Source organism: Limanda limanda, chromosome 15 (genome assembly GCF_963576545.1).
Source record: "Limanda limanda chromosome 15, fLimLim1.1, whole genome shotgun sequence".
Lineage (NCBI taxonomy): Eukaryota > Metazoa > Chordata > Actinopteri > Pleuronectiformes > Pleuronectidae > Limanda > Limanda limanda.
Window position 1 is genome coordinate 1 of NC_083650.1, and position 142811 is coordinate 142811.

Genomic DNA, 142811 nt, shown 5'->3' on the forward strand with positions numbered 1-142811 from the left:
ATGTGATGAAAAAGTCAAAATGTTAACCATTGCTTCCAAAAAAGGCTTATCTCCCCGTTTCCAGCTGTTTAGTGACATTTGGGATGATGTGTGATGAAAAATTCAAGAATTTAACCATTTCTTCCAAAAAAGGCTTATCTCCCTGTTTCCAGCGCTTTTCTGACACTTGGGCTGACATGTGATGAAAAAGTCAGAAATCTTAATCAATGCTTCCAAAAAAGGCTTATCTCCCCGTTTCCAGCTGTTTAGTGACATTTGGGATGATGTGTGATGAAAAATTCAAGAATTTAAACAATTTCTTCCAAAAAAGGCTTATCTCCCTGTTTCCAGCGCTTTTCTGACACTTGGGCTGACATGTGATGAAAAAGTCAGAAATCTTAATAAATGCTTCCAAAAAAGGCTTATCTCCCCGTTTCCCGCTGTTTAGTGACATTTGGGATGATGTGTGATGAAAAATTCAAGAATTTAACCTTTTCTTCCAAAAAAAGGCAGATCTCCCTGTTTCCAGCGCTTTTCTGACACTTGGGCTGACATGTGATGAAAAAGTCAGAAATCTTAATCAATGCTTCCAAAAAAGGCTTATCTCCCCGTTTCCAGCTGTTTAGTGACATTTGGGATGATGTGTGATGAAAAATTCAAAAATTTAACAATTTCTTCCAAAAAAGGCTTATCTCCCTGTTTCCAGCGCTTTTCTGACACTTAGGCTGACATGTGATGAAAAAGTCAGAAATCTTAATCAATGCTTCCAAAAAAGGCTTATCTCCCCGTTTCCAGCTGTTTAGTGACATTTGGGATGATGTGTGATGAAAAATTCAAGAATTTAACCTTTTCTTCCAAAAAAAGGCAGATCTCCCTGTTTCCAGCGCTTTTCTGACACTGGAGCTGATATGTGATGAAAAAGTCAAAATGTTAACCATTGCATCCAAAAAAGGCTTATCTCCCCGTTTCCAGCTGTTTAGTGACATTTGGGATGATGTGTGATGAAAAATTCAAGAATTTAACCTTTTCTTCCAAAAAAAGGCAGATCTCCCTGTTTCCAGCGCTTTTCTGACACTGGAGCTGATATGTGATGAAAAAGTCAAAATGTTAACCATTGCTTCCAAAAAAGGCTTATCTCCCCGTTTCCAGCTGTTTAGTGACATTTGGGATGATGTGTGATGAAAAATTCAAGAATTTAACCATTTCTTCCAAAAAAGGCTTATCTCCCTGTTTCCAGCGCTTTTCTGACACTTGGGCTGACATGTGATGAAAAAGTCAGAAATCTTAATCAATGCTTCCAAAAAAGGCTTATCTCCCCGTTTCCAGCTGTTTAGTGACATTTGGGATTATGTGTGATGAAAAATTCAAGAATTTAACCTTTTCTTCCAAAAAAAGGCAGATCTCCCTGTTTCCAGCGCTTTTCTGACACTGGAGCTGATATGTGATGAAAAAGTCAAAATGTTAACCATTGCTTCCAAAAAAGGCTTATCTCCCAGTTTCCAGCTGTTTAGTGACATTTGGGATGATGTGTGAGGAAAAATTCAAGAATATAACCTTTTCTTCCAAAAAAGGCAGATCTCCCTGTTTCCAGCGCTTTTCTGACACTTGGGCTGACATGTGATGAAAAAGTCAGAAATCTTAATCAATGCTTCCAAAAAAGGCTTATCTCCCCGTTTCCAGCTGTTTAGTGACATTTGGGATGATGTGTGATGAAAAATTCAAGAATTTAACCTTTTCTTCCAAAAAACGGCAGATCTCCCTGTTTCCAGCGCTTTTCTGACACGAGCTGATATGTGATGAAAAAGTCAAAATGTTAACCATTGCTTCCAAAAAAGGCTTATCTCCCCGTTTCCAGCTGTTTAGTGACATTTGGGATGATGTGTGATGAAAAATTCAAGAATTTAACCATTTCTTCCAAAAAAGGCTTATCTCCCTGTTTCCAGCGCTTTTCTGACACTTGGGCTGACATGTGATGAAAAAGTCAGAAATCTTAATAAATGCTTCCAAAAAAGGCTTATCTCCCCGTTTCCCGCTGTTTAGTGACATTTGGGATGATGTGTGATTAAAAATTCAAGAATATAACCTTTTCTTCCAAAAAAAGGCAGATCTCCCTGTTTCCAGCGCTTTCTGACACTTGGGCTGACATGTGATGAAAAAGTCAGAAATCTTAATCAATGCTTCCAAAAAAGGCTTATCTCCCCGTTTCCAGCTGTTTAGTGACATTTGGGATGATGTGTGATGAAAAATTCAAGAATTTAGCCTTTTTTTCAAAAAAGGCTTATCTCCCTGTTTCCAGCGCTTTTCTGACACTTGGGCTGACATGTGATGAAAAAGTCAGAAATCTTAATCAATGCTTCCAAAAAAGGCTTATCTCCCCGTTTCCAGCTGTTTAGTGACATTTGGGATGATGTGTGATGAAAAATTCAAGAATTTAACCTTTTCTTCCAAAAAAAGGCAGATCTCCCTGTTTCCAGCGCTTTTCTGACACTTGGGCTGACATGTGATGAAAAAGTCAGAAATCTTAATCAATGCTTCCAAAAAAGGCTGAACTCCCCGTTTCCAGCTGTTTAGTGACATTTGGGATGATGTGTGATGAAAAATTCAAGAATTTAACCTTTTCTTCCAAAAAAAGGCAGATCTCCCTGTTTCCAGCGCTTTTCTGACACTGGAGCTGATATGTGATGAAAAAGTCAAAATGTTAACCATTGCTTCCAAAAAAGGCTTATCTCCCCGTTTCCAGCTGTTTAGTGACATTTGGGATGATGTGTGATGAAAAATTCAAGAATTTAACCATTTCTTCCAAAAAAGGCTTATCTCCCTGTTTCCAACGCTTTTCTGACACTTGGGCTGACATGTGATGAAAAAGTCAGAAATCTTAATCAATGCTTCCAAAAAAGGCTGAACTCCCCGTTTTCAGCTGTTTAGTGACATTTAGGATGATGTGTGATGAAAAATTCAAGAATTTAACCTTTTCTTCCAAAAAAAGGCAGATCTCCCTGTTTCCAGCGCTTTTCTGACACTGGAGCTGATATGTGATGAAAAAGTCAAAATGTTAACCATTGCTTCCAAAAAAGGCTTATCTCCCCGTTTCCAGCTGTTTAGTGACATTTGGGATGATGTGTGATGAAAAATTCAAGAATTTAACCATTTCTTCCAAAAAAGGCTTATCTCCCTGTTTCCAACGCTTTTCTGACACTTGGGCTGACATGTGATGAAAAAGTCAGAAATCTTAATCAATGCTTCCAAAAAAGGCTTATCTCCCCGTTTCCAGCTGTTTAGTGACATTTGGGATGATATGTGATGAAAAATTCAAGAATTTAACCATTTCTTCCAAAAAAGGCTTATCTCCCTGTTTCCAGCGCTTTTCTGACACTTGGGCTGACATGTGATGAAAAAGTCAGAAATCTTAATCAATGCTTCCAAAAAAGGCTTATCTCCCCGTTTCCAGCTGTTTAGTGACATTTGGGATGATGTGTGATGAAAAATTCAAGAATTTAACCTTTTCTTCCAAAAAACGGCAGATCTCCCTGTTTCCAGCGCTTTCTGACACGAGCTGATATGTGATGAAAAAGTCAAAATGTTAACCATTGCTTCCAAAAAAGGCTTATCTCCCCGTTTCCAGCTGTTTAGTGACATTTGGGATGATGTGTGATGAAAAATTCAAGAATTTAACCATTTCTTCCAAAAAAGGCTTATCTCCCTGTTTCCAGCGCTTTTCTGACACTTGGGCTGACATGTGATGAAAAAGTCAGAAATCTTAATAAATGCTTCCAAAAAAGGCTTATCTCCCCGTTTCCCGCTGTTTAGTGACATTTGGGATGATGTGTGATTAAAAATTCAAGAATATAACCTTTTCTTCCAAAAAAAGGCAGATCTCCCTGTTTCCAGCGCTTTCTGACACTTGGGCTGACATGTGATGAAAAAGTCAGAAATCTTAATCAATGCTTCCAAAAAAGGCTTATCTCCCCGTTTCCAGCTGTTTAGTGACATTTGGGATGATGTGTGATGAAAAATTCAAGAATTTAGCCTTTTTTTTTTCAAAAAAGGCTTATCTCCCTGTTTCCAGCGCTTTTCTGACACTTGGGCTGACATGTGATGAAAAGTCAGAAATCTTAATCAATGCTTCCAAAAAAGGCTTATCTCCCCGTTTCCAGCTGTTTAGTGACATTTGGGATGATGTGTGATGAAAAATTCAAGAATTTAACCTTTTCTTCCAAAAAAAGGCAGATCTCCCTGTTTCCAGCGCTTTTCTGACACTTGGGCTGACATGTGATGAAAAAGTCAGAAATCTTAATCAATGCTTCCAAAAAAGGCTGAACTCCCCGTTTCCAGCTGTTTAGTGACATTTGGGATGATGTGTGATGAAAAATTCAAGAATTTAACCTTTTCTTCCAAAAAAAGGCAGATCTCCCTGTTTCCAGCGCTTTTCTGACACTGGAGCTGATATGTGATGAAAAAGTCAAAATGTTAACCATTGCTTCCAAAAAGGCTTATCTCCCCGTTTCCAGCTGTTTAGTGACATTTGGGATGATGTGTGATGAAAAATTCAAGAATTTAACCATTTCTTCCAAAAAAGGCTTATCTCCCTGTTTCCAACGCTTTTCTGACACTTGGGCTGACATGTGATGAAAAAGTCAGAAATCTTAATCAATGCTTCCAAAAAAGGCTGAACTCCCCGTTTTCAGCTTGTTTAGTGACATTTAGGATGATGTGTGATGAAAAATTCAAGAATTTAACCTTTTCTTCCAAAAAAAGGCAGATCTCCCTGTTTCCAGCGCTTTTCTGACACTGGAGCTGATATGTGATGAAAAAGTCAAAATGTTAACCATTGCTTCCAAAAAAGGCTTATCTCCCCGTTTCCAGCTGTTTAGTGACATTTGGGATGATGTGTGATGAAAAATTCAAGAATTTAACCATTTCTTCCAAAAAAGGCTTATCTCCCTGTTTCCAACGCTTTTCTGACACTTGGGCTGACATGTGATGAAAAAGTCAGAAATCTTAATCAATGCTTCCAAAAAAGGCTTATCTCCCCGTTTCCAGCTGTTTAGTGACATTTGGGATGATATGTGATGAAAAATTCAAGAATTTAACCATTTCTTCCAAAAAAGGCTTATCTCCCTGTTTCCAGCGCTTTTCTGACACTTGGGCTGACATGTGATGAAAAAGTCAGAAATCTTAATCAATGCTTCCAAAAAAGGCTTATCTCCCCGTTTCCAGCTGTTTAGTGACATTTGGGATGATGTGTGATGAAAAATTCAAGAATTTAACCTTTTCTTCCAAAAAACGGCAGATCTCCCTGTTTTCCAGCGCTTTTCTGACACGAGCTGATATGTGATGAAAAGTCAAAATGTTAACCATTGCTTCCAAAAAAGGCTTATCTCCCCGTTTCCAGCTGTTTAGTGACATTTGGGATGATGTGTGATGAAAAATTCAAGAATTTAGCCTTTTTTTCCAAAAAAGGCTTATCTCCCTGTTTCCAGCGCTTTTCTGACACTTGGGCTGACATGTGATGAAAAAGTCAGAAATCTTAATCAATGCTTCCAAAAAAGGCTTATCTCCCCGTTTCCAGCTGTTTAGTGACATTTGGGATGATGTGTGATGAAAAATTCAAGAATTTAACCTTTTCTTCCAAAAAAAGGCAGATCTCCCTGTTTCCAGCGCTTTTCTGACACTTGGGTTGACATGTGATGAAAAAGTCAGAAATCTTAATCAATGCTTCCAAAAAAGGCTGAACTCCCCGTTTCCAGCTGTTTAGTGACATTTGGGATGATGTGTGATGAAAAATTCAAGAATTTAACCTTTTCTTCCAAAAAAAGGCAGATCTCCCTGTTTCCAGCGCTTTTCTGACACGAGCTGATATGTGATGAAAAAGTCAAAATGTTAACCATTGCTTCCAAAAAAGGCTTATCTCCCCGTTTCCAGCTGTTTAGTGACATTTGGGATGATGTGTGATGAAAAATTCAAGAATTTAGCCTTTTTTTCCAAAAAAGGCTTATCTCCCTGTTTCCAGCGCTTTTCTGACACTTGGGCTGACATGTGATGAAAAAGTCAGAAATCTTAATCAATGCTTCCAAAAAAGGCTTATCTCCCCGTTTCCAGCTGTTTAGTGACATTTGGGATGATGTGTGATGAAAAATTCAAGAATTTAACCTTTTCTTCCAAAAAAAGGCAGATCTCCCTGTTTCCAGCGCTTTTCTGACACTTGGGTTGACATGTGATGAAAAAGTCAGAAATCTTAATCAATGCTTCCAAAAAAGGCTGAACTCCCCGTTTCCAGCTGTTTAGTGACATTTGGGATGATGTGTGATGAAAAATTCAAGAATTTAACCTTTTCTTCCAAAAAAAGGCAGATCTCCCTGTTTCCAGCGCTTTTCTGACACTGGAGCTGATATGTGATGAAAAAGTCAAAATGTTAACCATTGCTTCCAAAAAAGGCTTATCTCCCCGTTTCCAGCTGTTTAGTGACATTTGGGATGATGTGTGATGAAAAATTCAAGAATTTAACCATTTCTTCCAAAAAAGGCTTATCTCCCTGTTTCCAACGCTTTTCTGACACTTGGGCTGACATGTGATGAAAAAGTCAGAAATCTTAATCAATGCTTCCAAAAAAGGCTTATTTCCCCATTTCCAGCTGTTTAGTGACATTTGGGATGATGTGTGATGAAAAATTCAAGAATTTAACCATTTCTTCCAAAAAAGGCTTATCTCCCTGTTTCCAGCGCTTTTCTGACACTTGGGCTGACATGTGATGAAAAAGTCAGAAATCTTAATCAATGCTTCCAAAAAAGGCTTATCTCCCCTTTTCCAGCTGTTTAGTGACATTTGGGATGATGTGTGATGAAAAATTCAAGAATTTAACCTTTTCTTCCAAAAAACGGCAGATCTCCCTGTTTCCAGCGCTTTTCTGACACGAGCTGATATGTGATGAAAAAGTCAAAATGTTAACCATTGCTTCCAAAAAAGGCTTATCTCCCCGTTTCCAGCTGTTTAGTGACATTTGGGATGATGTGTGATGAAAAATTCAAGAATTTAACCATTTCTTCCAAAAAAGGCTTATCTCCCTGTTTCCAGCGCTTTTCTGACACTTGGGCTGACATGTGATGAAAAAGTCAGAAATCTTAATAAATGCTTCCAAAAAAGGCTTATCTCCCCGTTTCCCGCTGTTTAGTGACATTTGGGATGATGTGTGATGAAAAATTCAAGAATTTAACCTTTTCTTCCAAAAAAAGGCAGATCTCCCTGTTTCCAGCGCTTTTCTGACACTTGGGCTGACATGTGATGAAAAAGTCAGAAATCTTAATCAATGCTTCCAAAAAAGGCTGAACTCCCCGTTTCCAGCTGTTTAGTGACATTTGGGATGATGTGTGATGAAAAATTCAAGAATTTAACCTTTTCTTCCAAAAAAAGGCAGATCTCCCTGTTTCCAGCGCTTTTCTGACACTGGAGCTGATATGTGATGAAAAAGTCAAAATGTTAATCATTGCTTCCAAAAAAGGCTTATCTCCCCGTTTCCAGCTGTTTAGTGACATTTGGGATGATGTGTGATGAAAAATTCAAGAATTTAACCATTTCTTCCAAAAAAGGCTTATCTCCCTGTTTCCAACGCTTTTCTGACACTTGGGCTGACATGTGATGAAAAAGTCAGAAATCTTAATCAATGCTTCCAAAAAAGGCTTATCTCCCCGTTTCCAGCTGTTTAGTGACATTTGGGATGATGTGTGATGAAAAATTCAAGAATTTAACCATTTCTTCCAAAAAAGGCTTATCTCCCTGTTTCCAGCGCTTTTCTGACACTTGGGCTGACATGTGATGAAAAAGTCAGAAATCTTAATCAATGCTTCCAAAAAAGGCTTATCTCCCCGTTTCCAGCTGTTTAGTGACATTTGGGATGATGTGTGATGAAAAATTCAAGAATTTAACCTTTTCTTCCAAAAAACGGCAGATCTCCCTGTTTCCAGCGCTTTTCTGACACGAGCTGATATGTGATGAAAAAGTCAAAATGTTAACCATTGCTTCCAAAAAAGGCTTATCTCCCCGTTTCCAGCTGTTTAGTGACATTTGGGATGATGTGTGATGAAAAATTCAAGAATTTAACCATTTCTTCCAAAAAAGGCTTATCTCCCTGTTTCCAGCGCTTTTCTGACACTTGGGCTGACATGTGATGAAAAAGTCAGAAATCTTAATAAATGCTTCCAAAAAAGGCTTATCTCCCCGTTTCCCGCTGTTTAGTGACATTTGGGATGATGTGTGATTAAAAATTCAAGAATATAACCTTTTCTTCCAAAAAAAGGCAGATCTCCCTGTTTCCAGCGCTTTTCTGACACTTGGGCTGACATGTGATGAAAAAGTCAGAAATCTTAATCAATGCTTCCAAAAAAGGCTGATCTCCCCGTTTCCAGCTGTTTAGTGACATTTGGGATGATGTGTGATGAAAAATTCAAGAATTTAACCTTTTCTTCCAAAAAAAGGCAGATCTCCCTGTTTCCAGCGCTTTTCTGACACTTGGGCTGACATGTGATGAAAAAGTCAGAAATCTTAATCAATGCTTCCAAAAAACGCTGATCTCCCCGTTTCCAGCTGTTTAGTGACATTTGGGATGATGTGTGATGAAAAATTCAAGAATTTAACCTTTTCTTCCAAAAAAAGGCAGATCTCCCTGTTTCCAGCGCTTTTCTGACACTGGAGCTGATATGTGATGAAAAAGTCAAAATGTTAACCATTGCTTCCAAAAAAGGCTTATCTCCCCGTTTCCAGCTGTTCAGTGACATTTGGGATGATGTGTGATGAAAAATTCAAGAATTTAACCATTTCTTCCAAAAAAGGCTTATCTCCCTGTTTCCAACGCTTTTCTGACACTTGGGCTGACATGTGATGAAAAAGTCAGAAATCTTAATCAATGCTTCCAAAAAAGGCTTATCTCCCCGTTTCCAGCTGTTTAGTGACATTTGGGATGATGTGTGATGAAAAATTCAAGAATTTAACCATTTCTTCCAAAAAAGGCTTATCTCCCTGTTTCCAGCGCTTTTCTGACACTTGGGCTGACATGTGATGAAAAAGTCAGAAATCTTAATCAATGCTTCCAAAAAAGGCTTATCTCCCCGTTTCCAGCTGTTTAGTGACATTTGGGATGATGTGTGATGAAAAATTCAAGAATTTAACCATTTCTTCCAAAAAAGGCTTATCTCCCTGTTTCCAGCGCTTTTCTGACACTTGGGCTGACATGTGATGAAAAAGTCAGAAATCTTAATAAATGCTTCCAAAAAAGGCTTATCTCCCCGTTTCCCGCTGTTTAGTGACATTTGGGATGATGTGTGATTAAAAATTCAAGAATATAACCTTTTCTTCCAAAAAAAGGCAGATCTCCCTGTTTCCAGCGCTTTCTGACACTTGGGCTGACATGTGATGAAAAAGTCAGAAATCTTAATCAATGCTTCCAAAAAAGGCTGATCTCCCCGTTTCCAGCTGTTTAGTGACATTTGGGATGATGTGTGATGAAAAATTCAAGAATTTAACCATTTCTTCCAAAAAAGGCTTATCTCCCTGTTTCCAGCGCTTTTCTGACACTTGGGCTGACATGTGATGAAAAAGTCAGAAATCTTAATCAATGCTTCCAAAAAAGGCTTATCTCCCCGTTTCCAGCTGTTTAGTGACATTTGGGATGATGTGTGATGAAAAATTCAAGAATTTAACCATTTCTTCCAAAAAAGGCAGATCTCCCTGTTTCCAGCGCTTTTCTGACACTTGGGCTGACATGTGATGAAAAAGTCAGAAATCTTAATCAATGCTTCCAAAAAAGGCTTATCTCCCCGTTTCCAGCTGTTTAGTGACATTTGGGATGATGTGTGATGAAAAATTCAAGAATATAACCTTTTCTTCCAAAAATAGGCAGATCTCCCTGTTTCCAGCGCTTTTCTGACACTTGGGCTGACATGTGATGAAAAAGTCAGAAATCTTAATCAATGCTTCCAAAAAAGGCTGATCTCCCCGTTTCCAGCTGTTTAGTGACATTTGGGATGATGTGTGATGAAAAATTCAAGAATATAACCTTTTCTTCCAAAAAAAGGCAGATCTCCCTGTTTCCAGCGCTTTTCTGACACTTGGGCTGACATGTGATGAAAAAGTCAGAAATCTTAATCAATGCTTCCAAAAAAGGCTTATCTCCCCGTTTCCAGCTGTTTAGTGACATTTGGGATGATGTGTGATGAAAAATTCAAGAATTTAACCTTTTCTTCCAAAAAAAGGCAGATCTCCCTGTTTCCAGCGCTTTTCTGACACTGGAGCTGATATGTGATGAAAAAGTCAAAATGTTAACCATTGCTTCCAAAAAAGGCTTATCTCCCCGTTTCCAGCTGTTTAGTGACATTTGGGATGATGTGTGATGAAAAATTCAAGAATTTAACCTTTTCTTCCAAAAAAGGCTTATCTCCCTGTTTCCAGCGCTTTTCTGACACTTGGGCTGACATGTGATGAAAAAGTCAGAAATCTTAATCAATGCTTCCAAAAAAGGCTGATCTCCCCGTTTCCAGCTGTTTAGTGACATTTGGGATGATGTGTGATGAAAAATTCAAGAATTTAACCATTTCTTCCAAAAAAGGCTTATCTCCCTGTTTCCAGCGCTTTTCTGACACTTGGGCTGACATGTGATGAAAAAGTCAGAAATCTTAATCAATGCTTCCAAAAAAGGCTTATCTCCCCGTTTCCAGCTGTTTAGTGACATTTGGGATGAGGTGTGATGAAATATTCAAGAATTTAACCATTTCTTCCAAAAAAGGCAGATCTCCCTGTTTCCAGCGCTTTTCTGACACTTGGGCTGACATGTGATGAAAAAGTCAGAAATCTTAATCAATGCTTCCAAAAAAGGCTGATCTCCCCGTTTCCAGCTGTTTAGTGACATTTGGGATGATGTGTGATGAAAAATTCAAGAATATAACCTTTTCTTCCAAAAATAGGCAGATCTCCCTGTTTCCAGCGCTTTTCTGACACTTGGGCTGACATGTGATGAAAAAGTCAGAAATCTTAATCAATGCTTCCAAAAAAGGCTGATCTCCCCGTTTCCAGCTGTTTAGTGACATTTGGGATGATGTGTGATGAAAAATTCAAGAATATAACCTTTTCTTCCAAAAAAAGGCAGATCTCCCTGTTTCCAGCGCTTTTCTGACACTTGGGCTGACATGTGATGAAAAAGTCAGAAATCTTAATCAATGCTTCCAAAAAAGGCTTATCTCCCCGTTTCCAGCTGTTTAGTGACATTTGGAATGATGTGTGATGAAAAATTCAAGAATTTAACCATTTCTTCCAAAAAAGGCAGATCTCCCTGTTTCCAGCGCTTTTCTGACACTTGGGCTGACATGTGATGAAAAAGTCAGAAATCTTAATCAATGCTTCCAAAAAAGGCTTATCTCCCCGTTTCCAGCTGTTTAGTGACATTTGGGATGATGTGTGATGAAAAATTCAAGAATATAACCTTTTCTTCCAAAAATAGGCAGATCTCCCTGTTTCCAGCGCTTTTCTGACACTTGGGCTGACATGTGATGAAAAAGTCAGAAATCTTAATCAATGCTTCCAAAAAAGGCTGATCTCCCCGTTTCCAGCTGTTTAGTGACATTTGGGATGATGTGTGATGAAAAATTCAAGAATATAACCTTTTCTTCCAAAAAAAGGCAGATCTCCCTGTTTCCAGCGCTTTTCTGACACTTGGGCTGACATGTGATGAAAAAGTCAGAAATCTTAATCAATGCTTCCAAAAAAGGCTTATCTCCCCGTTTCCAGCTGTTTAGTGACATTTGGGATGATGTTTGATGAAAAATTCAAGAATTTAACCATTTCTTCCAAAAAAGGCTTATCTCCCTGTTTCCAGCGCTTTTCTGACACTTAGGCTGACATGTGATGAAAAAGTCAGAAATCTTAATCAATGCTTCCAAAAAAGGCTTATCTCCCCGTTTCCAGCTGTTTAGTGACATTTGGGATGATGTGTGATGAAAAATTCAAGAATTTAACCTTTTCTTCCAAAAAAAGGCAGATCTCCCTGTTTCCAGCGCTTTTCTGACACTGGAGCTGATATGTGATGAAAAAGTCAAAATGTTAACCATTGCTTCCAAAAAAGGCTTATCTCCCCGTTTCCAGCTGTTTAGTGACATTTGGGATGATGTGTGATGAAAAATTCAAGAATTTAACCTTTTCTTCCAAAAAAAGGCAGATCTCCCTGTTTCCAGCGCTTTTCTGACACTGGAGCTGATATGTGATGAAAAAGTCAAAATGTTAACCATTGCTTCCAAAAAAGGCTTATCTCCCCGTTTCCAGCTGTTTAGTGACATTTGGGATGATGTGTGATGAAAAATTCAAGAATTTAACCTTTTCTTCCAAAAAAGGCTTATCTCCCTGTTTCCAGCGCTTTTCTGACACTTGGGCTGACATGTGATGAAAAAGTCAGAAATCTTAATCAATGCTTCCAAAAAAGGCTTATCTCCCCGTTTCCAGCTGTTTAGTGACATTTGGGATAATGTGTGATGAAAAATTCAAGAATTTAACCTTTTCTTCCAAAAAAAGGCAGATCTCCCTGTTGCCAGCGCTTTTCTGACACTTGGGCTGACATGTGATGAAAAAGTCAGAAATCTTAATCAATGCTTCCAAAAAAGGCTGATCTTCCCGTTTCCAGCTGTTTAGTGACATTTGGGATGATGTGTGATGAAAAATTCAAGAATTTAACCTTTTCTTCCAAAAAAAGTCAGATCTCCCTGTTTCCAGCGCTTTTCTGACACTGGAGCTGATATGTGATGAAAAAGTCAAAATGTTAACCATTGCTTCCGAAAAAGGCTTATCTCCCCGTTTCCAGCTGTTTAGTGACATTTGGGATGATGTGTGATGAAAAATTCAAGAATTTAACCATTTCTTCCAAAAAAAGGCAGATCTCCCTGTTTCCAGCGCTTTTCTGACACTGGAGCTGATATGTGATGAAAAAGTCAAAATGTTCACCATTGCTTCCAAAAAAGGCTTATCTCCCCGTTTCCAGCTGTTTAGTGACATTTGGGATGATGTGTGATGAAAAATTCAAGAATTTAACCATTTCTTCCAAAAAAGGCTTATCTCCCTGTTTCCAGCGCTTTTCTGACACTTGGGCTGACATGTGATGAAAAAGTCAGAAATCTTAATCAATGCTTCCAAAAAAGGCTTATCTCCCCGTTTCCAGCTGTTTAGTGACATTTGGGATAATGTGTGATGAAAAATTCAAGAATTTAACCTTTTCTTCCAAAAAAAGGCAGATCTCCCTGTTGCCAGCGCTTTTCTGACACTTGGGCTGACATGTGATGAAAAAGTCAGAAATCTTAATCAATGCTTCCAAAAAAGGCTGATCTTCCCGTTTCCAGCTGTTTAGTGACATTTGGGATGATGTGTGATGAAAAATTCAAGAATTTAACCTTTTCTTCCAAAAAAAGTCAGATCTCCCTGTTTCCAGCGCTTTTCTGACACTGGAGCTGATATGTGATGAAAAAGTCAAAATGTTAACCATTGCTTCCGAAAAAGGCTTATCTCCCCGTTTCCAGCTGTTTAGTGACATTTGGGATGATGTGTGATGAAAAATTCAAGAATTTAACCATTTCTTCCAAAAAAGGCTTATCTCCCTGTTTCCAGCGCTTTTCTGACACTTGGGCTGACATGTGGTGAAAAAGTCAGAAATCTTAATCAATGCTTCCAAAAAAGGCTTATCTCCCCGTTTCCAGCTGTTTAGTGACATTTGGGATGATGTGTGATAAAAAATTCAAGAATTTAACCATTTCTTCCAAAAAAGGCTTATCTCCCTGTTTCCAGCGCTTTTCTGACACTTGGGCTGACATGTGATGAAAAAGTCAGAAATCTTAATCAATGCTTCCAAAAAAGGCTTATCTCCCCGTTTCCAGCTGTTTAGTGATATTTGGGATGATGTGTGATGAAAAATTCAAGAATTTAACCTTTTCTTCCAAAAAAAGGCAGATCTCCCTGTTTCCAGCGCTTTTCTGACACTGGAGCTGATATGTGATGAAAAAGCTAAAATGTTAACCATTGCTTCCAAAAAAGGCTTATCTCCCCGTTTCCAGCTGTTTAGGGACATTTGGGATGATGTGTGATGAAAAATTCAAGAATTTAACCATTTCTTCCAAAAAAGGCTTATCTCCCTGTTTCCAGCGCTTTTCTGACACTTGGGCTGACATGTGAAGAAAAAGTCAGAAATCTTAATCAATGCTTCCAAAAAAGGCTTATCTCCCCGTTTCTAGCTGTTTAGTGACATTTGGGATGATGTGTGATGAAAAATTCAAGAATTTAACCATTTCTTCCAAAAAGGGCTTATCTCCCTGTTTCCAGCGCTTTTCTGACACTTGGGCTGACATGTGATGAAAAAGTCAGAAATCTTAATCAATGCTTCCAAAAAAGGCTTATCTCCCCGTTTCCAGCTGTTTAGTGACATTTGGGATGATGTGTGATGAAAAATTCAAGAATTTAACCATTTCTTCCAAAAAAGGCTTATCTCCCCGTTTCCAGCTGTTTAGTGACATTTGGGATGATGTGTGATGAAAAAGTCAAAATGTTAACCATTTCTTCCAAAAAAGGCTTATCTCCCCGTTTCCAGCTGTTTAGTGACATTTGGGATGATGTGTGATGAAAAATTCAAGAATTTAACCATTTCTTCCAAAAAAGGCTTATCTCCCTGTTTCCAGCGCTTTTCTGACACTTGGGCTGACATGTGATGAAAAAGTCAGAAATCTTAATCAATGCTTCCAAAAAAGGCTTATCTCCCCGTTTCCAGCTGTTTAGTGACATTTAGGATGATGTGTTATGAAAAATTCAAGAATATAACATTTTCTTCCAAAAAAAGGCAGATCTCCCTGTTTCCAGCGCTTTTCTGACACTTAGGCTGACATGTGATGAAAAAGTCAGAAATCTTAATCAATGCTTCCAAAAAAGGCTTATCTCCCCGTTTCCAGCTGTTTAGTGACATTTGGGATGATGTGTGATGAAAAATTCAAGAATTTAACCATTTCTTCCAAAAAAGGCTTATCTCCCTGTTTCCAGCGCTTTTCTGACACTTGGGCTGACATGTAATGAAAAAGTCAGAAATCTTAATCAATGCTTCCAAAAAAGGCTTATCTCCCCGTTTCCAGCTGTTAAGTGACATTTGGGATGATGTGTGATGAAAAATTCAAGAATTTAACCTTTTCTTCCAAAAAAAGGCAGATCTCCCTGTTTCCAGCGCTTTTCTGACACTGGAGCTGATATGTGATGAAAAAGTCAAAATGTTAACCATTGCTTCCAAAAAAGGCTTATCTCCCCGTTTCCAGCTGTTTAGTGACATTTGGGATGATGTGTGATGAAAAATTCAAGAATTTAACCATTTCTTCCAAAAAAGGCTTATCTCCCTGTTTCCAGCGCTTTTCTGACACTTGGGCTGACATGTGATGAAAAAGTCAGAAATCTTAATCAATGCTTCCAAAAAAGGCTTAGCTCCCCGTTTCCAGCTGTTTAGTGACATTTGGGATGATGTGTGATGAAAAATTAAAGAATATAACCTTTTCTTCCAAAAAAGGCTTATCTCCCCGTTTCCAGCTGTTTAGTGACATTTGGGATGATGTGTGATGAAAAAGTCAAAATGTTAACCATTTCTTCCAAAAAAGGCTTATCTCCCCGTTTCCAGCTGTTTAGTGACATTTGGGATGATGTGTGATGAAAAATTCAAGAATTTAACCATTTCTTCCAAAAAAGGCTTATCTCCCTGTTTCCAGCGCTTTTCTGACACTTGGGCTGACATGTGATGAAAAAGTCAGAAATCTTAATCAATGCTTCCAAAAAAGGCTTATCTCCCCGTTTCCAGCTGTTTAGTGACATTTAGGATGATGTGTTATGAAAAATTCAAGAATATAACATTTTCTTCCAAAAAAAGGCAGATCTCCCTGTTTCCAGCGCTTTTCTGACACTTAGGCTGACATGTGATGAAAAAGTCAGAAATCTTAATCAATGCTTCCAAAAAAGGCTTATCTCCCCGTTTCCAGCTGTTTAGTGACATTTGGGATGATGTGTGATGAAAAATTCAAGAATTTAACCATTTCTTCCAAAAAAGGCTTATCTCCCTGTTTCCAGCGCTTTTCTGACACTTGGGCTGACATGTAATGAAAAAGTCAGAAATCTTAATCAATGCTTCCAAAAAAGGCTTATCTCCCCGTTTCCAGCTGTTAAGTGACATTTGGGATGATGTGTGATGAAAAATTCAAGAATTTAACCTTTTCTTCCAAAAAAAGGCAGATCTCCCTGTTTCCAGCGCTTTTCTGACACTGGAGCTGATATGTGATGAAAAAGTCAAAATGTTAACCATTGCTTCCAAAAAAGGCTTATCTCCCCGTTTCCAGCTGTTTAGTGACATTTGGGATGATGTGTGATGAAAAATTCAAGAATTTAACCATTTCTTCCAAAAAAGGCTTATCTCCCTGTTTCCAGCGCTTTTCTGACACTTGGGCTGACATGTGATGAAAAAGTCAGAAATCTTAATCAATGCTTCCAAAAAAGGCTTAGCTCCCCGTTTCCAGCTGTTTAGTGACATTTGGGATGATGTGTGATGAAAAATTAAAGAATATAACCTTTTCTTCCAAAAAAAGGCAGATCTCCCTGTTTCCAGCGCTTTTCTGACACTTGGGCTGACATGTGATGAAAAAGTCAGAAATCTTAATCAATGCTTCCAAAAAAGGCTTATCTCCCCGTTTCCAGCTGTTTAGTGACATTTGGGATGATGCGTGATGAAAAATTCAAGAATTTAACCTTTTCTTCCAAAAAAAGGCAGATCTCCCTGTTTCCAGCGCTTTTCTGACACTTGGGCTGACATGTGATGAAAAAGTCAGAAATCTTAATCAATGCTTCCAAAAAAGGCTTATCTCCCGTTTCCAGCTGTTTAGTGACATTTGGGATGATGTGTGATGAAAAATTCAAGAATATAACCTTTTCTTCCAAAAAAAGGCAGATCTCCCTGTTTCCAGCGCCTTTCTGACACTGGAGCTGATATGTGATGAAAAAGTCAAAATGTTAACCATTGCTTCCAAAAAAGGCTTATCTCCCCGTTTCCAGCTGTTTAGTGACATTTGGGATGATGTGTGATGAAAAATTCAAGAATTTAACCATTTCTTCCAAAAAAGGCTTATCTCCCTGTTTCCAGCGCTTTTCTGACACTTGGGCTGACATGTGATGAAAAAGTCAGAAATCTTAATCAATGCTTCCAAAAAAGGCTTATCTCCCCGTTTCCAGCTGTTTAGTGACATTTGGGATAATGTGTGATGAAAAATTCAAGAATTTAACCTTTTCTTCCAAAAAAAGGCAGATCTCCCTGTTTCCAGCGCTTTTCTGACAATTGGGCTGACATGTGATGAAAAAGTCAGAAATCTTAATCAATGCTTCCAAAAAAGGCTTATCTTCCCGTTTCCAGCTGTTTAGTGACATTTGGGATGATGTGTGATGAAAAATTCAAGAATTTAACCTTTTCTTCCAAAAAAAGTCAGATCTCCCTGTTTCCAGCGCTTTTCTGACACTGGAGCTGATATGTGATGAAAAAGTCAAAATGTTAACCATTTCTTCCAAAAAAAGGCTTATCTCCCCGTTTCCAGCTGTTTAGTGACATTTGGGATGATGTGTGATGAAAAATTCAAGAATTTAACCATTTCTTCCAAAAAAGGCTTATCTCCCTGTTTCCAGCGCTTTTCTGACACTTGGGCTGACATGTGATGAAAAAGTCAGAAATCTTAATCAATGCTTCCAAAAAAGGCTTATCTCCCCGTTTCCAGCTGTTTAGTGACATTTGGGATGATGTGTGATGAAAAATTCAAGAATTTAACCATTTCTTCCAAAAAAGGCTTATCTCCCTGTTTCCAGCGCTTTTCTGACACTTGGGCTGACATGTGATGAAAAAGTCAGAAATCTTAATCAATGCTTCCAAAAAAGGCTTATCTCCCCGTTTCCAGCTGTTTAGTGACATTTGGGATGATGTGTGATGAAATATTCAAGAATTTAACCTTTTCTTCCAAAAAAAGGCAGATCTCCCTGTTTCCAGCGCTTTTCTGACACTGGAGCTGATATGTGATGAAAAAGTCAGAAATCTTAATCAATGCTTCCAAAAAAGGCTTATCTCCCCGTTTCCAGCTGTTTAGTGACATTTGGGATGATGTGTGATGAAAAATTGAAGAATTTAACCTTTTCTTCCAAAAAAAGGCAGATCTCCCTGTTTCCAGCGCCTTTCTGACACTGGAACTGATATGTGATGAAAAAGTCAAAATGTTAACCATTGCTTCCAAAAAAGGCTTATCTCCCCGTTTCCAGCTGTTTAGTGACATTTGGGATGATGTGTGATGAAAAATTCAAGAATTTAACCTTTTCTTCCAAAAAAGGCTTATCTCCCTGTTTCCAGCGCTTTTCTGACACTTGGGCTGACATGTAATGAAAGAGTCAGAAATCTTAATCAATGCTTCCAAAAAAGGCTTATCTCCCCGTTTCCAGCTGTTTAGTGACATTTGGGATGATGTGTGATGAAAAATTCAAGAATTTAACCATTTCTTCCAAAAAAGGCTTATCTCCCTGTTTCCAGCGCTTTTCTGACACTTGGGCTGACATGTGATGAAAAAGTCAGAAATCTTAATCAATGCTTCCAAAAAAGGCTTATCTCCCCGTTTCCAGCTGTTTAGTGACATTTGGGATAATGTGTGATGAAAAATTCAAGAATTTAACCTTTTCTTCCAAAAAAAGGCAGATCTCCCTGTTTCCAGCGCTTTTCTGACAATTGGGCTGACATGTGATGAAAAAGTCAGAAATCTTAATCAATGCTTCCAAAAAAGGCTTATCTTCCCGTTTCCAGCTGTTTAGTGACATTTGGGATGATGTGTGATGAAAAATTCAAGAATTTAACCTTTTCTTCCAAAAAAAGTCAGATCTCCCTGTTTCCAGCGCTTTTCTGACACTGGAGCTGATATGTGATGAAAAAGTCAAAATGTTAACCATTTCTTCCAAAAAAAGGCTTATCTCCCCGTTTCCAGCTGTTTAGTGACATTTGGGATGATGTGTGATGAAAAATTCAAGAATTTAACCATTTCTTCCAAAAAAGGCTTATCTCCCTGTTTCCAGCGCTTTTCTGACACTTGGGCTGACATGTGATGAAAAAGTCAGAAATCTTAATCAATGCTTCCAAAAAAGGCTTATCTCCCCGTTTCCAGCTGTTTAGTGACATTTGGGATGATGTGTGATGAAAAATTCAAGAATTTAACCATTTCTTCCAAAAAAGGCTTATCTCCCTGTTTCCAGCGCTTTTCTGACACTTGGGCTGACATGTGATGAAAAAGTCAGAAATCTTAATCAATGCTTCCAAAAAAGGCTTATATCCCCGTTTCCAGCTGTTTAGTGACATTTGGGATGATGTGTGATGAAATATTCAAGAATTTAACCTTTTCTTCCAAAAAAAGGCAGATCTCCCTGTTTCCAGCGCTTTTCTGACACTGGAGCTGATATGTGATGAAAAAGTCAGAAATCTTAATCAATGCTTCCAAAAAAGGCTTATCTCCCCGTTTCCAGCTGTTTAGTGACATTTGGGATGATGTGTGATGAAAAATTGAAGAATTTAACCTTTTCTTCCAAAAAAAGGCAGATCTCCCTGTTTCCAGCGCCTTTCTGACACTGGAACTGATATGTGATGAAAAAGTCAAAATGTTAACCATTGCTTCCAAAAAAGGCTTATCTCCCCGTTTCCAGCTGTTTAGTGACATTTGGGATGATGTGTGATGAAAAATTCAAGAATTTAACCATTTCTTCCAAAAAAGGCTTATCTCCCTGTTTCCAGCGCTTTTCTGACACTTGGGCTGACATGTAATGAAAGAGTCAGAAATCTTAATCAATGCTTCCAAAAAAGGCTTATCTCCCCGTTTCCAGCTGTTTAGTGACATTTGGGATGATGTGTGATGAAAAATTCAAGAATTTAACCATTTCTTCCAAAAAAGGCTTATCTCCCTGTTTCCAGCGCTTTTCTGACACTTGGGCTGACATGTGATGAAAAAGTCAGAAATCTTAATCAATGCTTCCAAAAAAGGCTTATCTCCCCGTTTCCAGCTGTTTAGTGACATTTGGGATAATGTGTGATGAAAAATTCAAGAATTTAACCTTTTCTTCCAAAAAAAGGCAGATCTCCCTGTTTCCAGCGCTTTTCTGACACTTGGGCTGACATGTGATGAAAAAGTCAGAAATCTTAATCAATGCTTCCAAAAAAGGCTTATCTCCCGTTTCCAGCTGTTTAGTGACATTTGGGATGATGTGTGATGAAAAATTCAAGAATATAACCTTTTCTTCCAAAAAAAGGCAGATCTCCCTGTTTCCAGCGCTTTTCTGACACTGGAGCTGATATGTGATGAAAAAGTCAAAATGTTAACCATTTTTTCCAAAAAAGGCTTATCTTCCCGTTTCCAGCTGTTTAGTGACATTTGGGATGATGTGTGATGAAAAATTCAAGAATTTAACCATTTCTTCCAAAAAAGGCTTATCTCCCCGTTTCCAGCTGTTTAGTGACATTTGGGATGATGTGTGATGAAAAATTCAAGAATATAACCTTTTCTTCCAAAAAAAGGCAGATCTCCCTGTTTCCAGCGCTTTTCTGACACTTGGGCTGACATGTGATGAAAAAGTCAGAAATCTTAATCAATGCTTCCAAAAAAGGCTTATCTCCCCGTTTCCAGCTGTTTAGTGACATTTGGGATGATGTGTGATGAAAAATTCAAGAATTTAACCTTTTCTTCCAAAAAAAGGCAGATCTCCCTGTTTCCAGCGCTTTTCTGACACTTGGGCTGACATGTGATGAAAAAGTCAGAAATCTTAATCAATGCTTCCAAAAAAGGCTTATCTCCCGTTTCCAGCTGTTTAGTGACATTTGGGATGATGTGTGATGAAAAATTCAAGAATTTAACCATTTCTTCCAAAAAAGGCTTATCTCCCTGTTTCCAGCGCTTTTCTGACACTTGGGCTGACATGTGATGAAAAAGTCAGAAATCTTAATCAATGCTTCCAAAAAAGGCTTATCTCCCCGTTTCCAGCTGTTTAGTGACATTTGGGATGATGTGTGATGAAAAATTCAAGAATTTAACCTTTTCTTCCAAAAAAAGGCAGATCTCCCTGTTTCCAGCGCTTTTCTGACACTGGAGCTGATATGTGATGAAAAAGTCAAAATGTTAACCATTGCTTCCAAAAAAGGCTTATCTCCCCGTTTCCAGCTGTTTAGTGACATTTGGGATGATGTGTGATGAAAAATTCAAGAATTTAATCATTTCTTCCAAAAAAGGCTTATCTCCCTGTTTCCAGCGCTTTTATGACACTTGGGCTGACATGTGATGAAAAAGTCAAAATGTTAACCATTGCTTCCAAAAAAGGCTTATCTCCCCGTTTCCAGCTGTTTAGTGACATTTGGGATGATGTGTGATGATAAACTCAAGAATTTAACCATTTCTTCCAAAAAAATGGCCTATCTACCTGTTTCCAGCGCTTTTCTGAGACTTGAGCTGATATGTGATGAAAAAGTCAAAATGTTAACCATTGCTTCCAAAAAAGGCTTATATCCCCGTTACCAGCTGTTCAGTCACATTTGGGATGATGTGTGATGAAAAATTCAAGAATTTAAACATTTCTTCCAAAAAAGGCTTATCTCCCCGTTTCCCGCTGTTTAGTGACATTTGGGATGATGTGTGATGAAAAATTCAAGAATTTAACCATTTCTTCCAAAAAAAGGCATATCTCCCTGTTTCCAGCACTTTTCTGACACTTGAGCTGATATGTGATGAAAAAGTCAAAATGTTAACCATTGCTTCCAAAAAAGGCTTATCTCCCCGTTTCCAGCTGTTTAGTGACATTTGGGATGATGTGTGATGAAAAATTCAAGAATTTAACCATTTCTTCCAAAAAAAGGCTTATCTCCCTGTTTCCAGCGCTTTTCTGACACTGGAGCTGATATGTGATGAAAAAGTCAAAATGTTAACCATTGCTTCCAAAAAAGGCTTATCTCCCCGTTTCCAGCTGTTTAGTGACATTTGGGATGATGTGTGATGAGAAATTCAAGAATTTAACCATTTCTTCCAAAAAAAGGCTTATCTCCCTGTTTCCAGCGCTTTTCTGACACTTGAGCTGATATGTGATGAAAAAGTCAAGATGTCGCTTCCAAAATAGGCTTATCTCCCGTTTCCAGCTGTTTAGTGACATTTGGGATGATGTCTGATGAAAAAGTCAAGATTTTAACCATTGTTGCCAAAAAAGGCTTATCTCCCCGTTTCCAGCGCTTGTGACATTTGGGCTTATCTGTGATGAAAAAGTCAAGATTTTTACCATTGTTGCCAAAAAAGGCTCATCTCCCCGTTTCCAGCGCTTTTGTGAAAAAGTTGCAATTTTTTATGCCTCTTTTTTACAGCAGAAAAAATTTATTTTTTTCTGCCGCTTTTTTTTAACGCCAGATAAAATGTCTTTTTTTCTGCTGCTTTTTAACGCCAGAAAAAAAATATTTTTATGCCGCTTTTTAACGGCAGAAAAGTTGTATTTCTTTATGCCGCTTTTTAACAGCAGAAAAAATTTATTTTTTTATGCAGCTTTTTAAAGCAGAAAAGTTGTTGTTTTCTCAGCCGCTTTTTAACGCCAGGAAAAATGTCTTTTTATGCCGCTTTTAAAGGCAGAAAAGTTGTGTTTTTATGCCGCTTTTTAACAGCAGAAAAGTTGTCTTTTTTCTGTCGCTTTTTAAAGGCAGAAAAGTTGTCCGTTTTTATGCCGCTTTTTAATGGCAGAAAAGTTGTCTTTTTGTATGCCGCTTTTTAACGGCAGAAAAGTTGCCAGTTTTTATGCTGCTTTTTAACGGCAAAAAAGTTGTCTTTTTGTATGCCGCTTTTTAACGGCAGAAAAGTTGTCAGTTTTTAATGACGCTTTTTAACGGCAGAAGAGTTGTCTTTTTTTATGCCGCTTTTTAACGACAGAACAGTTGGGTTTTTTTCTGCCGCTTTTTAACGACAGAAAAGTTGTTGTTTTTTCTGCCGCTTTTTAACAACAGAAAAGTTGGGGTTTTTTATGCTGCTTTTTAACGACAGAACAGTTGGGGTTTTTTATGCCGCTTTTTCAGGAAAGAAAAGTTGCCTTTTTTTCTGCCGCTTTTTAACGACAGAAAAGTTGTTGTTTTTTATGCCGCTTTTTAACAACATAAAAGTTGGGGTTTTTTATGCCGCTTTTTAACGACAGAAAAGTAGTTTTTTTTATGCCACTTTTTAACGGCAGAAAAGTTGTCTTTTTGTATGCCGCTTTTAAACGACAGAAAAGTTGTCAGTTTTTATGCCGCTTTTAAATGACAGAAAAGTTGTCAGTTTTTATGCCGCTTTTTTACGACGGAAAAGTTTTCTTTTTCTGCTGCTTTAACGGCAGAAAAGTTGTCTATTTTTTCTGCCGCTTTTTAACGGCAAAAAAGTTGTCTTTTTTTCTGATGCGCTTTAACGACAGAAAAAAAAACACTTTTCTGCCGCTTTTTAACAACAGAAAAGTTGTCCGTTTTTATGCTGCTTTTTTACGACAGAAAAGTTGTCTTTTTGTATGCTGCTTTTTAGCGACAGAAAAGTTGTCTTTTTGTATGCCGCTTTTAACTTTCACCAGCCCTGTGTGCAAGGAACACAAACATGTGATAGTCATTTGTGAGCCATGTATGCACTGAGATGGCAATTTGCATTGTACCCATATGAGTTTATTAAGTCAGTTTTCTTTTCTTTTATTCATTCATTTTATACATTCACCACAGTTCACTACAGTTCAACATCAGTTTTATCGGTTGTATGGTGTATGTTATGTGTAAGTTAGACAAAGTGACAAATAAAAATTCATAATATTAAATGTGTAATTCTTTGGTCCAAATCATTGCTAAAATAATTTTTTTTAACAAAATCATTATTACAGTATGTCTTTTTTTTATCACACTTGCATATCTTAATTCTGAATTCTAAAATACAAAAAATATTTTAGTTCATAAATTGAGAAAGATTAAATGAACATAATGATTTGTGGTAATCAAAAACAAGATATTTAATGAAAACTTTGAATATTAAATGATGAAATAATGAATTTCCAAAAATATATCAAAGAAACACTCAGCCGTGCATAAAATAACATTCTAGGTCAATACGGGTCATTTTTGACCCATGTTGTGCCTTAAAAAGGGTTTGCATAGCTTGTGTATCAATGGGTTAATGAAATTATACACAGTTTGACCCGCTCAGATGACCCAGGGCATCGTATTAGACACAGTTGCACAGCCATTTTATAAATTTTCGTGATTTTTCCTGTTTTGACCTGATTCATGTATTTCAATGAAATTAGACACAGTGTATCCAGCTCAGATGAGCCAGGACATGGCATCACACACTCCGGGACACAGGGACACAGGCATTTGATTCATTTTCATGGCTTTTGAATATATTTTTTTCTCGGCATGATCAAGGCACTCCGCCTGAGATTTTACCCAGGAATGAGGCTCTATTTCCGGGTAGAAATCAGCCAGTCTCCGGTTGGAGGCTCCAGTGACATTTTTTCACAGTGTATCCCGCTCAGATGAGCCAGGACATGATATGACACACTCAGGGACACAGGCATTTGATTCATTTTCATGACTTTTGGACTTTTGGATCCAATTCATGTATTTTAATTTAATTAGACACAGTTTGGCCCCCCAGATGACCCATGTCATCGTATTACACACTCAGGGACACAGGCATTTAATTCATTTTCAGTACTTTTTTGGATCCAATTAATATATTTCAATGAAATTAGACACAGTGTGAGACAGGACAGGTCACAATCACAAAGTCAGGGACAAAGGGACACAGGCATTTAATTCATTGTCAGTACTTTTTTGGATCCAATTCATGTATTTCAATGAAATTAGACACAGTTTGGCCCCCCAGATGACCCAGGACATGGCATTACACACACTCAGGGACACAGGGACAAAGGCATTTAATTCATTTGCAGTACTTTTTTGGATCCAATTCATGTATTTTAATGAAATTAGACACAGTGTGGGCCAGGATACATGTCACAATCACACAGTCAGGGACACAGGGACACAGGCATTTAATTCATTTTCAGTACTTTTTTGGATCCAATTCATGTTTTTTAATGAAATTAGACACAGTTTGTCCCCCCAGATCACCCAGGACATGGCATTACACACACTCAGTGACACAGGCATTTAATTCATTTTCAGTACTTTTTTGGATCCAATTCATGTATTTCGATGAAATTAGACACAGTGTGAGCCAGGATACATGTCACAATCACACAGTCAGGGACACAGGCATTTAATTCATTTTCAGTACTTTTTTGGATCCTATTCATGTATTTCAATGAAATTAGATACAGTGTGAGCCAGGATACTCAGGGACACAGGCATTTAATTCATTTTCAGTACTTTTTTGGATCCAATTCATGTATTTTAATGAAATTAGTAGGGCTGTCAAATTTAACGTGTAAATCTTTGAGATTATTGTGACATAGATTAATGCGATAAAATATTGTAACGCAGTTAACGCAGCTTTGTTTACATCCGGTGTGCGGAAGAAAATTCAGCTCCTCCAGCAAGCTGCCAGCATCGCCCTCACCGGTGACCACTGGAAGTCACTCAGCAATGACAATTACCTAGGTGTCACAGCTCATTTTATTGACAATGTATGGAAATTTAGATCTTTTGCATTGGAAGTAAAAAAAAACAGAGGCGCGATATACAGCGGAGAACTGCGGAGGAATCCCTCGATGCACTTCAAACACAGCCCGTCAAAAGATAAGTCCAGTCTGAATGAATGCACAGCAAACTGCACAAGGACAGCAGGAAGAGTTGCTAGTTCAAGATGTTGCCACCCGGTGGAATTCTGCCTTGGTGATGATCAAACGGATCCAGCGTAACAAGGGTCCGCTCGCTGCCACCCTCGCTCAGCGCTGGCTGAACTGTATTTCTTTTATTTTGCCGTGTTTGTCTTATTTTGAAGGCCCACAGCCGGAACTTCTGGGGATTAGTGTAGCAGCGCACCCTTTTTTATCTCAGAAGCAGATTCCCCCGTTCTGAGTAAGTTGTGTCGCTCTGTCTGTTAGTGTTTTAGTTAGTTTCTAATAGTTATTTTAGTGTATGAAACTTGTTTAGTAATATGCAACTTTTCTTTTGTAGATAATTGTGACTGTGTCCCGTTATATGTTACAGAAAATAAAGTTAAACTGTTTCACTAAGCCTGAGTCAAGTGAAGTGAATGAAGAAAGCAGCAGTGCAAACAGAGACCGTCACACAGGCAACTCTTTCCGTCCTCTCATGTGCATTTTTTTAACTTCCTCGAACTGTGTGTGTGTTTGTGCGCATGTTGATGTGTGTAGTCCTACTGTGGGCTGCTGAAGCGCCGCGCAGCGCCAATAATATCACATACTTTTGCTGTTATCAGCCTGCAGTAAAAACCGCATTTAATCATTTTTTTCAAGCATATACTTACTTGTTGCTCCAACATTAACTGCAACAGCGTCCCAACGTTTGTATTTTTGTCTCATATGTGCTGAGGATCATACAGCTGACTGTACTTCGCCACTTGAATTATTAATTTAATGTCATCCATCTTCAAGAACTTCTCCGCAGTTTGCTCCGTTCAATGTCGGGTGTGGAGGGTAAATTACGTATTCCTGGCTGCCACTTTATAGGTAGGTGTTATAGGCAGTGTTGGGAAGGATACTTTCAAAACGTATTCCATTACAGAATACAGAATACATGCCCAAAAATGTAATCTGTAACGTATTCCATTACATTAACTAATCTGAGTAACGTATTCTGAATACTTGGAATACTTCCGGTTTGCATTGCATTTTTTAAGTGTATGATTGCGGCGTTGTTATAGTCAGTGGAGCAGCAGCAGTTTAAACTCTCTCTCCGCCGATGCGGCGGGCCAGCTGGATGTCCGGCTCCTATCCACTGCCACCTCTGTGCGGGTCCCACGGGAGGCTGAACCCCCCCCTGCGCCAAGGCTGCCTCGCGCCGTGCAGCGATCGTTTCGGCGTCGAGTCTATTTTTGTTTGCGCTTGACGCGAGCATATCGCTCCAGGAAACACACTGAAAAATGATTTTAAACGATATTGATGACATATTTTATATGATATAAATGATAAAGTATGCATCCCATAGTTTGCATTCCCCTTCTGTTGTCCTGGAGTTTTAATTTTACCAATTTTACCAATCACATTATTAAATGCCCCCCTCTGCACATCCATACAGACACACAAGCAGTCATAAAGATAAAAAGAGGAGGGGGGGGGGGGGCTTGAGTGGAGAATACGTAATTTACCCTCGACACCCGACATTGAACGGAGCAAACAGCGGAGAAGTTCTTGAAGATGCATGACATTAAATTGGGACGCTGTTGCAGTTAATGTTGGAGCAACGAGTGACTTTATGCTTTTATACTACTGGGTCAACGGGTGATATTATTAGCGCTTCACGGCGCTTCAGCGTCCGGTGTGAACCCGGCGTGCCTCGCTGGTCTCCTGCAGAGCCATGACAGCGGAGCTCTGGAAGCGCAGGTCGGTCTTCTCTCACCAGGTGCTGGAAGGGCAGCTTGCGGATCAGCAGCTCCGTAGATTTCTGGTAGCGACGGAACTCTCTCAGAGCCACGGTCCCGGGCCTGTGTCCCGAGCCGGTAGCGGTGAGGCTTCTTCACGCCGCCGGGGGCCCGGTGCGCTCTTACGGCAGCCCTGGTCTCCAGCTGCTTCCTGGGGGCTTTGCCGGTGGATTTACGAGAGAGTGAATAAACTCGTGAAACAGAGAAGTACCGTCATGTAATCCACGGAATTCAACAATGTAACTGTATTCTGAATACCATCTATTTAATTTGTAACTGTAACGGAATACAGTTACTTATAATTTGTATTCTAAATACGTAACGCCGTTACATGTATTCCGTTACTCCCCAACACTGGTTATAGGCCTGAGTCTCTGTGAAAACACAGCATTTTGTAAAATACAGGCTGTCTGAAGTTATTACTCGTTCATTTATAAGATTTAGTCTTTAGAAGAAAAACAAACTTTTAATCGCAATTAATCTAGATTAATGAATTTCAAAATGTGAGATTAATTAGTTAATTTTTTTTAATCTGTTGACAGCCCCAGAAATTAGACACAGTTTTCCCCCCCAGATGACCCAGGACATGGCATTACACACACTCAGGGACACAGGGACACAGGCATTTAATTCATTTTCTGTACTTTTTTGGATCCAATTCATGTATTTCAATGAAATTAGACACAGTGTGAGCCAGGACATGTCACAATCACACAGTCAGGGACACAGGGACACAGGCATTTAATTCATTTTCAGTACTTTTTTGGATCCAATTCATGTATTTTAATGAAATTAGACAGTTTGGCCCCCAGATGACCCAGGACATGGCATTACACACACTCAGGGACACAGGCATTTAATTCATTTTCAGTTCTTTTTTGGATCCAATTCATGTATTTCAATGAAATGAGACACAGTGTGAGCCAGGATACATGGCATTAAACACTCAGGGACACAGACATTTAATTCATTTTCAGTACTTTGTTGGATCAAGTTCATGTATTACAATGAAATTAGACACAGTGTGAGCCAGGATACATTGCATTAAATACTCAGGGACACAGGCATTTAATTCATTTTCAGTACTTTTTTGGATCCAATTCATGTATTTTAATGAAATTAGACACATTTTGGCCCCCCAGATCACACAGGACATGGCATTACACACACTCAGTGAGTGACACAGGCATTTAATTCATTTTCAGTACTTTTTTGGATCCAATTCATGTATTTCGATGAAATTAGACACAGTGTGAGCCAGGATACATGTCACAATCACACAGTCAGGGACACAGGCATTTAATTCATTTTCAGTACTTTTTTGGCTCCAATTCATGTATTTTAATGAAATTAGACACAGCTTGCCCCCCCCAGATGACACAGGACATGGCATTACACACAGTAAGGGACACAGGCATTTAATTCATTTTCAGTACTTTTTTGGATCCAATTCATGTATTTCAATGAAATTAGACACAGTGTGAGCCAGGACATGTCACAATCACACAGTCAGGGACACAGGCATTTAATTCATTTTCAGTACTTTTTTGGATCCAATTCATGTATTTTAATGAAATTAGACAGTTTGGCCCCCAGATGACCCAGGACATGGCATTACACACACTCAGGGACACAGGCATTTAATTCATTTTCAGTTCTTTTTTGGATCCAATTCATGTATTTCAATGAAATTAGACACAGTGTGAGCCAGGACATGTCACAATCACACAGTCAGGGACACAGGGACACAGGCATTTAATTAATTTTCAGTACTTTTTTGGATCCAATTCATGTATTTTAATGAAATTAGACAGTTTGGCCCCCAGATGACCCAGGACATGGCATTACACACACTCAGGGACACAGGCATTTAATTCATTTTCAGTTCTTTTTTGGATCCAATTCATGTATTTCAATGAAATGAGACACAGTGTGAGCCAGGATACATGGCATTAAACACTCAGGGACACAGACATTTAATTCATTTTCAGTACTTTGTTGGATCAAGTTCATGTATTACAATGAAATTAGACACAGTGTGAGCCAGGACATGTCACAATCACACAGTCAGGGACACAGGCATTTAATTCATTTTCAGTACTTTTTTGGATCCAATTCATGTATTTTAATGAAATTAGACAGTTTGGCCCCCAGATGACCCAGGACATGGCATTACACACACTCAGGGACACAGGCATTTAATTCATTTTCAGTTCTTTTTTGGATCCAATTCATGTATTTCAATGAAATTAGACACAGTGTGAGCCAGGCTACATGGCATTAAACACTCAGGGACACAGACATTTAATTCATTTTCAGTATTTTTTTGGATCAAGTTCATGTATTACAATGAAATTAGACACAGTGTGAGCCAGGATACATGGCATTAAATACTCAGGGACACAGGCATTTAATTAATTTTCAGTACTTTTTTGGATCCAATTCATGTATTTCAATGACACAGGGACACAGTGACACAGTCAATCAATCAATCAAATTTTATTTGTATAGCCCATGTTCACAAATCACAGTTCGTCTCATAGGGCTTTAACATGGTGTGACATCCTCTGTCCTAAACCCTCAGCAAGAGTAAGGAAAAACTACAAAAAAAACCTGTTAACAGGGTAAAAATATGTAGAAACCTCAGAGAGAGCCACATGTGAGGGATCCCTCTCCCAGGACGGACAGAAGTGCAATAGATTTCACTTGTAGGAAAACATCATCAAGATTAAAGTTTTTTAGCAGCATTGATAGGGTAAACATTTTGAAGGATCACTTCAATACGGTATGTCAAGCAGTCCTGCTGCAATCATAGTCTATAGTCAGCAACCAGCAGGATCATGATCCACCATTCTGATCAGAGGCCACTTTAGTCCACAGTCATTGTCCACTGCCGCTTATTAGGATCCATCATGGGCTGCCGCCTCGCCTTGGTCCACCGCCATTCGATGCCATTGCGACAAAGGATCTGCCATTCCCACTACGATCAGCCCGCACGATATAGAATCCGCCATACTGGATCCAGCATTGCGACCTCTGATGCGCGATCCACAAATCGTAATCCATGGTATGGCCACAGAGGCCCTGGATCTGGGGGAGATAAAGCAAAGGGATTCCGGGGAGGGGGATAGGGATGGAGAAGAGGAAGGAGAAGCTGGAGAGAGAAGCTCCGTATGTCATAAATTCCCTCTGCGTCTTAGCGTCATCAGGGGTTTTTGCCTTGTAATCATACAATGATACAGGCCGAACTTGAGGGTACACTGAAGCTCAAGGTAAATCTGACTGGCTACTGGTTTGTATGGTAGTACGATGAAAACCATGTGGCCCATTCAGTAGATCAGACATCAATACCTCTATGCCTTTTTTTGAACTAAATGCTTCCTATTTTAGCAAATAGAACAAGTTACGTTCTGCCACACTTATTAGCTCTAACTATACGCTTTATCAAAAAGAAAGGTTTTCAGTCTACTCTAAAACGAACAGATGGTGTCCGACTCCCGATGGCTGAAAGCTCTGGCTCCTACTCTACTTTTAGAGACTTTAGGGACGACAAGTAAACCTGAAATCTGGGATCGGAGTGCTCTAGCTGGTTGATATGGTACTAACAGCTCTTTAAGGTAAAAAGGTGCCATATCATTAAGGGCCTTGAAGGTGAGGAGAATTTTAAATTCTAATACTGGAGAAATGTGCTCTCTTTTCTTGGTTCTTGTAAGGACGCGTGCTGCGGCATTTTGGACAAGCTGCAGAGTCTTTAAAGACTTACTGCTGGAGCCTGATAATAATGAATTACAATAGTCCAGTCTCGATGTAACAAAGGCGTGGACTAGTTTTTCTGCATCTTTTTGCTTAAGGACATGTCTGATTTTTGAGATATTACGCAAGTGGAAAAAGGCGGTCCTAGACATTTGCTTTAAGTGACTATTGAAGGATAAATCAGGATCGAAGATCACTCCCAAGTTCCTGATTGTGTCATTGGAAGCAAGGGCAATGTTGTCTAGCGCAGCTATATCATTAGATAATGTTTCTCTAAGGTGTTTGGGACCAAGTATTATAACCTCTGTTTTATCTGAGTTTAATAAGAGAAAATTGCGGGTCATCCAGGTTTTTATGTCGTTGAGACATGCTCGAAGTTTAGTTTATTGATTACTTTGTTCAGGTTTTATTGACAAATATAACTGGGTGTCATCCGCATAGCAGTGAAAATTTACAGAGTGTGTCCTGGTAATGTTTCCTAGTGGAAACATTACCAGGATATAATGAGAATAAAATCGGGCCGAGCCCTGTGGAACACCATGGTTAACTTTGGTGCGCACAGATGACTCATTCATTTGTATGAATTGGAAGCGATCAGAAACATAAGATTTAAACCAGTTTAGGGCGGTTCCTTTAATGTTAATTAACTGTTCTAGTCTCTGTAATAAATGTTATGGTCAATTGTGTCGAATGCTGCACTGAGATCTAACAGAACGAGGACAGACACAAGTCCCTGATCTGAAGCTATTAGAAGGTCATTAGTGACTTTTGCCAAGGCTGTCTCTGTACTGTGATTGGCTCTGAACCCCGACTGAAAGTCTTCATATATATTATTTTCCTGGAGAAACTCACAAAGCTGATTGGCTACAACTTTTTCTAAGATTTTAGACAGGAAGGGGAGATTAGATATTGTATTGGATATCTATTAGGGGCAGAATTTCTTTAAGTAATTTAGTTGGAATCGGATCTAAGATACAGGTTGTTGGTTTAGAAACTGAGATTATTTTTGGTAAACTGATCACGGGTGATCAGAAAGAAGCTGTCTTAATAATGGGAAGGATTCTCAGCCGTTTCTGAGATCTCTGTTGTTAGGAGGGTATTAGTGCCAATTGAGGGCAGGAGATGGCTGATTTTATTTCTAATAGTAAGAGTTTTATCAATAAAAAAGGTCATAAAGATATTGCTATTTAGGGATCGAGGAATACTGAGTTCGGTGGAGGTGTGACTCTCTGTCAGCCTGGCTACAGTGCTGAAGAGAAACCTGGGGTTGTTTTTATTCTCTTCTATTATTTTGAATAGTAGGCAGCTCTTGCTTTGTGGAGAGCCTTTTTATATTCTTTAACACTACTCTTCCAGTCTAGGAGATTTTAAACACTGTTGCTGGAGCGCCACTTCTTTTCTAGTTTTCTTGATATTTGTTTAAAGTCATGTGTCTTGGAGCTATACCACGAAGCTAATTTACTATGTTTGACACTTTTCTTTTTTAGAGGCGCTATTTAGTCTAATGTTAACCGTAATGAGTCTGCAGAGCTATTGACGAGGTGGTCAATCTCAATGGAGCTCGGGTTTTTAAAGAATTTGTTGTTTGTATCGACGGATAATACGGGTTCGAATGTAATCGGAATTATTTCCTTAAATTTAGCCACAGCACTATCAGGTAGACATCTAGAAAATTAGTTTTTTATTAGTGGCATATATTCAGATAATAAAAAATTGAAGGTTATTAATTTATGGTCTGATAGTATTGGATTGCGCGGAAGTACTGTTAAATGTTCAATTCCGACACCGCATGATAATAACAATGAGTAGGTTGATGTACACACTGACTGAAACCAATTGAGTCTAGTATCGAAATAAATGCTATGCTAAGGCTATCTTTATTATTGTCAACATGAATATTAAAGTCATCAACAATAATAATTGTATCGGTCTTTAGGACTAGGTTTGATAAAAACTCAGGGAATTCCATTAAAAATTCAGTATAAGCCCCAGAAGCACGATAAACTACATCAAATAGGATTGGCTTCTACGCAGAAGCCAATCCCGGGCCCGGAGACGCAGGAGCCCTTCCGGGCCCCTCACGCCCCTTCGTACGTCCTTACGTGCGTCGGCCAATTTTTCTAACTAGACAGCAAAGCCCTGCAAGCGTCACCCGGCCGCAAGGGCTGTGATTGGTCTGCTGACTACATCATTTCCGGAGTCGCATTTCCGGTTCATGCCCGGAAACCACGGAAGATTTAGAAGAACGAATATGGACCAAATAGAAGAGCACTTGGCAGAAGAGATCCGAAACTATGACCACTAGTATAACCCGTCACTAATCGGCGGATTTTTCCGCCAGAAAAAGGCTCTGAGGAGCCGCCGTGGCGATGTAAATAAATCGCTCTTCTTCGTGCAACACAGGAAGAAGAGCCGACTTCGACAAAAAACATTACTGCGCCTAGTGTTCTGGCGGGGAATTGCATGGCAACACACGCAACGGTTGGAAAACCATGAATGAGAACGAGTCCTGCGTTACAGCTGCGTGCCTGCGGGCCCCTGACAACGCAGAAGCATGCTCCGGCCTTTAGAACAAGACATTCAAATGTGTTGTAGCTAAGTTTAGGTTAAGGATAGACTGGAGTTAAAAATAGCAGCAACTCCACCTCCTCGTCCGAGTTCTCTGGGAACGTGTGAATTTATATGACTGGGGGGAGTAGATTCATTTAGACTGACATATTCATTAGGATGCAGCCACGTCTCAGTAAGGGACAATAAATCTATGTAGTCTGAGACTACTTCATTAACTAGAATAGCCTTTGATGACAGTGATATTATGTTTAAAAGACCACATTTAAAAGTCTTAGTTTCCTGAGTTGTTCCAGAGGTTGTGTTAATTTGTATTAGATTATTGTGTGGAGTTCTCGCTGTGTTATTGTTTAATTTAAATAATTTAAATCGGGCAGTGGGCAGACACGATCTCTATGGGGTTGGGTGACTGATCCAGAGGGAGCGCAGAGAAGTGTTTAGCACTGCAGCTATACTTCCTGGTCCCAACTCTGGGTTGTAATGTAATAGACTTAGTAATATTCCTAGATAAGGGAGCTGCCCCATCCCAAGTGGGATGAACGCCGTCTCTCCTAACAAGACCAGGTTTACTCCAAAAAGTTTGCCAATTATCTACAAAGCCCACACCATTTACAGGACACCACCTCGACAGCCAGTGGTTAAAAGACAACATGCGGCTAAACATGTCATCACCTGATGTATTAGGGAGAGGGCCAGAGAAAACTACTGTGTCGACATCGTTTTAGCAAAAGCAAACACAGACTCCACATTAATTTTAGTGATCTCCGACATAAGAAGCCGGGAGTCGTTGCTGCCGACGTGAATTATTATTTTACTGTATTTATGTTTAGTTTTAGCAAGCAGCTTCAGTTTAGATTCGATGTCGCCGGCTCTGGCCCCTGGGATGCAATTGACTATGGTCGTTGCTGTTGCTAACCTCACGTTTCTCAGAACCGAGTCGCCAATAACTAGACTTTGTTTCTCAGCGAGTGCCTCGCTGAGTGGAGAAAATCTATTTGAAACGTGAGCTGGTGGGTCTTTAATCGTGGGCTTTTTAAGGGTAGCACTATGCCCCCTGCGGACCGTCACCCAGCCGCCCTGGGCTCCCGGCTGCACGGGGCAGGTCGATGGACTGCCAGCTAACGGAGGTTCTAAGCTTCGGAGACGAGCTTCTAAGTCGCTAAGCCTCGCTTCCATCGCTACCAACACACTACATTTATTACATTTACCACAACTGTTAATGGAGGCGGAGGAGTAAGTAAACATGAGACACTCGGAGCAAGGAGGGTGAGATTTAAACAGAACACAGAATCACTAAGCACCAGAGAGTAGGGGCTTGTATGTGTGGGTGTTTAGCTATAGACCGGTGATTTTAGCCGTAATAATACTCACTCCCAACATGCACTCCAACAGAGAGAGAGAGAGAGCGAGAGATAGAGAGAGAGTGTCTTAAGCCCCCACCCTGAGTGCTCACCCATCGGCGTGAGTCAAAGACCCTCGCGCCCCTGGTACTCCCTTTGACACAGTCAAATTCACTGAACCGGACCAAAGTACCCCTCCACAGGGAGGGAGAGACCCAAGTCCAGCACCAGCCGAGCACGGTCATCCAATCTACACCCCTCACCATGAGTGCTGAAAATGCCTAGAAATGTCTCACTCTTTGTGTTAGGGAAAAATACAATACATGGGACACTTATAGGCACTTTACATTCTAGCAAAAATGCCTAGAAATGTCCCAAACGTTTGGTTCATAAGTGCAACATTTGGGGCACTTGTCGGCACTTAACATTATAGCAAAAAGGCCTAGAAATGTCCCTACCAATCAGAATGAGCTGGACACTTCTAGGCACTTATAATTGAAGCAAAAGGCCTAGAAATGTCCCACCTTTGGTGTTAGGGAAGAACAATACTTGGGACATTTGTAGGGACTTTACATTAAAGCAAAACGCCTAGACATGTCCCACACTAGTGGTTACGAAAGTGCAATACTTGGGACACCTCTAAGCCCTTATAGTAGCAAAATGCCTAGAAATGTCCCACACTAGTGGTTCATAAGTGCAATATTTGGAACACTTGTCGGCACTTAACATTATAGCAAAAATGCCTAGAAATGTTCCGACCAATCAGAATGAGCTGGACACTTCTAAGCACTTATCATTGAGGCAAAATGACTAGAAATGTCCCAGTCTTGTGGTTAGGGATCTGCAATACTTGGGACACTTGTAGGAACTTATCATTACAGCAAAATGCCTTGAATTGTCCCACATTTGTGGTTAGGGATGTACAATATGTGGGACACTTGTAGGCACTTAACATAACAGCAAAAATGCCTAGAAATGTCCAGACCAATTAGAATGAGCCGGACACTTCCAGGAACTTATCATTAAGGCAAAATGCTTAGAAATGTCCCACTCTTGTGGTGAGGTATCTGCAATACTTGGGACACTTATCATTATATAACAAAATGCACTAAGACAGGGGAAACCACACAATTGCACCTTTTTCATTGGGGACTCCATATTTTTAAAGACTGTTCTAAATACACAATTTAGAAGAAGAGTGTTCCAGCCTCTTGCATTTCCAGATTTCCATCACAATCGGCATGGTGAATGAATAGGGAATAGGACAAAATTATTGTTAAATTGTATTGATTAACGACTGTTTCCCTATCATGAGGACATGGGATACATGAATGTGCAACTCATCCTGCTGCTGCCAAGAAATGTCCCACACTTTTGGTTAGGGAAATACAATACATGGGACACTTGTAGGCACTTTACAGTAAAGCAAAATGCCTAGAAATGTCCCACACTAGAGGTTACGGAAGTGCAATACTTTGGACACTTCTAGGCACTTATCATTGAGGCAATTTGAAACTAACAATTGTGTAGCACTTAAATGGCACGTACTTACAGCACTTTGTAGTTTTGCTTTATTTAAGAAGAAATCGTAATTTCTTGATTCTTCTTGTTCTGGGTTTGAACCCTCGGGGTTGAATGCATTTATTGTAAGTCGCTTTGGATAAAAGCGTCAGCTAAATTAAATTTGCCCGGGAGTGTGGTGTATAGGGCTTGAAAAGGCACATGATCTCCCTTCACTTTTTCCCTTTGCCCTGTGAGCCCTTCTGTAAAATGAGAGGATCAAGGAAACGAAAGTGGACAATGAGTGCCGAGTGTTTAACACGGAGTGGACAACAAAATACTTTTTCACTGATGTCCAATCGAAGGCTGTATGCCTGATATGCCGAGAAACTGTCGCAGTTTTCATGGAGTGCAACATCAGCCGTCTCTACCACGGCAAGATTCTTACATCCTTTACAAATGGGTCTCATCCACTCGTCCATCATTATGCCTACATGTCTATTGAACAGGACCCCCAGAAAAAAAACAGTTGTGAGAAATCTGGAGATACAAGAGGCTTGAAACAACAAAGTTATCTATGTGTATTTAATAAGGGGCTGTCTGCAGAAAGGATCAACACACGAGAGTCCTAAGGATCTCAGAGTGAAGATGAACAGTCAAATACAAGGGTAATAGGAGGACTGAGGGCTGTGTCTTTGAACCAATCCAGACAGGTTCCATAGGTGGGGGAAGGAGAGGAATCTAAACACAACAGCTGATTCACATGTGTTTCCTAAGGTGATAAGAAGACATACACTCCTTCCTCTGGTGGGTAATTAAGTCGCAAAAGGCTCTGGCAGTTCTCATGTCATAAACAGTTGACCATAAAACAGCTCAGGTCATAAAGTCATCAGACAGGGATGCATAAGGTTACTCACCAACAACAAAATAGGTTTCAACCATTCTAAGTTAATTTTTCCAATTGGTTGGGATGGTCATCTCTTCCAGACAATAGTTTGTTGTACAGAGGAAGGCATGGACAGTTGATTTCAAAGCTGGTGTAGATCTTAATGCTCTCCAAGGCCAGGATGATACAGATACCATTAGGGGGAAAAAAGAATAGTATTGTATATGGGACTGCAAACACACACCACCACCCTCTGCATCTTATGACCAGTGGTGTAAAAAGTACTGAAATATTTTACTCAAGTAAAAGTACCTTTACTTTGATGAAATGTTACTTAAGTAGAAGTACCCATCTAAAAATCTACTCAAGTAAAAGTAAAAAGTAGTTCATTTAAAATGTACTTTAAGTAAAAGTTACTTAGTTACTTCCAACAACTTGATGGGGGCCGCTCCTAAACAGTGCAAAAAAGGACAAGGGGTCATAAATCCAATCCAAAAACAGTCATTTTTAATTAAAGATCTTTTAAAATTTAAGTGCAATGACATTAAACATGTCAAACATTAAACATTTAACATGTCAACACAACATTTAAGAACTTTTAAAAAGTTAAAATGCCGCTGTCCCACTGTATATTTAAACTTTTGGTTAAACTTTGGTCCACCTTTCGAGCACTAGTCTACAAACTTCTTGTTGAGTTTGAGCAGCAGCTGATTTTCAAGGTGAGTAGAGCTCATCTGGGTTCACTTTGCAGTGAACAGCAATCCAGCACAGCTGAAGAGTCACCCGCAGGCGGCCGAGGCAGGTAGGCCAGTAGGCTATTGAGTTTCAGGCAGTGTTGTGCATGAACGCGTTCATTGAACACGTTAATTTATATGAGAAGGTTGAACTGAGCGCAACTTAATGACAAATAGTGAATTTGAACGGTAAACACGTTCATATTATCTGAGGTCTAGCTACGTAATGTCTCCTCCTGAGGAGAGACGCTGTCTAAAACGAATGCTTGCACCATGTCGTTGCGATCGTTGTGGTGTTTATTTGAAAAGAAATGCAGTCTTACAGGGCAAAATACCGTCTGAAAGTTGCAATTCCGTTTTTCAACGGGGGGGGGGGCAGGAGTGAAGCTTGCATAGAGCACCAAATGTGCTAGGGCCGCCCCTGTGTATGGCAGTGATTCTCAAACTGTATGGTGCGCCCCAGCGATGCGGCGCGGAGGCATAGCAGGCGCGCGACCAGGAGGAGCAAATGCGAGGCGGATCTAATATTATAGCCGAACTAATGTTTTGACGTCAGCATCTCTTTAACGGCAATGCAGTAAACAAATTGCTCTTTCGCCGTAGCCAGGGGTCTGCAACCCGCGGCTCTGCAGCCCCTCCGCAGTGGATCCCTGTGCAGTGTTGTGCCTGTCGTGCATATTTTTCACGAACAGTGAACTTTACGATCAGTTTTCATATGTTGAATGTGCACGTTAGGGAACGTCATCCACTCTATGGAGCATCTACCACTGCAGTGAGAATTGCCTTGCGCGAACTATGTTTTTGTTTTACTAAGTAACGGATGTAATTTTCAATGTAGCGAAGTACAATACTTCGGTTAAAATCTACTTGAGTAAAAGTAAAATTACCCGTTTCAAAAACTACTCAAAAAATTACAAAGTACACGAAAAAACTACTCAATTACAGTAACGTGAGTAAATGTAATTCGTGACTTTAAACCTCTGCTTATGACAATGCTTTGTAACATGTTTTCAGAAAATGTTGGCACAAAAAAAAGTTATAAAACCATACACTTTATTGTTTTTATAAAAAAACATGAAAGAACATGCATGCCTTACCTGGATGCAAAAGCATTGTTAACAATAGTTAGAGTGTTTTGAATTTTAATAAAGAGGCCTAACCAACTGGATCACGTGACTACAGCTTTGTCTTGTCAAACAGATACATGGTACAAGCATAGAGCAGTTTAAGATTATCTTTTTCCATTAAAATCTAAATGACATTTACAATGTTCAACAAAGCTCATTAAACAGAGTATTATCAAGCCAATTAACAAACAGAGAAAATACACCTATTAACATCAAAAGCAGTTTCAGTCTCTACTACTAGCATCAGAAGCTGTTAGCCCTCAGAATTTAGCTTGATTTCTTTCCTGAAGGAATGTGGTCAGATGGTCACATCTGAATATGTTCTCAGGTCAGTGAGATTTCTGATGACTCTTTGGCATCAGTTACTCTGAAGACTCCAACCTTCTCTTTGTTCAAGCTCCCCTTTTCTTTGTCTAAAAGTAAAGACAAAACAAATAAGAATCACACATTATATCTGCAAGTACATAGTGAATTTTCATTTCTGGGTTAACTATCCCTTTAAGTTTACTGTGGCATTAGCTAACGCTTACTCTTTGGAGACAGCAACATGTTAGCAAAATGCAGTCTAGATTGCAGATCAGGTTTAATAAAAGCGTAATTCTATTTCCAACACGAAAAATATACTTGCCATTTTGTGATGGTGCTTAAATTACTTTTAGATTGTATTTCAATATCTCAGACTGTAAAGACTGCAGTTTCATTTGTGGCAACATGAAAAGTTGTCATGTGATATTTAGTCAGGTATTTAGTCAGGACGTTTGGAAGCTCTTTTACAATAGCCCCAAATTAACACAATCTCTGCAACAACTCAAGAAACACAGTCTTTTAAAAATGAGATCATAATCATCAAAGGCTATTTTAGTAAATGAACTAGTCTCAGAACAAAAATAGATTTATTGTGCCTCAATGAGACCTGGCTGCATCCCCCTGAATATGTCCCCCAACTCTCTGGCTGTCATCGGCAGTGCAGGTTTATCTCCAGCATTTCCTTCAATAACAAGTTGGTATATGTACTAAACTAAATGTTAGGACTCTACAGTATGAAAAGCCCTGTTGGAACAAATGAATCACTCGGAAAGTGAAACGCTGGAGTGCTTTTACTTTGAATCAGCTTTGGGAAGTGTGTATCACAGAAGAATAAACAGAGAAAATTATCTTTCAGTTGAGTTTTAATGTTTTTCTGTTGAAATTATGTTAGGGTTAGGGTTACACTCTTGCAACACATAGCTAATTTTGAAACTATGCGTTTCAAAATAAAACCACCCCAGCGTTTCAGTTGACGGAAACCATTCTTTTGTTTAAAGGTGACATATTATGCCCATTTTACCGTAGTTGATATGGGGGTCTTAATGAAATGTCTGAAACATATTTTGGTCAAAATACCACAAGGATCATTTAAAACAGCACCCTTTTTACCCTGTCTAAAGCAGCCCTCCTCAGATTGACCTGTTTTGAGTGCCCCCCCTCACCCCTCCTCCCTCCTTCAGGAGATACAAACGCCCAGATTTTTAGCTATCCATTACCTCTATAGAAATATGGCTACTGGAGACGAAGATACAATCTTGCAACCATATCGTTTTGAACCAGAGTCAGGTGGGCCGAAGACTGGCTTTCGTAATAAAAGATAACTGGACTAGTGACAGAGATCTGGAAGAAACTGATATTTTCTATCTTATACTACAGTGCAGACAACAGGATCCAGAGGCCTGTCAGCACATCTCCAGGTTGGAGGACGACCACTCTACCCCTCAGCCACAGCCGCCCAGGGTAAAGGGTAGTAGCTGCTCCTTAGCTTTCTGTCCCAGGTGAGGGTTCTCCTGCTTCACACACACCCAAAACTGTGTGAGTGTGGATGTGGCAAACTTCATCTGGAGGCCACGGTCAGATGACACTTCCAGAAGTTTCTCCTGATAAGTGACAGGTAGCTTGTTTCCGTTTGCTTCGGGCAGGTTTTTCGCATCCTATCTTGAGATGACCTGAATTCCTCTTAAAAAACTCAGATGGCTTACCAAAATGACTCATGTTTTGTCTGGAGATGCTGCTGAAGATGTGCTGGCTAATCTCTCCCCACAGAAAAAACACACAGTGTAAATAACCCTATCTATGTTATGGTTAATATTGTTTCAATTTCCAACGGTACCATAGGACTGTAACCATTTGGACCTCTGAATTACATTATTTACTGTGTCATTGCGGTATTTCTCTGTGATGTGTCATCCTATGCACCAACTTTTGTTTTGTTTTTTGTTTTCTCTTTGGGTGGGGGGAATTATTTACTTTATTTATTTAATTAGTTTTATTTCATCTATGTGTGTATTTTTTAAATTTTGTTATGTAATATGTTCTGTAATGTTTAATGTAGAGTGTTCTGTACGCATGTTCTCTTACATTGTGAAAATATTCTAAAAAAAAAAAAAAAAAAAATTTCCGTTTCAATTTAATTTCCGTTTTCATATTACATGCTTTTATTTTGAAAGTGTTCCGGTAGAGACGCAGACTTCCTGTTATGAATCTGTAACTTTACAACGGAAAGGTTTGATGTTTTAGCAACCCTCCGGCTCCGAAGAGGCACAAGCTCTTACGGTGTTGTTTAGGGAAGGCTCAAATAAACCTGAAACATCAGTTAAAGTCTCGACCATCTTTCGGGGGATATGCTGCACAAAGCATTGGTTGGGTGGCAACTCGTGGACGTAAATCCCATTTTCCACATCGTGGATTATGATCTGTGAATCGCATTTCAGAGATCGAGATCGTAATGGCAGATCCTGTATCGTGCTGGCATCTGATAATGGTGGTGGACCACGATTGAGTTGGCAGCTGATGGTGGATCCTGATGGCGGCAGTGGACAATGACTGTACTATAGTGGCATCTGATCTTGATGGTGGATCATGATCGTGGTGGGTGCTGACCATGGACTATGATTACATCAAGATTGCTTGATATACAATGTTTCTCCTCAGATACTTGACCATTAATGACAATAACCCATTAATTCATTAAACTTAATTTATGCTTCAAAATGTTTATTCTAAGCAATGCTGCAAATACCCTTATTGTGCTGATGTTCTCCTTTCCCCTATTACATCTATTGCACTTCTGTCCGTCCTGGGAGAGGGATCCCTCACATGTGGCGCTCTAAGGGTTCTAAGTTCCTTTTACCCTGTTAAAAGGATTTTTTTGTCGTTTTTCCTTACTCTTGTTGAGGGTTAAGGGCAGAATTGTCACACCTTGTTAAAGCCCTATGAGACAAATTGTGGTTTGTGAATAGGGGCTTTACACATAAAATTTGGTTGATTGAAAAATTGTCGGCTCCAGCAGATATGGCATAGAGTATAATAGGCATATTTGGTTTTGTACACAACATTTACTTATTTTTCCCATTGTTCCATTTCATTGAATAGATACCAAAATGCATTACAGTCAAACAATTTGAGAAAGGTCATGGTTTAATTAAGTAAAGCACTTTGTTAAAACTAGGAAAGTGTTGTATAAATGAAGTCTATTTATGATTCCATTTAACATACTCCACACCGGCTGTGGCTCAGGAGGTAGAGCTGGTCGTCCACCAACCAGAAGGTTAGGCCAGGGTTCATGCACATTTTGACCAATGGATTTCCATGACTTTTCCATGACTTTTCAACAACTTTAAACCAAATTTCCATGTCCAAACATTTTGTGAAATCTCGATGTATACATGAGAACGTGACAAAATGTAGTATTTAAACTAGCAATGAGAATTCTAAGGCATACAGTATACCTTACGCATACGGTCTCATACTAACTCAGTTAGTTTGAGAGCGTATGCCTGCTTATATTTTGAGCGTATTTCTTTAACAGCATATTTATTATTTAAAACTCAGCGTAAATGAACGACATGAAAATATGAATATAACAAATTTCCATGACTTTTCCAAAACTTTTGGGATTTTATTTTTTTCCAGGACTTTTCCAGGCCTGGAAATACACATTTGACAATTCCATGACTATTCCAGGTTTTTCATGACCGTAGGAACCCTGTTAGTCAAAATACTGAACCCCAACTTGCTCCCAATGGCTGTGCTGGCAGTGCATGAATGATGTATGATGGAGAAGTTCCGCACAGGGATGGATGTATGAATGTGTGTGAATGGATGGATAGCAAAACACTACGTTTAATGCTTTGAGTGGTCATCAAGACAAATAAAAGCCCTCAATAAATACAGACCATTTACTTACTGGTCAGATGCAAGACAATTAAAACAGGAATAAGGCATGTCAGTAATCATTGATGGTTCAAGTGAGACCTGCAAGCTCCTGCCACTTTGTTTTGCATTCCAGAAAGTAAAGCACACCTGGCTAGAGGAGCCTTTTACCTCGCACTTCCAATTGAAGTTGTATAGTATAGTAGTAAATGAACTGGTCCAAAGTTAGTTTGGAACTAAACAAGATCTTGGTAGTTGTATTGGTTCCACTGTGTTCACTCAGTATATGGAACCACTTGGTTGAAGTAATATTAGTAGAAAAATATAATTTTTCTATTATCTACTTTGTTACATGAATTAAAAACACCCATGCTTCACAGAGATAATGGACAATTTGTTTATGATGTCTCAACAGGAATGTCTCACCAGTGTATTTGGTTGAACAGCCTGTTTTGACACTATATCTTTGACCGATTTAAATCCTGACTTAATTCTGTTAACTAAAAGGCCTTGAAGAGATAAGAAATTAAATTTTAGATGATTGTACAGCAAAACACAAAAGACTATTCGTTAACAATAAATGTACACTACTATAAAAAACTGAAGATTCATGAGTCTACTCACCCAGCATTTCACTGCGATCCAGCAAAATCTCAAGGTCCTTGTCACTGATCACCTTCCCCCTTGATGCTTTCATCTGCCTGAATTGAACACAATTTACAGCCAAATATTACTTTCTTACTGTATGTTATTTAAAGAGACATTTTAGGTCTTAACCGTCCATAGCACTTCACATCTTGGAACAGAGGATATTGTCTTACTTCTCAGTGTCTCTGTTTTTGAGCAGTTGCATGAGATCATCCAGATCAATGCAGCTCTTACTTTGGTTCAGCTCTGCCTTCCCGCCTTTAAACTTATCTATTGAGGACAGAAACATAAGAAAACAATTTATAATCAATATTTGTTAAATAATTTTCATTAACTTCAGTCCATTGCTTTCCCTTCAAAACGGAAATACAAGATGAGATCAATAGTAGTTATGGAAAATAATAAAACTTGTTTTTTCTATAACACTTTTCAAGGAACTTGAAGACACTTTACTTAGAGTTCAAAAGACAGATATACTGATAGGATAAAAGTAATTAAACGTATAATACATACATATATATATATATATATATATATATATATATATATACATATATATATATATATACATATATATATATATATACATATATATATATATATATATATATATATATATATATATATATATATATATATATATATGAACATAATCTATTGTGCCAGTGAATGAGGTGAGAGTAAACTTCATATCGGTATCCTATCAAAATGAAGCTTCTCACTCTTGTGAATGACCATCTGTTCCAGCTTCCTCTTTGCCGAGGCTCTCTCCAGGATCTTCTGGTCAATGGTGTTGGCTGTGACGAGTCGGTACACCAACACTGGTTTTGTTTGACCAATGCGGTGACAGCGGTCCTGCGCCTGCAGGTCTGCCTGGGGGTTCTGAAGTAGGGAAGATCATTATTATATGCCAGCTAATCTCAATATATGTATCGGAAATACTTTTAATGGCAAGAGTTTATTATACATGACTTTCACACACCCAGTCGCTGTCAAAGATGATGACTGTATCAGCAGCTGTGAGGTTGATCCCAAGTCCTCCTGCTCTGGTGCTCAGCAGGAACAGGAATACCTCTGGATCTTTGGAAAACTTGTTAATCTGGGGAAGAAAAATAGTGTGCTAAGCAGTAAAATGGACATGTAGTACTAACAAATGATTGACACATCACACCCACTCCATGTTAGCCTGTCGTTCAAAGCTGCTGTGGATCCTAAATGTAACTAATAACTGACCTTTTTCTGTGTGTTTTAGGTAGTACACTGTAAGCTTTGCAGAAGTATGGTTACATGCTAAAAGGAGATTTTTTACTAATTACATAATTTCAGCACTGGATGAAACATATGTCGACCTCGTGCCAGAGACGGTTGAAGTGTCCTTGGGCAAGACACTTAACCCCTAATTGCCCCAAATGGCTGTGCGGTGTGTGAATGGAATGTGTGATAAGAGTAGTATATTATGTAGAAGAGCTGTAAGAATATGTGTGATGGTTGAATGGACAAGTGGAGTTCAGTACGTTGAATGGTCTTTTAAACTGTATGCAGTACTTTGTGTTCAGATGCTCAGAAGACCTGTTCTGGAATACATGAGGCGCATTTTTTGACAGCAGTCAACAACAGATGTAGCCTGGTTGTTCAGAGTGTTATACTTTTTATCCTTACAGAGTAATTTACAGAATCCTGCTCACATTGCTCTCTACTATACATAAAGTTCAATGTTTAAAACTCACATTTTCATCTCTGTCGGAGTAAGACATGCTGCCATCCAGTCGGCTATACTGGAAGCCCCGCAAATAGCAGTAATCCATTAGTATATCCAAGATGGAGGTCATCTGACTGAAGATCAGAACCTGGATGACAAAAATCAATCACACATACAAGTTGAATGCAAGTTTAACTAACTTGCATTCAAGTTAGTTAAACTACTTGAATGCATTTATCTCCACCGTGAAGCATGGTGGTGGCAGCACCATGCTCTGGGGATGCTTCTCAGCAGCAGGCCCTGGAAGGCTTGTAAAGGTAGATGGGAACATGAATGCAAAAAAATATCACCAAATCCTGGAGGATAATCTGATTCTGTCTGCAAGAGAACTACGACTCGGGAGAAGATTTATTTTCCAGCAAGACAAAGACCCCAAGCATACAGCAAAAGCTACACAGAAATGGTTAAAGACAACAAGGTGAATGTTCTGGAATGGCCAAGTCAAAGCCCAGATCTCAATCTAAACGAGAATTTGGGGCATCTACCAAATACTGACCTGAAGGGGGGGAATATTTATGCATCATTTACTTATTATATATTTTTAATTAATTGACATTATTTAGTAAATAAGTGCACATTCTTTTCATGTTACATGATTTCATATATAAAAGCAACAAAAGGGGGGTGAATACTTTTTAAAGGCATTGTATCTTGATAACCGCAAATCCTGCTTGAAAGTACAGACACCGGGTCAGCCATACGTCAGGATGGAAGAAATACTATAAAGTTAGCAGAACTGTTTACACTCACATGCTCTGCATGGAAATAATACAAGAATAATAAAAAAAAAATGTTACCACAGAGATCAACTGAAATATGAATCAGAGCTTATACATTTCTTCATGCTTAACTCAGATTTTAGATGGCCATAGAGACATCTGTGAAACAGCAAAATTTGAATTTAAACTAGGGCTGTCAATCGATAACTTTTAATCACGATTAATCACCATTTCTTAATACCTGAAAAATCCCCATTTTCTATGTATATTGTTGTGGGAATGAAAATATAAATGACAGAAGGCAGATATATACATTTAAGATATATTTTTTTTTATTGATGACAAGACCAAATGATAGTTTTTTAGATTGAAAAATAAAATTAACATATAACATGCCACACCATAATTAAAATTGGCTGTCTTTGTTATGCCTCTGAGTAAACATAGGATGTGTAAGAGCCATTATGCAGTATGTGTGTGTATAGTTAAATATTTATGTTGGTTTATAATTTCTTATATTATCCAGGTTTGTAGTTTAAGTTTTGTACAGTTGAGCACTGTTTATGTTTTTTGCAACAGTTTGATGAAGCCGTAAGGCGGTTCTTGATATGAGGTGGGTGGTGAGCCAGCGGGGCTGGTTTAGTGACGCACAAGAAGATTGGTGAGTTTAAGGAGTCTGAAGGAATTGACTAAACAAGTTTTGACCATGTCATTTATGTGAAACGTGCGTGAAATGTTGAGTGACATTAACGTGAAGATGACGGGAAAGTGATGGTTAATATCAGTGCTTGAAACGAATAAAATACCTCACTTCAAGATTAACCCGCCTCCTGTATTCGTGGAACAGTGGGTTATCACGCAGGGTCGGGCCTGGTTAGTACTTGGACACGAGTCAGCTGTAGGAAATACTCCTCAGGCAAAATCAAGTGGCCGTCATATTGGAACGGAGTGGAACGGCCACTACAATAAGTCAAAACTTGAGATCGCAGCGGACTGCGCAGCCATCGTGACGAGGAGGAATCGGACAATTACCAGGGCGCACGGACAAGTGCCAGTGTGATCGTGAAAGGACCTGCCGCAGAAGTTACGCAGGAAATTGGATTATTGAACACGGACAGCAACTTGCGCATGTCAGTAAGGCTGTGGGACTATAAGAACAGGCTGCTGTCAAAGTGAGACGTTACATCAGCAATACGTCATGGCAGATGAGAATGATGATATTGACGCACTTGCGGACTACGACCACAAGAGGGCAGTAGAGCCCACGGAAAAGTCAATGGAGGAAAGGACCCATCATCACATCCATGCCAGAAGAGGAAAATTACGAATGTTAAAAAACAAGTCAAACGAAATGGATCTATTAATGGAAAACAACTGCAACTTGGAGAAAGTTAAGTCAAGGCTGGAAGTTCTTAAAGCTACTTATGAGGACTTCAAAGAATGCAACAGTTCGGTTCTGCTCTACCTTCATGAGGGTGAGATAAACAAGGACCAAGAAGAGTGGTTCTATCCTAAGGAAGATAGGGTGCAGGAGTTCATTCAGAAGACTGGAACGTGGATTAATGATGCTGAGTTGGAAAAAGAAAAGTCTCAAGAAATTGATGAGGCTGTAACTCATATGGAAAGTGTGTCTATGGTGTCCCAATCTATCGGGTCAAAGTCTGGCAGTGGAAGTAGTAGAGCATCTTCTGCTCGCTTAAAGGAAGAAGCCAAGCGAGCAGCTCTGGAAGCTAAGGCAGCCGTATTCCAACAAAGGCAAGCTTTAGCATTGAAGGAAGTACAGTTAAATATGGAGAAGGAGGAACCGGAACTCAAAACCGCTCTGGCAGTGTCTAATGCTAAAATCAAAATCTATGAAGAATATGATTCTATGAAGTCTATTAAGAAAATCTATGAAGAATATGATTCCCCTGGGCGGCTGTGGCTGAGGGGTAGAGTGGTCGTCCTCCAACCTGTAGGTCGGCGGTTCGATCCCCAGTCTGATCCATCTGCATGCCGAAGTGTCCTTGGGCAAGATGCTGAACCCTGAATGGCCCACCATAGAATAACAAAGTGCTGCAAGTAGATGCACTGTATGAATGTGTGTGAATGGGTGAATGTGAAACTGTACTGTAAAGCGCTTCGAGTGGACTTCATCAGACTAGAAAAGCGCTATGTAAATACAAATCCATTTACCATTTAAAGGAAATGAAGTATGTAGATGCTGTCAATCTGTCACACACTCATTTAAAGAAGGAAATTGCCCAGCCAGAAGCAGGACACCGTCGAACACACGACCCCATCAGGGATGAAAAGCCTCCTGATAGGATGCTTACTGCAAGTGGAGCTAGATCTAAAGAACACAGAGGAGAAAAATCAGCTGCAACATCCCATGGGGTTCTTCAGGACCAAAATGACACCACAAAGGATATCTTCAATGTCATTAAGCAGCAGGCTGACATCACAGAGCTGCTTGTGAAAAATCAGAACTCGGCACGTCTGCCAAAACGAGACATTCCTGTTTTCTGTGGTGACCCACTTGATTTTAGATCATTTCTCAAGGCTTTCGAACACACTGTGGATTCCAGAACAGACAACAATGCTGATAAACTGTACTTCTTGGAGCAGTACACACAAGGTGAGCCACAAGAGCTTGTGAAAAGTTGCCAGCATATGCCAGCACATTGTGGTTACCATGAATCCATGCAAATGCTGGTTGGTCACTATGGCAACTCGCTGAAAATTGCCACAGCATTAATGGAAAAGGTGTTTAGCTGGCCACAGATAAAATCAGAGGGCGGTGTGGCACTGAACAGTTTCTCTCTCTTCCTCTTGGGCTGTCGTAACGCTTTAGAAGATGTGGACTACATGGATGAGTTGGATAACCCTACAAACATGAGAGTTATTGTCTCCAAGCTGCCCTACAAAATGAAAGAACAATGGCGGGCACTTGCATTCGAGATCCAGGAAAAGAGTCAGAGGAGAGTAAGATTTAAAGATCTAGTCGCCTTTGTGGACAGGCAAGCAAGGATAATCACAGACCCTCTCTTTGGAGATTTGCAAGGCCCTGCTGCTGAAAAGAAGGAAAAGAAAGTTTCAATGATGGAGAGAAATTTCCAGAAAGAAAGAATAAAAGGAAGCAGCTTTGCTACAGATGTGGCCACAGCCGAAGAGAAAGACAATGAAAGGTCAAAGACATGGAATTTCGGTACATCAAACACTGTAGCTTTCACTAAACCATGCTTGTTCTGCAAAATGAATCACACACTAGAGGAGTGTTGGTGTATTGCAGAAAAACCTCATAAGGACAAGCTGGATTTCATATGGAAGGCTGGACTTTGCTTCGGATGCCTAGTTAAAGGGCATCTAAGTAAAGACTGTAAAAAGAAAATGTCATGTCAAACATGTTCTGGAAAGCATCCCAGCATGTTACACATTTACAGAGACGAGGACGCCTACAGCCAGTCAGGTGTAAAAAGGCAAGAGGATGCTTCTTCAGATCAGGCTGTTGTCTCCAGTGCATTAGTAAGCCTAAGCCAGAAGAAAGACCCCTGTGTTGGGGCCGGAGACAAGTGTGTTCTTGCCATACTTCCAGTCTACATCAAGGCAAAGAACGGAAACAAAGTTGTTGAAACGTATGCGTTTATTGACCCTGGGAGCTCAGCAACCTTTTGCACAGAATCTTTAGCAAGGCAGCTCAATCTTCAGGGAAAAGGAACTGAGCTGATCTTAACCATAATGGGCTCAACAAAGGAAGTGAAAAGTTGCCTTCTTAGAGATCTGGAGGTCTGTGGAGTTGAGGAAACTAGTTTCATCAGCATGCCAAAGGTCTTTACTCAAAAGAGCCTTCCAGTAAAAAAGGAACATATTCCCATGGATGAAGACATACAAGCATGGCCGTATCTCCATAACGTGAGGCTGCCACACATCGATGCTGAAATAGGGCTCCTCATCGGAAATAATGTGCATGAAGCTTCCGAGCCATGGAAGGTTATCCACAGTCAAAGCAATGGGCCATATGCTGTGAAAACAATTCTTGGTTGGACTGTTAATGGTCCGCTCAGAGAATGCAGGGACAGTGCTTTGGACGGTGATGAACAGCAGCAAGTCACGATTAACCGAATCTCAGTAGAGACAAGTGAATGCAGTGGCTGTTGAACTTTCGAACCGCCATTACGGGGTGAAGACGGATTACTTCCTCTGGAATTGTAAGAGCCATTATGCAGTATGTGTGTGTATAGTTAAATATTTATGTTGGTTTATAATTTCTTATATTATCCAGGTTTGTAGTTTAAGTTTTGTACAGTTGAGCACTGTTTATGTTTTTTGCAACAGTTTGATGAAGCCGTAAGGCGGTTCTTGATATGAGGTGGGTGGTGAGCCAGCGGGGCTGGTTTAGTGACGCACAAGAAGATTGGTGAGTTTAAGGAGTCTGAAGGAATTGACTAAACAAGTTTTGACCATGTCATTTATGTGAAACGTGCGTGAAATGTTGAGTGACATTAACGTGAAGATGACGGGAAAGTGATGGTTAATATCAGTGCTTGAAACGAATAAAATACCTCACTTCAAGATTAACCCGCCTCCTGTATTCGTGGAACAGTGGGTTATCACGCAGGTTAGTACTTGGACACGAGTCAGCTGTAGGAAATACTCCTCAGGCAAAATCAAGTGGCCGTCATATTGGAACGGAGTGGAACGGCCACTACAGGATGTTGTTTGGTCTTTTAATCACACTCAAAGCAGTGTTAATTTTGGCAGCTATTTTTTTGATTTAGTCTTAGTCTTAGTCTTTTGACGAAAATGCATATTAATTTTAGTCTAGTTTTAGTCATTTTTATCCTTCTTAGTTTTAGTCGACGAAAACAAATTACATTTTAGTCTAGTTTTAGTCACATTTAATAGCCACATTAAACTCCTTATCTTCCCTTCTCAGGTCCAGGGACCCCCTGTGCTGTGTCTACAACTGCGTACTAGTCTAGCTTGCAGTACTTAGGTTGTCCATTAGATGTCCCTCCTATAGGTCTATAGCAGGGGTCGGCAACCTTTACTATCAAAAGAGCCATTTTGCCCCCTCTTCCCCCAAATAAAATTTGTCTGGAGCCGCAAAACATATTTGATAACAAAGCTGATAAAATGTTATATAAAGTTATACTATACTAATCTGTAGATTATTGCATTTATGAAATTATAGAATAAAGAAAACTGTTGACATTTTATTTATTTTTACCTGTTACAACAAAGGGAAACACCAAATGCTTATGAAGAGGAGAAGAAAATACACAGGCAAGTGTAGGCCTACTTTGAAATAAATTAAACGCAGAACTATGTAGGGTTATTTGAGTCATCCCCATATTTGTGGGAAATGTATGCAATAAGAAGTACCCTATTTTGAAATAAATAAAAACATATAGCTGCAGCCTATATATTTTAGTTGGCGTTGGCGAAATGTGAAAACAAAAAGTGAAAGCAGATCAGACCAGAGGAGGAAACTGCAGTTCGGTAGAAACCAACTGCAGCTTCTGCTCTGATCCAGAAGCTGCGGCGCTGATCTCAGAGCAGCTGAGACCAGAGGAACTCTGTGTTTTCACTGTTTCCATAGTTAAGAAGTCAGTGACCGGCCTGCTTCACATGAACGAGCTCTGATCTCACTGTCTCTCTGAGCGAGTGCGCGGGGGCGGAGCCTCGGGACCGGTGCGCTGTCTGGCAGCACACACACACACAGGCACACACACACAGACACACACACTCGCCGCTCCGGGTACTTCATGACGGCCTGATACGATTATGTTTTTAAAAATTGTTGTGACTTAGTCAACCGCCAACATTTTCGTTTCGTCTCGTTAACGAAAATTAAAATAGATTTCGTCATAGTTTTTATTTTCAAAGATCCATTTCGTTACGTCTTCGTCTCGTCTTAGTCATGGGAAAAGGGGCGTTAACGAATATTTTTCGTTATCGTTATCGTCAACGAAATTAACACTGACTCAAAGAAAACCTTTATTTTAAACAATTGGGGGATCTGGTTAAATAAATACTTTTTTCTTTGCTTTTTTAAATCAAACAACCAAACCGTACACAATTAAATGTGAATATGAAATCTGAATAAGAGTCCATCTGTAGAAGCAGTGTTGTGCCAGTTCACACTAAAAAGAATGAGTTCCAAGTTCACTTCATGTAGATGAAAATTAACTAGTTCACGTTCATTTTTTGATTTGGATGATTTAGGTGACAAACATAGGGTCATGTGTTTGGTTATGAATCAATGGTGTCGGATCAAGTCTGCTTGTTGCTCCGCTCATTTTAACATTGAGTCCTTAGTGTGAGCACAAAATGTAGACAAGTCATTTTCATGTTTAATTGAAGCCTCATAAAGTCAGGAGCGAATCAAACAAATACTAAGTTATTTCATGTTCTGATCTGGTCGTAATAACTAAAAAATAGTGTTTATTAGTTTACGTGAGAGCACAGTGGAGGACGACACAGAAACTCCAGCTCGGTACGTTTGCTCTGATCATGACGCAGCTGCGCTCATCCCTGAGCAGCTGTGACCAGAGAAATTCTGTATTTCACTGTTCTTCTACAAAGTCACTTACCGGCTGCTTAACATAAACAAGCTCTGATCTCACTACGTGTGTCATTCTGAGCGAGTAAGGGGGGCGGGTATGGGTACATGGAGCGGGTCATTCTGCGCATGAGTTAGCTTTGACAGCCCATTCACTAGAGCACAGAGATCCTCCACAGCGGTTGTATGTGTGAAAACAAATGTCTGAGTGAGAGCCGCCAGAGTTTCTACTGTCTCCATCTGACCCTCCAGTACAGAGTCCGCAAAAACTCTGAAGGAGCTGATGTGCGAACACATCAGGAGATCCTCTGCAGGACTCACCGCGGGTAAGTGGGTGTGTTGATGACGTTTCTATCTCCAGATGAAAAAGTAGTACCACACATATAGACAATGTCAGAGACCTCATGGTGATAAGAGCCAACACTTGCGTAGATGTGCTATAAACAGATCAGAACCAGGATCAGTCCTGGGACCTGAGACACTACTGTCCCTAACCTACCAACACAAACAGCAGCAAATTGTCATCTTAGTCAGCAGAGGGCATACTAATGTGCATTGTGTCACATAGGCAAGGAGCAGTGAGAAGCTAGATATAGTTAGCTGCATTTGCCAAATCTTTGCACATGGCACAATTATTGTTCTTCCCATTTTTTAAGTTGATGTGATAAAACGCAACATTCCATTAAAGACTATGTGAAGCAATTCAAAATACATTTTCTAAGTTTGCCACACTATAGAGCAAATTTGATTGGTTAAAAAATCTTGATAAGAAACTGGCAAGTATGTAAAAGTAGGGTTCAGAATCATGAAAAAAAATGTCTGTATTCTGCTGCACTCACATAGCACTCCCTAACTGGGTGTGACACAGCAGCCGCAGAAGCCACGCACTTGTGGGGGGAAATTCCTGCATCTGTCAAGGTCTCTAGTTCTTATTGAGGTTTGTCTTGTCCATCGATGACTACTGACAGCCAATATCGTGATAAAATAAACAGTCCACCTGACTCTGACTGGAAACTGACAATCCTCTCAGACCTCCACACTCATTGCTCGGAAGATACTAGTCACTTCTGTATTGGTACAGATTTAGCAGGGTTGTGATTGGATTGAAGTGTGATTGGACACATTCGCACACGCACAACAGGCTGCAGTATCGCAGCTCCAACTTTGTGTTTGGCGAACCAAAACCCTAGACGTCTGGACAGCGGTTTCGGTTTTGATTCGAGAATTGTTACAGCCCTGCACAACCCTGACAATTATTATAAATGATACAGGTGTAATGAATTTAAAATGGACAAACTGTGTATACTGGTAGACTTAAGCTTGGTTGTAATCTGTGTACCGTATTTTCCGCACTATAGGGCGCACTGGATTATAAGGCGCACTGTCAATGAATGGTCTATTATCGATCTTTTTTCATATATAAGGCGCACCTGACTATAAGCCGCATTAAGGGAAACAAAAGTCTGTCTGTCAATATTAAGACACATGATTGATGTGATTAAAACACCTAACCTACGAGGTGTGAAAAGTACCGCCCTGACCGGGCAGCTTATTTTATTAGTTAGATCTACATGTAGTTATATGGTTGGCTCTTAGCGTCCTGGCTCACCTTGTGTCCCCTTTTCTTCAGTGCAGGAAGCAGTCTGTCCAGGATGAGAAACTTCCCGGAACTTTGCACCAGCTGCTCATCAATCTGTGAGACGGCAACAGTGAGGTGAGAAAGACAAGGAAAAATAAATGAATTAAATAACTAAATAAACTGAAATAAACCACTTTCCTGTTGATTTAATATTTGCATCTAAATATTTGACCATTGCTGCTCCCAATAACCTGGTAACTTTTAATAAAAGTCACCGGTCCAAATCCCCAGGTCACCACAGAAGCCACCGACATCGCAGCCACTCAAAGTCTCCAGAGGAGTTACAAAAAGAGTCGGAGAAACGAGTGACCTCCTTTTTAATTCATTTTTTTTTCCCTTTTAATAAAAGTTAATGTGTACTTTTTACACATTTTGACTAATGGATTTCCATGACTTTTCCATGACTTTAATAACTTTAAACCAAATTTCCATGACCAAACATTTTGTGAGATCTCTGTGTATACATGAAAAAGTGACAAAATTTAGTATTTAAGTTGACAATGACAATTCTAAAGCATACAGTATACCTTGAATTACACAAATGAATGAGACAATAGTTTGATTGAGGTCTTTCTGTTGTAACCCATGGCATGTCCTTTTCAATTTGTAGTCAAGCATGGTTAAATCTACACTTCCCTGGCATTATGCATTATCCCGCCTGCTTCCACACCGAACTTTTCAATTAGTATGAGAGAGTATGCCTGATTATATTTTTAGCATATTTCTTTTAAAGTATATAAAATATTTAAAACTCAGCATGAATGGACATGAAAATGTGAATATAACAAATTTCCATGACTTCTCAAACTTTTGGGATTTAATTTTTTTCAAGCACTTTTCCAGGCCTGGAAATAAACATTTAACAATTCCATGACTTTTCCAGGTTTTTCATGACCGTAGGAACCCTGAAGTTAGAGTAACAGATGTCTGTGCATTACCTTGTACTCCTGGGTGGCGGAGTCGAGGGGGTACTCTATCAGGTATGGGTGGTTACAACATCTCTTAAGTAGCATTAGAATGTTTTGCAGCTTCAAGTTTATCTGAGCATCCAGTGGGCTATGGACATCCAGCACTGGAGAGGAGCTGTAGAGTGCCAGATGAAATGTGTGTGGAGATTATAATTAGGCCGATATAAAGATACAGGTGGAGCCTCTTATGCAGTCTTAAAGAGTGATTCTGTAGAGTACATGCCTCCAGAACATGACAAGTTTTGGGTAACAACCAAAACAATCACATAACTGTGAAAAATATATAAACAGATGAGATTCCAAACAGTTTGACAGTAATAGCTTCTTGAACCAAATATCACTGTCTTATACAACTTTAGTCTGCATTTGAGATGTGTGTAGACAGTGCTGACCTCTGCTTTGGCTCCTTGCTGACCTTCTCCAGATATTTTTCCAGGTTGTATGGTGTTTCTCCATCTGTTTCTTTGTAGTCCATCACCTTTCTACAATGACGCTTTGGCCTGCCACTTGACATCAGCATTACAGGAGCCTCTGTCTAAAACAACAACAGAGGACCATTTCACCTATAATGAGATCATTTATGTTTAGCACATAAAATGGCTGATACTTCAGAGACATCAAAAAGGGTCCATACTGAACAAAAAGGCGGTTGCTACAATACAAAAATACTTTAGGACAGTGAAGGAATTTCATTGAGATGCAACATAAAAAGCTCATTCCCAAAGTGTATCTGCTGTAACTGCGTTAGAGAATCAGCTGCACTACACCAGGTCACCATCTTATCAATGTTTTGTGTTGTTCTCTATAATACCATTCAAAATTCATTTCTTATCATTTTAAATATTCAGATTATATTCAAATCTTTGATTAAATTTAACCTAACATAAATATGTACCATGTTAAGCATTGCAACTCAGATATCAATATCAAAAAGATAAACATAAATAGTTTTATTATTGAACCACATTCATATTTCTAACAGACATGTCATTTTATTCCATCCAAATAGACTTTATATAGAACACTTTAAATAAACATGTTTATCTCATTATGATTGCAATAATAAGTTTGTCATTAACCCCACCAACTAGCCTGGGTGCCAGACGAACTTAGCCCCGCCCACAACATTTTCGGTCGGGAAGTTCGGTCTGGAGTCGCTCCGTTGGGGAGAAATTATCTCCGAACAGAAGCTGTTCGGATCAAATTGTCAGGGCAGGCTTCATACGATGGACAGATGATAAACAGTTAGGTAATCAACTACGTCATCAAAGAGCGCTTGGGTTGACTTTGTTTTCCACAAACATGCCTGCCACTGGAGAGCTGAGATGTGTAGATTCTGCCATTGAGTCTGTTTTAGGAGACATCGACAGCGCATTCATTTTGATAGAGGAACAGAGAAACGCAGTCAAGGCATTTGTAGATCGTATAGATGTTTTTGCCGTCCTTCCTACGAGATTCATAAGTCACATACTACGTTGCTCTGATTGATTGTAGGTCTATCCAATTGAGCGAAGAGGGATTTTTTTTCCTGGTGCGGCTGAAACACGCCCCATAATCACAGCCCAATGGAGCGCTCTCAGACTCATATTCTGACTAGAATTATGAGTATGACAACGTCAGGCTACCTACCAACCACACTCGTATTCAAAATTGAGAAAGCTTACTACAGTCGCATGGTTTTTGGCAGTGGCCAAGACTTTGAGAGAGTTTGCTTACTTCCTATACCTGGACACTGCACGTTTGATGGATTCTCCCTCGTCTGCCTGATCCTTGAAACGTCTTTTGTGCCTCGTCTTAAAGTGGCGCTAAACACTGGACGTTTTGCAAACAACTTTTCTAAACATAACATGCGCACAGCACGGTCCTTATGAAAAACAAGCCATAGTCTTCTGCCCGTGAGGGCTGAAATGCCGTGAGGGCGTGTCTTCGTTTTTTTAGCTAGCGGGCATGCGACCACAAATACACCTTAGCGGCTGCACTTCACGGAGATTCATGTGGGAAAATGCGAGCAGTGCCGGATGGGAGGCTTCTTTTTATTATTATTTAATGGCAATTGGCACCCAGCCTATGGTTCATTACTGGCACCTAGTGGCTGGGAAGTGTTAACATCGATCAAGCTAAATAATACAGCCTGCGTGATGGCAAAACCTTTGAACATTTCTTTAATAAAAAATCGCCTGTGTACCAATGATTATGGCGCAGCGTGCCAATGATGGCACGCGTGCCATGTTGCTGACCCCTGCTTAGGGATGGGTATCGTTTTGTTTTTATCCGATACCGGTTCCTAACCAATACTTTTAAAACGATACCGGTGCCTAAACGGTTCCTGAACCGATACTTTTTTTTTTTTTAAAGTGCACAAAATGAAGCTTGACGTCATTTAAGAAAGGCTTTTTTATTGCCAAATATATGAACTGTTTAAAGTAGATTATAAATATAAATGAATACAAAAACTTTTTAACTTAAAACTATGAATAATATATGAACTGTTAACAAAAGTTTACACTATACTTAAATAAATAAAAATAAATACAAAACACACACACTCTGACTTCGGTGCCTGAGTCAATTGAAGACCGAGGGTCGCTTTTCACTCGGAGACCCCCGTTTCTCCGCGGCTGGGGCCCCCCTTCGCCCCCCCAAATGCGGACGCTTTTGTGAAACATTTCTCGGCGTGGTCTTCGTTCCTCCCGCCACCAGCCTTTCCAAGCCGACCCGGAGCCGGTCGAGGCGCACCGCCACGGAGGAAATGCGCCCGGCAGGGCCAGCCAGCGCCAGGGAGAGGTCTCGCACACTCCTCCCACACCTGCACGGAAGTCCTGACGCACGCGGGGCGCGGTAAGCGCGGGGACAAGAGTTTGTCCACCGGCAGCCGCGGGGGCCCAGCGGGAGCTGCAGCTTCCCGTTAAGGAAGGAGCGGAAGTGTGAGGAGGCGGGACGAGCGGAGACCTCAGGCTTCGATTGGCTCAGGCACCGAAATGAAGCACCAAAATCTCCGTTGCATTTCGGTCCGGGTAGGTACCGGTTGTATTGGAACCGGTTCCAATATGGCACCGGTTCTCGGTACCCAACCCTACCCCTGCTTTGGTGCGTATGCGTTCTGGGCCACATATGAATATTGTGATACTCTTCCCCCATCAGACAATCTACTCTGTCAGCCCCACCACCATGCAGGTTCATCTTACATCCTGCCCCCCCACACATGCCTATGGCTCCTACTTCTCCACCTTTCCCGGTAAACTCATGCCTACCAAACACAGCTTCGCCTCAGATCCTAATTATGCTTCCTATTTAGGTATGTTAAAAGTGTGTTTAAATTAATTTTTTTATGAGGTATTTTTTTGTAGTTTTTCCTTCCTCTTGTTGAGGGTTAAGGGCATGGATGTCGCAGCTTGTTAAAGCACTGAGACAAATTGTGATTTGTGAATATGGGCTATACAAATAAAATTTGATTGTGACTCAGTCATACTGTTTAATGTTTGTTTGTTATACTGTTGTTCTCCCTCCCTGCCTAAGGATGGTGCTGTTTACTCTGTTTTGCCTGTGAGTTTTAGGTCCGGGCTGGTGATTGGACTGGAAACTGATCGAGCTTTCATTAAAAAGCTCACCTGCCGATGCGGGTTTGCCTTAGCCTTTTTCCTGCCTCCCAACACGACCATGCGGACTTCGCTATAATCTTTCTGATCTCTGCTGTTCTTTAATTGCTTTACTTGTAAGATTAGTTGGAGCACTGCCAGAGCCCTACAAAAGTAACTCCAGCAGGCTACTGGTGTGCATGTTTCGAGTGGGACCAGTGCTCACAGCCCAGCACTATGGCGCTAGACTAGCATTCGCCAGAGAACACCAGAATTGACAGGTCGCCACTCTTCCCTTCACAGTTGAGAGAAGGTTCCCACTGAGCACATGTGACAGGCGTGGAAAAAGTCTGGAGACACCATGGTGAACGTCCAGCATGAAAGGTTTGATGGTGGGTCAGTGATGGTGTTTGGAGGCATTTCCTTGGAGGGTCGCACAGACCACCATGTCTTGCCAACGGCAGGTACGGGAATAAAATCCTCAGAGCGATTGTCAGACCTTACGCTGATGCAGTGGGCCCCGAGTTTCTCTTGGTGCAGGACAATGCCCAGCCTTATGTGGCCAGAGTGTGAAGGCAGTCCTGGGATGACGAAGGCAGTGATGAGATAGACCGGCCCTCACGTTCCCCTGACCTAAATCGCCAATGTCGCCAAGTACCGCCACAAACTGTCCAGGAGCTCACTGATCCAGGTCTGGGAGGAGATCCCCAGGACACCATCCACTGACTCATCAGGAGCATACCCTGACAATATCAGGAGTGCCTACAGACACACTGATAACATACACACTACAGAGATACGTTATGAGTTGCAGTGATGAAATTCATGCAATTTGATCAGCCTAAATTGGTTTGTTAATAGGCCATTGACCATCACCAAATCAAATGCATCTTTACAAAAAGGACACTGATATGTGAATGCTGTTCACAAGGTACAAGGTAGTTGTAAGCAGTATATAGTTGTGTAAGCCATGCATAATAGTCTTTGAGCACTTATTGGATTAGGGCCATGCCTATATTTTAAATGGTTTACAAACAGCCATGTCTGACCATGATTTTAGGAGCCGGTGTTATGCTTATTCTCATTTTCAGAAGAAATGCGTTTCTTTCTTCTAATGCATAGATGTGTAAATCTGCTCAATTATTCATTTTTAATATGCACTGCTCAACAAAATTAAAGGAACACTTTTTTATCAGGGTATGGCATGAATTCAATTGCACTTTTTTGATAATTATCTGGTCAGTTGAGTAGCAGAGGGGGTTGTTAATCAGTTTCAGCTGCATTGGTGTTGATGGAATTAACAACAGGTGCACTAGAGGGGCAACAATGAGACGACCCTCAAAATAGGAGTGGTTTTGCATGTGGAGGCCATTTCAAGTTTCTCCCTCTTGATCACTTTCACTGGTTTTTTAGTGTTGGCTTTAGCTAGAGTCATTATCTCTACTGGGAGCATGAGGCGATTTCTTAACTCTACAGAAGTTGCACAGATTGTCCAACTCCTCCAGGATGGCACATCCATGCGTGCCTTTGCAAGGAGATTTGATGTGTCTCCCAGCATAATCTCCAGAACATGGAGGAGATTCCAGGAGACAGGCAGTTAATCTAGGAGAGCTGGACAGGGCCGTAGAAGGTCCTCAACCCATCAGCAGGACCGATATCTGCTGCTTTGTGCAAGGAGGAACAGGTTGAGCACTGCCCGAGCCCTACAGAATGACCTCCAGCAGGCCACTGGTGTGAATGTCTCTGCCCAAACACTCAAAAACAGACTTCATGAGGGTGGCCTCAGGGCGCGACGTCCTGTAGTGTGCCATGTGCTCACTGCCCAGCACCGTGGAGCTCGATTGGCATTTGCTATAGAACACCAGAATTGGCATGTCCGCCACTGGCGCCCTGTGCTTTTCACAGATGAGAGCAGGTTCACCCTGAGCACCTGTGATAGACGTGAAAGGGTCTGGAGAAGCCAAGGAGAACGCTATGCTGCCTGCAACATCGTTCAGCATGACCGGTTTGGTGGTGGGTCAGTGATGGTCTGGGGAGGCATATCCATGGAGGGACGCACAGACCTCTACCGGCTAGAGAACGGCAGTCTTACTGCCATTAGGTATCGGGATGAAATCCTTGAACCCATGGTCAGACCCTACGCTGGTGCAGTAGGTCCTGGGTTCTTCCTGATGCACGATAATGCCCGGCCTCATGTGGCAAGGGTATGCAGGCAGTACCTGGAGGATGAAGAAATTGATGCAATTGAATGGCCCTCACAATCACCTGACCTAAACCCGATAGAACACCTCTGGGACATTATCTTTCGGTCCATCAGAAGCCGCCAGGTTGCTCCTGAGACTTTACAGGAGCTCACTGATGCCCTTAGACAGATCTGGGAGGACATCCCACAAGACACCATCCGTTGTCTCATTAGGAGCATGCCGCGTCGTTGTCAAGCATGCATACAAGCACATGGGGGCCACACAAGATATTGAGAAGCATTTTGAGTTGCAGAAATTGAATTTTGGCAAAATGGACAAGCCTGCCACATCACTTTTTCACTATGATTTTTGGGGTGTCTATAAAATTGAGCCCTCTGTAGGCTGAAAACTTTTATTTCCATCAAAGGTGTGGCATCCTTTTGTTCCTAAGACATTAAACTGTCCATATCAGTATAAATATCCTACATAATTTTTTTTCACAATGAGATCTGATGTGTTTTCAAAGTGTTCCTTTAATTTTTTTGAGCAGTGTATTTTAGTCCTGGGCAGCCACTGTGTGCTCAAGAACAACAAATAATCAAATGAACAATAAAACAGACTCATCTGTTCCATAATGTGGAACAGGTAGATCTTGATTTTTTTGTTCTTTGACTTTAAGGATCTCTTCAGCTCTAGTTCTTAGTAACCTAAATTACACGTAGGAAAGCAGTTGGCACATTTATTAATACTTTCTCTCAGCTTTTTAGATATCATAGTCAAAGCACTTCTCACTGAATTCTCACACTCACAACTTTGTTTGAGACTCAGGGAGACAAATTCACTCCATACTTCAATACAATCTCTGATGTATCTTGAATTACATTCTGGACTTCCTCGATTCATTCATCTACTATTTGTTGAGCTAGTCTCAGTTTATCCCCATCAAAGAGCCTTAGTGTGGTCACAAACTACTTGTTCTCTAACTCATTAGCACAGTAAAAGGTAAAGTATTTATCCATCCTTTTGTTCCACCTACAATCCCTGCAGGTGTTTTTGGAGAAAACGTCTACTGAGACTTTTCCCTCTCTTGCTCCGTTAGCTGATCAAACTTTGCACTAGGAATAATGTGCCTTGTGAGGTCACCGTGAACTTGACCTTTGACCACCAAAATTTGAATCAGTTCATCCTTGAGTCCAAGTGAATGTTTGTAACTGATTTGAAGAAAATCCCCAAAGGTGTTATTTTGATATCACGTTTATGAGAATTGGACAAACAAATGTACGTACAGACGAACAACCAGAAAAAACATAATGTGTTGAAGTCCTCCTGTTGACACAATTTTGCAGGTAGATAAAACGTTATCGATAATTTTAGTGATATAACATTTCCTCACCCATGTTTTTTTCACGAACAGCGAATCAAATGAGCAAAGCGCCCCACGATCACACCAATCTTCTGACTAGAGGAACTCTACACGACTCTGCATCAATGCACTGACTGAATATAAACATGTTTTCCACTACGCTCATTGCATTAGCGGGTTTCTTCCGCTGAATAATTATAACACCACTGCTTCAGGACCAGGACAGACGCTCGTTTGAAGGTCAAGTCGTCCTGTGTCAGAGTCTCTGTCGGAGCTTCCCCTCAGACCTGCACTCACTTTACACTTTAACAATAAACACCATCACTTATCACAAGTTATTAGGACACTTACAGGACTGACGTTTACTTTTTGTTTGTTTGATTCTCTAGAGTTTATGAGACATGTTTAATCCTGCTACACAACACAAGACATAGCGCGCACAGTCAGGACATCAGGGTTAAAGTGACCAGAACGATCTGCAGTCATGATTCAATATCATCGATTAATAGCTTTTTTAGAATGTAGGACTAGATGGTGAATATAACGTGAAGATTACGACATGTTTTAACTTCACCGTTGCAGGAGAACGGACGCCATACTTATGTCATCCAGGAGCATAAATATGAATTTTTAATTGTTTTATATAAAGATCAGTCCTAAGTAAGTGATAAGTAAACAGAGGATCAGAGTCACTTGTTGACCTGCGGATTAATGTACCTCAGTGCAATGGCGATGATTTAAGTTAAGATAAAACTGTTGATCCAAGGTCAGAATGAGGAAGACAAGACAATAAAAAGTGTGTTCATTATATACACCTCTTGACTGTAGACGTTTGTATGAAATGTTATAAGTAAAGTGCAATGGCCCAGGATGTTTGTACGTGCAAGTAAAAAACGTTCGTACATTAGAACAAATGTGCAAAAAGGTTATTTTTTGGTTATTTGATTTATATCGCGATATATATCGATATGAAAAAAAATGATGGTGATACGATTTTTTTCCACATCAGCCGTAGGAATTACATTTTTTCAGGAGATGGCTGACATCTTAGGCAGAAGTATTTATTCACAATACAGTAGGAATCAGAGAGACTAGGCAGTTAAGAGATACAGATATTTAACAACAGCTGTATTCAGAGTGGCCACATACTCATGTGAATTTGGACAAATATATCTAAACCTTGGCTGATCTCTTCAAACCACTATTGGCCTTCTCTTTCTCCAAGAAAGTCAGAGTGCCCACTTGCAGAGATATTATGCGCCTTCCTATGGATACTTCGATAGAGAAAAGGGGATTCTGTATTATAACACCAAAAATGTGGTGGATTTAAAATCTTCCTCTGACTTCATACTAGGGCTGCAACTAACGACTATTCTGATAGTCGATTAGTCACCGATTATTGAAACGATAAATCGACTTATCGGATAATGAATGACACAAATTCTCAATCGCTCTTATTTAGCAGCTATTTAACAGCTTTTAAATTTAGCTTGAGGTTGTTCGAGGCATGTGATGACTGAAAATAAAGACAACTAGGGCTACGTTGTAGAACTTGCGGGCCCGACCACCCGCACGTTGAAGCCTGTTGCGGTCGGTGGAGAGAGCGATCGATGACCAAGGGCATGCCTTGCCTGCGTGTTGCGAACTGCAGCAAGGATAAACGCTTCACTTCCTGCGTCCGTCACGCGATGTTGATTCTTGCCTGCTAATTGCTCATTACAGTCCACGCTATCAAATAGCACATCACACTGTGAAAATATTATGTAAGTCGAATGATAGTTGTAAAACAAAGCTTACTTCCTGTTGCCAGTAGGTGCTGCCATCACTATTATTACTCGCAGACAAATAGATCTGTTCAAGTAGGCGCTCTGATGTAGCGTGATTCAAGTCATGATTTCGATGTAGATGTCATCAGGCCATGACTCTTGTCTAACATGTCTAGTTTGGACTCGATTTGGACAATGTATGTCCGAGATACAAAACCTTGTGTTTTGATGGCGTTTAATCAAACGTTGACGCCACGGTCACACGGCCTTAAAACCATATTAATATCTTCGGGGGGGGGGGCTGTTGATACACACATGTAGTTTGAGTGAGATAGAACCATGAACAATGAAGTTACAGCAATTTCGTGTTTCAAGGCGAGTTGATAAACTTTAATGCCACGCCATTAATATGGCATTTGACGAAAAGTCACAGTAATCTTATGTCTTCATTATCAATGTCTTGAAACCAATTTGGTACAGTTTTACATGGTTGAGGTCAGTGGATGAGGAGGAATACATCCAAGTGTAAGACGTGCAAAAAACATGTCACTTCCTGTAGTCTCGAGGAGGCGCTGTGATTTCAAGTCATGATTTCTATGTAGATGTCATCAAGCCAGGACTCTTGTCTTATGTGTCTAGTTTGGACTCGATTGGATCGTGTATGTGCGAGATACAGAAGCTTGTGTTTTGATGGCGTTTAATCAAATTTTGACGCCACATCATGGTCACACGGTGTGACGAAAAATCTATTTTTTTTCTCCATCTTGTTGTGATGACACTCATCTAAATTTTAAGTTGATCTGATGAAAGTCCTGAGACAAGTACGTCAAAGTAAAAATGTGGAATATGGCCAAAATGGCCACTAAATCCAAAATGGTGGGCATCCTGTTGCTTTTTTTAATAATGCTCCTTGAGATTTTTTTGTGCGTCTGAACATTATACACCTGTGTATCAATTTAAATTTCAAATTACTCCAGAATACGTAAATTTCTCCGACTTTTGAATTTCCTGCAAAGTTTGGTAAAAAGTTCAGCATGTTAAAGGCCTCAAAAAGTCAATTCATTTGGCAGAGAATAATAAGAAGAAGAATCCTTACAGTTTCAATAGGGCCTTTCACCATTCGGTGCTTGGGCTCTAATAATAAAAATCCTTACAGATTCAATAGGGCCTCTCACCATTTGGTGGTCGGGCCCTAATAAAGATCGATACTTCAGTTTATTTTAATAAACTTTGCTGCATATAATAATAATTAGGGATGAGCGAGTACAGCATTATCTGTATCTGTTAACCATATGAATTATCCGTATCCGTACTCGGAGTGGGCGGGGCATAACCCGGAAGTGGGTGTGATTTAACCCGGAAGTGGGCTGGTTCAACATAACTTTCTTTTTAACTTTGAAATTTTTTTATGATTTTTTTATTTTTATTTTTTTTAAATTTATTTCCACACCAGAGGTGTGTGTGTGTGTGTGTGTGTGAGATGCGAGGGACGTTCGCTGTCTCCCGGAGAGATGAGCACTCTGTTTTTGGTGTGGAAAGACGTGAATTGTATTTGTTCGCAAGTCATACAGACTGGTTGTCATTTTCACTTTACATTAACACTTAAAGTTTAGTGCAGTGTAATTGTTTGCCGTGATAATTAAATGCCAGTGTGATAATAAATGACAATTTCAAACCATACAAACTGTCATGTTGTACTGTATTTAATAGAGGTTTACTTTACTGTAAAGTAGGTGTGAATGTAAAGTGAAAATAACGGGGCCAGTCATTGTGACTTGTGGACAGATGTGGTTCGCGTTTTTCTGTGCTGGAAACACGGAGTGTTCATTTCTCCGGGAGACAGTGAACGTCCCTCGCATCTGCAGCGCTCCTCTACTGAGCCAATGCAGGTCTCGTGAAAATTTTTCTTGTGAAGATTTTCATTCAGTCCGAGCACAGATAATGACTCCGATTACTCGTATAATAATCATACTCGGCAAAAGTGCTTTATCCGTACCGGATACTCGTTTCAGCCGAGTATCCGGCTCATCTCTAATAATAATTGAAATTAAAGTTTCCCTTTTTACTAAATAATTGTGATTGAAAAAAAGACGTTTGTCAGGCAATAGGATAACACTTCGCCTTTAAACTCGCAAAAAAAAGTTTAAACCATATTTTTGTAATGGATTCTAAATCCTGCGCACAGGTACAACGTCTATACATAACATGTCAAACGTGTCTCCTCCTCAAATGCGCGTATCATGCTTCCATGGAGAGCAGGTCCGCCGTACACATATTGCAGGTAGTTTTTTTCGGGCTATGTTAACAGTGAAGTTCTCCCCCGAACTTTTGACTTCCTGGTATGCGATGCAGCGTACGCCGCCATTGGTCAATGTTCTGTCGCTATTGCACATGCGCGACTTTCAGAGATAGGAAGGGAGCGAGATGGCTCACGACTCAGCTACTTCCATCAGCACCTCCGGTAAAACAATGTTAAGTTCAGCTGCACGGCACGAAAATCACGCTCTATGACGTAACCAACGATTCATCGACGAGTAAATTCGTTGGCGACTATTTTCGTGTTCCAACCACGACTTGGCGAATTTACACTTCCACATTGCCTATTCCTTTGCAGCCATATAAATAATTAATAGCGTACTATTAGGGCGGCTGTGGCTGAGGGGTAGAGTGGTCGTCCTCCAACCTGAAGGTCGGCAGTCGATCCCCAGTCTGACCCATCTGCATGCCGAAGTGTCCTTGGGCAAGATGCTGAACCCTGAATAACAAAGTGCTGCGAATAGATGCACTGTATGAATGCGAGTGTGAATGGGTGAATGTAAAACTGTACTGTAAAGCGCTTTGAGTGGTCATCAAGACTAGAAAAGTGCTATATACATACAAAACCATTTACCATTTATTTGCAGCTAGCCCTCCTCTACATGGAAGATACAACTATGACAAGTGCTATTTGCGTTGCGGTCTCGCGCTCTGAGACAGACGTTGCCTGTGTAGTTCCTGTTTTAAGCAGGGTGTTGGTTGGGACTCTTGTTTTGAAGAGGGGTTCTAACGGAACGGGGTGTTGTCGAGAGAGAAGTTTTGAAGTGTGAAGGAAAAAAGACGGGTGCGAGGTCCCGATTCAATTACTATCTCTCGTGTCATTTTTCGGCTGAGGCCTGACAGTAAAAAGAAAAACCATTGGCTACACATCTAAAGAGTCTTGAATTTGAAAAAGATTCAAGACTTTTTAATACTTTTTAAGAGTCTTGATTTTCCGTAAATTTATAGATCAACTTTTAATACTGTACAGTATATGTAGCTATGAATACTCCACTGCATGACTGATGGAAAATTATCACAGAGACCAATTTACAGTTCATACCATAGTACAGCACTGAATAAAACATTGTTTACCTTTTCCTGGCCCAGAATCTTGGCGATGGACTTGTTGACCACAGCAGTGTAAAAAGTCTCCTGTTTGGCTGTCAGAGGAGCATAAACAATTATCTCCTTCTTAGGAGGAACATCCAGAGTCACGTCTGATTTCAGCCTCCTTAGCAAAAATGGAGTCAGAATCTGAAACACAAAATTTACATGAGCATTATTTAATAAACATGACCTTCTCCTACTTATTGTGATGCATTGTTTTGCTGTCTTCTGATTCTGTTGTGATGTCTTGTTTTAAACTTAATAGCGCTGAATCTCTTTTCTGCACGACAAAATAACCCATGGGTACACAAAAAAAAACTTTAGTTTTAAGACACACCATAGTTACATTAATGCACAATGTCCACAATACTCTATGGTTGTCAAGCTACTAATATTGAGATAAAAAAATACAACTGGTCCAATTTTAGTTGGAAAACTCTCTCCCCTAATCTCCTAATTAGGGCCCGAGCAGCAACAGCAACACTATTGGGATTGCAGTGATTATTATTAGGGCCATATTGTTTTTGCTTTGATTCTTCTTCTTATAAAGGAATTGGCTTTTGGGGATTTCAGCATACTCGAAAACTTACCAAATTTCACAGGCGTGTCAGGTCTTGTGAAAATTGACATATTTGCAAGTGCTCAGGAACATGCATTCCCATTAATCTTGTTAGACAAAATGTGATTTATGAATATGGTCTATACAAATCAAATGTGATTTATGTATTGCTTTTGCCTTGACAAATGAAATTTGGCACACGTGTGTCATGCCAAGACACATCCAACAGGAAGCCCGACATTTTGGATTGAACGTGAAAATTTGGCTTGATTATTTTTGTGTCTTCACATGTATATCAAAATCCTACTCCTACCGATTTAATCCGATGAACTTGTAATTGAGTATATGCCATTTTAGAGACTTTTCAATCAAAATTATATTTTTGATGAGTTTATCACAGCCAAAAGCTCTTTTTTACCAAACTAGAATTCAATCCTCATTTTTGAACCCCAAAATATCTTTTCTCCATCTTTTCCAACCTCCTTGACCACTCAAGTCTCCCTCCTCCTTCCACCCTTCTACCAAGCCACTTTGTCAACTACATTACAAAAAAAGATACATGACATATGCTCCTCATTTTCAAATCCACCTTCTGTAACTACATTTCCATCTACTTCATCCCCTTCACTTTCCTCTTTCACCCCTGTCTACCAATCAAGTTCCTACCTTGGACTGGTTTGAAGGCAAACCACTCAACTGAGACTGCCCTCCTTGCTGTCTCTGAGCAACTTCACACTGCTAGAGCTGCCTCTCTCTCCTCTGTCCTTATCCTTCTAGACATTTCTGCTGCATTTGACACAGTGAACCACCAGATTCGTATTTCCTCCCTTCAGGAGCTGGGTGTCTCAGGCTCTGCTCTCTCGCTGCTCTCAGCCTACCTTAATGAGCGCACCTACCGGGTAACTTGGAGAGGATTTGTGTCTGAACCTCGTCCTCTCACTACTTGGGTTCCTCAAAGTTCCGCCCTGGGACCCCTCCTCTTCTCTCTGTACACAAACTCTCTCTGCTCTGTCAATCACTCACATGGCTTTTCCTACCACAGCTATGACACTGAACTAATCCTCTCTTTTCCCCAATCTGAAACACAAGTAGCAGCACAAATCTCTGCCTGTCTGACATCTGTCAGTGGATCTCCGCACACCTGAAATTAACTTTGATAAGACTGAAATACTTTTCCTTCCAGGGAAAGGCTCTTCCACCCATGACCTAACTATTACTTTTTACAACACCGTGTTAGTCTCCACCCAGACTGCTAGGAACCTGGGTGTGACACTCGGCAGTCAACTCTCCCTAACTGCCAACATTATTGCAACAACATTTTATTTTATTTTTATCAAATTTTTTTAATTTAATTTTTTTTTTAATTTTCGGTGGAATCCGTCAGTTAGTCTGTTGCTGCTGCCCGCCTCAGCTGCAGCAGCTCCGGTAGTGCTGATCGAGATGTTGTTACTAGCTAAGTACACTGTGTTGAATAAGTACAGAGCTGTCCTGAGGGTCAGTGAACAGGTCGGGTGGGACAAGTGACAGTTCTTGACCAATGGCTGTGGGGTTGTGTGGGATGACAGGCTCTCATTGGCTGGTTTGTTGGCGGGTCAGGGGTGAATGAGGAAGTGGAGGGAGAAGACGAGTGTTGATGTTAGAAGTGAAGAGACGACGCACGGACATCTGAATGATGTTATGAAAATACCCACTGCCCAGAAACTGTCCCCCTGAACCTTTTGTTTTTCTAATTCCTAATGGGCATCAATCACATGACCTATTGTTGGACTACTTTATTCTGGCGCTTACTTTCTGTGACTCGTTTAGGCCAACTTGGCCTGGCCTTCTTTTAATTGGCCTAATTATGCATTGACTTGTTTTCATGTGCAAGCCTTCAATACATATAATAAAAGAAATTAACAGTTTACACTAGTGTTATTTATAGGAAACGTGTTTTTTGGCACCTAGTCTATTTTGTAGCATTTCTAATTTGTAGGCTACTTGCATGGATAGGATTTTATTGCGTTTTTAGAGGGTAACTGTCTCCTGCTTAGGCTATGTAAATGTAGGCCTCATTGTGAGGCTATTTTGGTGCCAATGTGATTTCTTATTGATGTGTAGGCCTTCATGAATAATTTCCAATAGTCTACCTATCCATGTGTTGAGTCATTCACTACGTTTACATGATGGCATAAACCCGATTTCGGCTGAAGCCCGGTTTCTCTATCCATGGGGGGTTAACTGCTCTATCTCAGGGTACATGGCAGTGAGAAATCCGACTCTTGTCCGAAAGCATTTCATACCCCGCTACAATAGGTGGCGCTGTTTTCATTACAGCTAGTGGTGATACAGCCATTTCCGCTTGACCTCGTCACCACTAACAACAGCCTTCAACTCAGCATGCGAGAAAGATGACGAACGGAGAGCAAGGTGAAGCTACGTCCCTCTACATGATGTTGTGCTTGTTTACTCTAGGAGTACTGCGAATGCGAATGCGAAGGCGCATTTGATTAGAATGGTTTGTTTGTTTGTGCCGGCCGGCACCGTGCAGCGACACTTTATCTAACTGTCGACTTCCGGGTCACGGCCAGGGAGGGAGGGAGGGGGGGGGGGGCAGGATCTCAAGCATGCGCAAAGACGTCATCTCCAGTTGTTGTCTAGCTTCCAGAGTTACATGCGCGCGTTGTCCGATATACAGCCAAATCTGATCCACTTATCTGGGGGTGGTTATCCGACTTCAGTCGGACACAAGAAATCTAGATTTGTGGAGTTACATGACATGGATCTTCGATTGAAACCCGACAACACCAGAAATCGGGTTTCAATCGGACACAATGCGCCGTTCGCATTCGCAGTACTCCTAGAGTAAACATGCACAACATCATGTACAGGGACGTAGCTTCACCTTGCTCTCCGTTCGTCATCTTTCTCGCATGCTGAGTTGAAGGCTGTTGTTGTTTTTTGTTGGTAGTCACCACTAGCTGTAATGAAAACAGCGCCACCTATCGTAGCGGGGTATGAAATGCTTTCGGACAAGAGTCGGATTTCTCAGTGCCATGTACCCTGAGATAGAGCAGTTAACCCCCCATGGATAGAGAAACCGGGCTTCAGCCGAAATCGGGTTTATGCCATCATGTAAACGTAGTGAGAGTTTGGCCTTTTCAGTCCGAAAGTGTAATCTGGCCCCCTGAGGTCTTGCTTGAAAGAAATCTGGCCCCCTGTCCAATTTCACCCTGGCATCCCTGCTGTAGATACATGCAGCACAACATCAGGAGACTACGTCCCCTTCTCACTCAGAGGTCGGTACAGGTTTTTGTCCAGGCTCTGGTGATCTCACACCTAGACTATTGTAACTCCCTCCTGGCAGGTCTACCTGCTAGTGCCATCCAACTTCTGCAGCTCATCCAGAAGGCATCAGCTCAACCATTCTTTGACCTGCCTAAATTCACTCACACTACTCCGCTCCTCCGCTCCCTTCACTGGTTACTAGTGGCTGCCCGCATCCATTTCAAAACATTGGTACTTGTGTACTGTGCTGCGTACAGATCGGGTCCAGTCTACATCTACGACATGGTCAAACGTTACACCCCAGCCCATTCACTCCGCTCTGCATCTGCCAATCCTCACTGCGAGCTAAACACTCAACAAAATCACGACTGTTTGCTGTCCTGGATCCTAAAAGGTGGAACAAGCTCCCCAATGACATCAGGACAGCGGATCTACACATCTTCCGCTGCATATCAAATTATGTAATGTGCAGGGAAAACAAGTCTCACTAAAGAAATAGCAGCTAATGACAGCGAGTCAAATTAAACACACATTGGAAATACATTATATAGAGTACTGACCTGATGCAACATGCTCAGAATGTTCTGCTCGCGTTCAGCTTTCACTACACTCTCAGCCTCCCCAAGAGTGTTGATGTCAAACCATGATTCAAAGCTGCATAGAAAACATGAGCCATGAGTTAAACAAACAACTAGCAACATAAATGAAGCATAAATGTTACTAGTTTTGCATTGGTGTCATGTTTCGGAGAATTTAGAAGATTTTAATAGGATATAAAGGAGATTTACAGAAGAAGGATATACCCGAATGTCTAAGACAGCTATCTAAAATCAAATTTTCAAGTGGGTTTACTAAAGGCCCTGGCGTATGATGTATAATTTTAACATTAAAATCAAATAAAACGTTGTGTTCTATGGATGTCATTTCATTTCTTCTCAAAGTTTTCTTTCATGTGTCAAGTGTGTGTTTAACAGCTAGCTCAGTGGTAACCTGACAAGTGTTGTCCGTAAGACCAGTGAACTACAGTATGCGTCTTATAACAAGGGGTCATTGATTCAGCAGGCTATATTTTTCAACCCTCACATCAAATCTTTTTTCTGTTTAACACTTTTTTATTGGTTTTCTTTGGGTAATCAATACAATTACACATCACAAATCTGATGGATATACCCCTGCCCACAATAAGAGCCATCCACCCCCAGCCAGCCTACCCCATGCAGCAGAAGTACATACAATAGAGACACTTAAGAATGTGTGTGTGTGTATATATATATATATTTATATAGGAATATAAGATTATTACAATACAATAACATACAACACTGCTGCAAGACAAAGCAGAGAAAAGAAAGAAAGAGGACAAATTAAAAATTAAAATTAAATTAAAATGAATTAATCAAATAAATCAGGAATTAGGTAAATACAATTTAAAAGAAATAAAAATAAAGGAGGGAGAGGGGAGAGGGGGGGGGGTGGTTGTCATCTAATCTTTCTCTTGTAGTGGGCTTTGTATGCACTTCATAGTACGACAAGAAAGGGGTCCAGGTTCTCTCAAAGCTCTGTATGAAACCTTTCAGAGAATATATGATTTTCTCCAGTTTCAAGAAAGACATGGTGTCTCTAATCCATCTACTGAATGTGGGAGGTGTTTGCTCCTTCCATAAGAGTAGTATCAGACGTCTGGCAAGCAGAGAGGTGAAAGCTATGACAACATGGGCCCTGCCTTTAAGAGGACGAGTTACATCAGTAAAGCCAAAAATGGCACATAATGGGTTTGGAGGGATGACCACATCAAAAATTTTAGAGTAAGCATGAAAAATGCCTCCCCAAAATTTTCTGAGGAGAGGGCAAGATGAGAACATATGTATGTGATCAGCTGGTTGACTTTTACAGCAGGCGCAAATACGGTTAACATCAGGGAAAATCTTGTCAAGTTTAGCCCTGATCCAGTGAACTCTCAGGATGCTTTTAAGTTGAATTAGGCTGTGTCTAGCGCAGGTGGATGATGTGTGTACTAAGTAGAGCGCAGCCTGCCACTGATCCTCTCTCATTACTTCCCCTAGGTCCTCTTCCCAAAATGTTCTAGTTTCTTGCAGTGACTGGGGGGAGATGCTGCAGATTTGATTGTAAAGGACTGAAATTAAACCTTTACAGTGTGGAGACAAAGTGAGAAGATTGTCATTTGCGTAATCTGCAGATAATGGAAAAGAGGCAATGTTTTTCTGACCAAATTGTCTTACTTGGAGATATCTAAAAAAAAATGTGATTTCGGCAGGTCGAACTTCTCAGAGAGTTGTGCGAATGATCCAAATTTGCCGTGAAGAAAGTAGTGTGTGGAAGTAATGCCTTTTGCCATCCAAATTTTAAAAGCTGAGTCCAAGGTAGAGGGTGGGAAATTGTAATTATCGACAACTGGGGTGTGAATCCTGTGTGATTTACCATTCCAGATGAAAGACGCTATGCAATGGTCCAAAGTTTAAAAAAACTTTTTCCTTATCAAAATGGGAGTGTTTTGGAAGAGGTAAAAAAATGTTGGTAATACAATCATTTTAATTAGGTTAACTCGACCATCAAAGGAAAGCAGCAGGCTGGACCATCTCACCATATCTTGTTTACACTTTTCAAGGAGCACTCCAAAGTTCTTTATAAATAGCAGTGAAAAAGTGGGCGTGATTTCTACTCCAAGGTATTTAAATCCCTTCTTAACTACTTTAAATGTGATGGGGAAATTTGAGAGGCAGCCTGATTGAGAGGGAACATTTCCCTCTTCTGGAGATTAATTTGGTAGCCAGATATTTTCCCAAAATTATTTAGAGTGTTGACAATTGAGGGAACAACAGTTATAGGGTAAGATGTATATACAAGCAAGTCATCTGCATAAAAGGGATAATTTGTGAATAAGTCCCCCTCGCACTATGCCTGAAAATTCATCAGATTGCCTAAGGGCAATGGCTAACGGTTCTATTGCCATGGTGAAGAGAAGTGGCGAAAGGGGACAGCCTTGGCGGGTGCCTCTACCCAGGAAAAAATATTCAGACTGCTGACCGTTGGTTACTACTTCAGCTGAGGGTTGAGCATATCAAAGTTTTATCCAGGATATAAAAGCTTCACCAAATCCAAATTGCTTGAGCACTGAGAACAGGTAGTTCCAATCAACTTAATCGAACGCCTTTTCGGCATCAAGTGAAATCACCATTTCAGGAACAGAGGTTGACGGGGAATACACAATATTTAGGAGTCTTCTCAAGTTTGAGCTAAAGTGTCTTTGTAAGAGCCATTATGCAGTACGTGTGTGTATAGTTAAATATTTATGTTATTTTTATAATTTCTTATATTATCCAGGTTTGTAGTTTAAGTTTTGTACAGTTCAATTATATTTTGTATATTGTGGTTTCTATATTTCAAGTATATTTTGTTTTGAGCACTGTTTGCGTTTTTTGCAACAGTTTGATGAAGCCGTAAGGCGGTTCTTCATATCAGGTGCGTGGTGAGCCAGCGTGGCTGGTTTAGTGACGCGCAAGAAGAGTGGTGAGTTGAGGAGTCTGTAGGAGTAGACGCAAACAAGTTTTGACCGTGACATATATGTAAAATGGCGTGAAATGTGAGTGACATTAATGTAAATATGATGTGAAAGTGACGGTTGATATCAGTGACAAGAGAAAAAGTGACGTTGTGACCAGTTTGGAGTTTAGGCATGCCAATCTACGATAATGGATTGTTTAAACGGTGTGTCTGATCTGTGCTGGAAAGGAAAATAAAATACCTCACTTCAAGTGTAACCGGCCTCCTGGATTTGTGTAACAGTGGGTTATCACTGGGACGGGTTCTGTTGTTTGGACACGAGTCAGCTGTAAAGAAATACTCCTCAGACAAAAGCAAGTGGTCATTATATTGGAACTGAGTGGAACGGCCACTACAGTCTTTATAAAATAAAACCTGTCTGATCAGTGGATATTATTTGTGGTAGTAACTTCTCCAGTCTAGCAGCCAGGATTTAAGTCAGAATTTTATAATTGCCATTCAGTAAAGAGATAGGGCGATAATAAGCGCACTTTAGCGGGTCTTTACCTTTTTTAGGGATAAGTGTAATAGCAGCTTGTCGTAGGGTTGGTGGAAGCTCTTCAGACAACAAGGATTCATTAAACATGGCTTGAAGCAGTGGGGATAGTTCAGATGCGATTTTTTTTATAGAAGTCTGAGGTAAAGCCATCTGGCCCAGGTGTTTTATTGCATTTTAAAGATTTAATAGGTTCTATGATTTCTGTGTTTGAGATCTCTCCCCCAAGTGGAGAACAGTGCTCCGGATGGATAGAGGGAAATGTAAGTTTGTCGAAGAAGCTCTCAATTTTTGGAGAGTTTTCATCCTGTTCAGAACTATATAGGTCACTGTAGTATTGTTTAAAGACCTTGTTAATCCCCAAGTGGCTAGTCCCAATATCACCATTTTCACCATGAACCTTAGGTATGAGGCGAGAGGAGGCGGATTGGCGGGCTTGCTGGGCTAACAGTTTGCCAGCCTTATAAACAGATTCATAAATATTATAACGGGCCTTGGTGAGTAGATTAGTGGCTTGGTCTGTGGTCAGTGTTTCATATTCTGTCTGCAAGCGCAGCCTTTCTTTATAGAGATTTGGAGAGCGGGATGAGGCGTATTGTTTGTCATATCAGTTAAGGCTTGGGAGATGGTCTAAAGTTTGGCCATTCTTGCTTTTTTTATTCTGGAGGCATACTCAATTATCTGCCCTCTAAGGAACGCCTTAAGTGCCTCCCATATGGTTGAGTGGGTAATGTTAGTTTCTGTAAAGAAATTAATCTGGGAGGAGATGTGATTTACAAACTATTCATCAGCCAACAGCAGTGGGTTAAGCCTCCAATGGCAGAAGGGTCTGAAGCATTTTGGTAAACTCAGTTGGAAGGATAGAGCGCCATGGTCTGAGACAGAAATGGTGTGATATTGGCAGGAGCCTGCACTCCCTACTAACATGTTATCTATCAGAAAATAGTCAATGCGGGTGTAAGTATGATGGACACCGGAGAAGAAGAAGCCTTTTTTATTGGGATATTTAAATCTCCAAATGTCTGAAAGACCAGATTGTGCACAGAAGCCTTGGCTGATTTGGTGAGAGCCTGAGGTCTAGCTGAGGATCTGTCTAGTGTGGGGTGGAGCACACAGTTAAAATCACCTCCTATTATCAAGTTGTAATTGTTAAGGGCAGGTAACGTCAAATCTATTTTGAAATTGATTTCACTACTTGTAGGTTTTGTATTTTATTTTCAGTGATCACTCCATGCGGCTGTATACTTTAATGAACTGGCCAACATGTAATCTTTCGCCTTGGTGGAAAATAGTGTTGTATTAAATTTATTACCAATTACTTAGATTAGTAAATGGGAGGGGTGTAATGGTACATGTATCAGAACTGACATTTCCAGTGCGGTTTCTGTTCGGTACACACATGGAACGAATGCAGCGAGATCACATGCGGTACCTAATTGTTTGCGTACGGGTCTCAAATTCTGAGGGACCACTTAAGTGAAGGACCTGATGTGCTGTAGGCTCATGGTCATAGAGACCGCTGACGAAAAGAAGCTTGTTGATAATCCCTGGCCATTTAACTCCTCTGTGGAAAAACTCGACGACGGACAAAGACAAGTAGCTCGTACAAAAGCCAACATTGCGCAACTGCTATCGGAATTGTAGATGGTAACACATCGAATATGCAGACTAATTTGAAACGACATCACTTGAGCGTGTCCCATTAACATTAGTGGGACAAGGGAAAAAAAGAGTTCCGTGCAAACCCAGCTCCCTGAGGCATTTAAAATGCGACTTTCAAATGATTCAGACTGTCATAGCAAGCATGTGCTTTTTTTTACAGCAGCAGATATGCGACCATTCTCTGTTGTTGATAAAGGGTTTAAAACACACACTGAAAGTAATAGAGCATCAGTCATACAAGCCTTTCATAAACCTCTGTCCCTAGCGTGAGTGTTCTCCACAGTGGAGACATTGGACCTCAATTACTAACAGTTGAAGTAATAAGAGACGGCCCCAAAAGGTGAATCTGACAACAGTAGAAATTGAAGGCGTCGGAGGTGGAAGACACCAATTACACACTCTGGAGTGACGATGTTTAAAATTGTTTTTACCTGGGCTGTGTAATAACTGAGGTGCTGAAACCTGTGTCCTGCACAGAGCTGAGCACTAGAGCTTTGGACTAGGGATTTTTGAATCGATGTTGTCGACAAACATCGCTGACGAAAATAGTCTCCGACGAATTTACTCGTCGATGATTCGTTGGTTACGTCATAGAGTGTGTATTTCGTGCCGTGCAGCTGAAGTAAACATTGTTTTACAGGAGGTGCTGATGGAAGTAGCTGAGGAGTGAGCCATCTCGCTTCCTTCCTATCTCTGAAAGTGTTGCATGTGCAATAGTTGTGCAATAATTCACCCTTAACGTAGCCCGAAAAAACTACCTGCAATATTTGTACGGCGGACCTGCTCTCCATGGAAGCAGGACACGGGCATTTGAGGAGGCAAGTTTGACATCGTAACGTAGACGATGCGGACTCGCCTCTGTAAGATGTTGTATATAAACGTATATACCTGTGCGCAGGATTCTAGTATCCATTACAAAAATATGGATTTTTTAACAAGTTTAAAAGCGTAATGAAATCCTATTGCCTGACAGATGTCTTTTTTTTTTAAATCACAATTATTTAGTCCGAAGAAGACTATAGTTTAGTTTGTTGATTGTTTTTATTGCTGTTACTTTCCCTGTCATTTTTGTTAACAGGACAAATGGATACTTGATTTTTAATTTATTTTTAGTATCTGTGCTTGGCCTGTTCTTGGTTCACAGGAAAAAGGGAAACTTGAATTTAAATTAATTCTTTTTTTATTAGCACTTTGCCTGTCCTTGGTTTTATATGGACAAAAACTTAATTTATTTGCTTTTGTGTCAACAGTACCCTAGTACCCTAAGAAGTATCGGTCTTTATTGTCTTTATTTTCAGTCATCACATGCCTCAAACAACCCCAAACTAAATTTAAAAGCTGTTTGCTAAATAAGAGCAATTAAGAGTTTGTGTGTTCATAATCCGTTTAGTCGATTAATTGTTTCAATAATCGGTGACTAATCGACTATCAGAATAGTCGTTAGTTCCAGCCCTACTGTGGACATGTGTCTTAGATGCATCGCGATGCGGACTCTGCTGAATAATTATAACACCACTGCTTCCGGATCAGATGCAATTTAAAAGGTCCGGTCGTCCTGTGTCTCTGTCGGAGTCTGTTTCCTCCTCACTCCTCTAAATTACCCTCACTTTACACTTTAACAATAAACACCATCACTAATCACTACTTATAAGGACACGTGCAGTACTGATGTTTACTAAGCGTTTTTTCGATTTGCTTTAGAGTTAAGAGACATGTTTAAACCTGCTACACAACACGAGACGTAACTTGACGTGCACAGGCAGGACATCAGGGTTAAAGTGACTGGAACGTTCCGGCGTCATGATCCAACATCAACGACTAATAACTAAATACATGTGATTATAAGTTTGTGTTTGAAAAGGGACAAAGACCAACACACGCACACATTCACACTCCTGCAGACAGAAGAGTTCCTCTAGCAGAAGAAACGAAGCCCCGGTTATACAGAAACAATATGAATTCAGCAGGTATTTTTAGAGCCGATGAGGATGAAATTTCATAGTTTTTTTATACATTTGGTAGATGCATTGGTAAATTAAATTATTGCTGTCTATCTAATATTTCTTTTGAAATAAATGTTTTAATATACTATGCATTTAATAAAAAGGTTGAGTGTTTACATTTTCTAGGACAGCCCTTCACCATTTGTGCACACGCATGGTCTGAAGAAGTTCTAAATTTGTTTGCAGAGTACGAAAAAAATTCATCAAACGTCCTTTATGTGTGTAATCTCTTCAAATTTGGACCTGTTGTCACTTGGAATGAAAGATGAATTGACCTGATTGCAGTGGTCAAAGGTAAAGGTGACCCAATACGAGTCTGGAAAACAGAACACTCTGCTGTCTGCAGATTGCAGCTGCTTATCAGTGTAAATTAATTTAGTATCTACAGAAATCACCTCTTAAGGTCATCAAAGACCTCTGGCAGGAGGAAGTTTAGGAGGGACCAAAGCTCTGCCAAGTTGTTCTGCAGCGGCGTGCCAGTCAGTAGCAGCTTATTGTCTGTGGGCAGCATCTTCAGCTCCCGCACCAGCCTACAGTTGAGGTTTTTGATCCGGTGACCTTCGTCCACTATCAGGTACTTCCATTGGAAGCGCTGTGGCAGGAAAAAAATTCTCTTAACAGCAGTCAAACAAGACTTAAACATTATCCCATGAGACCAAAGGCACCCTCTAAAAAGGCATTCTAAAACATAAGCATTGTTTGAAAACAACCTTGAAAAACCTAACGATTTTTTCATAAACTTTCAATAAAATCTTTTTCTCAGCCTATGAAGTTGTAAATTAGCATGAAAGCATCACAAACCATTGGGGGTGAATGTGACAGAAAGAGAAGCTTATGAAGAGAAGGACTACCCACGTCCAGCAGAGAGAGACTGCTTCTTTCCTAAAAGATGTTGCATAGATGTGGGTTGGCTATTCAAAGTCTGACATGGATCAGACCGGTGTATAAATTACACCGCAAAATTATCCTAGTGCCCATGCACCCCCCTTGGTGACACTGTAAAGGGCTTTACATGCAACATAACCTATGACAAAAGGCTTTTAGGGTTAATCAATCAACACCTTCGCTTGGAAACTGAATGTGACAAGGAGATTTTTCAATATTCAGTTAGTTTCTGAGTTATTTTGGAGATGGACGTTAGTCATTACTTAAAATAAAAGCTTAATGTTTAAGCCCTCTAATGGTTTTCATTACATGATTCCATGTGCCTCAGGCTGAAAAATAAAGTTGCAGATTAAACATTAAAGGGACACAAATATTAAAAACTTTGATAGACAGTCGTTATATTATCAGACGTATGGAGGATGAGAAAATTGCAGTTCAAACCAATTCACTTTAACCTCTTCTACTCCCCGAGGCATCCCAACACCTCTCCCATCTTTTGGTTGTCCATGGCTCACTGTCACTCAATGGGGATATTTTATTCTTTGCAGAAATAGTATCAGTTGTCTTTTATTTCTTATGTATTTTGAAAGAGTTGATGTTAGCATGGAGCTGGCTATTTCAGAAAAGGTAAGTGCTTTACTATGAATCCATTTTTAACTTTCACTTTACAATTGTGGCTGTATTCTGAGGTTTTATGATATTCCCACTTTTGCTATCACAAATCAATGAGGAAGATGGTGATGATGACTGGGAGACTCCACATTATTCTCCAACTGCCACCAAGTAGAGAAAGAAAATTATCTTTTGTGTGTCATCTATTAATGAATATTTATTCATTTATTTAGGCAGTTTTTATTGCAGTTTTTATTTTCTAGAGTGATAAATGTTTTCTCTTGTCTTATTTCTACTTCTTACAATAAGTCTGCTCCACTTGGATATATTTTGGTAATAATGATTTTAGTTATGCAAATAGTTTTTTGTTTATGCAATACCAAAAACTGTTGAATGTGGGAATTTTCAAATGTGTGAGTATAATAGCACCATCTGATGAAATATCAAAATGTAATCAAAGTTACACCTGTAGTGTCTAAGATTATCATGCGTTCATTTGGAGTCTCCCAAATATCCCTATTGGAGCTTCACCTGAATCTTGTCATGAAAAAATATATACGCTATCCAAGTTTGAGTTTGATAATATTTTACTTAATATAATTTTTGTTATAGGCAGGCAAAAAGCTTAAATTTGTACTTAGTCCGAAAGGCCCAGTGCTCTGTTTCTGTATCATCTAGAATGTTTCTAACACTTTCACAAGAAACCGAGTTTCTTTCTTGCAAGACCTCAGTCATGTGTGTAGGTTCAGAAACTACAGTACTTTTAATTTTTTTATGCAATTTTAGAAGACGTTTTTGGGGAGTAGAATAGGTTGGTGCCATTAAGTGTGATGGGGAAAACAACCTGTCTTGTGTTTTGATAATTGCAATAATAATGTTAATCTGTCCAAAACAATATAAACATTTTACAATTGCCCCCAACAAACATCCGCATGACCAACCATCTGCAAAGGACAGGCATCCTACCTGCAGGAATGTTCTGTCAATCATGGAGATCTCAAAGGAGGTGATGACAACAGGACACATGTTGACAAGCCCCTGAGGCATGTGGATCTGCTTTCGCAGTTTGGCCCTCTCTGATTGAGGGCCATGGTAGAGCAGTACAGACACCTGGGACAAACACAATCCTGTTCAGACTGTTGAATTACAGGTTATATAAAACAGACTCAGTCACCATTGATGTGACAGACTTGTAACTGATTGGTCTAAATTTGTATATGTATTTTAAATCAGAAAAATTACTGTAGTTTATAAAACAATAAAATGAACAGAAAAAATGTAGCCATTACATAATCATGATCTTCTCTGGCAAATTTGATGATTTTCTTGGACTAATTAAACCTCCAAAATAAAATTTCCTCTTACCTCTGGTGTGAAACGCTTGAATTCATTGACCCAGTTGGACAGAGTGGAGAGAGGGGCAACTACCAAGAAGGGACCAATCACTTTTTTTTCTATCATCATGGCGATATGAGCAATGCACTGGATGGTCTTTCCCAGTCCCATCTCATCAGCCAGAATCCCATTAATCCCATTCTCCCACAACATCTGGTAGCACAGAGAGAGATCAACAAGGGCCTCTTGTAAGCATTGTTTAACACCAGACATTCAGAGGGTTCCAATGTTTTATATTGACGATTAGCAACGTAAGAAGGGTCTACTAAATGCACTTAAATGTGAGACTGTTATAACAAGTACCATTTCCAAGGTCAAGAAAAAAATCTTGAAACTTAACTTAACTTTGACATTTAGACAATATTTTTTCCAGTTAACTGACTTAATCGGGATGAAGGAAATTAGGAATTCACAATATATCGGTATACACCTGGTCGCGCCATGACGTCATACATCCGTGTTTGTTCATACCAGCATGATGCGTTTACTGAAAACTGTGTTGCCGTTGAGCAGTTTTTCACACTTTCTGAGAGTGAATGTAGGATTGCAATTTGCAGCAAATCTGCAAATGTTCTGAGAGAGGGAAACGTTTTAACATTACTAATCTCATAATTCACCTTAAAGTCCGTAATTGTGACAACGGTGTATGGCGAGAATACAATCTTGCAGCCAGCGTTAGTGAGGGGGAAAAAAAGGCCAAAGTAAGTGTCAGTGCAGCAGTGCCCAGAGGGGATGCAGAATCGGAGCATGCAGGAGCGGGCCCGACTGGCCCTGCCGTCTCGCTCTCCGCCTGCCTCGGAGACGGATTGGTGGCATCTTTATTAAATGAACAAGGTAGAAACATAAACTTAAACTCTTAAACTTAAAGCTGCTGGCGACTAGCTTTGCATTTGTTTTGTTTTTAATCTGAATTACTATTTTAATACATTGAAATGTCTAAATATTTAATATAAATTCTGTTGAAGGACAAATGTTCCTCCTCCAGCTAAAGTTTTAATTTTTCTGATGTACTACCTCACTAAAAAGCTAAATGAAAGAACCCTGAGTGAGAACTGTTTTTGTTGCGTTAACAATGGAATATTAATTCATCCATATTTGCTTACTGTATTTAGCAATCTTCCCCTCAGGTGTACATTAACTAAAGGCTATGAAATTCTTTTTAAGAAATGTGAAATTACTATTATCGTTATTAGCCATATGAAGCATGAAATTATCGGTATCGGCCGGAAAAATCCATATTGTGCATTCCTAAAGGAAATCACACCTAGAAACATAGTAGCAATCAAAAAATACAATCCACTGTTGTTCTAGTCCCACTTACCCTCAACCACTCGATACCTTCAATCTGGTACGACCTCATGACTCCTCCAGTGAAGAGCGTTGGCTGCTCGGTGGGGACCAGCTGGTCGTTTACCATTTTGTGAGGATGCAGGATATGCCTGGCCTTGTCTCGCACCACATCGGATAGACGGTTCTTGATGTCCTGGTTTGAATCGCTTATCTTCTCTATATCCTCAGCTTCAATTTCTTTCTGGGCTGGTGCCTCATCCTTATAATCAGATGTACACTGTACAGTTGGACAAGTTCAATCAATACTTTTTGATATGAATCTATTACACAGTGTTCAAACCCCTCAATCCCCCCTTGGATAATTAAAATACATTGACTACTCATTTGGCCAGAACATTAAAATGAACCCTTACACTTCCGTCCATTTTTGCTCTCTTAGCCTGCAACATGATTTCCTATAAAAGAAAAATCAAGGTCAGTAACTGGTAATTGTAGAAATCAAAGACAAATTCAAATGAGAGCTTACTTCTTTTGTCATGATATCTGATATTTTGTAATCTTCATCCCTTCTCCTCTTCTTCTGTTTATCTAGTTCAACAGGGTATAGTCAAGTAGAGCACATCAAATTAATTAAAGTATTTATTGAAGAACTGCCTTTATAAAAGGCATTCTGTATTTTATTTTAAACTAAATGTCAGGATCCCCTCACCTTTCTCAGGTCCTGCACTGTTTGTGCTCTGCATATAAAAAGGACAAATAGCTTCAATTAATTACTTAAAACAGCATTCAATGCCAAGTCCAAATGTTTGTTTCAGTAATATGCCCCTCACCTTCTGGGCATTCTTTTCCAGTTTCTCCTTCCTAAGTTTCTCCTGAAATGGTTGACAGAAAAACAGACAGAGTGAAGCAGGTAGTTTCTATGAGAGTTTGGCATGTGGAGTTCACACAGTACCTCATTATGCTGTTGCTCCATTTTAGTCAGGAGGAATTTAGAGTAGATGTTGCTCTTCTGAAGCAGATGCTGCAGTCTCTTAAACCGTATGTCATGAGAATCCCTCTCCCATGATTTTCTGGCCTGGTCAAACATGGTCAAACATGGTCAAACATTAATAACACAGACCAGTGTTGGACAGTAGTGAGTAAAGAAGAGATTATACCCAGCCCCAATAAACAAAAAGTAAGACTTCTTGATCTTTGATCTGAAATATGTTCCGCAACATATGATAATATGGAGAGATGCTGTTGAAAGTTTTTGTTACCCAGAATCATCAAACAGCCTGGCAGCAGTGCAGACACACTCCCTCTTCTAGTTTCTTAGCAAGATTCATCCTTCTAACCAATCAGAGAAGCGTTAAACTAATATTAGCTTAAGGAAGTTGTCATCCGCCAACCACACACCTGGGCCACACTGGGTGTATGATGGCTATGACAATGATCTGCTGTGAATGTTTACACAGGGATCATGTCTGCAGCTGAGCTGCTATGTGAACGTTATGAAACAATAACTGTTTCTAGTAATACTACTGTATTTCCTTGAATCAAAGTAGGCCCATGTACTCAAATAAATGCTAGGACTCTAGGGTATTAAGCTGTGCATTTGACAGTCATATATCAAATATTTCACCATAAAAAGCTTGTTGAAATAAATTCACAGATTCAGTCCGCAGAAACACTTGAGTGCTTGTACAATGAAAACGTACAGGGGGTGTTGCTGATATTTGTGATCTCTTTGACAGATAGTGAAAATTATCTTTCAGCACAGTGTTATTCTCGGTCTATCTTGCTCTGAACCCCATGCAGCAAATAGGTGAGACCCCGACTCTCTAAAGGAGCAGCGCGGCTCACACACAGTGTGGCTGCTTAAACAAGATATCATTGGGAACTGAATGAAAAACAAGATGTAAAGCATTTTAAATGCTGTCTTATCACCGTAGACACACTAAAACCAAAAAAGCGATACGAATGACTCAATACCCAAGACTTGATGTGATGCAGCCATTTAAAAAAAGAAAAAAGCAACAAACCTTTTCCAACATTTCCTCCTCTTTTCTCTCGCTGTCCTTCATCAGCTGCTTCTCCTCTTCCTCCATTTCCTTGGTAATAACCACTTCAGGCGTCATATTCACAGATTTCACACCAACATCTTTAAGAAAACAACTGAGACAGTCAATATTGTGTATGGCTCCACAACAAAAATGGTGTCACTTATTTCAAACTATTAAATGTCACAAGATATATGGGCCAAATTCACCAAATCATTCTTTATAAGTAATTTCCTTTTAAACCCCACTTACAGTTTTTACAAAGAATGTGACAGTCAGCGATGCTTTCTTTTCCGGGATATGTTTTTAACAGAACTCACACCCACTCAAGATATCTCTTGCAAATTACTACAAATTAGCTTGAGCAAGAATAATTTGCATTTTCTTCAATTGTACTGCTGTATATTAAAGGATTTGAATAATGATATATATACATATATATCATAATTAAAATTAAAAAATATATACAGCATTTTGCCGGTATGTGGTTTGTAAAGTTAAATGTATATATATGTCTTCTGTCATTACACAATACAACAATATACAGAGAAATCAGAATTTTTTGGGCATATCTACAAATGGTGATTAATCATGGTTAATCCACAGCTACCCTGTGATTAATCTGATTAAAAGATGTAATCATCTGACATCCATAATATATTTATATATACATATACATACAAATACACACAGACCTATATCCTATAATACTAAATAGATTAAAGAAAATTAAAGACTATAAACTATATTAAAAGTGTTTTCAGCTGAGCAGGGGGTTCCAAGAGATGCCGCTGGACCTGAATAGGGAGGAAATCTCTCCACTGCCCACCACATGGTCCATGGAGTGGGTTTGTGGGCCCCGTCTGCCATGTAACTAAGATATTTTCAGAAAGTGACAAAATTAATTAAAGGAGACCTATTATGGTCGTAATGGGGGTTCATAATTTTAATTTGGGGCAATACTTGAACCGGTTTACAGGGTCCAAAGCTCAGAAAAAAAACTTTAGTTTCTTTATTCTATTTATTGCTGCACAGCCGGATTCAGCTTCTGCCCCCCCTTGCTAGAAAGCACAACTCTGCTGTGATTTGCCAGCTAATGATTAGTTAAGGTATGTCATGAAAAAGGGAAGCTGTGAACAGACAATGCAAAAATGAAACACAAAACTGACTTTAATTTTTAATTATAAAAGGTGAATTAAATTTAAAATATGATAAATAAAAACAGTTCCTGTGCAAACTGTGTATACTGGGAGACTTTAGTTTGGTTGTACTCCGTGCAGATTTTATTGCATTTGAAGGCAGTAGCAAAAACGAAATTTCACTTCCATTAGAAACACTGCTCTGTCCTCCTCCTCTGCTCAACCTCGCCGTATGCCCAGCGTTGTGTAGAGAAATTAGGAAAAAAAAAAAAGATTACACATTTCAGCAGCCTCTGGAAAAGTGTTTACTGTGGGAGAGAAGACCTTCCTCTACTGCAGACATTGGGATTTTGAGCCATGCACACCGTATACATTCACAAAAACCATATACAACCCAATAGAGCAGTGATTCTCAACTGGTGCGTCGCAGACCCGTTTTCATTGGGCTTGAGCAAAAAAGAAAGAAAAAAAACCTGTGCTTTTATTTGGAGGGGATTTTGTATCCGTCTGCCGTCTATTCACACTACTTAACTCTATTTGTTTAGGAGTGTGAATAGGATCAGTTTATTGGTTGTCATAGATTCAGTGAGTATTCTCAGCTAAAGCTACATAATTTGAGTCTTTTTGAAACTACTTCTCAGTAGTTGGACTTTTTTATTTCATGTTTGTGCATTAAAGCACTGTTGAGTAAAACAGGCTGAAGTTACTGAATTGTTATGCATGTTGTATTTCCTTGTGTTCTAAAGATAAACTTTTTGGTTTTTAATTAAAATATAGCTTATAGAGTGTAAAAGGGAATATTTCTCTCTCTAGCATCGCCACCTGCTGGTTGTTTTGGTTCATTATTAAACTTATTTTTTTGTTTGGGCACACTGTGATATTCTGTACTATCTCAGGTTCAAACTGCACCATCTTTTCATTAAATAAATTTGAGAGGTTGAACATTTTCCTCGATTTGGGTCGCGGCTTGTCATTAATGGGTGATGGTTGGTCCCGGAGCCAGACCAGATGAGAACCACTGCACTAGAGGACTGGGAAAGACTGAAAAAACTAAATAGGTCTCCTTTAATGATGACATGAAGGTTTAATGTTCAACCTTCCAATTCTTTAACTTGCCTTTTAAATCTATATTTAACAGGCAAGTTAAATGGTAAAAGGGTAGCTCCTCCAGGGCAGACATCTCTGCAGACAGAAGGTTCCAAGTGAGCACCACTGACTACCCCCAAACTATTCTCCCACTCATCCTGCACAACCACTTTCTCTGACTCATTCTCCAGGGTCACAATTTCACCTGCGCCAAGGCAGATGTTGTGGAGGACTGCACATATTGCTATGACCTGAAATGGTGAAATATATATTTGTTTTAAATCGGTACAAAAGGTGTGGTGCACCTCCAGCGCTTGCAGGAAGATGACCCGGAGACTGGTTTTCATAATTCAAAAAGCACACTCTCAAATGGACTGAGCCCTGGAATGATGCACTTGGCTCCAACACCATGAACTGGCCACCTGCAGTAAGTGATGAGAAAGACTGGGTGTTGGCGGCATGGGTAACCTCGGTCTGCAAGGATGTAGAGCACTGGAGTAGGGTAGAGGAAACACTGGTAGAGTGGACTGTGGCGAAGCACTCTTTAGTCATGTAGTAACCCAGGCTAGATACCTGGCGGTGTCAATGAGACGACCCTGAAGGTCACAACAGGCCTGCAACAGGAAAGCGGGGAGTAGTTTCCCGTTCCTGTAACACTGACCATCAGGGCCACTTAGTGGCCTCCCTTCTCAGCTGAAAAATCAGGCTGCATTTCCTGCTGGTTGAAGAACCTGTCCAGTCCAGACACGCTGAGATTTATCCTGTAGTACTGGGGTCTTTTAGGGTTTAGAAAGAGATGGGGAGGAAAAACTGAAAACTAAACAATTATTGAAATGTTGGATGAGGTTAAAAGCACATCCATTTTTTAAACCTTTTTTAGCTCATACTTGACAATTCCATTTCTATTGGATTCAAGTAAAAGTATGTAAGCATTATCAGCTAAATTTACCAAATATATTGAATGTGAAAGTACTTATGTATTAAAAATTTCTGTTTTTAGATTTTCTATCAATATTACTACTGTGTTCATCTTAATGTTACAATTTACTTTATCTGTATGTTTTTTAGTTGAGCTAATTTTAACAATATTCTGTTGCATAGTTTAACCTTCATCAATTCAACATATTCTATAAGATCATCATCAAAATCAACAGATGTATTGTACCAAGATGTGGTTTTTAGTAGACATGGTACATAAAATTGTGATCTGAAAAGTAACAAGTAATTTCAGCTGCACAGTAGGAACATATGCATCAAAGATGTAGTAGAAGTATAAAGCTGAACAAATGGAAAATACTAATGTAAAAGTGCAGGTACCTTGAATTTGTAGTTAAGTACAGTACATAAGTGAATGCATTTATATACATTCCAAAACTGGGTATTTTAAAGTTGTACTGTCTCATTTCAGTTTAAGCTACGGTTTACACAGCCGACGATGGATGGAGTCCCCAAACTTAAACAGCAATATAATGTAAAGTAACACTTGTCGGAAGTAACAACATTCACTGTGTCATTACGAGGTCACAAAAATGTATATTGATTCGGAGTGTACTATGCAAAGACAATGTCGGACTACGTGATGTCATGAACAGCCACATGTCATCCTTTCACAGTTGGCTGTCGTTTTTTTTCCTTTTTCTTTGTTGACCCATGAGGTTATTACGATACGGATTAGCGAAAGGAGCGAGAGGTGAAAGACCAAAAGAAGGTCATTACTAAAAAAAACAGACAATCCCAGCCAAAGCTCAAAGGGCATCATATGAGGTGGCATATTAAATTGAACATGCAAAAAAGCCACAAACACTCGGCGAAACATTAATTAAATCCGGTGCTGTAGCTATAAGTTGGGCCTTGCATCGGATAAGTTAGCCAGTGAGCTGGAATCAGTGCGTATGTCTAACGGGAATATTGCCCGGCGCATCACCGCCATGGCCCAGAACAGAAAATTCCAGCTGGTGGATAGAGTTAAAAAAGGGAAAATTGCTTTACAGTTAGATGAATCCACAGATATATCAAGCTCTGCCCAGCTGCTTGATTTCGTCAGATATAGTTTTGACAGAAAACTTTATGCTCTTTTGCTCCCCACTGGAGGGGACGTGCACAGGTGAGGACATTTTTACAAAACTAAAGAAGAGGAACTATCTTGGGGAAATTATATCGGTGCGTGTAGTGAAGGAGGCGAGTTGCGTGTGTGGTGACCGGCGGTGTTTAAAAAACAGCGCGAGTGGAAAATGGCAGAGGAAGGGCAACCCCGTCTGATCGCCAAAAAGTGTAGAAAAAGTTCTCTTGTATGGGAACACTTCAGATTCAAAGAATCCGACGAGCAGCAGAACAACACAATGTAGCGGACGCTCAGCGCTATTCTCCAGCGCGCAGCCGCCTGGCTGTTAAGATTAAGACACATTTTATTATCCCACACACATGCACAGACATGCACAGGCACACTCACGCAAGGGGAAATTTAACCTCTGCTTTTAACCCATCTGGTGCAGGACACACAGAGCAGTGGGCAGCCGTGTACGGCGCCCGGGGAGCAGATGTTATGGGAGTAAGGTGCCTTGCTCAGGGGCACTAGACAGGGTAGGGAGAATCCTCTTGCATTTTTGGACAGATCAATCCAGGTGCGTCTTTTTGTTGTTTCTTCGTGGAGTCGAACCAGAGACCTTTTCTGCCCATAGTCCAAGTTTCTGCCACTAGTCCACCGCCACCACCAGACCTGCGATTCTCCGCTTGTTGTTGTTGTATGTAACCCGTTCAATGTCGGTGTAAATGATGATGGTCCTCATAGCCATCCCCCACCCCCCTCTTTCTCTCTCTGCCGGGCTGCTTGTGTGCTTGTAGTGGGGAGGGGGCAGATGGGGACATTTAACAAGGAGTGGAAATTTCAAAGTTGTCAGTTACAGCTTACAAGTGTTTTTATGGAGAGTGTTAAGAGTTGCCATCACTAAGGGTTTGAATAACCGGGCACCGATATCCTGGTTTCACGGAGGAATAAGACACGCAGCCGGTGTTTACCGGAACCGGAAGTTCATTTAAAGAATAAAGCATAGACTTCAGAATAAGGGCACATAATAATCGTGATTTGGATATTGTCAGAAATAATCGTGATTATGATTTTTTCCATAATCGAGAAGCCCTAGAGTGTAGGGAGAGGGCTGGAGTGATGCTGGTGAAAAAGAAAGGAATGGAAGCGAGAGACTTACAAGGGGCGCAGCAAGTAAATTCCACACACTGTATTATTTACAGAGAATCTTTTGCAAGCCAAACATTTGAACCAGAGCTTAAAATATTCTTGACACTGCAATATAAACGCTCAACTACATAAAAACAGGTCCACTCAAAATCAGACTGGCTCTCACGGGGTAATGTGCTGAGCTGCCTGTATGGGCTGCGGGACGATATTTCTGATGGAGCTCTCCAAAATAAAGCCTAGAATGGACTTGCTATGCTTCATGTATATTGCCCATTCACCTCCTTAAGTTAAAATAAATAACCCTAAAATGTTTGCACATGGCAGCAATAAGGTGTCTGTGCGCTTCAGAATGCATAACGTGGAACAGACAAACACAGACATCACTTCCGCACTTTTTTATACTTATATGTTCACTCAGCCTGGCTGTTTGTTTATACAGGGAGATTCCCTGTATTCTGGTTATATTCTATTTCTTAAAATACTTAAATATATCATGGCTGTAAGGCTGTTGTTCTTTTGTGTTGAATTAGTGCCCATGTTTGCATAGGCCTAATAGTGTGTGTGCATGGTTGTGAGCAACATTATAAACCACGTCCAGGGCCGGTGGGGGTCGCCAGTCTCTGGCACCATTATTTTGGGGGTCACAGGCTGAAAAGATTGTGAAGCCCTGTATTAGACCCTATACCATCTTGACTATTTAAAAAAGTTTTTCCTCTAATTGAAAGTTCCATATCTAATCAGAATAATATGCCTATTAACTGCCTATGTAGCACAGGCTTTTAAGTTCACAGTAATGAAATATCTACTTAAAAATGCTAATGACCCAGATGCATTGGCTAATTATAGACCCATATCAAACATTAACATATTTTTCTAAAATCCTTGAAAAGGCTGTTGCTAACCAGTTATGCGATTCCTTGCACAATAATGGTTTGTTTCAGTTAATGATGGAGTATTGTCTCTCCACAGTCGCAAAAGTGCCTGCTCATTGTGGAAACTGTTGGGTTTCTGAATTTTTACGGTCTTGACCAGATCATGTTAAGAGCCTTCAAATAATGTATGTTATGATCTGGCACTTAACAAATAAAATTTAATTGCATAACTGGCATATGTCGCAATGTACAAAAGACAATCGATTCATCAATACAAGGACAAGGGTGTGAACAATTTTACAGTTTGAGTCTGACCTTGAGTTTTCACAGGAAATTTGAGAAAAAATATATTAGTGAAAGAGGCCCAATGATGGTATGATTCGAACCCAGTTGGACTGCTGTTGATGAACAGGGTAAACAATAATGGGGAGAATCATGGGTAAAATTACATCATTATTTAAGCCTTAAATGACAAAATATTTTTATAAAATGTTACTTGGATTAAATCCCCCAGAAGACTCCTCTGGGGTCTCTGAAGGTCACAGATTAAGGTGTGTGACTGACCGTTGGAAGCTCCAGTCTCCATGGTTGTCCCCAATGAATCCTTTGATTCATCTGGTTTGGGGCAGTGAGGGGACACACTGCGGCTTCCTTTCTTCTCACTGTCAGCATGAAAGTGAATACAATCAGATCGAGGGGTTGAACTATTTACCTAGTTATGTGATCATGTTCTTTATATTTCACCTGGTTGAAAAACACTTTCATAATGTCTTTATTATAACTAAATCAACTTGCATTCATCAGCGTTTATTTTTGTATAATATTAAGACAAAACTTGGTTGCACGGGTGCACTTAGCTGGTATGTCTTTGGCTGCTTTTAGACATGCACTGAACTCCCCATATATTACGTTTTTTCTCTGGAACAAATGCATCTGTGAATACGAAAGTCTGAATGAGAAGCTCCGGATTACATGCAGACTTTCTCCTCATGGCCACCTAGTATAAACCCCATACAAATTTAGGAGAATTCGGTGTGTGAACAGACGCAAATATGACACAAACAAAAAGGGAGAGCAAATATCTCCCTCTGAAAAGGGGGCATCATACATGAAAAAGAGAGACGAAGATGTCAAGAGTTTATGGTGATAAGAACTGGCACCAGTGTGTGTGTTTTCAAGAAAATCACTTAATCTTTGCAGGTGAATTAATATGTCACTTCCTGCTTTGCAAGGCTTACTGATGGTGAACACCATAACCAATTCTCCGGATTTTACCCACAGGTCATGTCTGCAAACGACACGTGTGTATTTGATTGAGTCACGTAACCTCTTTCATCTGAGAACGAGACAGAGTTTTCACTAACACACACAGGCTCCGGGCCGCCGCCCCCACCCATTCTCACTTACTTCTGACTCTTCATTATTCAAGTTTATGATATCTACAACACCATTATGACAAGCGAATTAAAGACATCTCTAACTGGCATTCAAGATAATAATATAATATTTAAACTGAACTGTAGAAATCTACAATGAGAAAGCACACACACATGAAAGACAAAAGTAGCTGCAATGTCCGAGGAAAGATTTGAGCAGTTAAAAACAGAATTAATGATGTATCTTGGATGTATTTTGTGTTAATTCTTACTAGTCACAGTAGAAGTTAAAATTACATGATATTGTAAAGTTAGTCACAGCAGACAAGCTGCACTGGGTTAAATTCATTACTGTAATAACATACAATTTAGCAATGCAACATCTTCCAGCAGGTTGTTTTTGTGCTTGAGAAGACAAGCTCTGACACAATCAGAAAATTAGGGTTTGAGTTTTTGTTTCACTGCTTTGTGTTCACTATCGGCACTCATTCTTTATATTCAATCTATATATGTCTCTAGACAACTGCTTCTTTCTCTCTCCTTGTTGGGTTGGGGAAGCTACAGTCGTTAAAAAGGTGTGAAAATGTTAAGTTCAAACCTCAAAGAAATCTTGGGTATAGCTTATTTCACATGACACAGCAGCACAACATCACTGCAGTATGAACCCAAAGTTGTTAACATTTATCAGTAAACCGAGAGAAGGAGAATGGCTCAAACATGTTGTCTCTTCAGGTTTATACCACAGAGATGTTGTGCTGCTATTCAATGTGAAATCAGCTTAAAGGGATAGTTCATCAAAAAATGAAAATTCATTCATTATCTACTCACCACTATGCCAATGGAGGGGTGAGTGAAGTGTTTGAGTCCAACAAATACTTTGAGTCTCAAGGGTAAAGAGTGTTGCACCCAAATTAAGGCATTTTGTGTGGTTTTCTGAGATTTTTTACATCTGAAGAAGGGGTCACTTTGCCTGCAACACTGTTTAATGTATGTGTGAATGTGTGTGTGTGAGCGATGGAGAGAGGAAAAGAGCAAGCAGGACGGTTGCTCTGAAGAAAGATTTAACTCTTTATGGAAAGTATAGATCATCAGCATTTTGTCTCTACCCCCTTGCCCTTTTTATTTTGAAAACCGGAAATTCTCGCTCTTATACTCGCGCGAAATCCGACTTATAATGCACAAATAGTGCATGTAGATGTTCGGCGACCGTATAGATTTTATATCCACTTTTCAGGTAGATCCCTGGTGGTGGAACACTTATATCTAGAAATTGAGAAAAATGACCGATATAATCGTTCTCGTCAGATGCTTCAATTTGTACCGTAAAGGTCTGAATAAGGGCGATATTTATGACAACGGAGATACAAACGGTGAAGGTGTGCGACTGATACATTCGCGTATGTTTGACAGATACCTCAAACACGATAAAACTGTAACCTCGCAGAGTAGTACAAACTCCAGACACCTAAATGTTGGGTTTCAGAAGAAAAATGTTTTCAACAAATGTCTTACTTTGACCTTTGGGGCCACCGTACTTTCCAGCACATGACAAACCGCATTCTGCTGTTGCGGGAGAGACATTTATGCATACGGTGGATATTATTTTTATCTACAGATTAAAAACACACGTGTGTTAGGAAACTAAGATGAACAAATACTGAAAGCAAAAATTTTAAACCATAAATAATGACACCAACCGTTCCAACACATTCTGGTCCCTTTAACAGATTTTGTGGCTCAGGGATTATTGTTACACTTACAAACATGTTATGATATCTAACCTAAAACTTACTTGTGTGAAATATATTTTACTTACCAGCTCATAGTTTCCAGCAGTCCAGCAGACAAAGCGTATGACGTTAACTCTATACGTTTCTAACAAAGTTATTATCATTACTCATAAACGACGACAATGTGAGCAAACCAGCGAGCTAAGATACGATGTTAATAAAAATGCAAGACTGCAAGTATCACGATATATATCGACTTCTAATATTTCACCATGTCCCAATCTGTGCAGAAATATAGCGAACTACACATGAGAAAACCACGGTAGGTACTGATCTTCCTAAGCAAACAATTGTATGTCCGAACGACGGCCTTCAAAGTAAGATTGCTTAGCCCAAGGCCTCCGTCTAGGATCGCCCGGAAAGGACGTTATGATCTCTTATTTTGAAATCAGAATCATGTCCGTTTAAGAGGAAGTGAGTTTTATCCCGGGCTGGGCTTGTCCATTTCCCGCCAATGTGGACTAAACCACTACTTGTAAAACAGGGTAGTATGTGATTTGTGAGTGTTAATACTGCAGTATTTTAGAGATAAATGTGATAACCACAACCACTATAAAGACTACATATCACCATTGAATCAACAGGAAAGCTATCTTGGAGACTACAATTCATTTCATATCACTACGCATAAATAATACAGCACTGATACCCCTTCTGAAAGCTCCTAGGTGCCGCACCTTATATTTCCCGCGAGGTTGTTTTTTTCCACTACTATTGTCTTAACGGACTGCCTCTCTAGTCGTTGTCACCAAGGCTCACAGTCAGAGAAGACACCTCTGGTTGGAAATTCACACAATGGTTTTTAGACAAGGGGTGGTTTGAGAAGTACAGTTTTGTTGAGTCCCTGCTCGCAAACATAAATTGGCAAAGAAGGCTCGTGAAACAATAATAACGTGATTAAAGTAACTTCTGTAATCTCATTTAATGTGAAAGGGATTTTGAGCCCAGCAAAGAGAATTCAAATATTATCAAAAATGAAAAGGGAAAAGGCACATGTTGTGTTCTTACAAGAGACACACCTCAGACCATCAGAACACGAAAAATTGAAGCAAATGGGGTTTTCAAAGGTATATTATTCATCCTATAAATCAGGCCGTAGAAGAGGGGTAGCAATTTTAATATCCAAAAAGTATCATTTGAACATCTGTCAAAGGTAACAGACAAAGAAGGGAGATATATAATAGTCTCTGGAAAAATAGATGGCATTTCATTGACATTATGTAACATTTATACCCCCCTGGAAGTGATTTTGTTTTCTACAGAAACATATTTGATTTAATGATAGGGGCACCGTGAATTGTCATAGGTGGTGGAGATTGGTACAACCGTCTTAACCCAAGACTAGATTCATCCAAAAACATAACGACTACTCCATTGCATAGAAGAGTTAACGCTCTAATGACAGAGTTGGGCATACTAGATCTATGGAGAGACTTTTACCCATCTGCCTGTGATTACACTTTCTACTCATGTCCCCTATGATAAATACTCAAGGAAAGACTATTTTTTTGTGTTGAAGAGAGATAGCCATAGAATGTATAGCTGTGATATTGGAAGTATAGATATATCTGATCATGCACCCCTGTCTTGCACTGTACTTATAAGCCACAAAGTTGGAAAAACATTATGGAGGTTAAATACAAGTACTCTAAACAACCCACAATTTAAGAGCCAAATGAGAAAAGAAATAAAAACGTATCTTGAAGAAAATTATAACAGGAAGGGGTGACTCAGCTATAGTATGGGATGCCTTAAAAGCAGTCATCAGGGGGAGAATTATTATCTTACTGTGCCCATGAAAAGAAACAAAAACTATTAAGACTAATAAACCTTAGTAAAGAATTAAAAGATCTTGAGACACAGCATAAGAGAGAACAAAAAACGAATGTGCTGATAAAAATAAAGAAAGTAAGAAATGAAATAAATATATTACACTCACAGGAAATTGAAAAAAATATTCACAAAACAGAAATATTATGAGTCAGGCCCAAAATCAGCAAAACTTCTGACGAGAAAATTGCAAAAACAACAAGCGGATAGACCTATATACAAAATAAGGGACCCAGTTTCTAAATCTATACACTATAAACAAGATGAAATACAAAGAGCGTTTAAAAAGTACTATAAATCTCTGTATACGCAACCACATCTATAGAGCAACATATTGGCAAATTCCTCAATTCAATCAATCTGCCTCTTCTATCAGAAGAACAAAATCAGAAATTGACAGCAGCGGTAACTGAGAAAGAACTGAACGGTGCTATCTCTAAGCTTAAAACTAATAAGTCACCCGGTCCGGATGGCCCTCCTTCAGAGTGGTATAAGACATTTCGATTTGAGATAGCGCCAAGTCTTCTTAGGGCCTGCAGCACAACCTTAACAAACGCCAAAATGCCTCCATCTTGGAGCGAGACAGTGATCTCCGTTATCCACAAAGAAGGAAAGGACAAACTGGAATGTGGATCTTATAGACCAATCTCAGTGTTAAACATTGACTACAAATTATACACAACCGTACTTGCTAAAAGACTCGAAAACATCCTTCCTCAACTTGTACACAATGACCAAACTGGATTTATCACACAAAGACAAACCCATGATAACATCAGGCAATCGTGGGTCTCGAGAAGCAAATCACTGGCATATATTCTGGGATTGTCCAGTGATTAAACCTTTCTGGGCAGAGTTTCACAAAGCATTAAAAAGCATTCTTAATACTGTCCTGCCCCTGCAATTTACAGCATTATTTTTGGGAAATGTTGATTTTCAAACAAGGCGCCCAGATAAATATATGATTGGCATACTAATAACCACTTGTAAAAAAGCGCTCACAAGGCGCTGGCTGCTTCCTGAGCCCCCCACGATAGAGGAGTGGCTAGGTATAGTAAATTACATTTATGTTATGGAAAGGATTACTTTCTCCCTTCGTCTTCGGAAAACTGTGTTCATCCAATTAGTGAGCAAATGGGTGAGATATGTAAAACCCCTAAGGCCAGACTTTGTGGAAGTATTGAATGAATGACCCTGTAATGTTGCCTTGATTTAGCAAGCCTCACCGACGTCTATCCCATTCTCACTCAAATCACCCTCTAACATGTTGTTGTTTTTTATTCTGCTTGTTTTTATTCATTTATTTGTTTTTCTCTACTGATCTGTGATTATTGTCAAATACGCACTATAACTCTCCCAAAATGTACAAAGTTACCCAATTTTGAAAAAGCTTGACAGCAGAAGAAAGAAAATTGCCCTTGGGCTGATATAAGTTTTTGTAAACAACTGTCAAAAAAAATAAAGAATATACATTTTTTTAAATAAAAGTAACTTCTGTAGGGTAAGCAGGGGTCGGCCACCCGCTGCTCTGGAGCTGCATGTGTCGCAGTGGCGATGTTTATAAACAGTCGACGACTGCCACACACAAAGAAGGCGTCTCTGAGGCCATCTTCAACAAAAAACGTTACTCCGCCTAGTGTTCTGGCGGTGAATTGCTTTGCAACATGTGCAATCCTTAAGGCCCATTTTTACTCGGCTTTTTACGCACGCACGCACGCGAGTGACGCAACACGCCCCTCGCGTACTTGCGGGGGGCGTGTTGCGGCTTGCGTGCGTCAGCCAATTTTTCTAACTATACGACAAAGCGACGCGAGCCTCACACAGCCGGCAAGGCTTGTGATTGGTCTGCTTACTACATCCCGTCCGGAGTCGCATTTCCGGTTTCAATCCCGGAAACTGCGGAAGCCACGGAAGATTTAGAAGAACGAATATGGACCAAATAGAAGAGCACTTGGCAGAAAAGATCCGAAACTATGACCACTAGTATAACCCGTGACTAACCGGCGGATTTGTCCGCCAGAAAAAGGCTCTGAGGAGCCGCCGTGGCAATGTCAATAAACGTGTGCCACACACGAAGAAGAGCCAACTTCAACAACAAACATTACTCCGCCTAGTGGTCTGGCGGTGAATTGCGTTGCACAACACGCGCAACTGTGGGGGAACTATAAACCAAAACGAGTCCGTAGAAGCTGCGTGCGTGCGTGCGTAAAAAACGACTATAATGCGGCCTTTAGAGAAGCATAAATTGAAACGAGTCCGTCGACACAGCTGCGTGAAAAGCCGCAGACGCAGTTGCAGAAGCATGCGCTGGCCTTAAAGGCCGATTTATACTCGGCTTTTTACGCACGCACGCACGCACGCGAGTGACGCAACACGCCCCTCGCGTACTTGCGGGGGGCGTGTTGCGGCTTGCGTGCGTCAGCCAATTTTTCTAACTATACGACAAAGCGACGTGAGCCTCACGCAGCCCGCAAGGCTTGTGATTGGTCTGCTTACTACATCCCGTCCGGAGTCGCATTTCCGGTTTCAATCCCGGAAACTGCGGAAGCCACGGAAGATTTAGAAGAACGAATATGGACCAAATAGAAGAGCATTTGGCAGAAAAGATTCGAAACTATGACCACTAGTATAACCCGTCACTAACCGGCGGATTTGTCCGCCAGAAAAAGGCTCTGAGGAGCCGCCGTGGCGATGTCAATAAACGTGTGCCACACACGAAGAAGAGCCAACTTCAACAACAAACATTACTCCGCATGGTGGTCTGGCGGTGAATTGCGTTGCAACACGCGCAACTGTGGGGGAACTATAAACCAAAACGAGTCCGTAGAAGCTGCGTGCGTGCGTGCGTAAAAAACGACTATAATGTGGCCTTTAGAGAAGCATAAATTGAAACGAGTCCGTCAACACAGCTGCGTGAAAAGCCGCAGACGCAGTTGCAGAAGCATGCGCTGGCCTTAAGTACATTCAACTTTCTGTTGATTGTAATTGTCCTATTAAACCACAAGGTGGAGCTATGTGGAATACAATTATGGGTCAATATCATCTTACAATAGTTGAGAATTTGTCAGTGAATTATTAAATTTGTCATCTTTGTTTTGTTTTTGGAACTCTAGTCCATAAAACGTTGGATGATCTTTTTTCTCCCCATTTCGAATCTGCCTGGCTCTTGATTGTATGAACGCCCCTTTAGCTTTTTCCATGAAAAATATCATCTAATTAAATTGAAGGACCTATAGATCCTCTACCATTGATAGTTTTATTTAATTCCATCCATATTTAGTTCCTCAATAAATCCTTTTTATTTTTGTATGTGTGTTTTTGATATTCTTGCACGTCAATTGCTAAATGTTTGAGTTTGAATTTGACACAGTCCTCCCTGGGCCGCTGAAAGGGTGGGTGAAGTGTTAAAATGCAAAAAACACTTTTAGAGTCTCAGGGGTAAACAGTGTAGCAGCTGAATCCAAAACAACTGAAGTTACTGGTGACTCCTTCTTCAGACGTAATAAAACAACAAAAAAATACATAACCTCCATACTGCTATATATATATATATATATATGCTTGTGTTTGTATTGGGATGGTTTGGTTCCGTCGGTCGATCTGTGTGATACCGGACTCAGTTCAGCACAAATATCACAGATTACACATCAATAGAATCTATATCAGCTGATCAGACATCGCTGAACCCTCGGTTCATCCTCATCCTTCCATTCGCATGCATCCATCATGCGGAATTACGCACCAGTGTCACAGCAGTATTTATTTATTGAGAGCAATCGGACCAATTACCTCACATCAGTGGATTTTAACCTCCACTCTTGAATAGTATTTGGAAAGTGAATGTTTTTTCTTTATGTTTTGTAAGTGATCTCCAGGTCGCTCTGTGTGCTCTGTGTGCCTAATGGCAAAGTCAGTGTTAGAAGATATTATTAAAAACTATTAATGACTTATTATTATTATTTAGGGCCTGAGCACTGATCAAAGGTCAGGTAAGGCCCTATTGAAATTGTAAAGATTATTATTTATATATATAATCCTTTTAAAACTTTCACTGGGCTGTTTACAAAATAACAATTTACATAACTTTCAGAGAATTGAGTATCAACACTATTTAAATGGGAGAATTACAAATTTGACCTTATCTCTCTTTACACTCAATTCAAATAGTTGTTTTTGCCTTGTAAGTTTTGTTTACTGTTTTACAACCATTGCCAGCTTGAGTGATATTGCTTTTTTAAATGAGACCTGTGTCCTGCACAGGAGCATTTATTTCTTCAGATAAATAAAATAAGATAATGCCTTTTTGGATAAAAAAAACTGTAATTGACACACATCCACATGTTGCTGTGGTTTTGTCATATGTTAAAACACATTAGAGATATGGTGACTACGTGCCAGCCCAAGAGAGAAGCTTTATGCAGCTCTTGCATCCACAACCAATCAATAACACATTTTTTAGCCAAGTTATTTACATAGTGTATCTTAATGTTGAATTTTCTCACCTCACAAAGTAAAAGTAAATGCTAATGCTAAGCTACCTGAAGTGAGATATCTTCTATCCTTTGCCTCCCAGAGCGATAACAGGCACGGTTCAATCTCTGCTGGACTGAGGTGTGTTGGTAGAAACCACCAGTCCTTTTAATACTCACATCTTGCCAAATCCAAAAAAACAAACCAAACTGATAAATGGAGATGATGTTCAAGAATTTCCTAACTTTTAATGATATCCTTTATTCAGATACCAATTTCATTCTGCCTTTATTGCTGCCAGATTGAAATTATTATACAGTTGTCAATTTGAGCACAGATTTATCTTATTTCCATCCAGACAGCACGTACTGTATTTGTTTAGGGAAAGTCTGGCGGAGTATGCAACAGTGGTAAAGCGTGACTTGATGACCTGCGCCTGCCTGGTGGAAGCTCACTCCTGCTGTATGCAACTTGTTGCTCTGACTCTATTTTGCAGTTGCAGAGACTTCCTAAATGTGGTCACAGAGCCTCCCTGGCTAAGCTACAGATCTGCAGAGGTTACATATTTGGTATACGTGCTGAGTGATGGACAGTGCCTTTAGTTGCCTGAGAGAGTATAAGTCCTGAACAATGTACCTCCACCTAAGACAAAGAAGAAGATCCTCTCTTTCTCTGGAATTGCGAACTATTCTAGACCCTGAATCTACTAGTAAGCTGCCATGGACTCCATCTTGTGCACTGCCACACTGCAGGCTGTGCCGATCACAGTACAATGGACAGAGGAGATGGACAAGGCTTTAATGAACTCAAAAGGGCACTCTACAGGCCCCATGCCTTGGATTCCCTGACTACAGGCAGCCATTTTGCCTGTAGGCTTGTGAAAATAACAGTTATGCCACAGAACCATCCTAGTGCAGAAACCGAAGTCTCATTGCATACTATATGTTATGCTTGTCTCCTGTTGTTGGCAAGATTGACTGTCTCAGGGCTGTAACCGCTGCTCTCAATATTAAAAAGGAAAAAAAAGAAACCACATTTCAAGCATTGATTTGGATCTTGATTATGTGGTTTATGTTCCCCATTCAGTTTTGCATATCTTGAACATTTCTGCTACTCAGCACATGACAGCAGCTTGTCTATCTGGACAATAAATGATCATCCTCAAGCCCCCACCTAAAGTTAAAGCGCTCACCACATCTAAGCCTAGACATCAATATTACATTACATTATATTTCATTTAGCTGACGCTTTTATCCAAAGCGACTTACAATAAATGCATTCAACCATAAGGGTACAAGCCCAGAACAACAAGAATCAAAAAAGTACAACTTCTTCTTCAAAAAAAAGCTAAACTACAAAGTGTTATAAGTAAGTGCCATTTAAGTGCTACTAAATTGTAAGTTTCAAAATTTTTATTTTGAAACAACAAACGCAAGTTGTGTAAACTTTCTGATTACCGGATGTCAATTGGGAGCTCATTCCACCATTTAGGAGCCAGGACAGCAAACAGTCGTGATTTTGATGAGTGTTTAGCTCACAGTGAGGGAGCAACAAGCCGATTGGCTGAAGCAGAGCGGAGTGAACGGGCTGGGGTGTAACGTTTGACCATGTCCTGGATGTAGACTGGACCTGATCCGTTCACAGCACGGTACGCAAAAACTCATGTTTGAAATGGATGCAGGCAGCCACTGGTAACCAGTGAAGGGAACGGAGGAGGGGAGTAGGTTAAAAACCAGTCGAGCTGCTGCATTCTGAATGAGCTGCAGAGCTCGGATGGCACTAGCAGGTAGAACTGCCAGGAGGGAGTTACAATAGTCTAGGCGTGAGATGACCAGGGCCTGGACCAGAACCTGCACCACCTTCTGAGTGAGAAGGGGGCGTATTCTCCTGATGTTGTACAGCAAGGCTATTCCACTCCAGTAGCAAGTTGGCCAAATAAGAAAATCACGGGGGGTGTGAGGGCCGCACAGAATAATTATCAATTAATGGCTAAAAATGAAAAACCGTCATTTCCACAGGTAAACAGTCTCACACGCATCTCTTTTCTTTCACTTTACATAGTCAGTTACAGACAGACATTCCATTCAAAAACAGTGCAAGTGCAAAAGTTACATAAAAAACATAAACAAAAAAATGAGACAGTGTTTTTCTGACATGTCCATATCCACAAATGTAGAAAAAAAATTCGAAAATAGAATAATAGTATTCAGATATCAGATTAACAGTTCAGGAAACTATAAAAAACAATTCCAAGCAGAAGTTAGGTAATTTTAGCAGGTCCATATCCCAAAATGCATAATGTGAACTGAACATCTTGAAACAGTATCCATCACAATAATAGTAAATAAGTCTTCAACAACATTTCCAAGCAGAAATAAGGTGTTTTGCAGGTTCATATCCATAAACACAAATAGCCAGATGAATCTGGTAAAATAGGATCCACCAGATTAACAAAAAATGGGCCGACTCATACACAAGCCAAAAAGGTGCGTATAGTAGGTTCATGTCCTTATTTGTTAAAGGTAAGAACTAAAACTCCAGACAAACCAAAATGGAGCCTCTTGAACCATAAAACAGATTTGTAGTCTGTGCATTTACAGTTTGATAGCATCACATGCCTCAGTCAGGGTATTTTACTACTACACAACTAGCTTAACTTATCAGAACTCTGTTGTTTTGAGCCTGTTTGACTGAGTGAGAGAAATACCATTACCTTGATTTGGCAATTTCAACATAGTGTGGCTCATAGGTAGTAGGGGCAACCATGAGACACTTGTGTTTTTATTGGTCATGGAGCAACGTGCCCTTGTTTTAATTGCCTTCATGTGAGGAAAGCTAGACTCACATGTGTAGGTGGACCCAAACATTGTTAGTATTAGCAGCGCCACTTTCCTGATTGTGGAGTATTTGTATTGGCTAACATAGTTACACCAAAAGTTCACTGCACCCTCAGCAAGTCAATCAATCAATCAATCAAATTTTATTTGGATAGCCCATATTCACAAATCACAATTTGTCTCATAGGGCTTTAACATTGTGAGACATCCTCTGTCCTTAACCCTCAACAAGAGTAAGAAAAACTACTAAAAACCCTTTTAACAGGGTAAAATTACGTAGAAACCTCAGAGAGAGCCACATGTAAGGGATCCCTCTCCAAGGACGGACAGAAGTGGAATAGATGTCAAGTGTAGGAAAACATCATCAAGATAAAGGCTTTTAGCAAGTGCTGCTTTAAAGCAAATGAGGACTGGACATCAACCATTTCCATCTGAAGTATGCTCTCATCAATGCAAGACATTACTGCTTTTGCTTTTACACAGAAGTCTGCCTCAGGATTGATGGAGAATGGTCACGAGCAAACTGCAGTACCTCAATAGGAATAGCGGAGTTCACAGAAACGGTCCAAAACCTTTCCTCGGCTGAGCCACCTGACGTCACTATGAACCAGCAAGTCAGTGTGCTCTGCAGATGCGTCAGCAAGCAACATATGGAAGAGGCGATGTTGAAGGCTGGAGGTTGAGCGGATGAAATTCACAATGTTCATAACAGTGTCCATGGTGTTTTTCAGATCGCCGCTGAGCTTTGCGCACATTACCGCCTGATGAATAATGCAGTGTAAAAACTGCTGCCAACCTGGCCACCAGCCCTTTCACTCTACGGGTCATAGTCGGAGCTCCATCCGTAACCAGCAAGCAGACATTTTGTAAATCAAGTTCATGCTCATTAAAAAACGTGACAATCTTTTGAAAGATCACTTCACCTGTAGTGTGTCCCTCCAGCGCAACGACCCCCAGCAGTTTTTCCCAAAAGCGCACTCCATCATAAAACCTCACATTTATGCACAGCTGGGCCATGTCGGTACAGTCAGTCGATTCATCCACAGCGATAGACACGAACTCTGCTTTTCAAAGGTTTTCAAAAAGTTTCCCTGCGACAATTGTTGCCAGTAGTAATGTGTCCTGGAGAGGGTTGCAAAATTCCGGGAATATTCAAAGTTGGAAACTTTCCAACGGGAATATACGGGAATATACAGGAATTAACGGGAATAAACTGGAAAGGTTGTGGGTAATTTACACTGTAATTACTGTATTTACCTTGTCATATACAGACATAAATATAAACATTTTGTTTTGTCATAGGCTGATTTGAGCCCTGAGGAAACTTTGGGCACTTGACTATATGCTGCTGCATCTTTGTGTCATTCTTAACATAGGTCTTTGCACAGTATTTGCAAATGTACACAGCCTTTCCTTCTACAATGGGGTGAATGGGGTGAAATGTCTCCATACATGAGATAGTGCACGTGGCATTGTTCTGTAGAATAAGATGAGAAAAAAGTTTGTAAAAACACACTGATGCAATGCCAGAGATATAAATAGTTAGCCAAACAATTTGAATCTTCTGTAAAAATATTTTATAATTGATGGATAAATGAATGGAAATAGGCTAGATGAACAGATGAACAATCCTCAATCAGCATGCTAATATTAGATTAATATATTGTCCCCAGTAATTTAATCGAAACTTACCTGACTAGTCCTGCACACTACAGCAGGCCTCAATAGCCCTCCTGTAGTGTGCAGGATGCTGGGAATTATCTGTGCATGTGATGGAAGAATGCACAGTGGAGGGTTGAAATTCAGCCGGCAGCGTGTGCTGCATTCCATACATCTTTAAAATAGAGTTTTGAATTATGTTTTTATTGCTCAGCGTTTAATTTGCGTAGTTGTTTTTTTTTTTCAAAATTCCCAAAATTCTCGAGCTTAACTTCCCATGGAAAATTTCCGGAAATTTCCTGGAAATTTACAGGAAACTTTCTGCCCCTTTGCAACCCTATTCCCTATAAGCCTCTGCTTTTACAATGGAACTCTATCTGCAACTGGGTCTGTGGCAACCCTCTGTGTCTCATCAATGCACAAGGCATACCTCTGCAGTGTCCACACAATTCCAACAGTACTTATTCCCCCAGGTCCTGTGGAAAAATTCCACTTAAATGTAAGAGAACACAATGAAAATCATATTTGAGGTTTCCACATTGTCATTTCACAGATTCGACAAGTGTGAAAGATGGTTCCATGAACAGTGCCTGAATACGGACACCAAGGACCTTGAACGAGCAAGGGCTGAAAGCTGGAGTTACTGCATATGCGCTTAAACCCCAGGAATCCTTCAATCGTTCATCCTTTTGTATAAAGGAGGGACCTGCCCCGCCCCGCCCCCTACCCTGCCAGCCCAGCTGCAACCCCCTTCACCTCCGCCTCCAGCACACTACCCCACCCCCCGGAACTGCGTGTCTGACACAGTTATCTGCAGTACAGGGGCCCCGCAGGGAACGGCCCTGGCTCCTTTCCTCTTCACCCTCTACACTGCAGACCTCACCTACAACTCAACCTTCTGTCGCCTGCAGAAGTTCTCTGACGACTCTGCGATTGTCTGCCTCATCACTGACGAGGAAGACAGATATTACAGAGGACTGACGCAGGACTTTCCCTTGTGCAATATATTCTGTACACAGAATATTAGTTTATTTCAATTCCATTCATATTTTTCTATATGCTTCTTTATATTTCAACTTGATGTATTTTGCTGCTGTAACATTGCAAATGTCCCCATTGTGGGACTTATAAAGGAATTTGTATCGTATCGTAGATGTGACTCTCTCTCTGTAGGTTGCTCACCATTGTTCAAAATGTGAATTGTATGTTTAGCTCTACTTATTAGTGCATATTTTTGTGTATTTTGTAATGCATGTTTAAAGGGAAAAAAGTTTTTGTAATTGTTTTTTTTGTTTATTATTTACTCCTGGCAGTGTGAAATGCAAATGGTAAACATATTTGAAGTGTAATTAAAATATATATATATATATACAGTACCAAACAAGTGGTTTAATTTTTCCCCATTGTTTCTTTTGCAGTTTATTTATTTCACTCTGTCTCTGTAGTTCCTCATGCAGACCATTAATGTGGGTAACAAGTTCAACTAGTGCAATCAAAGTTGACAATGTAAAGTTGACACACCCCATCTCATATCCTTGTACATGTATTTGGAAATGCATTTTTGAGAGTACTTCAAACAACATGGAGGAAGGTAAGACACTTAAAAGATATTCATAAACTATTTAATAATTGTTTAAAAAAATTCAAAAATCCTTTTTCATTGTTTAAAAGGGAAACAATTTTTTGATTTAGTTCAGTCTTTACTGATATAATGTCGATGACACCTAGAGGTAGTCTACTATCATGTTGAAGTGGAATGAATCTGTAAAAACAGGAGGTTTCTTCTCAATTCTAATCTGGAAATTGCATAGTCATAGACACCACGAACAGGAATCCACTGGAAATGACTCATAACCTATTAAGGAATATCTTTCAAATTCATCCAAATATTAAATTATGAATACATTGCCATTTTCCCAGACTTGTCCTTCAATTTCTCAGCTATTCTGCAGTAAAAAGCCATGAAAATTGATGAAGATAAATGTATATCAAATGAGAGACTAAAACATAGTTGTGTTTTCGTAATTTTTAGGCGCTCCAACTATCTATACCGCTTTACCGTATAAGGCACAAGTAGAGGTGCAACAAAAAACCCAAGGGGCGACTGGCTTCACACATGACAGCTCACTTTACTGCAGTAGCTGATCGCGCACACCAACTCGCACTGTGCTAGACACCAACTCAGAGAGTAACTGTTACCAATTTACCTATATCGAATATACTCGACGAAAAATGAGGGGGATAAAACGGAGGAGCCCCCAATTTATGCTACGCCCGGAGCAACCTGAGCATAACATAAATCGGCTCCCCTCTTACCCCACTCCAAGGTATAAACAGTGCCACAGCAGAATTTGCAGTCCAAAACAAGGGTGATTTATTTTATAAATCATGATTAAATAAACGTCAGGAAGAGCACAGCAAAAACCACAAACGAAACTATAATATCAAACTAACTTCCCTACATCCAAAAGAAACTAAAATAAAACATGGATTTTACCTGCATACCTAAACAGAAACAGGAGAAAAGAGCGTATCAGCCCTACAATTAACAGGACTGCTCAGAATATCATTCAAAGGTAACGAACAAAAAATAATCTTAACAAAATAGCGATCACACAACAATTCAGGCTGACGGATTACAGAAAGGCAGGTACGGCCTTTTTCGGGGCCAGGAAATAGACGAAGGCCAAGACCGGCATCGGCAGGTGCATTTTCAAAGTCAGCTACATCAGCCTATCCTCCAATCACCAGCCGGTCCTAAAAACTCAGACACAGGAAAAAACAAAGAGCAGGAGAACAGCACCACCACCAGGCAGGGAGGGAAAACACATAGACACACACATACACACGATATGACTCAGAGTCATAACAGACTCACTTCAACATAGACACATAGTTGCTTAGGCTACGAGTTAATTCTCATCACTCAGTGCACCTTCAGTTGCAGCAACAGCTGTTTTCAGAGAAACAGTTGTAAAATGCTATTGTCCACCTGCTCACCAGCAAGTGGCAATTGTTATTATTATTTAATTTGGGGGCGCTTTTTTCCAAAGCGACTTACAATTAGTGCATTCAACATCTATGAGTGGCCATTTAGGGGTTCAGTATCTTTCCCCAGGACACTTCAGCATGCAGATGGGGAAGTCTGAAGATGAAGCCATATATTCAACATTTCGATTCAAGATTAATTTTATTGTCCCTCAGAGAGAAATTTGTCCTGTGGGCTCTTCATCCATGTTGCAGCCATAAAACAACAATTCATGGAATATACATATATTTGAGGTCCCAGGAGGCAGTGGAGACCAAAAGCAGTGTTTTTATTTTGTATTATATCCCCACTGGCACATGTTAAGCGCCCTTGGGTCTCTTGAAAGGCGCTATATAAATTAATAATATACATTTAATATATTATGAATAATATAATGTGTTTGTTCATAAAATAATATTATTTATTATTAAAAAAGAGGGACTACTGGAATTGTCAAATTGACCAATACTGGTCCCAAATAATCATGTTGTTCCTTTTGAATGGGAAAATGAACAGCTGTTTGTGGACAAGCTCACCAAAAATGTGATGTGTCAATATGTAAACAATCCTGCAATCGGTTTGTCTGATGGTTTATCGTAATTATTTGCAATCTGTGGAGTGATGGTTGCTCTGTTGTCTTCCGATTATGGATATCTTGTGTTGTCACTGTCATCATTCTCAGATATGAGTATGATAACATATAAATTATTGCGGCTGATGAATATCCATGACTATATATTGTGAGATCAAACATTGTACAGTTATCGAGGAAAACACTGATTTGAATGATTTTACCCTTATTGCGTTTCGGTTTACTTTAAGTTATTGAAAATATAGTAACTAGCATGAAAATATACAAAAAAGAAAACATCTTTGAACAACACTTAACACAAAGATATTTTTGCAGCATAAGACAAATAAAATCATCAAAGCAGAACACAGCAAATGTTTGACAATTCTTAAAAATGACTTGACTGATTAATCAGTTATCAAAATATAGGTAATAGTTCTGTCAAATGCCTAATCAATTAAAAGACTAATTGCTACAGCTGAACAGATTTATTTAATACTTCCATTGTCAACACTGCAGAGAGAAAAATATATTTCAGTCGTCAGAATATATTATGGTCATTAGAATATTATCAAATGTTATAACAGTTTATATTGCATTTTTTATTTATTTTAATTATATGAGAAACACACATGTGATAGCACACATGGAAAAGTTAAAATAAATTAGAATATGCCCTGTGAATATAGGAAAATACAGTGAAAGATTTATATAAAATTATGAAAGAGGAAGTGTAAAATACTACACTGTGGTCAATAGTACGCTCAGCATTAAATGTAACTGCTAAGTGCCATTAAATATGTTTGTATTGTGATGTGATGTTGTCTTTAGGCCCATTTATACCTAAATGATAAATATGTAATTACGAGTGTTATACAAGTGAAGTGCCCTGATATTTTGCAGTTGAGTAAAAGGTCATTAAATGACAGATAATGAGCAATATGCTGTAACTGAAATATCAAGTCCCGCTATAATACAACAAGTCGAAGTGCCAGTCTGTGCTGGTCATCTGACAGAGGATACCTCCACAATGTTTCCACAAATGTCCACAGTTTGGTCTGTGAAGGGCTAAATCTACCATTCAGTCTCGTGCTCAGAGGGATCCACATCAGGGCATGATCGGAAGCAGTTCTAAGTATGTGTGAAGCATGTTTGATGTTAACTGCAGAGAGCGGACGAGGAGAGAGGTTGGGGGATGACTGCCTTTCAAATATGTCCTGCGGGATATAGCCTACAGCCCATGTATCTGCCCGTCAGTGCCGGTGCGGGTACCAGCTGCAGGCTGTGTGTTGTCTCTAATCGCAGGCCGACACGCTGCTGATCTTGGCGGTATTCTCGGTCCAGGGCTGCAGGTTCTGCAGTGCGAACAGAGACCTGTTCTGCAGGCACAGTGGGTCCGGGGTCAACGGCTGGTTGATGTTTTTCTGAAAGGCTTCCTGATGAAGTTGCATAAGAATCCGGTTGGCCTGCTGCCGCTCGGCCTCCCGCTCCTCCGCAGTCTGCCGCCTGCAACAGTGACAAGGAAACACCGCTGAGTGCTCACATATCAATGTATGTCTCGATATAGTATAAATACCTAAGGACTTGCTACTCGCGCCTTTGTAATTTAAAAATCGAACAGAAGCACAATGAAAATAGAATATCTTGAACATTTATGTTTTTGAAATTGGCCTCCACAGTCCCAAAAATATGGAGGGACATTTCAAAATGGAAGACCGTGACTGTGAAAGACACTTTTTAATTCAATTCAATTTTATTTGTATAGCGCCACATCTTAATAAACATTTTCTCAATGCACTTTAAATGGAAGGACAGAACCTTGAAAAATATTGAGAAATCCACAATGAGCAAGCACTAACATCTGTTGTTCTTGGTCAACAAATACATGAACATACCCTCTGTTAATAACATGTCCTGTGTCTCGCGTAAATTTTCTTTAATTTGCGCAAAACTCTTATACATTTATGATAAATGCAGATATAATGCACAATATTTAAGAACGTTTTTTCAAGTCAATCCATTATTATTTGGTGGCAGCGTTTTTATGCATTCTGCCTTGGTTTGTTTGTCAATATCAGATTTTGGTTTTTAAACAAAACATTGGAGAATCTCAACAAACTGAAATGATGGAGAGTCACGAACACTTTTAGTATGTTGCATTTATGAAAATGGGATCTTGTAGGCTATGTTAGGACAGATTTATTTGCATGTACTATAAAACGTTGAAAACATCCATATACATATGTACTTTACTTTAATGAAAATGTTGGGTCTTTCTCTCTTTTCGTGCTGTAACCTTATTAAATGTTCACTATTTGCTAAATACAATTGGCTTGAACAAACAAATTAATTATAAATCAGGTTGTCAAATGTTGAGGCTTTATTTCTGTTATATTTTGAATTTAACAAGAGCCTTGCCTGTCTTGTTTATATCAGGACTCATTCATACAAAGTCAATTCAAATATTTTAGAGGCTCTGTTCAGTTAGTTAGGTGCATCCAGTTTTGCAGTACACCGATACATCATGACAGCCGTTTCTTTTATTTTGTCCACCCTATTTATTTGAATGGTGGTAGACACAATAACAGAAGCACATGTCCGTGTATTTCATTACAGCTCAGTTTAATCCTCTAAAATGACCCCAGGTGAATCATCTCCTCTCTGAAGCAATATTCAACAAATACTGAACATTAGAATATTTTTTACAATACTGTTGTATTAGACTACATTGGTCTGAGCCGAGTGGACCTAATAGCCTAAACTGACAGCTAAATGTTACTTATGTTTTGCATTAAAGTCTCTGATAAGGCCAAGGGAGAAGAAACGTGTTAGGAAAAAAGCCAATGATGAAAAGAGTCATTATGTATACAAGAATTTTATCCAAAGCTTCTGCCAATTTGTGCATTCAACATCTGTGAGAGGCCATTCGGGGTTCAGCATCTTAACAAAGGAAACTCCCGCATACAGATGGGGGGGAAATTACAATCGAACCGCCGACCTTCTTCATAGAGAGCCACCGCTCCACCCCTCTGCCACAGCCGCAACATATCAACTTTGCGTACAGCGCACGTGCAGGATATATCAAAGTAGCATAATCGTAGGCCCTGTAATACCATATAAGGTAACAATTGCTGTCCCATGTGTTATGAAGTGTTTGTTAATTAAATTGTTATCAAAGATTAAAATAGTTTCGGAGATTATTTCACAGGCCAAGACAGCTTTTAGCTGGATAAGGCAATTTGACACTTTTGTTTTGCAATATTGCATAATAAACAGCATGATAAAATAATTACACATGCCTTCTCTGGTATGCAGAGCAGCCACCAGCTGTGTCAACGCACATCCACTTGGCCACAACAACACCAACTATGCGCGGTACGACTGCGCATTTGACGCTCGTTGTGTGAGCGCTCCAGTCTTGTTTGCGGGTTGACTAGATGTGTCATGAGCCAGGGACTTCCAGCATAACATCAATCACCTGGAGAATGTAATTCATTTGTGGTAAATTGATCTGAAAATATAGCTTACATGCAATTACCATTTCACAAATCAAGCCAGTCGTCTTCGTGCGCGCCTTGCTCAAGACGCATGTCAAACTGTGAACTCCCAATAGCGAAAAGAAATATATGAAGTACATCAATAAATTTAGAATTATATTATTTAAATTGCAGAGCTGAACAGACAAATTTCAACATAATGACGAGTTTCAATAGCATATTTATATTTATTCATATTTCCTTCAGAGTAATGAAATCCTTTAGTGAAAAACTAGATATTAATAACAGAAGACTATGTACGTGTGACTCACACGACAGGTCTGGACCACACATAAATTGCATTAGTACCTGAAAGAAAACTAAAAATATGAGAAATTGGTGAAAGTCGTAAATCACTCACACATCAGATCTGTTTGTACGAATAATTCATGCATGATACTCATGCATTATTTCACCTCCATTTGGTCCGTCTGTTTTGGAACCAGGTTTTGACTTGAGCATCAGTCATCTTCAGAGCTTTGGCTAGAGCAGCTCTCTCAGCAGACGCCAGGTATTTTTGCCGATGGAACCGTTTCTCCAGCTCACAGATCTGCAGGCGTGAGAAAGATGTCCGGGGCTTCTTCTTCTTAGGAGGCGTCCGGGTCTGATAGGGATGACCTACACGACGTGTTACATTGAGGGGTGAGAGTGACACTGGACAGCACAGGACATGACATAAACGAAAACGACAGGACAGGAAAATGACAGGACGGGTCAAAGCAGGGCAGACAACACGCTAAAAGGCAACACAGCATGGGGAAGGAGGCGTTCTACCAAGTATAGTGCGTTAAAGACCACGACAAAACACATTTGATCTCAAGATAGTCTTTAGGCTATTGCAAATATGAACACAATATAATTAATGATGCCTTGCCCCTATATATTGTCAATTTAGCAACCAGGGTCAAACATCATTGTTGATAATTGACATAAAGTACTGTTTAACTGTTTAAGTATTTAATATTTACTCTTAACCACCAAACAGTTTAGTCTACTTTGGAGAACTAACCATTTTTAAGTTTACATATGTGAAAGTAAGTATTTTTTATATATTGTTATTCAAATTAATTTTCATGAGGGAAGGTTGTACAAAATTATTTTGCAAAAATATTTTGTAGTCAAGTATTCAGTGGCCAGTATATATCAGTTCAGGTTGATGAGTTTCAAATTAATTAGGAAAACCATAATGCAGGTTTTTGCTGTATTAGTGACAGTCTGCAAGCATATCCACTATACACAAAGAGAGGAGTTACACAGCTCACGTTGCTCATGAAAAAGAAAAAATAATACACTGCAAAATGTCAGACAACACATTTAAAGTATAACATCAGTCTTTGCATTCACATAGCATAATAATGATCATAACAATCCTTACATGTTTTTCATGCTTTCTAAACGGACCGTTTTTTGGAGTTTCTTCACTTGAATTAGTTAAAGTGAATTGAATTGATGTGAATCTGTAATCTGGTGGGTTGAGAAACAAAGACCAAGCTAAAACTGACAAAATAAGAGACTCTAAGAACGTTTATTCTTAACCCATCCATGATAATCTGTTCATCACTGTTTCATTTGTGAAGTGAAATTATGTCGAGGTGTGTGACTAAACACCTATCCATCTCGACCTTTTAAAAATAGAGCACCGCCGTAAAATTATATACATTTATTCCTTGTAACTTATATTATATTATTACCTGGGAACCTGTCTTTAGTGTAGCGTCGGTTGCTCTCCATCCAGGGGAAGGTGAGTGTAGTCAGGTTGTTGATAGTCCCGCTCACAGGCGGCATGGAGTTCCCTCCGTTCAGAGGCCGGTGTGCGGGTACACGGAAAACCCCAGCGGCATTTGCGTTGGTCCCGTTCACATTGACATCCATATTCATGTGATATGTCCCGCCGAACGAGCTAGTGCCACTATATCCAGTGTTGCCGCACGCGAATCCTGCGTTGTTCCCGCCATCGCTAACGCTGCCGCTGTACCCCGGGTGTCCGAAGTCTGGCTCGTGCATCTTAACACCCAGCATGCAATTATGCTCCACGTTGCTGAGGATCTGATCAATTCCAAAGCTGATGGGCTGTACATGCGCATTCTGTTGCGACCCCAATAAGCTTATCCCTATGTGATCCATGGCCTCCCCGCCTTGGCGCGAGGAACCCAGTTTACTCTGCGTGCTGCTTCACACACTACTCCGTCTGGGCTTCTTCTGGTTGAGCTCGGTATCTAGTGGGCACGGGCGCACGTCTGCATACACATCAGAGGAGCGAGGCCACCCCCCAACACCTCAATGGGACACACACACACACACACACACGCACACACACACACACACACACACACACACACACACACACACACACACACACACACACACACACACACACACACACACACACACACACACACACACACACACACACACACACACACACACACACACACCTTGTATCAGAGTCAAATCAAATATGTGTGTGACATCTCTATTTAGTAAAATAAAAATCACATAGACACTTTCCACAACTTGATACGTTTTTATTCATCCATGTTGCAGAAATTTGGTGCACTAATAAACTAGCTTAATGGCTTTAAGTTCTCCATAATAAATCAGTTAGAAATGATTGATGTGGTCTACGCTATATGCTATACTCAAAATATTGTCATGAACCAGCTCCATTATTAATTCATGCTCAGACTGATGACATTGCTGCAAACACTGGTGCGTTTTTATTACTTTCTGTGAGAACAGAAGATAACTGAATACGTTGCCAAAATATTTCACCACTGTGTCAAGTGTCTCTTTAATAATACTACTAATAAAGTGATGAGTTAGTATTTGACATTAGGCTACATTCATTAAAAAATGAATTCGGATATGATCAACGACTGCGGCAGCTTTGCATGGGAGGGATATTTAATGTACCAGAACAAACATATGTTTAAAAATAAATCATAAAAAACAAGTGCATTTTACCGCTATATTTCTCATTAACGAAAACGTGGCAGGGCTGCTCCAAAACATAAACAATGAAATGCACAACAATGAAATGAAAAATTATTTTCTCTCCTTCTACAAACCATTGGGAGATAATTACTTAACACAGGGCATTAAAGTATTAATATTTGATATGCTCTCGTGTTTTATTGAACAGACCAACATCAAATTTTAATGCATGCAGTACCCTATCACACTGCACTGCAATCACTGCACAGTAAGTCACAGAGATGACTGCTGTGCTCCAAATATTTAACCCAAGTGTATTTATAATGAAGAGGTTTGAAGATTAAGTTTTCTTGAACTTCAGAACTATGTACATTGATTGTTATCTGTAAAATGTCCACACGTTATTTTTCCTCATCTGTACTTACACAACACCCACTTGTAGGGACTCCAGTATTTTCTTAGTGGTTTGTTTATCTGTTCAGATCAAAGCTGTCAGATTTTAGGGGAGGAGTAGGACCCAGACGCAGAGTTTAAAACAAAAGCTCTTTAACAGACACAAAACAAAACATAAACAATGACAGGGAGAAACAAAAACGCAAGGAAGCTTACATAGGGGATCCAGAGGTGCAGAGGCTCAGGAGATCAGTAGCGCAGGACAGGACATATAAACTAAAGTACCAGATCATGACAAAAGCACGATTCCTTATTTGCATTCAGACTTAACCACCATCTGACACTGACACTGGATGTGAGTTTAATATTTCTAGTTTTGCAGTTAAGTTGTAGGCTATATAGGTGTGTAGTTATTAGCTGTTATTAGCTGTAAAACAATTCCTAGATTGATTGGATATGATAGTGGACTGTGTATAAAGAACTTAATCCTTAACATGGAGCCAACATTTACTTTACAGTTTTTCTCAGTTGTTAACACACAAAAAGCGAAAATTCGGCACAATTTGCACAACCTTCACTTCATGTACCAATCGCTCGACCCAATTTGGCACGACTTCACACTCCCTTATCTGCATTAGACTCCGACTTTCCTTCTTTACACTCTGATGTAACTGATGACTGGAGAGAAGAGCTGAGGAGAAAAGAGAAGATATTGTTCTGCCCTTATAGATGTAAGTACTGTGGACAAAATCTAAGAAACGCTTACCATCGTCACAAACACAGCCCTTTAATTAGATTCAAGATCCGCTCTGACAAAAAAGACTAAGGGGCAATTCAGGGTTCAGTATCTTGCCTAAGTGTACTTCAGCAAACGGAATGGGGCAGACTGTGATCGAAATGCCGATCTTCTGGTTAGAGGTTGACTGTTCTAACCACTGAGCTATAGCCAGGGGCGTTTCTAGGAATGAAAGAAAGGGGGGGCTTAGCCCCTAAGGAAGCTGAATGTTTGCGCGCGCAGCGCGCCAATTTTTTTGGGGCTCATTTGGGGCTGAGGATATCCATTGTTTCAGACAGTTCATAGATTGGTTAAATCAGAAAGAGTGTGATTTTTCTCTGTATCTTTGCTTGCATTCATTCAGTATAAGATAACAGAAAGGACAGAATTTTAGGGTCATTGTGAAATTTGACAACACAAATATGAACTTTTCTCAAATAGAGAGAAATAATTTTCCTGCTTGTAAAGGAAAGACGGATATACTAGTTTTCATATTCGCGTCACTCCCAAATCCTAATTCTTAAAGGGACCAAACACAATGGATGGAGAATGGACCTGCCAGTGTCAACTTCTGAGTTGTTTATTTGTTTGGTATGAGCAGAAGGGAATAAGATAGAATAGAGAGCTGTCGATAGTTATTTCTTAAATTTCAAATTTGCTCGCTCACACTCTTGCTCACTGGAGACAATTTCTAACAAAATAGCCAGCTAGCTAGCTTAGTGTTAACATAACTCATTACAATATTCCCTTTCATTTGCCTCAAGTAAACCTAAATTTAAGCAGGTAACAATCGTTGACAACTACAGATAGCCCCATTTTGTAACTACCTGTACTTACAATTTCACTCCATGCATCATTAACTATGAGCTAAACTCCTTGGCTGCAATCCTGCTGTCTTGATGAGAAACGTTACTTTGCAGAGTGAGAAAGCCAGCACAGCAGCGATGCAGACTCCCCAAGGTCCTAGTGCCCGGTCTTTTCATTGTTAAGTATGATGAGAGGCTATTGGATTGTAATTTGAAGGGGGAGAAAACATACAAACCAGAAACGCACTTACATATGTAGCATGTTAGAGTTATAAATAACTTGTCCATGTGTAAAACAAAAGTTTAATTAAAAAAAAAAAATTTTTTTTTTTTTTTTTTAAATCCCAATAATTATTTGGGGGGGCCCCTGGCTATAGCCCCCCCTAAATACAATGCATCATGCACAGTACAACTGAACCCAAACCAGGGATTACAGTAAAATGTACCCACTGACCCGCAACTTTCCCATACAAGGCCTCATGTCAGTCTTGTCCAGTGTTGTTGACCTCTTGACGAGGCAAGACTGAGTAGCTGGTGGGAGGAATAGTTGGCTCTATGTGGAGGAACAGGGAGGAAGCAAACAATGCTTGATGTTTGGCCTGAGCTGAGATGAAGATGAGGCATAGATGTTGAGGAAGACGACTCTTTCCAATATTATCTCTAGCATTGGAATTACAGATGGTAGATATGTGAATTCCCACAGAGGAGGAGACACAAGGCTACTATTAGAGACATGCTTTAAATTGAGCTGCAGTCCACTGAATGTTAATGCATCATTCATGTTTACCTGCTGTCTTGGAAAATTTAATTTAACGTTGTATTTATGTTACAATAATGCGTTTGTACAATAGATGTCATACTCTCTTCTCGGCTGCTGTCTCTTTTCTGACTGACACATGCCTGGCCTCAACCAAGAACCATTCGAACCAACAGATATTTCCCCAAGGTTTTGCATACAAGCGATTCAGGAGTACTAAACTAACTTATAGTAATCATCTACTATCTAATATTTAGATTTTTCTTACAGGTACGAACAGAATTTAGGTGTGTTGTCACATGAAGTTTGGTCTGCTGTTTTTCAGATGACGTTTTTCACTAATACTTTGAATATTTCATTAATTTGAAGCAATAACATGCAAATTACACCTAATCACAATGTCAACCTGTTTCTGTGTAACCCTGCTATTTGAAATATAAATCAATTATAAATGTATTATAGGTCTTGTTAAATTCCGCAATGGCATGTAAGCGGTTCCCGTCTCCCCACTTCCATGTGTTGAAATATCCCAGGGAAAAATACTGATAATACTTGACAGCTGTGCCCGCAGTATTTTAATGGTGTATGATACAGAGGGGCTGCAGATAGATGCACTGTATGAATTTTGGTGTGAATAGTAAAACTGTACTGTGAAGTGCTATGCACTTCAAATATTAGAAATAATAGAAGTCTTATTGATAGAACATTTCTAATGTACAGTTTCCATACATGTACATTCCATCATTACCTAATGTGGACATAGCCTTACACAATATACTATACATACTATACTATAGTAACTAAAGGAACACAAGTAGGCTTGCATTTTGAGGGCACTTCTCGTAATTATTTATATAAAAACAATGTTTTAAAACCAAAAGTTAAATATAGTATAAAATCTCTGACTAGCTTAACAATATATTTTAATGCTCTCACACAGTTGTTAAATACTCAATAATAGTAGAATGAATAGTTATTAGATTAGGAGCCTACAATCAAAATTATGCAGTATAGGCAGGACATTTCCGACAAAAACACATTTTGTCATTCGCATTTCAGTCCTTCCCCCAAAGCATTCAGCGCGGCCCCGCTGACTGGCACTCCCTCTCATGCAGCTGTGAAGTGAAGGAGGCGAGTTGTGTGTGTGGGGACCGGAGGTATTTAAAAAACAGCGCGAGTGGAAAATGGCAGAGGGAGGGCAGCCCCGTCTGATCAACAAAAAGTATAGAAAAAGTTATGTTGTATGGGAACACAGCAGCCCCACACAGTGTAGCGGCCGCGCCGCGCAGCGTCTATTCTCCAGCGCCCGGCTGTTCACACCGGACCGGCGCGGGTCAGCTCGCGATTCTCCGCAGATGGGGACATTTAATAATGAGAGGAAATTTCAAAGTTCTCAGTTACAAAGTGTTTTTACGGAGTGTTAATGTTGCCATCATTAAGGGTTGAATAACCGGGCACCGATATCCTGCATGGTTTCACGGAGGAATAAGACACGCAGCCGTAATCGGTGTTTACCGGAACCTGAAGGGACTGGTACTTCCGGTTAGTCATTAAAAAAAATAAAGCATAGACTTCAGAATAAGGGCACATATTAATAATCGTTTGAATAATCATGATTTTTGTTTTGTCCAAAATAATCGTGATTATGATTTTTTCCATAATCGAGCAGCCCTAGTCAACGTATTAATATTAGTTATTGAAATCAGTCAGACAAATAAGAACTCCATTTTTATTTAGAAATTGCTTTAAAAATGGATTGTAGACTGTAACTGTTATGACAAGTCTGTTGTAATTTCCAAAATAAGGTTTTCAATTCAATTCCGGAATTCCCAGAGTTTTTATCAAGCACAGTCCTGAAAACAGTCATTATAGTCGGTGACTTTAATATTCATGTTGACGATAATAATGATAGCCTTAGTGTTGCATTCATTTTAGTATTATACTTAATTGGATTCAGTCAGTGTGTACACCAACATACTCATTGTTGTAACCACACACTTGACCTTGTACTATCATACGGTGTCAAATTGAATATCTAATAGTACTTAGACATAATCCGATTCTATCAGATTTGAATTATCAGACTACATGCCATTAATGAAAAACTAATTTTCTAGATGTCTACCTGATAGTGCTGTAGCTAAATAATCTGATCGTCTTGACCCACAATTTGAATCTTAGATCCCATCCCTACAAAGTTATTTTAAGAAATTCTGCCCCTAATTAATAGTACTTTACTGAGTACAATCAATCTATCATTATCATCAGGATATGTAACATAGTCCTTTAAGATAGCTGTAATCAACCCCACTGGACCCAGAGGTTTTAGCCAACTACAGACCGATATCCAACCTCCCCTTCCTGTCTAAAATACTTGAGAAGGCTGTGGCCAATCAGCTGTGTGAGATTCTCCAGAAAGATAACGTGTATGAAGACTTTCAGTCGGGGTTAAGAGCATATCACAGCATGGAGACAGCCTTGGCAAGTCACTAATGACCTTCTAAGCTTAAGATCAGGAATTTGTGTCCGTGCTCATTCTGCTAGATTTTAGTGCAGCATTCAACACTATTGACCATCAAATTTTATTACAGAGACTAGAACAGTTAATTAGCATTAAAGAAACCGCCATAAACTGGGTTAAATCATATTTTTCAGATCGATTCAAATTCGTGCAAATTAATGCTCGGCTCGGCCCAATTTTTTTCTCAATATATATGCTTCCACTAGGAAACATTATAAGGACACACTCTGTAAATTTCCACTGCTATACGGATGACATCCAGTTATACTTGTTAATAAAACCAGATCAGTGTAATGAATGAACTAAACTCCAAGCATGTCTGTAAGACATAAAAACCTGGATGACTGGCAATTTTCTCTTATTAAAATCAGATAAAACAGAGGTTCTATTGGCCCTAAACACCTTAGAGATTCATTATCTAATGATATAGCTGTTCTATACGACATTGCCCTTGCTTCCAACTAAACACTCAGGAATTTGGGAGTCATCTTTGATCCCAATTTGTCCTCTGATTGTTACTTAAAACAAATTTCTAGGACCGCCTTCTTTCACTTGCATAACATCTCAAAAATCAGACATGTCCTGTCTCAAAAGATGCAGAAAAATTTCTCCACGCCTTTGTTACATCCAGACTTGATTATTGGAATTCCTTATTATCAAGTTCCAGCAGTAAGACACCGCAGCTTGTCCAAAATGCTGCAACACTTATTTTGACAAGAACCAGGCAAAGAGATCACATTTCTCCTGTATTAGCTACACTACACTGGCTTCCAGTTAAATCTATAACAGAATTTAAAATTCACCTCCTCACCTCAGCTGCAGCTACATCGTGGATTATGATGGTGGACCGTGAATCAGAGATCTTGATCATTATGTCGGATCCTGTATCTTGCTGGCATCTAAATTGTGGATAGTGGTGGTGGACCATGATTGAGGTGGCATTGGATCATGACGATGGATTGTGGACTATGGTGGCAAAAGTCCCCTTAAAAATAAAAGCACAGGATGTTTTTCCTAAAAATGTTTATTGCCCAGGCAAAGGTCCGCGGCCCACTGCGACCCAAAGGTGGGACCCACCATATGAGAAATACTGGTCTAGATTACCAAGTAGCCCAAGCACAGCTGTTACAGCAGAGTTCCATAGTTCTGGATTAGTCCACATTGTTGGGTATGTGGTTTCCTGACTGATGCCTAGGCCACCATTGTAAATCTTCCCACGTAAACCAGAATGGGCAGATTAAGACACAACGACACATCAGAAAACCTGTAGAGTCCCACAAGTTTGTGGTCCCCATAGCAAACACATGACCTCTCCTGTTCAGCACCTAAAGAATCTTGAGTACACCAACGATGACTGAAAAATGAATAATAGTAAACAACCTAATTTCAGTTGCAATACTTGGAATTATTGTATTGGCCATGATTTTCAGAACTTCATTCTGTCATAGCGTGGCCTCTGTCTTGCCAAATTGTTACGGCTGGCTCAGACACTGACAATAATAATGGACACAAGACTAAAAAGGACTATTAATGCATATACGTTTATTGAAATAAACAATAGAATAACTACAAAACAGGTTGAGACGGGCTGACAGGGTTGGGCGGCAGATGGACTTGATGTTTCGAAGAGTAACATTGCCACAACCAGTCACACCCCTCCTGCTCCTGCTATGCCGCCACCTTAGAGTACTTGCTTCAGGATTTATATCTACAACTCCACTTGTCAACTCCATCCCGTTTTTCTGGACCCAGCACAGGCACACACCCACTTCCTCATTATATCACCACAACAAACAACACATGAATACAGCCAACCTCAGAACCCTACCTAAATTCCCCCATCCATTCAGCAAACAATTTATGAAACTCGCTTTGTTAAACACCCGGTCACTTAACAATAAAAGTCTCATTCTCAATGTATTCATCACTGACAATAAATTTACTGAAACTTGGTCAAAAAAACTGGACTACTTCACACTCAATCAACCCACCCCCAATGTATTCCACTACAAAAACAAACCACGCCCTGATGGCCGAGTTGGTGGAATTGACGCCTTTTACAACAGCACACACAGCACTTGTCTCCATGATATTCACCAGCTCATCCTCTCTATAATCAACTATAATCTACTGGCTCTGTCCACCCACCCCTTAAACTCGCCTCTGTCACACCCATCCTCAAAAATCCTGGCCTTGACCCTGACATCCCCAACAACTACAGACACATCTCTAATCTTCCTTTTCTGTCAAAAATCCTGGAACGTACTGTCACCTCCCAACTCAAAACCCACCTGGACTCCAATATACTATACGAACCAGTTCAATCTGGATTCAGATGTCATCACAGCACAGAAACCGCCCTAATCAAGGTCACAAACAAACAACCTATTCTTCTCCTCTGATGAACACTCCCTCAACATCCTTATCCTCCTTGACCTCATTGCTGCCTTTGACACCATCAATCACTCCATCCTCCTGACCCGCCTCGAGTCCTCCCTCCAAATCACTGGCAATGCCCTCTCCAACCGCTCAAACCGCCACCAGTTCATCAGCATCAATAAATCCAACTCCAACACAGCCCAAGTCTCCTAAGGTGTCCCCCAAGGTTCTGTACTTGGTCCGCTCCTCTTTATTCTCTACATGCTCCTCCTCGGTAACATCATACTGATGGCCTCCATTTCCACTGCTATGCTGACGACACACAACTCTACATCTCTACCAAATCCATCACTCCCGCAACTCACTCCACTCTAATTTCATTAGATTACATTACATTACATTTACCTGATGCTTTTATCCAAAGCGACCTACAATAAGTGCATTCAACCATGAGGGCACAAACCCAGAACAACAAGAATCTAGGAAGTACATTTTGTTCAAGCAAGTCAAACTACAAAGTGCTGTATGCCAGTGCCATATAAGTGCTACTTTATTATTATTATTTTTTTAATTCAGGGTATAATCGGAAGAGAAGTATTTTTAGTTTGCGGAAAAAGATGTGTAAACTTTCTGCTGTCCTGATGTCATTGGGGAGCTCGCTCCACCATTTAGGAGCCAGGACAGCAAACAGTGGTGAATTTCTTGAGTGGCTAGCTCGCAGTGAGGGAGCAAAATGCCAATTGGCAGATGCAGAGCAGAGTGGACGGGCTGGGGTGTAAGGTTTGACCATGTCGTGGATGTAGACTGGACCCGATCCATTGGCAGCACGGACACAAGTGCTAACGTATGTAGGCAACCACTGGTAACCACAGAGGGGAGCAGAAGTGTAGTGTGAGTGAATTTAGGTAGGTTAAATACCTGTTAGTGCCATCCGACCTGTGCTGCTCATCCAGAATGCAGCAGCTCGACTCGTCTTTAACCTACCAGTCTAGGCGTGAGGTGATAGGCGTATTTGTGGTAAATGTATAAAATAAGAAGTAGCCCACTCTTAAATAAATAAAACATTTAGCTGCACCCTAATAGCTTAAAAAGAGTAAACATAAAAAATAGGCCAGTTTGTTTTTAAATATGACTAAAGTCCATTCCAGTGTGCTGTCATCCTCTTCTGTTTATTCCCTCAGCCATGCACAGCAATAAACCGTGGCACCTGAACATTAAACACAACAACATCAGCTCAGTGTTTAAAAAATATTTTGCAAAATAATAGTCAATTAAATTATAGTGTTCGCACATGTTTAATGTGATTTCAATTTCTGAACATCACTGCAGATATTCTCTATATCAGGGCTGTAAGATGTGACTTCGATCTTCACACAGGACTGCAGGCTGTCATCTGTTAGGCGGGAGCGATACTTGGATTTTATGAAGTTCAGGCTTGAGAAAACCTGCTCGCATAAGTATGTTGATCCAAAAATGGACTGGACTCCAAATGCATACTTCTTCATGTTCATGTATTTGTCGGGAATGGCATTCCATGTTTCAAATAAAGTTTGTCGGGCTTGGGGAGGGTTTCAATATTGCTCCATTTGTGATCTTGGACGAGAATGGCCTTCTGACGGGCGACATCTTCGAGATCAGCTGTCAGGCTTTTGAACTTGGACAACCATAAGTCTTTGTCAGCTATGTTGGCGGGTTCAATTTCAAGATCTGGTTGGCTTACTCCTGTGAGCGCGGACATGTTCAGCAGTGATGGGTCAATGTCCAGGGGTGAAACAGGGAAGGATAATGTATTTTTTTCCTTTCTGAACTCGTTGAAACTTGCAGTTTGCATTACGATTATCGCACGCTATAAATACTCACAATTCACTGCATGAAAAGAAGCGTTTGTGTCATTATGTGTCGCAGGAAAGTGTTGGCACATTCTTCGGTTAACAGCTTTTCACACGAATCTGCAGGCAGCAAAGGAAACTCTCCTGTTTCCTGCAGTTTTCAAGCCTGATATCTGTTGTGAGGTGACCCCCCTGCTCCTACGCCTAGAGGAGGCTTTCACATGCAAATGACAATGCTCTGAGCTTCACAAATGCAAATCAGGATAGTTCCCCTCAGAGCAGATAACACCTTTTTCTAAGAGGCAGCAACTAAATTATCTGGCTGAGTACACCAGGCTGAAAATATATATAAAACCTGAAATTTTAAATTGTTCTTAAATAAGTAAGTGTGCTATAATGAATTACATTGTATACCACGAACAAAGGTCAATGCTGTCAAATGAAACAATGCACTTTATTTCAAATTTTTATTGTCATCCAAAACAATCCTGAATCTCAACCACTGTACAGAGTGGCATGATTATAGTCACTTTTTCAATTGTGCTGGTTAAATGCACAGAGGATTTGTTAACCACACCTCTATCAGCAATCCGCTCAACAGGAAGAAATGATGCTGGGTATGATATGTCTGTGCCCTGTAATCTCCAAACTTCTCCCGGCTTTCCATAAAAATATCTGTCCTCCCAAAATACTGGCATCATATTCACATGTCAATGGCACACTAAGCTGTTTTCCATGAATTATAAATGGTACCTTTTCACCACTACTTTCAAAATTGCTACGAAACATTAATTGATTTAATGATTTATTTTTTCAGTGTAATATTTAATCCCCCATGGACTGCACAGTGACAAAACACAGCAGCCGGCTGTTTGGCTACAACATACATCTCCACTCAGTTCGATTATTATTTTAAATATAAAGAAGACACAAGATAGAGCTGAAATTCCTTCATAAACTGAACTTCAATTGTCTAATTGTTGTTATTAAACTTTCTCAGTATTCCATTAAAACAGTCAACACTTTTATCCAAAGCGACTTACAATAAGTGCATTCAACTATGAGGTTACCAACACAGAACAGCGTGAATCATGTATGTAAATTTACTAAACACCAGAAAGAATAAACGAGTCCTCAGTCACATACTCATCCCATATGAAGGTGCACTTTAAAAGCTGTTTTAACCGCTGCTTTAAGATGAAAAGGACAGTTGTGGAGATTTACTGTGAAAACCTCACGTCACCCGCTCGCGTCATCAGCTGATGGGCTCGTCCAATCACAGCCTTGTGAAGGCAGAGCGTGTGTCCCGCAGACAGGAAGCGGCTCTTGTTAGCATGGTCGGAACGAGTGACTCTGTTTTCGGGGTAAATAACTCGCTGAAGTCGACACGACGCTGTTTCCCTGGAGGAGAAGAGGAGTGCGTGTGTAAGCAGAGCCGCGGGCCCGGTGTGGACGAGTTGAGGCGGAGAAGACGGACGCACAGTCCCTGAGTTAAGGTAAGAGCTGGGCTAGGAGTTGCCATTGCTAGCTACCACTAAGCTAACTCGTACATCTGAAAAGCATGCCAGCAACTTTGGGATAGCGAGAAAGTTGCTAAAATACGAATACAGCATCGAGTGCTTGAGCAGAACTAGTGCATGTGTAAATATGTATGAATTACTTAGATTAACAGTTTGTTCTCATTAAGTTTTTTCAACAACGTGACTTTTTTCTCTTATGTTTTCACAGCCTCAGCCCCCCCCCCCCACACACACACACAAACAAAGAGGCGTTAGGCTGAGACGCTGAAAGTCCGGATTTAAAGTGCGAAAATTAAGCCATTGAATGTAAGTAACTGTTTATGAATTGTTTTGGAGTTTTTTGGCTGTGGATCTTCCAACGGTGATGCAGCGCGGCTATTTCCGTTTATTAATTATAAAATCATGTCACCCATGTTGTTTTCCAGCTGCCTGTCCATGACGTACAAAGACACACTATGAGCCAGTATGATCCGACCAGACCTTACATCAGCATTGAGGAGTTCAGGAGTTGTCGGAGAAGAAAGAGGGTAAGGTTATATTCATTAAATAATTTTCCAGTTACATGTGAAGGTGTATGTTGTCATTGAACTGTGCTAATTTTACTGAATGTGTTTACAGCTGATTGAAGCGGGACAGATGACATGGATCCATCCTTCCACAGCCAGGAGCGCACCGACCTGTGTCCCACACTTCATATAAGACTGGAAGCTACACTGGATCTCACAGCTACACACCACAGACGTCTACACACTGGGGCAGATTCAGACAGAGTCCCACAAAGAAGTCATGACCCAGAGGCTGCAGAAAGACATTTCAAGCTTCACCTGAGTTTTTCACTGGCTAGGCCAGTTGTGTTTGTACAATATTTGTGCTGTATGTAAATAAAGCTTTGGCTCCACATATACCTTGTTCCCGTTAGTTCCCTGTACAATGTGTTCACCTGTAACATCAAGCATCACATGAATGTATAGTTTTAATTAACTGCAGTGCTTTTGGTAAAGGCTTAGTAATAAATAATAATAAATATTAATATATACATTTTTATTATTAATATTGTGTGGGAGGGGCTTACCCCACGTGTGGAATGCAATGACCCCACGTGTGCACTGCAATGACCCAGGCTGACCAATAGCAACACTTCTACCAACCAATCACGTGTGACTTCGTTTCAACAGTCTGTGGTTTCCTCCAATGGTGAGTAGAGAGAGGCTCTGGCCAGCAGCTTGACTCCGATTCATATGCTAATTAGACCACACGTCGCGATCGGTCCGCGCGGCTCTCTCCTTTGTTCTCCATATCCCCCATAAGGGACGTTCAAGTCGTTTCTCTCAGCTTATTGTCACTGGCGAACGCCGAGGTAACGTCATGAAAACCGTAGGTAAATGCAGGGGATTAGGCCTGTCCCAAGAGATTTCCTGTGACAATAATACTGCTTTTCGTCTAGTGATTTATATGATTACGTTCTTTTTTTAACTTTCCCAGGGAGGGGACGTGAGAGAGCGTACCTCTCTGTACATCTCTGGCAAACACTGTCATCTTGCGCTCAAACGCCAAAACATCCTCCAACAGGGCCGTTCTTCCCTTTCCCTGGAGGCTTTTGTTCAGCGTGTTTAAGTGACCTGTAATATACACCATGAAGTGCAACTTTTCCAACCAATCTAGATCTTCGAGTTCGGATAGGTGAGGCCTTTGCTTTCCAGGAAGGCTTTCAAATGGTCAACACCAGCAGCAAACCGTTTCAGCACGTCTCCCCAGGACAGCCACCGGACTTTGTTATGCAGCAGTAGATCCGAATATGCGCTGTCGACTTCATCTAACAATAAACAGAATTGTTGGTGGTTTAACCCTTTTGCCATTATTTTGTTCACTATCTGAATAGCAAGGTTCAGCACCTCCATACATGTTTGAGCGCACAGTGCTTCTTGGTGCAGTTAAACGTCAGCAGCTTTCGATCTAGCGACTTCTGAAGCAAAGTCACAAAGCCCTTATGTGCTCCTCTCATACTAGGTGCCCAATCAGTAGCCACTGACACCATGTGAGTGATTTTTATTTCCTTGGCTTTTAAACAATTCACAACAGCCTCACAAATGTCCTCCCTTCGTGTTTGGCCTTTTAGCGGTATCAACTCAATGATTTCTTCCTGCAACCCATCAAGAGTTCACATATCTGCATAACAGTGCTGTCTGTTCAATACCGTTTACATCAATTGACTCATCACAGGCTATTGAGTATGCTTTAGCTGAATTGATGTCCTCAATTTGCTGTCTGGTGATATTAGTTGCTATTTTGATGGCCCTTTTCTTGACGGTCTTTGCAGAGAGAGACATATCTCTAATTTTCCTAACAATCTTTTTGTTTTTGAAGTCCGGACTTTTTTAGGATTTATCCATTGTAAGCTTACCAAGGCAGAGGGGCAGAAACTCTAGATTAGCCACCTGCAGGGAAAAGGGCCGGGATGTATACGTAATAGGATGTGACGAATATTTAGTTTACGAAATATTAAAACAAAAAGTGAGAGCAGGTCAGACTGGAGGCGAACACAGAAACTGAAGCCCGGTACAAACCAACTGCAGCTTCTGCTCTGATATAAAAGATGCGGCGCTGATCTCTGGGGATAGCCCTTGGCTGTGATTGGTCCGCTAACGACAGCATTTCAGAACGACATCATTTCCGGACCTCAAACTTCCTGTTTCATCCCCTATGTCACAATAAACCCAAACACAACTACGATTCTACGATTAATGTGACAAGTGTGTTAAGCAAGTGGAGTTGTCCGGCTGACGGTGGCTGGTTAAAGCACTGACAGCATGTGTGTACGGTCACAACGAACTTTCATAACGGCGCAAGCGGGCTAGCCACCATGCTAACTGCGGTGGCAACAGCGCAACAACCCGCTGTCACGACTTTAATTCCACTCCTCTATCATGACACTGTTTCTCAAACACCGTCAGGTCAGAAGCAAACACTGGGTAGTAGTTAGTATCGAGAGTCCCTGCTGACTGTGTGTGGAAGCTGGAGGGGAAGCTAGCTGCCTCTGTGTAGCTTCAAGCTGTGGAATTAGCAACGCAGTTCGGAAACAAGACCGGGGAACCGCTGCGCTAAGAAACGATAACATCAGCATTTTGACTCGCTGGGTGTCACTTTATTTTATTTAGTTGCCATCGTTCACTGTGTGTGAGGAAAGCCGGGAGGAGGTATATAAACAACGTGGACTTCTTCTAAGAATTCATGAACTAGGCTTCTCTAAGCTCGTCTTCCGTTGCGCCACCTACTGTTCTAGCGGTGAATTGTTGTCAGCACCAACAGCCTTTTGGAGATCTATAAATTAAAAAGTTTTTGTCGGGTCCGTCCGTTCGTCCGTAACGGATTCGGGGTAGCATACTGGAGCCTTTACTCTTGCCTTTTTCAGAGAGTTAGGGAAACAGCCAGTTGACCGGGAAGTGTTGATAAGATGGGTGAGAAAAGGAAGAAGGTCTGGAGCAGTAGATCGGAGAATGGGAGATGGGATGTGTAACAGTAGTCAGTTGATTGGGCGGGCGTTGGACTCTCACAAACTGCCTCACAGATATTAAGACCTGGAAGCAAAATAACTTTCTCAAACTCAACAGCGACAAATCTGAAATCCTCATCATCGGCCCCAAATCAATTACCACCTCCTGCTACTATTTCTCCCTCTCCGGTTCCCGCATCTACACAAATCAATAACATCCGTGTTATCTTTAACCAAACTCTCTCCTCTGAACACCAAGTCAACCACATCAGAAAAACAACCCTTTTCCACCCACTGAAAAAATCATCCACGCCTTAATCACCTCACGACTCGACTATTGCAATAGCATCCTTTACGGCTCATCCACCAAAATCATTAGAAACCTACAATACGTCCAAAACTCAGCTGCATGTCTGCTCACCCGCTCCCGCACCAGAGACCACATCAACCCCATTCTTCAAAACCTTCACTGGCTCACCATTCAACAAAGAATACATTTAAAAATGATCCTCATCACATACAAAACCCTTCACAACCTCGCCCCTTCTTACCTCTCTGACCTCCTGCATCGACACAATCCCACCTGCAACCTCAGATCCACCAACAATAACCTCCTCACCCCTCGTACCCTGTCCAAGCACCGAACCTGGGGGTACAGGGCCTTCTACCTCTCTACTCCCTCCATCTGGAACTCTCTCCCCCAACACTTCAGAAATTCTCCCTCACTCACCTCCCTCAAAAATTGACTCAAAACTCACCATTTTAAATCTGATTATAATCTGTGATTTATTGATGTATTATAATGGGTTTTAACTAGGGCTGGGCAACGATTAAAAGTTTTAATCGCCATTAATTGCATGATTTCCCTGATTAATCATGATTAATCGCATTTGTATACACAAAATCTAATAATGAATTCAAAATTAGTGTATAGCGCACTTTTATTTGAAATGTTCTGCCATATGAACAAAAGTGCCATAACATTTGTTGTGCAAACACTTTTAACATCAGAAGTTTAATACAGTAGCAGTTAAATAAAATATTCAGTGTAAATCTCAACTTAAACAATGTTATCAAAGCAAATACAAAATTAAAGCTCATTGCCACTGCCAGGGCATTGATGTTATCCTGTTCGTTATAAAAAAGAAAATAACTGGCCACAAAATCCTGAGCCACAATCATATCATTAGAACAGGCAATCTCTGAGGTAACAGCAAGTTGGAAAGTTGTCGCTTTTGCAGTCCTCTCCTTTTCATACAACTTGTGTATTTGTCATGTGATGGTGCGTATTGACGGCATCTCATGTCCATGTTTGTTTATTCGCCAATTCTTTTCTTTTCCGGTTCCGCAGCAGTCAGCAACAGACTTTCACAAAATAAAAGGTTGACTTTCACAATAATACAATAAATAATAAAACCTGCGTTAATGCGCGATAAAAATAATTGTTGGGGTTAAATAATTGATGAGTTAACGCGATTATAACGAGTCAACTTGCCCAGCCCTAGTTTTAACGTAAAATTACTGTCTTTTAACAGCTATACAGTAACCTTATTGTTATTGTTTTTTGTCACTGTTTTTACCATGTTAAGTTCCTTTGAAGAGCTATATAAATAAAATGTATTATTAATATTTTATTGTAAAGTGTTATGGTAGAAGGGGTACTCAACTGGGTACTAGGTACTCAACAATTGCACTGATCTTGGCCCAAATGGGGCAAACCTGACCCTGCCCTACTTTCTTGCCAAGATAGGAAGTAGCCTTTGCAAACTCATATCTACTCACATCCAAGGCCAGGGAGGCATTTTCAAAGTCTTGTAAAGCTGTCAGGATAGTTTTCATGTGACTTTCCCAGCCAGCTGAATACACACTGTAACATCATCTAGGTAGGCCTCACAGTTTGCTACACCAGACAGCTCAGTCCACATGAGCCGCTGGAAAGTGGCAGGGGCATTACGCCTGTCAAATGCCATCACCGTTTACTTGAGGAAATTGTTGGAATGACAAAGGTGGAGATTTCAGAGGCTCTCCTTGTCAGGGGAACTTGCCAGTACCCTTTGAGCAAATCAAGCTTGGTCATAAAACAAGCTGCTCTTACCCTATCAATGCAGTCCTCAAAACGTGGGAGAGAAAAAGAGTCAGGCTTAGTTAAATCGTTGACTTTCTGATCTGTGTAGTACATAGGAGTTAGGTCAACCTTAGGAACCAATAAGCCGGGGCGAACTCCAAGAACTGGTACTGGGAACTGCAAGACCATTGGGTAGCAGGTACTCAACGTCTTTTTGCATCAACTCATGCTTGATGGGGTTCACATGATAAGAATAGTCCTGCTTGTTAAGAGCACTATCACCTACCTCAATGTAATGCTTTAGTACATTTGTGCAAGTTGGTACATCTATAAATAAATCAGGATGACCCCGTATCAGCTGAGGCATCAGGAAGATATGCCATATGACTCTAAATACTACAGGTGCATCCTGCTTGGTCAAGCCATCATTAGCAGAGCATGTGCCACTGTAGCAACAAAACTCTCAAAAATATAAATAATTTTTCAAATCAATCAGAAAATTGAATTTGTATGATTCAATCGTTTAAGTCTTTATCCTAAAGTTTGGTTTACACTCATCTTTAAAACAAAACAATTTACATATACACTTTTAAATCTTGTACTTTCTACAAAATAGATACTAATTCTACATTTATCTTTATCAACACTATTTAAATTGGAAATTACAAATCTGACCTTATCTCTCTTTACACTCAATTAAAAACATTGTTATTTGCCTTTAAAGTTCTGTTTACTGTTTTATCCATCACCCTAATACAAACATTGCCAGTTTGATAGGCATAGATGTTTGAAATTAGTCCTGCCTTGCAGTGTTACTGAACAGGAGCATTAAACTCCCCACTACAATAAGATAATGAGTGTTTGAATACAAAACACTTGTTGAAATATGATCAAATATTTTTGGTCCACAATGGTACACCTTGCTAATTCAACAGTCAAAGTCATTTGTACAGAGTAAGTGACACACGTCCACACATTGCTGTGGTTGTGACGTGTTAAAACTAGGGCTGTCAAAGATTAAAAAAAATTAACTAATTAATCTCACATTTTGAAATTCATTAATCTAGATTAATCGCGATTAAAAGTTTGTTTTTCTTCTAAAGACTAAATCTTATAAATTAACGAGTAATCACTTCAGACAGCCTGTATTTTACACAATGCTGTGTTTTCAAAGAGGCTCAGGCCTATAACACCTACCTATAAAGTGTCAGCCAGGTCGTTAAATATCATGTATGATAAATTGTGTAAAAAAATAAGATAAAAAAAAAACAGCTGAAAATATTCCCAATGTCTTTGGAAACAATAACACTGCTTCTTTCTTCAGTGAAACATCCAGATTAGTAATAGGTAAAAAAAAAAGGTGTATTTGAGACACCATTACGAATACGTATTCTCCACATCGGCTTGAGTGGAGAATACGTAATTTACCCTCCACACCCGACAGTAGGACTACACACACGAACATGCGCACAAACACACACACAGTTCGAGGAAGATTTAAAAAATGCACATGAGAGGACGGAAAGAGTGGAGTTGCCTGTGTGACGGTCTCTGTTTGCACTGCTGCTTTCTTCATTCACTTCACTTGTATCAGGCTTAGTGAAACAGTTTAACTTAATTTTCTGTAACGGGACACAGTCACAGTTACCTACAAAAGAAAAGTTGCATATTACTAAACAAGTTTCATACACTAAAATAACCATTAGAAACTAACTAAAATACGGAGCCCCCCAGGGGACACGTGGGGAAAAAAATTATGGGTGAAAAAAAAAAAAAAAGGAGAAACTTTCTCGAGATCTCGAGATACTTTCTGACTGCGGGGTCTGTCATGGGACACTGTGTGTGTGGGGGGGGGGTGTGTGCGTTTGTGTGTGTGTGGGGCGGGGGTGTGTGTGTATGCTTGTCTCTGTTCCTCTTCACTAAAACTGATAATCACATGTATTTTTTAGTTATTATCCGATGATGACCGATCATGACTTCGGATCGCTCCGTCACTTTAACGCTGACGGTCCTGTACTGTGCGCGTCACGGTACGTCTCGTGTTGTGTGGAGCGGGGGACTACGTGCACACAGTGTTTAAACATGTGTTTCATGAGCTCAAACAAACACAAAGTAAACATCAGTCCTGTAGGTGTCCTAATAACTTGTGATCAGTGCTGGTGTTTATTGTTAAAGTGAGCACAGGACAGAGGGAAGTGAGGCGGAAGCAGACACAGACACACACAGGACGACCGGACTTAATGAGCGTCTGTTCTGATCCTGGAGCAGCGATGGTTATAATTATTCAGCGGCAGCACATCGCTAAGACAATGAACGGAGCAGAACACATGGATCGATCCTGTTATGTCTCTGTATCGATGCACAGTCGCCCACTTCCGCGAGTAAGGCGGCTGTCCCCGCAGCCGCTCACCCTCGGCTTCCCTGCTCTGTGGCGCCCCGCCGGATGTACATTGTCCAAAAACTCTCGAGATCTCGAGAAAGTCCGTCCATTTTTTTTTTTCTTCACCCATCATTTTCCCCCCCCCGTGTCCCCTGGGGGGCTCCGTACTAAAACACTAACAGACAGAGCGACACAATTTACTCAGAGCGGAGGAATCTGCTTCTGAGATAAAAAAGGGTGCACTGCTACACTAATCCCCAGAAGTTCCCGCTGTGGGCCTTCAAAATAAGACAGACACGGCAAAATAAAAGAAAGACATAAAAAAAACTGTAACTGCAGTTCCACGTTGAACAGGATTTAACTAACAACATATTTACACCGTTACACCTGCATGGTTCAAGTAGCTTCTCCAACTTCTCCAGTTCAGCCAGCTCTGGTGCAATAAACATCGAGATGTTGGTCTTGCTGAATTTTCTTCCGCACACCGGATGTAAACAAAGCTGCGTTAACTGCGTTAAAATATTTTATCGCATTAATCTAGGGCACAATAATCTCATAGATTAACGCGTTAACTTTGACAGCCCTAGTTAAAACACATTGAAGAGATGGTGGCTACATGCCAGCCATATGCAGCTTCTCTTTTCACACACAACCAATAACAAGTCTTTTAGCCAAGATCATAATGTTGAATTTTCTAAGCTACCTGCAATTAGATAGTATCCCTTGCCTCCCAGACCAATAACAGGCATGATTCAATCTCTGCTGGACTGAGGTGTGGTGGTAGAAACCACCAGTCTTTTCAATACTCACATCTTGCCAATTCCAAAACCAAACGAAACTGATGAGAGATCTGTTCAGGGTTTGTAATCTTTTGATGATTTCCATTGTTAAGATACCAATTAGATTTAGTCTTCATTGCTTCCTGATTCAAAGTTTTATACAGTGGTCGATTTGAGCACAGATGTCTCTTAATTCCACTACACCCAGACAGACAGTACTTATTTGCATTACCTTCAAGATTCAGCAGCTGACTTTTGCCGGCTTGCCCCAGGGGCTTTCAGGAAAGGTCTGGCAGTGTATGCCGCAGTGGTCAAACATGAACTGATGACCTGCTCCTGCCCGGTGGCAGCACACTCCTGCAGTAGGCTGTTGATCTGCTGATAGTCTCCCTGTCAAAGGATGCTTTTTTTGCTTTTACTCTATTTCGCTGTTTACTTCCGGAATATGGTCATAGAACATCCCTGGCTAAGCTACAGATCTGCTTGCCAGAGGTTAAATATCTTGGGAAATGTGCTGAGAGTTAGACAGCATGAGAGTATAAGAGAAAGTATAAGTCTTGAACAATATTCCTCCACCTAATATAAAAAAGGGACAGTTCTTTTTTTGGGAAAAGCAAACTATTCTAGACACTGGATCTACGAGTAAGCTGCAATGGACTCCATTGTGTGCACTGCCGCGCTGCAGGCTGTGCTGATCACAGCATGATAGACTGAGGAGATTGACAAAGCTTGATGCAGAAATACAAGCCTCATTACCGTCCTGTTGCATACTACTTGTAATGCTTGTCTCCTGTTAATGCCCCAATCGCCTGTTTTAGGGCTGTAAACAGCTGTCTCAATCTTGCTTTCAAGATTGAAAAAAATATTAATGTCCCCCAATTGTTTTGAATCATGATTATGTGGTTCATGTTACCCGTTCAGTTTTGCATATCTTGAACATTTCTGCGGCTGTGGCTCTGTGTTTAGAGCAGTGCAATCCCAGTTTTCCCCATTCCGAAAGTGTTCATGGGCAAGATGCTGAACCCCAAAAATTGCCTCTTCTTGATGAGAAAAGTTCTGCCCACAGATGCACTGTATGAACGTATGTGTGAAATGTAAAACTGTCCTGTTAAGCGATTTGATTGGTAATCAACACTAGAAAAGTTTTCATGAATCTGGACTTTGCCTCTTTGATGAAGTGTCTTTGGATTTGTTTGTTTTTTGTTCTGTATGTAGACTCTTTGGTTTATGGACTTTTTCCTGTGTTTCCTTGTGTTTGGGTTTGTGTTTCAGTGATTTCATTCTGAGTTCTTTGTTTTCAGTTTTTTGCTCCTTGTGTGTCTCTGCCTTGACTTCTACTTTTTTTTATAGTACCCTGTGTATATAAGTCCACCTGTGATTGTCTGCACCTGTTCCCTCGCTGTGTATGTAAGTCTCTGTGCTTACCTCTGTCAGTCCGTCGCCTTACATCTTATGTTTTACGTCATCCCTAACTTTATGGTAGCCCAGCAGGGCTTCGCCTTTATGTTCAAAAGGTCTGTGAATTTGAGGCAGTGGTGGACAGCAAGCTGCAAGTGGTGCTCCCCAAGAAGATTTCAATCCAACAGACATGGCTCAAAGAAAGACCTTTGCTGAGCAATTTTATACCCCACCTAGTGGTTGTCCAGAACAGACTTAACACCTTCATCACCTATCCAGCCACTTCTAAACCCAAGCCTCTGCAAAATAACCATCCCCCTGCCATCCCAGAGTCAATTCCCTCAGTTAACCCGTACCTCGGCACCCATCGGGCTTTTGGGGGACCCAGCAGTTTCCGCCTAATTTCTAGTGTGCATGGCGGACGTCGGAGAGGAAGTTTTCCACCCAGCCTCAACCCATCTCCTCTTCGGCCTGCTAACAGGCAGCCACCTCCAGTCCTGGCTGGGCCACAGCCCCCTCTAGTCTTGGTTTTGGGGGTCCCAGCGGACCTCACTCCAGTTTCGGAGTAAGGGGTCCCGGCAGGCACCAATCCAGTCTGCCCCAAGCTTGGGGGTCCTGCTGACACCCATTCTTTTGCCTGCCCCACGCTCGGGGGTTTGGCCGGTGCCGCTGCCTGTTCCTGCCCCAGGCTAAAGGTCCAGCCAACCCCCCTTCCTGTTCCCCTGTGTCTGATGTGAAGCAGCTAACTCCTCAAGTCTCCCCTGTGTGTGAGCTGTAGCAGCTGCCTCCTCCAATCTCCCTTGTGTCGGAACTGCAGCGGCTGCCACCTCCAGAGTCCCCTTCGTCTGAGCTTCAGCCTCCTACTCCGTCTCTGCCTCGCCTCCCGGCCGTCCTCCCGAGCACCCATGCTCCTTCTCTGCCCGGCCTGCGGGTCATCATCCCAAGCCATCATGCTCTGTCCAATTACCCCTGCCTACTCTGTGTATATAAGTCTCTGTGCTTACCTTTGTCATTCTGTCGTCTTACATGGTCATCTTAAGACTTATGTCACCACTCTGTCGTCATTCCTTTACCTTCATCCCTATGACAAATACTATGGGGAAATTAATGTTTGTTAAGTTTTTGTGCTTGAGTGGTGTGATTGGTGATGTGTGCATGTGTGTGAGAGCGACGGAGAGGGAGAGAGACAGAGTGAGGAATAATAACATTACACAATTTTATTTCTCTGATTTGTTTACTTCTGCATACACAAACAGACACACACACAAATGTACATACACACACCCCTCAAGCACACATTCACTCCCCATGACACACATACACACACACACCTTCAAAGCTCAGCACTCTGTAAATCATATACAAAAATATACACAAATATTTGAGATGTGGTTTATTATATGCACATGCATGTGAAGGCCCTCATGTGCATGTGCATGTAATGTTTGTGTGAACTAGTGGGTTAACCGGTGAGGATGTGTGCAAGTGTGTGAGAGAGGAAGAAAGACGGAGTAAGGAGATTTTCCTAAACACACACATACAATCTTTTTTACTCATCACACTCTCTGAGGTCTGTGTCAACGCAACACTCACATCATTCATTAGGTTTATGGGTTCCATTATACAGAAATAGTGCCACTACAGGAGACCACAAAATAGTATACATTTTACTTATATGACAAATATGGGAAAATGGGTCAATATGATGTTGAATAGTAAAAAACTTAAATTCAAAGCCAGGATCTCAGAATGAAAGCATAAAAATGTGGAATGCATGATTTTATGTTCTAACTGCAGGGCGATAAAAAAAAGCAGTTATAATGGGTGTCAATGGGGCATTTTTCCCAAGAAGGTTCTGGAAGGTACTATTTTTTACAGATTGAAATGAGGTTGAGATTTTAGAATGCCACAAAAAAAACACACTCTTGTAAAATGTCAAGCCAGATGCATTAACACAGCCAAAACAGTCAAAAAAGGAAAACTGAAATGGCCAAGATTTTCACAAGGTGCCCTAATGGTTAAACAGCATTTGCATAGAAACGATTCTGCCCCAGGTTATTTGATTTATATGAATGGTCACTTTATCTGGTTTCCACTTCCCCTCGTTTTGGTGCAGCGAAAAAAAGAGCCATTTAAAGCCATTTTGATTATACACACAAACAAACACATCATGCATGTTATTTACAATAGCAGTAGAGAAACAACAACAATTTACTGAGCTAAATCAAATAATATGCCATGTTAGATTTGGTTTTCCCGAAGAAGCAGATCTCTAATATCCTGTTGTCAATGTGTATTAGGCCAGAACATCAGTTACATAGTGTTTGTTGTAATTATGTCCTTTTTTTGTTATGAATTAAGTCTTTATTTATGTCCCAAATGATAAATAAAACACATGTGGCAGCTATTTTAAATGCAGAGTTGTTGTGGGTAAATTAATCTTAATTTAACACAACAGTATGAGGTGTTTTGATAGATAATCTTAATTTTATATGTATAGAATTCTGTCTCAGAAATATAAATTTGACAAATTAAACGGCTTAAAAATATGTTGATAGTTCAATGAGTATCGAACATTTTAATTGTGCATAGACATCCTGCTTACATGTAGCCGGGGTCATATTCAAGATTCAACTGTGAGGTAAAACAAAGAAAAAGATTCTGTCTGGTTAAATCTTTAAATGTGTTTTAAAGTGGTAGAGTTAAAGCAACATGTCTGACACATCCTTTAAATTAACAATTGAAGAGTAGGTAGTGGTACTTAATGAAGGTCAGCCACTGGGATTTGCGTCTTTGATTTGCAGATTTTATTACTTAAAATTATGTAGGCAACGTTATGAGTCACTATTCATCTCATCTGCCCAAATGTACAAGACTCTTGGTGCATAAAGTATAACTGTTATAGGCCGTAGGGCTGTGCACCTCTCTACAGGCTCCTATGTGCTGAAGAGACAGTTTTGAGAGCAGGTCCTGAACGTAGGCAGAGCCACGGCTGTGCTCATGGCAGGTCTCTCTCAGATCTTCCCCAGTGTGTACATTGGTGGCCCGTCCCTCGCTTTTGTCTGTGGCGCCCACGCTGTTAAGACCACATGATTAGCATTTCAATAGCAGCACACCAAGATATATGAGGTTACAAATCCCCGCAGGCCTTTTCCTTTCAGCCAGAGAGTGGCCAGTAAATCACAAAGACCTCTGGCTGAATACAAACCAACTTCCCATAGGCACCAATGAGAACCAATCACATTTCAGATGAGGTCACTTCACAGTAAAGAACCAATCCTGTAATACTAAAGATTCCATGTGAGCCTGTATAAAAGGCAAGATTTTCACAGATGTCTTCAGGCTGCTGGGACAGGCTCGGTGTTAAGGCCAGGGGCAGAGGCTGAGACAGAGGTAAAGTGAAAACTAAGGTTTATTGGAATGTCCAATAAAGCAAGCAAGCAGGCAGGCAGGCCGGTTTCGGAATCTTAAATGTTGTGATTTTGCGGCTGCTAAAACTAACATGAACTAAGTCTATAGTCCGACGCAGACTGAGAGCAGAGGTGGAGCTTTTAAAGGCAGCTGGTCAATCAAGGCCCACACTCCAGCACACCAGGTCCTCATCTGCAGTTAACATTCACGCCCACACACACAGAGACAGAGAGAGAGAGATTTTGATTTTTTAAGTCACTTTTATTGTCACGGTGAAGTTCCAACAAACAAATTACTACAACATATCAAACATGCTTGAGCCAATAAAAGGAAAAAAAACACATCATAATTAGGGTTGGGTACCGAGAACCGGTGCCATATTGGAACCGGTTCCAATACAACCGGTACCTACCCGGACCGAAATGCAACGGAGATTTTGGTGCTTCATTTCGGTGCCTGAGCCAATCGAAGCCTGAGGTCTCCGCTCGTCCCGCCTCCTCACACTTCCCCTCCTTCCTTCACCCGAAGCGGCGCCTCCCGCCGGGCCCCCGCAGCCGCGGCTGCCGGTGGACAAACTCTTGTCTCCGCGCTGCCCGCGTCGCGTCAGGGCTTCCGTGCAGGTGTGGGGTCTGTGGGATCTCCCCGGCGCTGGCTGGCCCCCGCCGGGCGCATTTCCTCCGTGGCGGTGCGCCGCGACCGGCTCCGGAAGGCTTGGAAAGGCTCGGGACGGGAGGAGCGAAGACCAAGCCGAGAAAGGTTTCACAAAAGCGTCTGCATTTGGGGGGGCCGAAGCCTGCCTGCGACAGCCCCAGCCGCGGAGAAACGGGGGTCTCCGAGTGAAAAGCGACCCTCAGTCTTCAATTGGCTCAGGCACCGAAGTCAGAGTGTGTGTGTTTTGTATTTATTTTTATTTATTTAAGTATAGTGTAAGCTTTTGTTAACAGTTCATATATATTATTCATAGTTTTAAGTTAAAAAGTTTTTGTATTCATTTATATTTATAATCTACTTTAAACAGTTCATATATTTGCCAATAAAAAAGCCTTTCTTAAATGACGTCAAGCTTCGTTTTGTGCACTTTAAAAAAAATAAGTATCGGTTCAGGAACCGTTTAGGCACCGGTATCGTTTTAAAAGTATCGGTTAGGAACCGGTATCAGATAAAAACTAAACGATACCCATCCCTAATCATAATACAACACTATCCCTCCAGTCCTCCAGTTTGCCTTCACGGGCCAATTTGGCTCGGGCTTTAGACATCAGTTTCTTCAGGCGGTAAACTTCCTGATCTGTGAAAAACGGCTGGCCGCTACCTTCAGATCTCCCCATGAAGCCTTTCGCTGATTCGATGAAATGTTTCGGATCTAGGTAGAAGTCATCTATATTAACCATTCTCATGCCCTTAGTTTCTTGTAAAAACTGCCGCATTCCTTTGACAGAGCAATCATACACGGAAGCAAACGGTGGATTTTCCTTCGACATTTTTTTGCCTGAGCACTATTTGTCTTATTTTCTGGGTTTTTTCTTTTGGTTTTTTCTTTTGGCTGACAGCAGGATCAGCAGAACCACCGGCCGAGGCAGGCGGGGGGGCCGGTGCAGGAGCAGCGGAACCATCACCTGCCGAGGCAGGCGGGGGGGCCGGAGCAGTGGAACCACCGGCCGAGGCAGGCGGGGGGGCCGGTGCAGAGGCAGCTGACTGGCTCTCACCGGCTCTGTCTGGACACAAGCGGATCAGGTGTCCCTCTTTCCCACATCCAAAACATTTCATGTTACCTGAAGTAACATGCACCGTGTAGTTAAACTCCTCTATTTTAAAACTAAAGACCAGGTTTAGTTCTTCATCACTCTTCTTTAGAACCATGAACACGTGTCTCCTAAACGACATGACATGTTTGAGCTGTGGGGATTTACAATATATGGGAATCATTTTTATAGGGGACATTAAA

General features: G+C 40.3%; 2 protein-coding genes and 1 long non-coding RNA gene across 4 annotated transcripts; 1 reads left to right on the forward strand and 2 right to left on the reverse strand.

Moving 5' to 3' along the window:
- Positions 1–39424: 39424 nt before the first annotated feature.
- Positions 39425–95770, reverse strand: hells (helicase, lymphoid specific). 2 transcript variants are annotated; one of them, XM_061087537.1, is made up of 23 exons: positions 95525–95770; positions 92897–92994; positions 86025–86143; positions 84953–85075; positions 84831–84872; positions 84710–84737; positions 84527–84588; positions 84414–84455; positions 84032–84259; positions 82681–82863; positions 82282–82425; positions 80214–80410; positions 72657–72750; positions 68256–68417; positions 56371–56513; positions 55949–56093; positions 54981–55064; positions 46077–46196; positions 45332–45448; positions 45072–45231; positions 44523–44619; positions 44326–44402; positions 39425–39932 (listed from the first exon to the last, which is right to left on the reverse strand). In XM_061087537.1, exons 1-23 carry the CDS (start codon positions 95530–95532, stop codon positions 39844–39846), a joined length of 2562 nt encoding a protein of 853 aa, XP_060943520.1. In that variant the 5' UTR covers positions 95533–95770; the 3' UTR covers positions 39425–39843. The 2 variants fall into 2 exon arrangements, with proteins under 2 accessions (XP_060943520.1, XP_060943518.1); XM_061087535.1 differs by having other exon boundaries at positions 84032–84277.
- Positions 95771–111188: 15418 nt separating this feature from the next.
- tlx1 (T cell leukemia homeobox 1) lies at positions 111189–115553 on the reverse strand. The gene is made up of 3 exons (XM_061087839.1): positions 115121–115553; positions 113846–114047; positions 111189–111399 (listed from the first exon to the last, which is right to left on the reverse strand). The coding sequence occupies exons 1-3, from the start codon at positions 115551–115553 to the stop codon at positions 111189–111191; spliced, it is 846 nt and encodes a 281-aa protein (XP_060943822.1).
- A 12040-nt stretch (positions 115554–127593) lies between these two features.
- LOC133021137 (uncharacterized) lies at positions 127594–128125 on the forward strand. The gene is made up of 3 exons (XR_009682954.1): positions 127594–127649; positions 127769–127870; positions 127962–128125. It is a non-coding gene; the product is annotated as an uncharacterized LOC133021137 (long non-coding RNA).
- Positions 128126–142811: the final 14686 nt, after the last annotated feature.

Excerpts from the sequence above, each read along its gene's own strand:
- hells (XM_061087535.1), bottom strand. Across the intron at positions 84,873-84,952 it reads TGGAGCAACAGCATAATGAG|GAGAAACTTAGGAAGGAGAA; the intron begins GTACTGTGTGAA and ends CAACCATTTCAG. Across the intron at positions 45,449-46,076 it reads ACTCCGACAGAGATGAAAAT|ATTAACAAGTTTTCCAAAGA; the intron begins GTGAGTTTTAAA and ends TTTCTTCCCCAG.
- tlx1 (XM_061087839.1), bottom strand. The coding sequence starts at position 115,553 with ATGGATCACATAGGGATAAGCTTATTGGGGTCGCAACAGAATGCGCAT. Across the intron at positions 114,048-115,120 it reads CACTAAAGACAGGTTCCCAG|GTCATCCCTATCAGACCCGG; the intron begins GTAATAATATAA and ends CACGTCGTGTAG. Across the intron at positions 111,400-113,845 it reads AACAGACGGACCAAATGGAG|GCGGCAGACTGCGGAGGAGC; the intron begins GTGAAATAATGC and ends TCACTGTTGCAG.